Genomic DNA, 144,179 nt, shown 5'->3' with positions numbered 1-144,179 from the left:
GACCCTTTGGAACATATTACATCATCTGACCAAGACATTTTGGACAGTTATATTTGTCCGACTTTGTGGGAAGAGTTTAGAGAAGACCCTTTTCTGTTTCCAGTGCACAAAAGTCCATACAAAGCAAGCTTGTGTAGAAGATGAAAGACTTCCTAGAGGAGTGGAAGCTGTAAAGGAGGACATCCAGTTCTACACTGGAGCTACGGTACCTTGGTCAGGTATGATGCATTATGGGAAACGTAGGCAGGCTCAGAACCAGACTAGTCATTGAATATTACAGTGGTACCTTCAACTTATGAGCTAAATCGGTTCTGCGACTTAGCTCTTAACTCGAAACACTTGTATTTCTCATCAACATTGAAATGAATTGAATTGAAAACTATTTAATTGGTGCTTGCTCCTCCAAACCATTTTACAGGCATTATAAAACAACAGCAAACTTTTAGATAAGACATGTTGTATAAAAAAATTGGACAGAATTTCTAGGCGAGTCAGGGCGTTGAGGGGATCTGGTTTGGTGGCTGCAGGATTAGGTCTCTGCTTTTTGCAGATGATGTGGTCCTGATGGCTTCATCTGGCCAGGATCTTCAGCTCTCACTGGATCGATTCGCAGCAGAGTGTGAAGCGACTGGGATGAGAATCAGCACCTCCAAGTCCGAGTCCATGGTTCTCGCCCGGAAAAGGGTGGAGTGCCATCTCCGGGTTGGGGAGGAGATGTTGCCCCAAGTGGAGGAGTTCAAGTACCTTGGAGTCTTGTTCACGAGTGAGGGAAGAGTGGATCGTGAGATCGACAGGCGGATCGGTGCGGCGTCTTCTGTAATGCGGACGCTGTATCGATCCTTTGTGGTGAAGAAGGAGCTAAGCCGGAAGGCAAAGCTCTCAATTTACCGGTCGATCTACGTTCCATCCTCACCTATGGTCATGAGCTTTGGGTTATGACCGAAAGGACAAGATCACGGGTACAAGCGGCCAAAATGAGTTTCCTCCGCCGGGTGGCAGGGCTTTTCCTCACAGATAGGGTGAGAAGCTCTGTCATCCGGGAGGAGCTCAAAGTAAAGCTGCTGCTCCTCCACATCGAGAGGAGCCAGATGAGGTGCTTCGGGCATCTGGTCAAGATGCCACCTAAACACCTCCCCTAGGCACGCCCGACCGGTAGGAGGCCACGGTGAAGACCCAGGACACGTTGGGAAGACTATGTCTCCCGGCTGGCCTGGGAACGCCTCGGGATCCCCCGGTAGGAGCTGGACGAAGTGGCTGGGGAGAGGGAAGTCTGGGCTTCCCTGCTTAGGCTGTTGCCCCCGCGACCCGACCTGGGATAAGCGCAAGAAGATAGATGGATGGATGGATGTTGTATAAAAAAATACAATGAAATAAAATAAATATTGTATAACAATACAATACTATGTACTACTAACAACTACAGTAGTTTTACCAAGTAATGTAATGATAATATAAATGATAAATGGGTTATACTTGTATAGCGCTTTTCTACCTTCAAGGTACTCAAAGCGCTTTGACAGTATTTCCACATTCACCCATTCACACACACATTCACACACTGATGGCGGGAGCTGCCATGCAAGGTGCTAACCAGCACCCATCAGGAGCAAGGGTGAAGTGTCTTGCCCAAGGACACAACGGACTTGACTAGGATGGTAGAAGGTGGGGATTGAACCCCAGTAACCAGAAATCCTCCGATTGCTGGCACGGCCACTCGACCAACTTCGCCACATAATGTCCAGAAATGTATCTTAGAGAGTAGACTTCTACGGTATGTCCTTGCAGCTGCTTCTTTGTCATACACACCATCGGCAGATTTTTCATATTAGTGAGAACGGATGTTTTAGTCGGATCTTACGGGGTTCACCCTGACATTTACTATGCCAACTAATGGCAGGGATGCTTGTAACTGAAATTTTTGCTTGCAACTTAAAGCTTATAGACAGCCCTTATCTTAAAACACTCTGAAAGTTGGAGCGCTGAAAAGTTGGCGCTATGATTTCATAGCTATACACCTCCACTGACTACACTGTATATGAAGGTATAGCAAAGAAGCAAAAAGAGGTGTGAGCTGAGGTGATAGTCGCCGTACAAAATAGTCTTTGTTGCAGCAACAAAATCGACACTGCGAATACATTTTTCTCGTGCCGTGCCACCATTAATCCTGGCATCATTGACATGCAAATGCCGAGTGTGACAGCTCCCCGGGCTTGGCGGGGATCAAGTGGCTCACTTCATTATACTGTTGTCACGCCGGCCCATTATTTGCTCTGAGAGCAGGGCTGGAAGGCCCGCTTACGTTGCCATGTATAATTCATGCCTAAATTCCTGACTGTCGGGTTCGACAGACATAGTGTTTGTGTGTGTGTAGAAGAAAGGGAGATTTTTGACGGATATTCAGCGCATCACCAGACACTTGATTAGGTACACCTTCACCATCTAATGAGAAACAATGAGGACAATTATTGGAATTGGAATTTTGGCTTCTCACGATCATAGAAATATTACAATTGAAAAAACAAAACAATTGATGAGCCATGCAACGTGCATGCAAATTCTAGCAAGAACAAGCATATACACCCACAACTCATCTCTTTTGGATGTGTTGTTACCGACATCATCGATGTAAGATCAAACAGGACAGCGGTAAAAAGTGGACAGGCTTGCCTCAAGTCGTTTTTTTACTTGCAGACAACTACCCATTTTCACAATAAAGCACTGTGCACAAAAAGTATCCTACACAAGCATAATGTACTTAAAGGATTTATTGATACATTTACACAATTATTATGCTTTGACTTAAAATACTGCTCAAAAGTGTCCAAAGGTGTATTGCATAGTGCTGGGCGATATGGCTGAAAACTGTATTACGATAAAAAAAAATGTATATTGGTCAATATCGAAAACTATTGATATTTTTTATGACCTATGGAAAATATGGACCAGGATAAAAATGTCATAAATGTAAACATATGTATTCTAAATGTAACCTTCCTTGATTATAATCCCCCCAGTTATTAAGACAGAAAAGAAATGCCAACCCAACCATGGAAAATAATCAATCAAACAATCTATCAATGTTAATACAATTTATAAAATCACAATAAACACTTAACAAAAAACTATTTAAATTAAGATGCAAAGAAAATCAATATGTAAGAAATGCTTAATAAAGTGTAACAAAATGGTGCAAAGTGTGAAAATGTTTTACAGGTTTACTGCCAGGAGGTTACGTGGTCCGTGTAACATTTAATTTGGTCTGTTATTCTTATTAAAGTACGGAAGTGAATTTATATTCTGCCGTAATTATTATTTAAATATTATTGGACAGAATTAATTATTTATTTATGCCGCATTGCCGGCAGTAAGTCGGACCCGTTTCCAGTGAGGGTTGGACTCCGCCAAGGCTGCCCTTTGTCACCGATTCTGTTCATAACTTTTATGGACAGAATTTCTAGGCGCAGTCAAGGCGTTGAGGAGGTCTGGTTTGGTGGCTACAGGATTAGGTCTCTGCTTTTTGCAGATGATGTGGTCCTGATGGCTTCATCTTGCCAGGATCTTCAGCTCTCACTGGATCGGTTCGCAGCCGAGTGTGAAGCGACTGGGATGAGAATCAGCACCTCCAAGTCCGAGTCCATGGTTCTCGCCCGGAAAAGGGTGGAGTGCCATCTCCGGGTTGGGGAGGAGATCTTGCCCCAAGTAGAGGAGTTCAAGTACCTTGGAGTCTTGTTCACGAGTGAGGGAAGAGTGGATTGTGAGATCGACAGGCGGATCGGTGCGGCGTCTTCAGTAATGCGGACGCTGTATCGATCCGTTGTGGTGAAGAAGGAGCTGAGCCGGAAGGCAAAGCTCTCAATTTACCGGTCAATCTACGTTCCCATCCTCACCTATGGTCATGAGCTTTGGGTTATGACCGAAAGGACAAGATCACGGGTACAAGCGGCCGAAATGAGTTTCCTCCGCCGGGTGGCGGGGCTCTGCCTTAGAGATAGGGTGAGAAGCTCTGCCATCCGGGGGGAGCTCAAAGTAAAGCCGCTGCTCCTCCACATCGAGAGGAGCCAGATGAGGTGGTTCGGGCATCTGGTCAGGATGCCACCCGAATGCCTCCCTAGGGAGGTGTTTAGGGCACGTCCGACCGGTAGGATGCCGCGGGGAAGACCCAGGACACGTTGGGAAGACTATGTCTCCCGGCTGGCCTGGGAACGCCTCGGGGTCCCACAGGAAGAGCTGGACGAAGTGGCTGGGGAGAGGGAAGTCTGGGCTTCCCTGCTTAGGCTGCTGCCCCCGCGAATCGACCTCGGATAAGCGGAAGAAGATGGATGGATGGATGGAGAATTATTTATTTTAAAGTGGCACATTTGTTGTATTTTGCTATTTACTTTATGTATACAGTCATGCACTTTAGTTCCTACCTGTTGTTTTTGTACATCTGATTAGGGAGGGTTGAAAAGAAAAGATGAGTGCGACGGTCTTGAAAAATCCCAAAAAACTGCCATACTGTCGAGGTGACTTCTCCTGTTTTATCGACAATTTTTTCGCTCAATGCAGCATTCACTTTTAATTTTTTTATTTAAAAAAAACTGCCATACTGTTGAGGGGACTTCTCCTGTTTTATCGACAATTTTTTCGCTCAATGCAGCATTCACTTTTAATGTTTTTTCTTGCTTTATGGATAGAATCAACATTGAGAAAGCAAAACGGCGCAAGAAAACTGGATTAGCGTGTGCCTTCCACTGATCAGTGATCACTTCCTATTTTGCTAAGTTGCTACCAGTGCCTTTGTGCATGCAACCAACCATGCTTCATTTTTTCTGGTTTATATATATATATATATATATATATATATATATATATATATATATATATATATATATATATATATATATATATATATATATATATATGTATATATATATATATATATATATATATATATATATATATGTATGTGTGGGAAAAAAATCACAAGACTACTTCATCTCTACAGGCCTGTTTCATGAGGTGTTCCCTCAATCATCAGGAGATTTTAATGGAAGCATTCACATACCATGGTTTATATAGGGCACAGAGTGGGTGGGTTCAGGCTGGCGTAGGGGCGTGGTGATTGGCTCATGTGTTACCTAGGAGGTGTTTCCGTCTGTGGCGGCATGCTGATACAATTTCACTGCGCTTGTTGAGGGATGACAGGTCTGGACGGTATATAATAAACAGTTTCTCTTTCAAGCATAGGTTGCATCTTTTATTACCACTATTGTAAGGTGTGCTGGATGCAAGAATTTGCCATGTTATTGAATATTCAACATTATTGTCTTTGAGGTCCCAAATGTGTTTGCTGAGTTCTGTAGTATTCCGCAGGTTTTGGTTCCTGAAAGAAGCCTTGTGATTGTTCCATCTGGTTTTAAACTCTCCCTCGGTTAATCCTACATATGTGTCGGATGTGTTAATGTCCTTGCGTGTTACCTTAGATTGGTAAACAACTGATGTTTGTAAGCACCCCCCGTTGAGAGGGCAATCAGGTTTCTTGCGGCAGTTGCAGCCTTTGTTGGTTTTGGGGTCGCTCTGTCCGGGGGCCGACGGCTCATTTGCAATTGTTTTGTTGTGGTTTGAGATAATTTGTCGTATATTGTTCATACAGCTGTAGCTCAATTTAATGTTGTTCTTGTTGAATACTTTTCTTAGGGTGTTGCCTTTGGGGAAGTGTTTGTCAATCATGTGATGAAGGCTTCCTCACATTGAAGGACCACAAACCCAACTTCGCAAATAACCCAACATGCCGACTAATAAACCCAACTAAATCTGAAATAGGAAAAATCAGCAAAATAATCCTGGACAGAGTCAACAGAAAAATCAAGGACAAAACACCACTCAACCAATCCTTCAATGTGATGAAGGCTTCCTCACATTGAAGGACCACAAACCCAACTTCGCAAATAACCCAACATGCCGACTAATAAACCCAACTAAATCTGAAATAGGAAAAATCAGCAAAATAATCCTGGACAGAGTCAAAAGAAAAATCAAGGACAAAACACCACTCAACCAATGGAGAAATACAGCAGCAGTAATCAAATGGTTCAACAACATCCAAGACAAACAACAGCACAACGTTATCTCCTTCGATATCGAAGAATTTTACCCTTCCATCACGCAAGACCTACTGACTCAAGCACTAGACTTCGCCTCAGACTATGACTCAATCACAGGCAACGAAAGAAACATCATCATCCACGCAAAAAACTCCATACTCATCCACAACAGTACACCATGGCAAAAAAAGAACAATTCAACATTTGACGTCACTATGGGAAGTTTTGACGGAGCAGAAACGTGTGAACTCGTTGGGAGTTTCCTCCTCTCCCAGCTCGCTAGCCTCAACCTGAACCTTGGTATTTACCGTGATGACGGACTGGCAGTGTGTCGCGCCTCGCCAAGGAGCAGCGAAAATACCAAGAATCGCATATGCCAAATTTTCAAAGAGAACGGCCTACGGATCACGATTGAAGCCAACAAGCAAACCGTCAACTTCCTCGACGTCACTTTCAACCTGAGAAATAACAGCTACCAACCATTCACGAAATCCAACACAACACTCCAATACGTGCACCATGACAGCAACCACCCACCCACCACCACGAAAAGAATACCTACCGGAATTAATAAAAGGCTATCGATGCTGTCATCTAGCAAAGCTGAATTTGACCAAGCAACCCCCCCGTACCAAAAAGCCCTTGATGAAAGCGGATACAATTTCACCCTCACCTATGAACCCACGCCAGGAAACCAACCAAAAAAGAACAGAAAACGAAACAACATCATCTGGTACAACCCCCCATACAGCAAAAACGTCTCAACTAACATTGGCCACAAATTCCTCACTCTGATTGACAAACACTTCCCCAAAGGCAACACCCTAAGAAAAGTATTCAACAAGAACAACATTAAATTGAGCTACAGCTGTATGAACAATTTACGACAAATTATCTCAAACCACAACAAAACAATTGCAAATGAGCCGTCGGCCCCCGGACAGAGCGACCCCAAAACCAACAAAGGCTGCAACTGCCGCAAGAAACCTGATTGCCCTCTCAACGGGGGGTGCTTACAAACATCAGTTGTTTACCAATCTAAGGTAACACGCAAGGACATTAACACATCCGACACATATGTAGGATTAATCGAGGGAGAGTTTAAAACCAGATGGAACAATCACAAGGCTTCTTTCAGGAACCAAAACCTGCGGAATACCACAGAACTCAGCAAACACATTTGGGACCTCAAAGACAATAATGTTGAATATTCAATAACATGGCAAATTCTTGCATCCAGCACACCTTACAATAGTGGTAATAAAAGATGCAACCTATGCTTGAAAGAGAAACTGTTTATTATATACCGTCCAGACCTGTCATCCCTCAACAAGCGCAGCGAAATTGTATCAGCATGCCGCCACAGACGGAAACACCTCCTAGGTAACACATGAGCCAATCACCACGCCCCTACGCCAGCCTGAACCCACCCACTCTGTGCCCTATATAAACCATGGTATGTGAATGCTTCCATTAAAATCTCCTGATGATTGAGGGAACACCTCATGAAACAGGCCTGTAGAGATGAAGTAGTCTTGTGATTTTTTTCCCACACATACATATATTGCGCTCTACTACGGTATCGAGCACTATTTTTTGGATAACCTTATTAAGACATATATATATATATATATATATATATATATATATATATATATATATATATATATATATATATATATATATATATATATATATACCTCGAACGTTTTGTCGAACACATTTTATTTTGAAATGGATTACTTGTCCATTGCGATATATATTGAGATCGTTTTATCGGCCTAGCCCTAGTATTGCACCAAAAAATGTGAGGAATGTTGCATTTAAATAAGATTTTTTTTTTTTATGGTTTATTGTGTATTAATCACACAAAAAGCCAATTCCTTGATGGTAAAATACGAGTAAATAGTAAAAGACTAAATTACAAAAAAGTTTTAATGGAAAAACTTAATTTTTTGTTTTTTTATATTGCTATTGTTATTTTTCATTTATTGTTGTTTTTATTATTATTTTGTTTGCTGTAGTATATTCATGACTAATTTATAGCCTTTGTTCTTTTAAATTACATTTATAGTTGAGTTTTGGTGGTACAATAAATACTTATGTTATCAAAACAATGAATAATCGTGTTACTAATTGCGATTTCAATATCAATCAAAATAAATGTGTATTTTTCCATTACCGTCCAGCCCTTAACCTCATTGTGTTTCCATGCCAGCGCAATTGAGTTGTCATAATCTCATCAGACTGTTTCATGTCAAGTAATGACATCTTTGAGAAAGATGTTGCATGTAAACATTTGCTTCTGTTTATCAAGCTCCACCATCAGGACATGGGGAAGGCTGTTGAAATCATTTTAGGGAAGAGTGGTTGTGAAAATCCCACTCTGGACGTCTGCTAGAACCAGCCATGCCTTTAGCCTTCAAACAAAGTGTCTGTGTGTTTTTGGCACAGTGTGAGATACTGTGACAACACCATGTACATGTGTTGTTTTGACTCTGCCCAGAAAACGAGGTGATCGAAGAGACCAAACGTGACTACGACAAGGTCTTTTCTCACGGCTTCCCCGATCTGAAGCGAGCGCACACGCATGGGCGCTACAGGCGGAGCACTGGTGAGCTACTCAGATACCGGTTGCAGAAAATCCATATGATGGTACAGGCAAAGGAGTGCTGCTGAGTCTTATGCTGGTGAAGTCTGTGTTAGCACATGACGAGACAGGCGCAGCAACATTGGTGATTCACATAAACTAATTAGACTAGGTCATACTTGCCAACCTTGAGACCTCCGAATTCGTGAGATTGGGGTGGTGGTAGTGATGGGATCGGCAGTTCTTTTGACTGTACTGAATCACTAGAATCAGTTCTTTAAATTGATTCGTTCAAAAAATTAGGAGGGGGTGTGGGAGCGTGTGTAGTACAGTACAGTGCAGACATTCGCGGGAGAAGCAGCAAATAGGGTGAACGCGAGTTCCTACACAGCTCTGTGCATGCAGTACACCAGGCAGTGAGTGACTGACACAGCGCCACAGTCAGCACAGTTCAGTACGTGAACCTGAATCACTTCTGCAGCAGCAGTTCTGTGTGCAGGTTGGCGAATCACGAGTCAGTCAGTAACAGCTTCCCCAGCGGCAGATCTCGTTGTGTCAGTTCGCGAACGACACAAGCCCTCAGCACCTAATGAACGACGCGCACAGTGACTGAACGAGAGCCTCAATGTGACGTCCTCCTCCGCGACACAGTCAGTTCTCTGTGTCAGTAGGTTCGCGAGTCCTGATTCTGTCGTTCACTGAGTGATTCATGTCGTTAATCCGCGGTGAACGAATCGTTCGCTCAGTCCCTCCCCCCCGCCCCCATGATGAGTAGCTGGCTGCGTCGTTCGCCGACGTCGAGGGTTCAGTGAGTCACAGAATGCGCCAGTTCCACTCATACCGGCATGGTTGCGGCGGAGCTCAACTGAACTGAGAAAGGAACGAATCAGTTCATGAAGTGATTCGGTTCAGTACGTTCACTCAAAAGATTCGTTCGTTCGAACGAATCGTTCGTGAACGACACAACATTAGGTGGTGGAAGGGTGGTGTTTGGTGGTAGCGGGGGTGTATATTATAGCCTGGATGAGTTAGGGCTGCAAGGGATTCTGGGTATTTGTTCTGTTGTGTTTATGTTGTGTTACGGTACGGATGTTCTCCCGAAATGTGTTGTCATTCTTGTTTGGTGTGGGTTCACAGTGTGGCGCATATTTGTAACAGTGTTAAAGTTTGTTATACGGCCACCCTCAGTGTGACCTGTATGCTTGTCGATCAAGTATGTCTTGCAGTCACTTACGTGTGTCTGCATCAGCCGCATACAGCATGTGACTGGGCCGGCACGCTGTTTGTATGGTGAAAAAGCGGACGCGACGACAGGTTGTAGAGGACGCTAAAGGCAGTGCCATCACGGCACGCCCTTAATATTGTTGTCCAGGTGAAAATCGGGAGAAATTCGGGAGAATTGTTGCCCCGGGAGATTTTCGGGAGGGGCACTGAAATTCGGGAGTCTCCCGGAAAAATCGGGAGGGTTGGCAAGTGTGGGCTAGGTAAAGTGCAATAAGACACACAAGTGTAGCACAGGTAATACACAAACGCGTGTACACGTACACATAATAAAAGTGTAGAACTGGGAAGACACACGGTGATACAGTTGTAGCATTGGTGAGACCAAAAAATACAGCCTTAGAGCTGGGTGAAACATGTATGATAAAGGGGACACTGCACAGGTGAAGTGGTGTTGAGACACTTACGACACAAATGTAGTCCTGGTGTGACATAGGCATAAGACTGTGGAAGCCAATACAATACAGATGGAACACTGGTAACAGGTGTAGCAATGGTGGCAGAGGTGACACATGTATTCGTGGTGAGACAAATGATACAGATGTAGCACTAAGAGAAAGATACGATACAGGCGCGGAAATGATACAGATGTACTGTGTATGCCACACACGTCCCTGAACGTACTATGGGTAAGACACACGACACTAGTGAAGCACAGTGCTTCTCAAATATTTTCTGTTACACACCCCCACAAGAGGAAAAAACTATTTTGCGCCCACCCAACTCTCCACCATGACTATAAATAGTATACTTTGTCTACAAAATTGTTATAACTATACCTCTGCATAACATTGAAAGCTAATTAACATTAAAGAAAACCACACATCAGTCTTTCCTCGTCTCCCACCGTGGTTACTGTGCTACATACGCTTCATCGGATTCTGTTACGGCAAAAAAAGCATGTTCTCCGAGGTCATATGCAATACACACACACACACACAATACAGGTTTAGCACTGGTGGTGACATAGCTGGTTATACAGGTGAGAGTCACATATCAAATCAAATCAAGCTTTATTTATAAAGCGCGTTTCATACATAAAAGAAATGCAACGCAAAGTGCTTTACAAAGTTAAAAACAATACCCCGGTGACCCATATCCCCCATTCTCACATAGGTACGCACGGACACAGATACCAAACACAAACACACGCACACAACATACACACATATGCAACTATGTGGACCAATGATTGCATGGCTGAGTACAGAGGAGACAAGTGAGTAAACACTATCACAGGAGCCATGTATGCAGTAAATAAATAATAAATAAATATTGCATAACTAATAGGATAAAAAGTAAAATACAAATGACTTCAATAAAATAATTAATATCAGGTAAAAGCCAAATCAAAAAGGTGGGTCTCAAGCCTGCTCTTAAAAACATGAACGTTCTCCGCAGCCCTGAGGTCCTCCGGCAAGCTGTTCCAAAGACGAATATGATACAGGTAGCAATGTGCGGATCGATACTTAAAAATGTATACCGCCGATACCAGACCTTTATGCTCTAATATCGATTCTCAAATCAAAATATCAATAGTTTTGATACTTATGTTATGTTAGATCACGTATATCATTGGGCAGCACGGTGGAACATGGATTTGTGCATGTGCCTCACAATACGAAGGTCCTGATTAGTCCTGAGTCCAATCCCGGGCTCGGGATCTTTCTGTGTGGAGTTTGCATGTTCTCCACGTGACTGCGTGGGTTCCCTCCGGGTACACCGCCAAAGACATGCACCTAGGGATAGGTTGATTGGCAACACTAAATTGGCCCTAGTGTGTGAATGTGAGTGTGAATGTTGTCTGTCTATGTGTGTTGGCCCTGTGATGAGGTGGTGACTTGTCCAGGGTGTACCCCGCCTTCCGCCCGAATGCAGCTGAGATAGGCTCCAGCACCCCCCACGACCCCAAAAGGGACAAGCGGTAGAAAATGGATGTATATTATTGACAGGAACACAGGGTAATTGAGATCTTGTCTAAATGAAACATGATTGATGGGAACTACTTTTTCTTTCGCCTAGGTAAGTACGTAATGTGCAAGCGCAGTGGCACACTGTGCTGTGCTCAGTCACTCAGTCTGTCATTTGTTTAGGAAAATGACTCAATATTATAAAACAAAAACTGTCTGTGTATCCTTGTTTTGTAGGTTATTTGAAAACACTACACACAGAGTTGAAAATAAATAAGATAAAGCGGATAACATTTTACCAGACACTTTAGGTATATTTGGACAAAGGATCGGATCGGTATCGCTGATAGCAGACTGAATTTTTCCGCTCAGATAGAAAATCAGTGGTATTTCATGTCACTAGATACAGGTGTAGCGCTGGTGATACATGCGCATTATACTGGTGAAACACCCCTAGACACAGGTGCAGCATGGAGACAGACCAGGTGACATAGTGACTCTTGTGCCCTGAAGTGGTGGAAGAGGCATTGCCCGCGGGTTGCAAGGTGCGTACAACCATCTACGAGATCCCTCGCAGTCAGGTGGACGCCACAGCCGCCAACTTCATCATCTGGCCGTCCTGCGTGGAGGTGAAGCGCTGCACGGGCTGCTGCAATACCAGCAACATGAGGTGCCAGGCGTCCCGCAAGCACCACCGCACCGTCAGGGTAGATACTACGGCAGCCATCGTGTTGATGTTAGCCTGCATGTCATTGGCTACTTCCCCACACCAAGGTGGCGAAGGTGGAGTACGTGCGGCGGCGACCCAAGCTGAGGGAGGTGCAGGTGAAACTAGAGGACCATCTGGAGTGCGCCTGTACCAACAAACACCAGAGTGGCCCAAAGTCTGACACAGACAACGGTGAGAGTACTAACGCACAATGAGCTAAGTGCAATTTATGATCTTTTTCCTGAGACGCTGTGTCTTTGTAAGTAGAAAGTCAAACGGTGAAGCTGGTATGTGTCCCACTGTGTTCCTCGAGGAACCCTTTTTTCCATAGTAAATAATAGAGCTAGAAATATTATTTTCCACCGTCAAACTGTGACCACAGTAAAACTTTCTTTAATGTCATTCAAGCAATGTTGGGATGATTACTTAAAAAAAAGTAATTAGTTGTAGTTACTACTAGTTACTTAAAGGGGACCTATTAAGCAAAAACAACTTTTCTTACCTGATGATACCTGCTTTTATGTATTTGGGATCCCCATAATTCCCGAAAATTTTAAATCAAACTGTGGAGGTACTGTGGAGATATTTATAAAACAATCTTGCCTTCCGTCATACTTCTTCCAAACGAGCTGTTTGGAATTTGCTCTGTCCTCTGACGTTTACTGCCCTGTGACGCCAGCGAATATCTCCATATTGGTAAAAATTTACCCAAAGATCTTTGGGCAAATACGCCATTGTAATCCGACGTGGTCAATAAACTTTACTTTATTCTCTCCTCTTGTTGTGAAGCAGACTGGCGCGTACATGCACAGGCATCCTCCGCTGTTGCCATTTCTAATACAAAGTGGCGTATAGTTCGAATTGATATCTGTTAGTAGACTCGATAAGGAAACGCTATGAACTACAACATGGTTGGCGGGGAAAAGACGCAGTCGAAATGGAGCCACGTAAAAAAAGATTGCCCTCATAATGGTGCATTCTGAAGAGATGGTCAGAAGGCGGCTTGAAGACGGTCGGTAAAACATAATCTATGCAAAATTTTGACCAAAGAACCACCACAAGGAAGTGTTTAAAATGTAAAAAACCCCATCATAATATGGCCCCTTTAATTGTTGTTAGGGTTGAATGTTTTCACAACATTAAATTGTTCATTATTACCCCGTAGTAGTTGTAGTTGTCCTTTGTGTGTACTTTTAGTGTTGTGTGTTTAGTTTGCTGTATAATGTTTATAGTGTTTTTAGTGAATTAGACTACAATGTGGAATAATAAATACCTGCCTTTTCCAGTGCAATTTTAAGCTTGTTTCTCGACTCTTTCTTACATTCAACCTCCATTCAACTTTTTTCCTACAGGCATCAGGTGAACACTAATGGAATGGAGCAAAACAATTGAGACTGCATTAAAAACAACAATAACTATCACAGGAAGCATATGCACTTTTGGCTTTTTCTTGCATCCTCCTTTTGGAACCTTTACTTTTTTGACGATTTAACAGCTATCTTTGGGACTTCCAATGGATATTTTGACCCATGTGGACCCCAACTGGCAACAACACAAAGACAGGCTATCTGTGAGCACACTGCCATTCCTTGATGGGCAAACAGGATCTTTTATAAACCTCTTGGATTACAAACTGTGGACGAATCCTCTCTACAGACTCAGATTATGATTTTTGAAACTATATTTCCAACATTTATCTTGCACAGTTTACTCTTCTTTGTACAGTATAACCTGTCATTATCTCAAAGGGCTGTTAAAACATCCTTCTGACATGTACAGTACCTATTACTAATAAACTATTTATACTAGTACAACAGGTTTGTAACACAAAAGGGATTGTGTGTGTGTGTGTAAAGGGCGATTACATATAGGATCCAAAGGCTGAGGCTAAAATCTCTGGCGTAGTTGTATGCAAGACCACAGAAGAAGATCGTTCTTCCCGCACAGTTATGACTGAAATAAATGGAAAACCCTAAGTAAGCTACAATGTCAAAGAACAAGAACGCTCACAGGCAGTGTGCACCATGCACATCCAGCCATTCATCCGTTCTTGTTATATAATTAATGCGATTGCTCCTCACACCAGTTATTGATGATAAGTACCCCCTCGGCTAATTGAAATAATCAGAAAGACTTAATACAACCCACAAAGCCACAGCCCTGGGTATGCGTCTGTGTTATGTTGATGTGTCATATAATGAATGCAATTGCTCCTGCCACTTAAAGAGGAATTGCACTTTTTTTTTTTTTTCCTATTGTTCACAATCATTATGAAAGACATGACGGCGGATGGATTTTTTTTAATACACTCTAAATATTAAAAAAATGCAATCAAAAGTAACGAGCACATTTATAATAACATTTAATAATTTAACTATTTTGACCATTTTAAGCATACGCAGCGCATTCATTTCAAAAACACATCATGACATTTTTTTTAGTTTTTTTTTCTTCATCACTGATTTCTGCTCACGGCAGACTTTATGAGAGCCAATACACATAATAAAACATCACTTACTGTACAAGGTCCACTGTAATTAGGATGGCGGACTGCTAGGATGTTCATATATTCAAGATTCAAGATTCAAGATGCTTTATTATTGTCCATTCTTTAACATGTACAAGACATATAAGAACTGAAATTTCATTGTCGGCACAGTCCCACTAAGAGCAGACATACGTTACAGGGGGACAAGACGGGACCGCCAACGGATCAGCCACTTACAGCGCTCCTTAAAAAAAAGTGGGAAAAAGGTAATATTGGGAAAGGGGTGAAGAGTAAAAAAATATCAGTCTAAGGCTGGACCCTCGGGAAAAAAAGTCCAAGGAAAAAAACTCACATAGCATAGCACACATAAACATGATACATATAATCACAACAACTCGCAACAAGGGGGGGGGGGTTTGGGGCCCTGGAGGCCGGCTTGCTCTATAAAGCGCTACTCAGCTGTCCATAACCCCGAAGAGGAATTAAGCAGTGGTGAAGGCGTTGATTGGGGAAGGGGAGGGTGCGTACATTGTATGCCCAATTAACTTGGATGAGATGATGAAATGTTTTTGTGGACCGGGTCCGATCTCAAAGTTCGACACCAGGTGTTATAAAAATAAATATAAATATATATTATATTATTATATTATTTATTATTATTATATATATTATTATAAATATTCCCATTTAGATGAAGAATGTTTCATAAAGAAACGGGGTGGGCCAAGCATCTTTTCATGTTGTTCTCGCCAGTTCCAGGTCCTATATGGCTGTCAAAGTGTCCCAATTTATCGGAATACCCACTCACACTTCTTCTGTGCAGGTGAGATGTATGATTTCTGGTCTAGAATAAACTTCCAGGGAGCAAGGAAGTGAGGAAGCTGCTGATCAATCGATGATGTAAACATAGGCACTCCCGGAAGTGATTGTGGTGCCGCTCTAAATAGTTAGTCTGCTTATAATAATCCACCCATCCATTTTCAGCGGGGGGGGGGCTGGACCCTATCTCAGCTGCATTCAGATGGAAGGTGGTGTACACCCTGGACAAGTCACCAACTCATCACAGATAGACAGACAACATTCACACTCACATTCACACACTAGGGCCAATTTAGTGTTGCCAATCAACCTATCCCCAGGTGCATGTCTTTGGAGGTGGGAGGAAGCTGGAGTACGCAGTCATGGGGAGAACATGCAAACTCCACACAGAAAGATCTCGAGCCTGGGATTGAACTCAGGACTTTTGTATTGTGAGGCACATGCACTAACCCCTGTTCCACCGTGCTGCCTGATTATAATAACAATATCACTAATACTTGGTTAATATTCAAGTCACAAAATGTAAATTGAGAATTGTTGGCAGTTTATGAATGGTTATTTATTGGATTTTATGGGCAAAATAATGGAGCTCCCATTGGCTCCACTGTAAGACTCGCTAAGACTTTTTTTTTTTACATTCATTTAATATTTAGAATGCATTAAAAAAATCCATCCGTTGTCATGTCTTTCATAATGACTGTGAACGATTGGCAAAATTCCAAAAACAGAAACAGAAACATTGGAAATAATGCAGAGTCTAAGGCTATGCATCAGCAGGTGGGCACCTGTGAAGTATATGTGATATAATACTCCCACCACTTATAATGATAAGAGCCACCTTACACAATAGAGGTAAACAGAAAGACTTAAAATAATTAAAATGGTGCATTTCCCAGCAGTTATTGATAACCATTTTCCACCGCGTGTCCCTCTCTGGGTCACAGAGGGGCTGGAGCTTATCCCAGCTGCATTCGGGTGGAAGGCGGGGTCCACTTTGGACAAGTCGCCATCTCATCACAGGGCCAACACAGATAGACGTCATCTTGCACAAAAGAAATAGAAATAATTGAAATAATCCACAAAGTCAAAGCACAAACAAGCGCAAAGTATGTGCGATAAAAAGAATGCGATTGCTCCTCTTCAAAGTGGGTATTGACTACCGCCACTTTGCACATTGGAAATCAACAGAGACTAAAAATAATCCACAAACAAGCACTGCTACAATAATAACATTAATGCAGTTGTTTCTACCACCATTTGTTTCCGACAATCACTACCTAGCACTACATCCCAGCTGCAGCTCATATTTGCAATGCATGTCTTTATACCGCCAACAAGAGTACTCCTGGAGTCCTTGTACATAAGATGTTATGTGCATGTTGCCCAGATGAGATGAGACAGATGGGGATGAGAGTGTGTAAGTGGAAGGTGAGAGGGAGGAAATGAAAGCAGAACAATGTGTGTGTCTGTGTGTAAGTGTGTTGAAAAAAAACCCTCCATCTCTGTAAAGCTCAGCTAAGAAGATTAGCAGCATGCTCGTGGTTAAAATGCAACCTGAAACAAGCCGATGTGTGGAGTTGAGCCCGTCCTCCACTTTTGACCATACGTCTTGACCTTTACCTCAATGGAAGTAACCTGATGAGCAACACTAACCTTCCATTGTCTTATGTAAGAAGAACATGAAACATGTCTTGATGTCTTTCAAGAGGGAGCAATTAGTTCAGAATCTTGGCCCCAACCACTGAAGTCAAACTACTTTCTGTGTTGCTTATGAATTCTGTAAAGCAATAACTTGGCTGCTGTTTATTTTGTTCTTCCCCCCATATGGGAGAAGATGCATAGAAAACGTCATAATATACACTTTCAGCTCATTTTGTGTCACATGACAAATTACAAAGGTCAATCAGATTGCCAAAGAGAATGTAGCACGGGTTACTGTCTCTTATCTTGTCTAATCTATATGTCTTTCAATCACACCCACTACTGACTTAATATTTTCTGCACTCAAATTTTGACTGACATCTTCAATAGCTTATCTTTAGGTCTATGATGTCAAAAACCTCTATCTTTTCCTCTACATTAACTGTAGGACTTTGGTCAAACCCTCCACTTTTTCATGCCCTTGAACACGGTTGTTATATAATGAACGGCCAAAACGTAAATTTTTACTATTTGACCGCAACATAGAAAAACACCTCAACACTACTCGCCTTGGTCCGTGGCAACGAGGAGAATAAGAATGTCCCATACATTATTTACTCTATGGCAAAGAATCAGGAAAACCGGTGGAGACTGTGGAGTATAATACTGCAGCATTAAGAGCTAAGGCACAACAACAGGGATAAGCATCTGTTCATTTACCTCAACCGTGTTGAGGTACCATGTCGTAGACAAATGGGCAGTATGGCAGCCCCCGTAAAACTAGGTACAGTACAGGCCAAAAGTTTGGACACACCTTCTCATTCAATGTGTTTTCTTTATTTTTATGACAATTTACATTATAGATTGTCACTGAAGGCATCAAAACTATGAATGAGCACATATGGAGTTATGTACTTAACAAAAAAAGGTGAAATAACTGAAAACATGATTTGTATTCTAGTTTCTTCAAAATAGCCACCCTTTGCTCTGATTACTTTTTTGCACACTCTTGGCATTCTCTTCCATGAGCTTCAAGACGTAGTCACCTGAAATGGATTTCACTTCACAGGTGTGCTTTAAGCTCATCGAGAGAATGCCAAGAATGTGCAAAGCCGTAATCAGAGCAAAGGGTGGCTATTTTGAAGAAACTAGTATATAAAACATGTTTTCAGTTATTTCACCTTTTTTTGTTAAGTACATAACTCCACATGTGTTCATTCATAGTTTTGATGCCTTCAGTGACAATCTGCAATGTAAATAGTCATGACAATAAAGAAAACGCATTGAATGAGGAGGTGTGTCCAAACTTTTGGCCTGTACTGTATGTGTTTAAAGGTGACGAAAATTGAAGTGTTTACATTGATTGTAACATTGCATTCAACTTTCCTATTTGCACACAACACAGCCAAAGAGCCACTGTTTTCTGTCAGTCCACAAACAACCCCCAAGTATCAGTCGTCGCTATTCCCTACAGCTCACTAGGTTTTTTCACCAAAAGCTTGCCACCTGTTTGCAGACACACAAAAGCTGCAGTGTGGAAAAAAACCCAGACTTGTTCAGCTTGAGAGATTGTGATTTAAACATGTTTTAATGGAATCAAGAGGGAAAGGCTTTTTGATAGTATGTGTTGATTGACACCCTGATTGAAGGCCTTCACATTAAACCACATGGAAGTCACATGACCCCCCTCCTATAACAATCGTGCCTGTAAACTACTTTGCAGTGGGGGAGATTAAAAAACCTTGCAGCTGTGAGTAAAGTCTGCCAATGGTTTTGATGTCATTCTAGCATGTTCTTCCCCAGCTTTAATCCCTTGTGCTGGCATTTACCACAAAGCCATTAAAAGCCATTGATGCCAGAGAGTGAGAGTCCATACATCCATTCATTTATACACTCCTTAAACTTTGATTTAAGAATATTTGTTCAAATATGCATGATTAAAATACAGTTTAATGATATAGTTTGTTCTTTTATATCTGGAAATGTTGCCTAAATAAGAGGCTTCCCTTATTTGAATACATCATGGCGTTTTAGCATTCCATTCCTTGTGCAAAAGTGAAATGGCAGTTTCAAACAGTATGCATATTGGTTGTTAAAATTCATACTTGGATCATGAAATCCGTGTAACAAGAGGATTAGCTGGAGTTTGCATGTGGGGAAAAAGAGGTCGCTTTATGATTCCGGCGAGGCTAAAGAGATTATGATCCGGGGAATTGTGGTGGAAGACGCAAAGTTGACAGGAAGTTTAAAAAAAAGAGAGAACACGGACGTCGTTTATGTCTCTGAATTTATACACATGCACTAAATTATTGTATCAACTATATTAACAATACAATTAATAATCTAATCAGCCATTTTAAAAATTAAATCTTAGCATTTTAAATGTTTACATGGTTTCCCCTTAATGTAACTGATCGTGGTGCATCGCCACAACAAAATTATAGCTGCCACACCTTTAAAATAAGGGTTTTTACGTGAAAACAAATTCAAGTAATATCATGTATTGTAACCTCGAGAAGAAGTCACACAAATCCGACACTATTTTCAACTTTTATTGCCAATCTTATGCTGACAACCAGCCCAATTCTAACATGTATTACCAACACGTATACCTCATTCTGCGCCAATCCACTTTCAGGCATGGGCGGTGTGTTTGCGATCATGGGAACAATGAACATGTCACCTATCCTGTTTGTGATTTTCATGGACAGGATTTCTAGGCAGAGTCGTGACCATGGCGGAGAGGGTATACGTCTCGGGGGGCTAAAGGTTGCGTCACTGCTGTTTGCAGATGATGTGGTCCTAATGGCACTTTCGGTTGGTGACCTTCAGCTCTCACTGGATCGGTTCGCAGCCGAGTGTTCAGCGGCTGGAATGAGGATCAGCATTTCCAAATCTGAGGCCATGGTTCTCAGCAGGAAACCGATGGTTTGTACAGTCCAGGTAGAGAACAAGACTCTGTCCCAGGTGGAGGAGTTTAAGTATCTTGGGGTCTTGTTCACGAGTGAGGGAAAGATGGAGAAGGAAATCAGCCGGAAAATCGCAGCAGCTGGGGCAGTATTGCAGTCTCTCTGCCGCACTGTTGTGACGAAACGAGAGCTGAGCCAGAAGGCAAAGCTCTCGGTCTACCGAGCTATCTACATTCCTACTCTCACCTATAGTCATGAAGTGTGGGTCATGACCGAAAGAATAAGATCGCGGATACAAGGGGCCGAAATGAGTTTCCTCAGAAGGGTGGCTGGCATCTCCATTAGAGATAGGGTGAGAAGTTCAGTCACCCGAGAGAGACTCGGAGTAGAGCCGCTGCTCCTTCGCTTGGAAAGGAACCAGCTTAAGTGGTTCGGGCATCTCGTGCGGATGCCTCACAAGCGTCTCCCTAGGGTGGTCCTTGTTGCATGTCCCACTGGGAGGAGACCCCATGGCAGGCCAAGGACCAGATGGGGGGATTACATCTCCTCTCTGGCCTGGGAACGCTTCGGGATTCTCCAGGAGGAAGTTGCTAATGTTACTCTGGAGAGGGAAGTCTGGGGGTCTCTGCTGGAGCTGTTGTCCCTGCGACCCGATTCCGGATAAGCGGTTGAAGATGGATGGATGGATGGAACAATGAACATCAAATCAAAACCACACGAACATAAAACATTACCACTAGCAGGTCGTTACAGCATCAATGGATATATATATATGTAGGCTATTATGTGTGCACTATTGACTAGTGATGTACCAAAAAGTCAGCCGCCATAAAAAAGGCTGACTGGATGTCGTGAAGACGTAAAAAAGACGCATGCGATTATCTGCAGTGGAGGCAGCATGTCTGTGATGTGGACATATTTTAATACATTCCAGATATACCAACAGTCAGCGAACTACAGAATCTGCAAATAACAGCGCAAAGCAAGTGTGACGCCATGTTCGCTGCAGCTCGCCTCTTCCGTCGCGGACATAGAGGGACAGAAGTAAGGTCTGGAAACATGAGTACAGTCAATAATAAAACCAGAAAAAGATGCTAGATTTGTTGCCAGTCATTTTAATAAATAAAATGTCATTAAAAGTCTCAACACTAAAAAAATGTTAGACAAAGTACTGTGTACAATAAGCAGCAACAATTAAAAAATGGAGCAAAATGATAAAATATTTTAAAAAGATATGTTAATTCTAATTAATAATAACAATGATTTGTTTTTAAATGTATGTATAAAGTTTTTGAGCCTCTGTAAAGAAAATCATATCATAGCGAATTATGCAAGTTTTACGATGACATCGCGGTGACCACGCCCCTAACGACGCCCCCCACTGCCACAGGTGTCTTGGCTCTCTAGAGCAGGGGTCCCCACACTTTTTGACTCGAGGGCCGCATTGGGTTTAAACAATTTGATCGGGGGCCGGGCTGTGTATATATAGATATAGTCAAGGTTTCTGTGGTTTATCCGTTATACAGTGCTCAATACCGGGGTAGAGCGGAATACACGTTAGGCCAGGAAAAAACACAAGAGGCTATATCATTCCTACAAGCCTGTTTCGCAGGTTTCCCCTGCTCGTCAGGGGATTTTATTGAAGTGTCTGTGGCTGGTACATATACACATGTATATATAGGGTACATTACATGGGGGTGAGGCCATTGTTGCACAATCGCGCCTTGCTTCTGTGTCGGCATGATGAGACCAGTTTGTTGCGTTTGTTTAAAGTGGACATGCTGGGGTGGTATATAATAAAACATTTTTCTTTCAGGCACAGGTTACTACTTTTAGCTGCACTGTTGTATGGTGAGCTAGGTGCAACAATTCGCCATGTAATGGCGTGATCAATTTTATTGTCTTTAAGAGTGTATTTACCCAACTCTGTAGAGTTATTGAGTTGGGGCCTACGAAATGATGCAGTGTGATTGTTATAACGGGTTTTAAAGGTGTTTTCTGTGAGTCTCTGTGTTTGAGTTGTCCGCAATCGTTTTTTTGTCTGCAATTTGTCTGCAATTGCAGCTCACTGTGAAACCTGCGAAACAGGCTTGTGTTTTCTCCTGACTTAACATATATATATATATATATATATATATATATATATATATATATATATATATATATATATATATATATATATATATATATATATATACATATATATATATATATATATATATATATATATATATATATATATATATATATATGTATATATATATATATATATATATATATATATATATGTATATATATATATATATATATATATATATATATATATGTATATATATATATATATATATATATATATATATATATATGTATGTATATATATATATATATATATATATATATATATATATATATATATATATATATATATATATATATATATATATATATATATTTCTCGCACACTAATTGACTGAAAGAGTGCGCACTTGATGTCACGTTATTGATGGACAATATTTGCCTGAGCGGATAGGAGACACCGAGAATAACAAGCGGTAGAAAATGGATGAGAAAGGACAGTTTTAAAATAAAAATAATTTAAATTTATAAAGATACAAACATTTTTTTTTTTTTAACTTGGGACTTCCCGCGGGCTGGATTTTGGGGACCCCTGATCTAGAGGAAACCCTGTATTTAAGTTATATAAATAAGCTATATTTAGAGTAGATGCCGAGCCATGACAAGGAACCATGATTTAACTTGAACTAAAGGCAAAATGTGATAAAACTATTTTTTTAACATTAAAATACAACACAACACGGTTTACAAAAAAAGAATACATATAGTATGTATAAAGTATATTGGTGTATACAAATAATTTAAAACGTAAACAAAAGCCTTGTAAAATGTTGAGCATCTATTTGATAGGATTGTCCCTGACAGTTTGGTCAAGTTTTAGTTTTTTCTGTTTTTATTTCCTGTCAGCACTCTTATTTTGGTTCAGTTTCCTGTTTGTCTCTCTGAGTGCTTTTTCCCCTCAGCTGTGGCTGAATGGCACCTGGCCACACCTGGTGTCAATCAGCCAGCTGCTATTTAGACCTGCTTTGACCTCCAGTCAGTGCTGGATTATTGTAGTGTCTACCTGTCCTTGTCGCTGTCGTCATAGCGGTAAGCTGTTCCTTATAGCTATTTACAGTTTGTTTTCTCCTAGCTTCTTGTTTTTCTGTTAGCCAGATCCTGTTAGCCGTTAGCTATTTCCAGTTTTTCTGTTTTCTGGTTCCTGTTTCCATTTTGCCTGTTCCTAGTTTGTGTTTTTGCTTTATTTTGAACATTAAATCATGTTTTCCTGCTCAATGCCTGCCGCCATCTCTGCATCTTGGGGTTCGTCACCAACACAACCTGACAGAATAATCCAGCCTAGTACGAACCCCGGGGAGATTTCCATGGCGGAGAGGCTTAACAAAGCGCTAGAATTGATGGCTAAATCAAAAAAAAAGCTTTGCCTCTTTTTGTGATCCCTCCCACCCATCCCTGTCCTGTGTTGGCTTCTCGTGGGACGTCTTGGATCCGTCCCTCAAGGGACGGACTATGAGTACCTGTGCAGCTGGGGAGGCACAGCTACTCCTCACCCCAGTGGGTCCGCAACAGACGGCGCCATCCTCTCCGGTGGACCAGCAGATGCCACCATGTAGTCCGGTGGGCCGGCAGACGCCACCATCATCTCTGGTGGGTCTGCAACCGACGGCGCCATCATCTCCGGTGGGTCTGCAACCGACGGCGCCATCATCTCCGGTGGGTCTGCAACCGACGGCGCCATCATCTCCGGTGGGTCTGCAACCGACGGCGCCATCATCTCCGGTGGGTCTGCAACCGACGGCGCCATCATATCCGTTGGGCCAGCAGACGGTGCCATCATATCCGTTGGGCCAGCAGACGGCGCCATCATAGCCAGTGGGCCAGCAGACGGCGCCATCATATCCAGTGGGCCAGCAGACGGCGCCATCATATCCAGTGGGCCAGCAGACGGCGCCACCATCTTCTCCGGTGGGCCAGCAGCGGAGGGCGCCACCATCTTCTCCGGTGGGTCTGCAACCGACGGCGCCATCATCTCCGGTGGGTCTGCAACCGACGGCGCCATCATCTCCGGTGGGTCTGCAACCGACGGCGCCATCATCTCCGGTGGGTCTGCAACCGACGGCGCCATCATCTCCGGTGGGTCTGCAACCGACGGCGCCATCATCTCCGGTGGGTCTGCAACCGACGGCGCCATCATCTCCGGTGGGTCTGCAACCGACGGCGCCATCATCTCCGGTGGGTCTGCAACCGACGGCGCCATCATATCCGTTGGGCCAGCAGACGGCGCCATCATATCCGTTGGGCCAGCAGACGGCGCCATCATATCCGTTGGGCCAGCAGACGGCGCCATCATATCCGTTGGGCCAGCAGACGGCGCCATCATATCCGTTGGGCCAGCAGACGGCGCCATCATATCCGTTGGGCCAGCAGACGGCGCCATCTTCTCCGGTGGGCCAGCAGCGGAGGGCGCCACCATCTTCTCCGGTGGGCCAGCAGCGGAGGGCGCCACCATCTTCTCCGGTGGGCCAGCAGCGGAGGGCGCCACCATCTTCTCCGGTGGGCCAGCAGATGCCAGCATGTAGTCCGGTGGGCCGGCAGACGCCACCATCATCTCTGGTGGGTCTGCAACCGACGCCGCCATCATCTCCGGTGGGTCTGCAACCGACGGCGCCATCATCTCCGGTGGGTCTGCAACCGACGGCGCCATCATCTCCGGTGGGTCTGCAACCGACGGCGCCATCATCTCCGGTGGGTCTGCAACCGACGGCGCCATCATCTCCGGTGGGTCTGCAACCGACGGCGTCATCATCTCCGGTGGGTCTGCAACCGACGGCGGCTTCATCTCCGGTGGGTCTGCAACCGACGGCGGCTTCATCTCCGGTGGGTCTTCAACCGACGGCGGCTTCATCTCCGGTGGGTCTTCAACCGACGGCGGCTTCATCTCCGGTGGGTCTGCAACCGACGGCGGCTTCATCTCCGGTGGGTCTGCAACCGACGGCGGCTTCATCTCCGGTGGGTCTGCAACCGACGGCGGCTTCATCTCCGGTGGGTCTGCAACCGACGGCGGCTTCATCTCTGGAGGGTCTGCAACCGACGGCGCCATCATCTCCGGTGGGTCTGCAACCGACGGCGCCATCATCTCCGGTGGGTCTGCAACCGACGGCGCCATCATCTCCGGTGGGTCTGCAACCGACGGCGCCATCATCTCCGGTGGGTCTGCAACCGACGGCGCCATCATCTCCGGTGGGTCTGCAACCGACGGCGCCATCATCTCCGGTGGGTCTGCAACCGACGGCGCCATCATCTCCGGTGGGTCTGCAACCGACAGCGCCATCATCTCCGTTGGGCCAGCAGACGGCGCCATCATCTCCGTTGGGCCAGCAGACGGCGCCATCATCTCCGTTGGGCCAGCAGACGGCGCCATCATCTCCGTTGGGCCAGCAGACGGCGCCATCATATCCGTTGGGCCAGCAGACGGCGCCATCATATCCGTTGGGCCAGCAGACGGCGCCATCATATCCGTTGGGCCAGCAGACGGCGCCATCATATCCGTTGGGCCAGCAGACGGCGCCATCATATCCAGTGGGCCAGCAGACGGCGCCACCATCTTCTCCGGTGGGCCAGCAGCGGAGGGCGCCACCATCTTCTCCGGTGGGCCAGCAGCGGAGGGCGCCACCATCTTCTCCGGTGGGCCAGCAGTGGAGGGCGCCACCATCCTCTCCGGTGGGTCCTGCGGGGACACTTGGCCTGGCGGCCCACCTCCTTGTCCTCCCTCCCGTGACTTTGGACTGTTTGTTTTGGGGGGGGTCTGTTTTCTAGAACGTCTGGTATCCGTAATGGGAAGGGGGGCTACTGTCAGGCTTGTCCCTGACAGTTTGGTCATGTTAGTTTTTCTTCTGCGTTTGTCTTTGTTTCCTGTCAGCGCTCTTATTTTGGTTATTTCCTGATTATCTCCCTGAGTGCTTTGTCCCATCAGCTGTGGCTGATTGGCACCTGGCCACACCTGGTGTCAATTAGCCAGCTGCTATTTATACCTGCCCTCCAGTCACTGCTGGATTATAGTCTCTTCTACCTGTTGATTGTCAATGTCATTTCTACCTGTCTATATCATTACAGCTACTACTTGTCCTAGTACCTGTCATCGTAGCGGTAAGCTGTTCCTGTTAGCTATTTGTAGTTTGCTTTCTCCTAGCTCTTTTGTTTCGTGTTTTTCTTGTTTGCCATTAGCTGTTTCCAGTTTTTTCTGTTTACTGGTTCTTGTTTTCAGTTTTGGCTATTCATAGTTCCTGGTTTGTGTTTTTTCCTTTATTTTATGAACATTAAATAATGTTTTCCCGCACAATGCCTGCTGCCATCTCTGCATCTTGGGGTTCATCAACAACACACCTTGACAATGATATTGGCAAAGATTCTTCATTGTTAAATCAGTATGTGCTCTATTGTTCTTTGACATTCTGATGTAAGGTTATAAAGACTAGAAGACATTCATAGGGTGACAGGGAGATCTTGTGGATGAGAATAAATCTTGTTGGACATTTACTTGAAGCGGAGAAGAGCAGACGCTTAAATGAAAGGTTTCCACAAGGAAGACACCCTACTAATGCTGAGAGTGATCTGCACACCACTAATAGGCCAAGGTAATCATTAATCCCTTCACCATCCATAAAGTTTACAACGCCAGGCGGGAGTCCATGACGTTAATGGACTGTCCACAGGATGGAAGGAAGCATTGCATCCTCCTTGTAATGGCACCATTTGTGAGGTTGTCTCTTCCCTTGTGCATTTAGCAGCACTAATGGTTGGTAAACCTAATTACTTTCAAACCACACTTCAATAACTGTCAATACAGGACTACTAAAGAGCAATCCTACAGTAAACAAACAGAGCTAGACATGGCAAGCAAAGCCATTGCATCATCAATCAACCAAACTAAAGAGGAACAAACATTGGCTGGCCAATAAACACTTAGAGGTGTTTTTTCAGGACTTCTTCTATGACCTTTGGCTCCCAACCTCTTGACCTAGGCTTTGTCCAGCCGTCAGGTGCCATCTTGCTTTCCACGGGCACCGAGATTCTTTCAAGATACTCTCACCCGAGAGAGTGGTGTGGGGGAAGGTCTCCTATTGTTCGTCTGGGACAAAGGAAGCAAGACTACCAAATGACAATGCCTAGTCCAGGGGTCGGCAACCTTTACCAGTCAAAGAGCCACTTTGATCAGTTTCACAAATTATAGAAAACAATGGGAGCCGCAAAATTTTTTTGAAATTTAAAATGAAATAACACTGCAGTCAAAGTTGTTTTTTTTTGCTTTGTGCTACGTATAAACCAGGGGTCTCAGACACGCTGCCCACACCTTAATAAGGAATTTGAATGCTGGTGCGGCACGCGGGTTTTATATGAATGGCGATTGTCAGCGTCATGCGTGCTGAGATGGTACAGCATATAACACCCACTACAACCAGCGTGCCTGATCAGCCACACGTTGTGTGGGCTTCCGCTTGCTCACGTAAGTGACAGCAAGGCATACTTGGTCAACAACCACACAGGTTACACTGACGGTGGCGGTATAAAAAAAACTTTAACACTCTTACTAATAATGCGCCACACTGTGAACCCACACCAAACAAGAATGACAAACACATTTCGGGAGAACATCTGCACCGTAACACAACAGGACAAATACCCAGAATTCCATGCAGCCCTGACTCTTCCGGGATACATTATACACCCCCGCTACCAAACCCCGCCCACCTCAACCGACGCACAGAGAGGGGGGGGTTGATGTGTGAGGGAGCAGGGTTGGGGTGGGGGCGGGGTTCGGTGGTAGCAGGGGTGTATAATGTAGCCCGGAAGAGTCAGGGCTGCATGGGATTCTGTGTATTTGTCCTGTTGTGTTTATGTTGTGTTACGGTGCAGATGTTCTCCCAAAATGTGTTTGTCATTCTTGTTTGGTTTTGGTTCAAAGTGTGGCGCATTATTAGTAAGAGTGTTAAAGTTGTTTTATATGGCCACCGTCAGTGTAACCTGTGTGGCTTTTGACCAAGTATGCATTGCTGTCACGTACGTGTGCAAGCAGAAGATGCATACTGTATAACAAGTGGTTGGGCTGGCACACTATTAATACAGATTGTAGAGGGCGTCAATTGTTGTACCATCATGGCACGCCCTTATTATAGATGTAAGGGTGAAAATTGGTGAATATTAATCCCGGGAGTTTTCTGCGAGAGTCACTGAATTCCGGAAGTCTCACGGGAAAATCGGGGGGTTCGGCAAGTAAGCTGCTGAGCCGCATCAGAGTGATCAAAGAGCCGCATGCGGCTCCGGAGCCGCGGGTTGCCGACCCCTGACCTAGTCGTCTTGTGAGCTATTATTACCTATGGTTGATTTTTTTTTTTTACTACATTGTATTTCACAAAGGTGTATCGCACATTCAGTAACCACTATATTAAACATCCTCAAGGGACAATACTATAAAAATGACTTAGTGTTATTAAGTTAAAGTTGAAGTACCCATGATTGTCACACACACTAGGTGTGGCGAAATTATTCTCTGCATTTGACCCATCACCCTTGATCACCCCCTGGGAGGTGAGGGGACCAGTGAGCAGCAGCAGTGGCCTCGCCCGTGTTTCATTTTTGGTGATTCAACCCCCAATCCCAACCCTTGATGCTGAGTGTCAAGCAGGGAGGTAATGGGTCCCATTTTTATAGTTTTTGGTATGACTCGGCCGGGGTCTGAACTCACGACCTACCGATCTCAGGGCAGACACTCTAATATAGATTGTCCCCTGAAGATGAGTCAACCGATGTCTAAATAGCTGGCAACACAGTCATTGTGAATATATCCAAAAGTATTGTGAGCAACATTGTTATTTAGCATTGCCTTAATCATCTTGGACATGGAATTCACCAGAGCTACACAGGTTGTAACTGGACTCCTCTTCCACTTCTCTATCATGACATATAATGCAGCTGTAGTGGCTGTTGATACTTTGTGCTCCTCCATCTTCCTGCTTGAAAATTCCCTAAAAGTCTGGAGAAGAACATACTCCATCATCTTCATGTTCTTCAACAACACGGATGTCATCTCGGAGGTGTGTTTGGGATCGTTATGATGCTCTGCTTCGTAATGTTACAATCCATGTAGAAGTTCAATGTTGTCCTTCAATTAACCACAGCTCCTTAATGCTGGCAGGACTCATGCAGCCCCAGATCATGATGCTACATGCACCACCATGCTTGACTGGGGGAAAGGCACAATTATCTTGGTACTCACTTGTGTTGCCAGTTATTTCGGCAACAATAGCTGTGTGTTGAGTCTTCTTAAGTTTATAGTAAATCAATACTGCCATACAACTTGACAGATAGGACAAACCCAATATTAAATACTACACCCCAAGTTTGTTCTGAACTGACTAGTTCAGATATATCCTATCGTGCAATGACAATGACAGATATCTTATTTCATCTGTTTTACATTCACAAATAATTGAATTAATAGTTATTTCGAACATGCATACAAGACCTTGTTCAAACCTGTCCTGCCTACACTGCCTTGAAGACGCACTGGAATTGTGTCACTTGAACCACCATCAAGATCATTGTCCTGATTTTGATTGTCTTAGCTGGCAAAGCATCTAGGGATGTCCAGACAAATATGTTGAGACTTGTATTACATGGGTATCCCTCTCTCCTCCCTTTTTGTCTTTGCAATATCTTCACTCTGTGAAATTAAAGTTCCCCATTCTTTCTTCTTTGAATCTCATCCAAGCTTCCAAGCACAAACCAGCTTTGATATTACTGTTTTCTTTATGTCCTATCCCTGCTTTCCTTCTCTTTTCGTGTTGTATAAGAACCGCATCAAAACTTAAATCCAGGGATTCAAGGCCACTGATCCCAAAACTAAAAAAAGATAGCTATCTTTGGCAAAGGTTATGGTGGTTTTTGTTTTCATGTTGGGATATTGTTATGTGATGTCCGGAGCCTGGTTCTCTCCCCACCTCCCTGCCACCCAGAGGAAGATTGCAAACAAGGGATCAGACAAGGTGGAAGGTGACAGGAAAGTAACAGTACAGACTTTATTGTTTTAAAAGCCTTTAAGTTGCTTTATTTTTATTTTTTAAACCAAAAATGCCAGGTCAATCCTTGTTTCTCACTGACACACTTGGTCAAACATCAGGAATTACTACAATTTGGGGTGAACCTGGTACAAAAAATAACTCCATAGTGTTGACACATCAAACTCTTCTGAGAGAAACCGTCAACGAGACCAAGTCGAGTATGCGCGGCACCTTTATTTATTGACTAAACATAACAGAGAAAGTAACATCTTGCCAAGTTGTTTACACGTCTTCAATCCCTCTCTCATGCCCAAAGACAGAGAAAGAGCCCTTCATTTTATTGGGGGACCAGGTAAAGAAAGACAAGCGCTTCAAGGGGAACCGCACTTTTTGGGGAATTTTGCCCATCATTCACAATCATTATGGAAGACAAGACGAGGGATGTATATTTCTTGAATGTATTCTAACTCATAATAAAAGTAAATAAAAGTCCGCTTAGACTAAAGCCAATGAGACGTCCACTATTCTGCCCATTAAACCCAATAAATAACCATCAAAAAAATATTATATTCCATTTACATTTTACAACTATGAATATTAACTAAGTATTGGTGACATGGTTATCATAAGTGCTAACGCAGACAAACTATTTAACACAGACAAATAGCAGCACAGTGATCACTACCTTGTGTGGCTAAGTTGACATCATCGGCTGGTTATGGTTTATTCTAGATCAGAAATAAGAATGCCTCTCTCTTGATACTAAAAGGATGAGGACGTAATCCTACAAGTTGGTACACTTTGGCATACAATTTAGAGAACGCCACGAAAAGACGTTTGGTTGCACCACCCTTTTCTTCGCGAGGATTATGAGTTATTCTTTATCTAAACGAGAATATAACAAGAATCTATCAGTCGGCATCCTAAGAACAGCAAACATTGTAGAGTAAGTGATGTTTGATATGTTTGTTGGCTCCCATGAAGTCTGCAGTGAGTAGTAATCAGTGATGATGTTAAAGAAAAAAGTGAACGTTGTGATGCATTTTTGAAATTTATGGGCCGCGTATGCTTAAAAAGAGCAACATAAAGAGCTATTACATGTTATTATGAGTGTGCCTGTTACTACAATACATATATACTTACAGCATGTAATAAAACCTTAATGGAGGTGTTTGGATGTTTTTAAAGGGCTTTATATACAGAATAGAGCGACTCCCAAAGGCTCCATTGTAAGCAGACTTTTGATCACATTTATTTATTATTTAAAATGCATAAAAAAATAAAAACGTGTTATTATCTTACATACTGTAAGGATTGTGAATGATAGGCACAATTACAAAAAAGTGCCATTCCCATTTAACACCATAATGTATTTATTATTTTGTCGACTCTTTTGAAAAAATCTGCGCCAAAATGCAAGGTATTTTTCAACCAACAAGGGGCTGATCATTGACCTCTCTATGCTAATTGACTTGTAGCTGGAGCCTGCACTCAGGTACACTGCTACTATCGCTGTGGTTCAGCTGTTACCTGAGGGGAGGGGGGTCCAAGGGTCTGATGAAGGTTCCTGTCAAATTTGTCACTTTGTCAAATAGAAATGGAAATGGATTTTTGGTCTCCACAAATCAGAGAATGTGCTAGGTTAGTTAAGTCAGGGACTGGGCTCCACTCCTGAGTACACCCTTGTGGACTATTTTATGATACCTCGGTCCCATCGATCCATACGGTCTAGTCGGGTCCAGATTAGTACGCCTTTATCAAGGTTGTGCAGTGATGACAGTGCCATTATTTACACTTCTAATTCTTCCCTCCTGCTGAACATTCATTTGTCAAAACGTCCATCACTACTGTGCCTGTGCTATTATTTTACTGTAAAATATACCACACATTAACGTTATTAAACCCCAAAGTTTGACCCCATATATCAGAATCACTCTGCAACTTAAAGTGTTTAACATGTCCTCCATAAATAAAAACATGGAGTGGAGAGGGCGAAGTTTAAAAATAATGGTACCATATTTCCGGACTATAGGGCGCACTTAAATTCATTTTTTTCCTCAAAACTCCACAGTGCGCCTTATAACCCGGTGCGCCTTATCAAGGTCAAGTTCAAGGTTCAACTTTATTGTCCCCGCGGGGAAATTTGTCTTGGGCACAGTGCATCATTGCTTTCTTAACACACCCAAAAACAACAGAACAAAAACACAAGCACAGACACAACCACAACCATACAACTAACATTTAAACATCAGAACATGGAGCTTGATAGACATAGGTGGCACTTTGATGTAGGCATAAAATCTACAGTATGGAGATAAAGATAAAGTACCAGTGTGCATTGCACTAGAGCTCATGGATAAAGTGCTGTGTGCTAAAGTGCCTAGTTCTAAAGTGCTATGTGCTAAAGTGCTATGTGCTAAAAAAGTGCTAACCTATGTATTAACATTCTATTGCACATTGTTGGTCAGCTTAATGGAGGCTGGGACAAATGATAATTTAAGGCGGTTAGATTTGCATAGTGGGACCCGGAGTCTTCTCCCTGATGGCATGGTTCCATATTCAGGGAAGAGTGGGTGTTGTGAGTTGGAAATAATTTTCATAGCTTTTTTCCTAACTGCCTGCTCATAGATGCTCTGTATTGGCTCACATTCTTTCCTCCCTACGATTTTCATTGCCGTTTTATGCATGCCGGCCAGTTTGCTTTTTAGCTTAACGGTTAGGTTGCCAAACCATGAGGTGATCCCGTATCTAATGATGCTCTCTACAATGGCACGGTAGAAAATCATCATGATGTGGCTGCTTACGCCGTACAATCTTAATCTTCGCAAAAAATATAGCCTCTGTTGCAGTCTATTCCACAGTTTGTCAATATGTGTCTTCCAGCAGAGCTGTAAGGAATAAGTTTGGTTGAGCTTAACCACCTCGAAGGAATTTTATTTGGTACATGGTGTAATGGTAAGTGTGACCAGTAGATGGCAGTCAAACATGAGAGATAAGTGTAGGCTGCACCGTTTGATGTGCTTCAACATACGAGTATTATTATGGTGTGTGTATAAGGTAAGACACATTATCTGGCGTTTTGTTTCGCAATATTATGCAAAAGCAACTTTTCTTACCTTCCAGTACCTGCTGATCTGTATTTGGGATCTGCATAAATCCTGAAAAATTGCGCGCGTCCGCCTTTGTAGTCCATGCCGACACCATAGTCGATAAGCTTCTTCTTTTTCTCTATCTTCTTGTTATGTGGCATTCATCCTGTTGCCATTTCTAATATAAAGTAGTGTAAAGTTCTTACTTATATCTGTCAGTAAACTCGCCATGAAAGCGCTAAAACATAACGGTGTAGTGAGCTTACATTATTCACCCAAGGAACTTTAGTTATTAGAGTTCCGGTTGGTCGGTTTTTCACTGGACACATTTCCTGTGTTGTTGTTTCCGGATGAGGAGATGCTGCTCTGTTATTAATTTAAGTAAAGTCTGAATGTCATTAAAACGGTTACTGTCGCTCCATCTTTTGACACTTCTTACACTCCCGTCCTTGCTACAACAAAGATGACGGGGAGAAGACACTGCTGAAGGTGAGCCACGTAAATAAGACCGCCCACAGCGACTGTCAGAAAGAGGCTTGAAGATGATCTGTAAAACATAATCTATGCAACATTTTGACCAAAGAACCACCATTACATGTTATGTAGACCACAATGAAGTGTTTTCAATTTAGAAAAAATAATAATAAGATGACTCCTTTAATGCGCTCTATAATCCGGTGGACCATTCATCGGCAGTGCGCCTTATAAACCGGTGCGCCCTATGGTCCGAAAAATACGGTATATAGATCATTGACAATTTGTCTTATGATTTAGACAAAGTTTACATATTCCATCATGTTTGTGCTGTTCATATAGAACAGCAAGACGGTAAATGGCGGAAACATATGTCAATCTAATAAAAAGTAGAAATTGTGTCCCAGTCACCAACAACTAGATATGTATTTCATTCCATTGAGGCAGAGTTTTTTAGCAGTAGCCCAGAACCATAAAATCCGCGCCATCTCCACAGATCTGCTGGACATAGTGTGATCTGTCTGATACACATCTCTCGCCTCCAGGCATGGTTAACAGCTGCCTGTGTTTAAGGAAGTGAAGTCACTTTGCCGTCACGCTCAAGAATTCCAAGATGACATGGACTGGTTCCACGATTCAACAAGAAAGCCTATTTGTGCACTTGCTGTCTTTTCCGCTCGTCTTTTCCGTTTTATACATGACATTTAAATGTCACAGTGGTGTGTCCGGTGCAAACCCATGATAGTTTTGGCTCAAAGCAAAGCACAGAAGAACATTGGTCAGCATTATTTTTATCCTCAATAACGCAGAAAAAATATCTGATACATTTGTAAATTTACCAGTTTTACAATTTGCATCAGCAATGTTGACGTCTTTATCACTGGTATAAACAAGGCTCACTTTTGGTGCCATTACAATGTTCTCTTTGTAAGGAACTCATTGAAATGCATGCAAATAAATAGATACGGATAAATGAAGATGATGGGACCAGCTGCTAGTTACAGTGATTGGAAATTACATTTGTGATGTCCCGTATGGTTTGTTGACCAAACACTTTACAGGACATGCTAGCATACATGTAATACCTTCAAAGTTTTATAATCGCCATAAGCATTGTGTCAATAACTTCCACCCAGTAATTGCTAATTCCCATCCGTACCCCTGCAAACATGTTTTCCTTACTGGTGGCCATGTTTTTCAACCAAGCGTTCTCAAATTTTACAGACACATGCTTGTTAGTCACCCAATTTTGTGGTGTGCGTTTTGTAGAAGGGATTGAACTGTGTGAGAAATTTCAAGTCAATCCAACTTTTTGGGTCAAATGTTGGGGTTCGATAACAGCGCCACCTGTCACGGCCAGGGCGCATTCCAATCCTTGTGCTCTGCTTGTCGCACCTTGAGACACGCCCACGGATATGGACATCCAGGGACGCGCTGTGCGCGTCTCCGCCCTGCAGCAGCCGCCAGCTGCAATCATTCACCGGCAATCAGCGCACCTGTCTGTAATGAAGGAGCTGCCTTCATAAGCCTACTCAACCGGCCATCCCTCGCCGGAATATAACCTTCTGTTCGCGTACAGAAAGCCACGTCCTGCTCTATGCAAACCTTCCCTCGCTCTCTCTGTTTTCCTCCGTCGTGTTTATATGGTCTCACGTTTTCCCTTGTCGTCCTTCCTGCAGTCTGCCTTTGTTCCACGTGTCGAGCTGTGCGTCTCGACATACCTCGTTTCTCCCCCTGCTTCCCGGACTGCCTCTTGGATCTCGACCTCCCGCTTGGACACGGATCTCTCTCTTCTCCTGGACTTCCTCTTCTCTCGTTCAACACTTGGTAACACACACCTCAGCTAACTACACACATAGACTTACACCACATACACTTTTGGATCTAGTTCACACTACATTTCCTTGGTTTATATTATTATTGTTTTATTATTATATATATGCTCTCTATATATAATAAATCTTTGAACATTACTGCTCACTGGTGTCTGAGTCGTCATCTCCCCTCTGCAAACCATAACACCACCACAGGCAACGCAGTCAAACTCGGGAGGCATGTTTTGTCAGAAGTTTACCCTTTTAGAAGTTACCTTACACATTCAAATACTGTACATCAGTCATTCTCAAATAGTGGGGCGGGCCTATGCAGAGGTAGTGTTATAACAATTTTATAGACGCATCATACTTTTTATAGTCGCGGTGGAGAGTGGGTGGGGTGAATATTTTCCTCCTGAGTGGGGGGGGGGCATAAAAGAAAATATTTCAGGAGCACTGCTGTACATGGTTAGCTGGTAATATTACTTGAATTAAAGGTAGAGATTTATTGAATTTACATTTTGCATTAACATTTACAGTTATTGTTGACACTTTTATCACTATTTCATCATCAAAGTTAGAATCAAAATTTTATCATCTTAATGCATCCTATAAAACAGTTGTATGCTCTCGAAGGACGTCAAAATGCTACTTAAAACGTCTATAAGGCAATAGCTTGACTCCGTTTAATCATTTATATTTCCCTCACAAACTTGCAAGTTTGACATTCCTTTATAACACCAGCGGGTGTGACTGACCGACAGGATTTAAGTGGTCGCCATTTGATTAAGCTGTCCAAAATCTGGGTCAGTCCCGTTGCGTCTCTCTATGTATATTTTTTCATTGTGACATGCAGTCTTTACAATGAAATATAGAACACTATTATTGTGTGTAAAAAAAAAAAAAGTCTGCGGGCTATAAAGCGTTTTCTATTCGGGCTCCAGTACTATGGAATGCCCTTCCGGTAACAGTTAGAGATGCTACCTCAGTAGAAGCATTTAAGTCCCATCTTAAAACTCATTTGTATACTCTAGCCTTTAATTAGACCCCCTTATTTAGACCAGTTGATCTGCCTTTTTCCTTTCTCCTCTGCTCCCCCCTCTCCCTGTGGAGGGGGAGACACACAGGTCCGGTGGCCATGGATGAAGTGCTGGCTGTCCAGAGTCGGGACCCGGGGTGGACCGCTCGCCTGTGCATCGGTTGGGAACATCTCTGCGCTGCTGACCCGTCTCCGCTCGGGATGGTTTCCTGCTGACCCCACTATGGACTGGACTCTTACTATTATATTGGATCCACTATGGACTGGACTCTCACAATATTATGTCAGACCCACTCGACATCCATTGCATTCGGTCTCCCCTTGGGGGGGGGGTTACCCACATATGCGGTCCTCTCCAAGGTTTCTCATAGTCATTCACATCGACGTCCCACTGGGGTGAGTTTTTCCTTGCCCTTATGTGGGCTCTGTACCGAGGATGTCATTGTGGCTTGTGCAGCCCTTTGAGACACTTGTGATTTAGGGCTATATAAATAAACATTGATTGATTGATTGGTGTGTGTGTGTGTGTGTGTGTGTGTGTGTGTGTGTGGGGGGGGGGGGGTCTATATGGAACGTGTAGAAGCTTCTGGAAGGCAGAGCAAAGATTTGATACCACCGATCCCAACCCCCAACGGTATAACTTGACCCTATATACTGAGTTAAAAAACAAACAAAGAATGAATCACGGAAAAGCCATCAAGACTAATTTGAAAGATTTCTGTAGTCTTACATGATTCCAGATTGTGGCATATATGGTGATTTTGTATGTAGTTACAAAAAGGGGGCGTTTTTTTTAAAGTGTCAAACGTCAACCTCCTCTGGTAATAAACATTCCACACATGTATTGCTGCAAGGTTGGCTTGGAGATAGCTTGGAATGAGGACTTGAACTTTGTCTAAATTAAAATTAGACTCCCCCGTTAGGAAAAAAAATCATATAATTGACTACATAAATAAATTGCTGCGTAAATGAAACCTGCTTTGTGACTTGTCATGTGTGGTCAATCGCAGCTTTGCGGCGCCACCTGTTGGTTGACGAAGGAATAATTGAAGTGGCAACCTGCAAGCATTAAAATAAGTTTGCACTCCAACAAACCTTTAAACTATACATATATCTTGTATATGTTAATGTTATAATATGACGTGAAATGAGTCAAATGACCGCCATAAACAAACACTTCTCTTTTGCATATGCGCAGAGTGTCTCTCACCCGGAAGTGACGATGGTTTAAAATGGCGACCTCCGCCAGCCGGCTAGCGTCACGCTGTTTTGCAGCATCCGTTATTTCTGAAATAAACCATGGTTGTGTACCGGCGATATCCGTCAGGCATGTGTCGCTTTCGACAGCGTCCTCGCCCACACACCGGGGATGGTTAGCAGCTAATTTGATGTTGTGGAGACACGGAAATGCGGTGACATTGAACCGACTGACAGGTGAACAAGATCAAGCATTACCAACATGGCCTTTACGTAAAATACAACTGTTTTACAATGTCGTCTTGGTGAATATGTTGATTTACAAGAAGGGTGACAAACCTAAAAATGAAAATCGAAAATGACCTCATTTTTGTCTGATGCAATGTATATTTAATGACGTCGTTATCACACCGTCCTTTTATCCTGACCTTGCTGCTGTTGCATCTTCTGCACACTGCACTGATTGGGTTATTTCCATCCATCTATTTTGTACCGCTTGTCCCTTTCGGGGTTGCTGGAGCCTATCTCAGCTGCATTCGGGCGGAAGGCGGGTTACACCCTGGACAAGTCGCCTCCTCATCACAGGGCCAACACAGATAGACAACATTCACACTCACATTCACACACTAGGGCCAATTTCCAATCATTCATTATATAAAATGACAGTAAGTAAGCAGAAAAGTGTGTGATAGGATGTTTGGAATGTGTTGATGAAGTATTTGTTATCATGTCTGCAGTACCCAAGCGTCTCCATGTCACCACTGACCGATGTTTCCACTCCAGCAGCAGATGTGCGGACAAGCAAGACTTCTACAAGGTACTGGGAGTTGCCCGCACGGCTTCGCAGAAAGACATCAAAAAGGCATATTATCAGGTGACATGCTGCCCATTTGAGTTCCTTGTAATAAGGTAAAGATACTCTTCATGACTAATTGTGTTTATGTTTACAGTTGGCAAAGGAGTACCACCCAGACACAAACCCAGATGACCCTCAAGCCAAAGAGAAGTTTGCAAAGCTGGCTGAAGCCTACGATGTACAACAGCGAAGCATGCACACAAACACACCAGCTAATAATAGGTTACTAATATTTTGGTCTACTGCAGGTGCTGAGTGATGAGCTGAAGAGAAAGCAGTATGACATGTATGGCTCGGCAGGCTTCGACCCGAACCGTGGAAGCCAGCAGCAATATAGAGCGGGCAGCGCCACTTTAGACCCGGAGGAGCTCTTCAGAAAGATCTTTGGGGATTTCACTAGCGGCTTCAGGGACGTCAACAGCATGTTTGATCAACGACCTGAAGTAAGAACCCCTGGACCTGCAGAGGGTGCCACATAATAATTCTAATAATTTTAATTGTTTTCAGGGTTTTAAAAGTTCTTGAATTTTCAGAGAAAGTGTTTTCACTTTTAAATTTTGATGCATTCTTCAGTGTTTCCCCCAGAACATTTGTTAGTTAAGGTGGTGTCTCTCCGGCGGACAGACCGGGGAAGGGGGTGGGTGGGTGTAAGGATCGGTGTAACTCAACCTGTCGCCATCACCTCTCCACCTCGTCGCTGCCACCACAGCCTGGGGGTCAATAGACTAGATACTGCGGTGAAGTTGGCCAGCTGCGTCGCGTGAAGAAGCCTACAATTTTTGGCTGTGTTTTCCGCTCCATTTGCTGAATGACGATATACGATATATACATCTCAATATTTTTTCCGTAAAGTAAAAACAAAACAGTCCTAGTTACCTGAGATACTAAGTATGTCATTATTATGACTTAGTAAGTCAATATTTTGATTTAGTAATTTACTTAGTCAAAATAATGACAACATAATGACTTACTAAGTCAAAATAATGACTTACTAAGTCAAATTAATGACTTACTGTAAGTAAGCGTTTGCAATAAGCGTTTGAAAAATAGAGTTAAAAGTGGGGCCTCATGCTTAATTTATTACAGCATTTGGGAAGCCTGTAGTTGATTTTTATTATGTAAATGTAATATTTTTATCAACATTTGATAGCAGGAACCATGCCATTCAAAACTAGGCTGCTACATTACTTATGATTAATGTAACTATAGCTGAAAAAATAGTACAATAGCAATAGGAGAGACTATTCATCCCTGAACACCATGGAGTTCATGTAGGCTTTATGATGCAGTTACGTTATTTTATCAACTATCAGAGACAGCTTCAGGAAACTCTTCATTTAACATAATGTCCTTTTTTGCTGTTTCAACACAGCTTAATCAACACAGAAAAAGGTCAAGTGAAATAACTTAGTTGTTAACTGTAGGTCAATAATGCTTGTCTTTCTCTCAGACAGACAGGGCTTTGCTGTCCGTAACACACGCACGAATGCACGCACGCACACACACACCGCAAAATGAGCTGACGTTACGCTAAAATCTAATTAGCCTTCCCCTCAAGGACTGTGAGCGAGCTGAGCTGCCGTTTATGTTTCTAGAACATCAATGGGCTCACAGTGATGTAGTTGACTGGGAGGTGTTTGTTATAATTAGGGGAGAGCCCGCTGCCTGATTCTTACCTGCTAAACACCTTTCTGCTCACCCCACCGCAGGAGCCATAGACATCTTAAAAGTAGACGTAGCATCGACTGCTATTTCCTACTGGCGCTTATGAGACGCGGGGCCGCCATCTTGGAGTGGTGATCCGCTCCACTCAGTGCAATTCATTTGGCAGGAGCAATGAACTGTCAGCGCATTTAATTCATCTTACCTCACTGAATACCACTGATTTTCACGCGGTTTTTTTGTCATATGTGTAGCTATGATAAAGGACACATGTTTTATTATTCATATTTTGCTTAACAGTAATAGAATATTCTTATATGCTATTAGTGACCAGACGTCCGAGATCAAAACTGGGAATATAATCCCAGTGAAGGGGGAAAAAACGGTCAGCTATTTTTAAGTTGAAGAAACAATATGATTAGGTTATATATACATGCGTATATCCTACATAAACAATGTATGAATACATTAGATATCTATATGTCTTAGGGACCTATAGACTGTATCTCTGTTGCTGCAGCAGCAGAGAGTTTATTCTGTCTTGACACTTTGTATTGATATTTTGTATTACATTCTTCCCTTAAATTATAATGTTTACAGTGATTGTTTTATAAGTATTTTTTATGTATGTCGCTTTGGATACAAGCGTCTGCCAAATACTTAAACATAAACATATATAAACACCTGGAAGTCTTTATATCAGCTAAAACCACCAATCTGTTTCATTGGATTCAGAATAAAACCAAATTCTGTCTTACCCAACAATGTTAGTATTTTAATATTGTTACTTGAAGCTAGACTAAATTTAGACTTGTATAATACTGTATAGCCACTATCCATCTGATTGTCTAGTTAGCTAACATATATTAGCCCTAAAAGCTATGTACGGCAAGAAATAAGATAGCTTCTACGTCTACATGAAATGCGTTGTGAGTTTGTAATGCACAACACTGCGATGCGACACCAATTTGTACTGACTGAAAAACATGAACAATCATATTAAAGTATCTGTAAAGTATTAGCCCTTAGTTTGTACACAGCAGAGCTAGCCAGACAGCGTATGTACTGTAGTTGTACTAACACGCATGGACAGTTGTTCGTCTGGTTTAGCTGGCCGGGGATGTTTCCTGTTGATTTTGGGTAAGCACTCCATTTATGTCAAAATAGTTTGGCTCCAAGTTCCATATTTATAGCGTCAAAATTGCTTTCACCTAACTCTCCTGGCTTCCGTCTGCTCAGCGTCTCACTCTTCCTTTGTGCTGGCTTCTAGAAGCAGCAGTTCATCTGCTTTACATTTAGCTTCAAAAAGATAAGATTGTGAATCCTAATTTGTCCAAAAATAGTTTTTCTTTGTCTGTTACCAAGTCTGCCATGATTAGAAAACACACTTGTGTTTGATTCCGGAAGTAGGAACAATCATTTGTTGCCAGAGTCAGATGTGCGCTGCTATGCAATAAGAAATCAATGCGCGGAAGAAATCAGTCCCGGAAATGATTAAAAATTAAAATAAATATAATATAAATAAATATTGAACATGTTACCTATTGTTATGCAGGTGTCTGTTACATCATTATATATAGACTTGCACTGTGTATATAAAATGTTGCTGGAGGGTTTTGAAGTTGTTTTAGAGGGCTTTGAAGGCACTCTCTTCAGCCGCATTATTCAAGCGTTTTTTATCCTCTTTAAAATCGGGACTATGATACAGTATTTTATTCATAAAAAATAAAGGATCTGCTGTCTTTGCATAAAGTGACCGATATGAACTCCTCAGTGTTAAGTTGAAACAGACGGACGTCTGTTAAACATGACATGAACCCGCATGACGCCACATAAACGGGAAGTGAAACAAATTGATCAACCATTTTGCATTTATTAAAAAATGATTGATGGAAGAAGATAAACATATTTTAAACACACAATTTTAAATAATTTGGCCAGAACAATATTTGATGTATCCTCTGCCAAGAAAGTAAGATGTTAGTGTGTGTGTATACGTACTTTTTGAGTACATCCAACAATACCGCGGTAATAATTACTGTGATAATTTTGGTCACCATAACTATTTAGTCATTTTATCTATTGTTTTGGTTGTGTATATTTGAGGACCTACCCTCTCCTATACCTAATTTATCGCTTTTGATTGTGTTTATTTTTCAAGTTGAACATTTTATATTGACCGAGAGATTATATTATATTTTTGTTGTTTATTTTATTTAACTTGGATATTTAAAAGTTTACATTCCAATTACAATGTTATAATATATGAGAAATGTAAGTATATTGCATCTGTAAATGTATACATGCATGATGATGATGTTATCAGTGGTCAATTTTGTTTAAAAAAAATAATGGCAATAGAATTGATTATCGGCGATTATTTGTAGGTCAATGATTGTCGAGTACAATTTGTTGTTGGCCCAGGCCTAGTACCGAATTCTGTACTTTGTAAGTACTGATTTACGTAAAATCAAAACGTGCCACCTTTGCATGCCTTTGTTGCTCGGACTATCCGTTGGCATTATTACAAGTTTCTCCAAATTTGGCAATGAAAACTACAACTAAGATGCATGTTAGAATTAGACAGCTGATATGTAATAAATACAATACAGTTTAAACATTTTGTAGGGCTAAACAAAAGAAAAGCCTGGCATGGTCAACCTAATAGCAAATACTACTTTCTGGCTATGGCAACACAACATATATATACATCTACTGCCATCTAACATCTTGAAATTGTAACACACAAAGTCTACAATGTAATACGCAAAGTCTACAATGTAATACCAGACCAGTGGTTCTCAAACTTTTTTTTTTACCAAGTACCACCTCAGGAAACACATGGCTCTCTGAGGACCACCATAATGACCAACATTATAAATACAGTAGCATAGTAGGCCCAAGTATTCATTAAAACAAGGCAGAGGTTTTATTTAACACGTTTATTTCGTATTTTTGGCCACGGTAACATTACACACAGTTTAAACAGTAACACTGTTTGAATATAGGAAAATAAAAACACTGGGATCTTTCTGTGTGGAGTTTGCATGTTCTCGTGGGTTCCCTCCGGGCACTCCGGCTTTCTCCCACCTCCAAAAACATGCACCTGTCTATCTGTGTTGGCCCTGTGATGAGGTGGCGACTTGTTCAGGGTGTACCCCGCCTTCCGCCCGATCGCAGCTGAGACAGGCTCCAGCACCCCCGCGACCCCGAAAGGGACAAGCGATAGAAAATGGATGGATGGATGTACTTTAATCAAGTGATTATTTTGCGTACCACTAGATGGAGCCCGGTACAACAGTTTGAGAATCCCTGCAGTATACTACAGTACTTGTACATGAGACATAGAAGTGTAAAAAACATGATAACAAGACCGCATAACTCAGTGTTCAATGTTAAAAAAAGAGTGAAAAAAGAAACAATTAACATTTATGAACACACAAAAGTACAGAAAATTGGTATCGATTATCAGGTACAATGAATTGGTCCTATATTTATTCAAATTGTAAAAGGTACCTATCTCTTGCCAAGACTTATATTAAAGGTACCGTATTTTTCGGAGTATAAGTCGCTCCGGAGTATAAGTCGCACCGGCCGAAAAAGCATAATAAAGAAGGGAAAAAACATATATAAGTCGCACTGGAGTATAAGTCGCATTTTTGGAGGAAATTTATTTGATAAAACCCAACACCAAGAATAGACATTTGAAAGGCAATTTAAAATAAATAAAGAATAGTGAACAACAGGCTGAATAAGTGTACGTTATATGATGCATAAATAACCAACTGAGAACGTGCCTGGTATGTTAACGTAACATATTATGGTAAGAGTCATTCAAATAACTATAACATATAGAACATGCTATACGTTTACCAAACAATCTGTCACTCCTAATCGCTTAATCCCATGAAATCTTATACGTCTTGCCTCTTACGTGAATGAGCTAAATTATATTATTTGATATTTTAAGGTAATGGGTTAATAATTTCACACATAAGTCGCTCCTGAGTATAAGTCGCACGCCCGGCCAAACTATGAAAATAACTGCGACTTATAGTCCGAAAAATACGGTAAATACAACTTTTTTGGGGCGCATGCATAAAAAAAAATATTCACATTTGGGTCAATACAGTAATTGGTTTATGTGTTAGTACTCAAACACTGAGGTGTTTCCCCTGCCTGCATGTCGATAGTTTGTGATGGAGCTGACGTTTGCCGAAGCAGCGAAAGGCATCGCCAAGCAGCTGTCTGTGAACATGGAAGACGACTGCCCGAGGTGCGGCGGAAAGGGCAGCGAACCAGGAACCAAAGTGTCGCACTGCCATTACTGCAACGGCACCGGCACGGTGAGTTGTTCTTGCTCCACATGGAATTATTGTGTTTCTGATTTTATTTTTCAACAAAGTCTGTGTTTCCACTTAATAGGAGTCGCTACACACGGGCCCTTTCATGATGCGCAGTACGTGTCGGCGCTGCAGCGGTAAGGGCATCATCATAGTCACGCCTTGCGCTCTGTGCAGAGGCTTGGGTCAGGCCACAAAGAGGAAAACTGTTACAGTGCCAGTTCCTGCTGGTAAGCTACCACCCTTCAATATCACACGAGAACGACAGGTGTCGAGACAATCCCTCATCATTTTAATGCTTATTTTGTGGCGTTTGTCTACAGGGGTAGACAATGGGCAGACTGTGTGCATGTCTGTCGGCAGTAAGGAAATCCTCATTACCTTTCGGGTAAGTTATCATCAGTCAGTTGTTACATAATAGTAAACATGTTTTGTGGTATTCATATACCTTTCAATGGGGTCATTCAGGTCCAGAAAAGTCCTGTGTTCAGGCGAAATGGAACAGACATTCACTCAGACGTAAGGATCTCCGTGGCACAAGCCATCCTTGGGGGCACGGCCACCACCCAAGGCCTCCACGAAACCATCAGCATACGTGTGAGTCATAGCTTACTCAACGTTTACAAATGAATATTCCTTCTGCCAATTTCATTTTGAAATGCAAGCCATATGTTCTGACCGCTGTTTTCAGGTTCCCGCTGGCTGCCAAGCGGATGAGGTGATCCGTCTGCACGGGAAAGGTATTCGGCGGATCAACAGTTACAGCTACGGTGATCACTATGCTCACATCAAGATCAGAGTGCCCAAGTAAGAGATCTCTTGTCATTATATTAAAGGGGAATTGCACTTTTTTAGTTGTATTGCTACAACCTGCAACAATGCATCAGGCAGCAATATTTGATAATTCCTTTAAATTATGCGTTAACAAATATTGCGACTCAGTATAACAAAACATACTACGCAATATGAATTGCCTTCAGTCTTCTGTAAGTGAGCTGGCTGATGCAGGCCCGCTCACATTTTGTAGCTAAAAGTGGACGTTCTAAAATATGCTGAAACTGGCTAGAAGACAAGCCTAAAATCACCTCTGTGTATATTTTAGGGGGAATTTTACTTTGGGATCTTTCTGTGTGGAGTTTGCATGTTCTCCCCGTGACTGCATGGGTTCCCTCCGGGTACTCCGGCTTCCTCCCACCTCCAAAAACATGCACCTGGGGATAGGTTGATTGGCAACACTAAATTGGCCCTAGTTTGTGAATGTGAGTGTAAATGTTGTCTGTCTATCTGTGTTGGCCCTGTGATGAGGTGGCGACTTGTCCAGGGTGTACCCCGCCTTCCGCCCGATTGTAGCTGAGATAGGCCCCAGCGCCCCCGCGACCCCAAAGGGAATAAGCGGTAGAAAATGGATGGATGGATGGATGTTGTCAGCATTAGAGAGGGCCATTGTATTACTGCTGATGAGATCATCATCAACAATACAATAACTAGGCTGTAACACACAAGTTTTACAGTAGTATTGCAAAATAACATTTTAAAACTTATGCTGAGATGGAAAAAAGCGTCTGGGTGCTGACCACTAATGACTTCAATTAAATTTCCATCTTTTAGAGTTATTCAGTTTTGGAAAATGCAATGTTGAAGACGGAACAGCTGTTAATGCGTATGTCTTTTGACCCTGCACTATTTGGGGACCCATGACACCCATTAGGGTTCCACTCTTTTGTCTTTTTCTACATAAAACCCAATCCCCTCATTGGATTTTGGATGTTTTTGTCCACAGGAAATTGACGCGGAAGCAGCGAACTCTGATACTAAGCTATGCCGAGGATGAGAACGATGTTTCTGGGACTGTTACTGGTGTCAAGCGGTCTGCAGGTCAGTTTCATTTTTTTCAGTTAAGCCATAATACCCAACAGAGAGAGAAACAGTAAATATTAATAAAGGGCAAGACAATTCTAATAATCTTAACATTAAAAAAATGTATTGTGCAGTGGAGGCATAATTAATAGCAACCAGCAAATGGTGCAATCAATCTCAGGATGAACTTGTGTGCTGCTTAAATGGATGGCCTTGAAGGTGAACTGCACTTTTTTTTAAATTTTGCCTTTGTTCACAATCATTATATGACATGACGACGGAATGCATTTTTGAAATGCATTGTAACTTGTATATAAAAGTAAATAAAAGTCCACTTACAGCGGCGCCAATTGGAGCTCCTCTATTTTGCCCATAAAATCCAATAAATAATTAAAAACCGCAAACAATACTCCATTTACCGTACATTTCATGATTTGAATATTAACCAAGTGTTAGTGATGAATTTTTATTATAAGCGCTAACGCAGACAAACTATAGCGGCACCGTGATCACTTCCGTGTAGGCTCCATTATAAGCGAACATTTGCTTGCATTTATTTTTGTATTTAGAATGCAAAAAAAAAAACATCCATCGTCAAGTCTTTAATAATGATTGTAAACGATAGGCAAAATTCCCCAAAAAGTTAAATTCCCCTTTAAAGGGTAACAGGACTTGTTTTATGTTGCCTATTGTTCAAAATCCTTATTAGAGACAAGAAAACAAACAGTTTATTATTATTTTTTTTTGCATTCTACTTTGTAATAATTGGCTTGTTTTAGGTGGCCAGCAGTGCAGCTAATGGGAGGAATCCATTCTACCTCTAAATCACTTTAAAAATGTATCCAAAAACCGCAAACAATACTTCATTCACGTTCCGTAACCTGTATAATAACCAAGCTGTAGCGACATTGTTATTGTAAGAGCAAACACTGAGGAACTCTTTTTCTAGTGTACTAACACATAGCCTTGCGATGGCATGTTACGCTATTAGCCGTAAGCTGGCTTCTACGTTAGCAGCTGAAAGCCTTTTGAGTTTGTAATGCACAACACAATGCAATAGGACACACAATCATATTACTGTATCTGTAATTATTTGCTTATACTTTAATGTTTTGTTGTACACAGCTACCTTGACAATGTATGTAGTTGTAATAACAAGCATGAGGTGCTGCATGTATCATAATCGATATTAAAGTGACTGACTCGATAGAAAGTTGTGCCTTTGGTCAAGCTGGTCGGGGATGTTTTTTTCTGGTTTTATTTTGGGTAAGCACTCCATTTATGTCGGCATAGCTTGGCTCCAAGTTTCACATTTGCAGCGTCAAGTCACGCCGAACTTACTCTCTCGGCTTCCGTCTGCTCCAACGTTTTACCCTCTCTACGTGCTCGCTCCAAAATGATTCCCGAGCGTGGCCACCGCCGTTGCTGCTCACTGCTCCCTCACCTCCCAGGGGGTGGAACAAGGGGATGGGTCAAATGCAGAGGGTAATTTCATCACACCTAGTGTGTGTGACTATCAGTGGTACTTTTATATATATATATATATATATATATATATATATATATATATATATATATATATATATATATATATATATTAGAGATGCGCGGATAGGCAATTATTTCATCCGCAACCGCATCAGAAAGTCGTCAACCATCCGCAATCCACCCGATCTAACATTTGATCAGAACCGCATCCGCCCGCCATCCGCCCGCACCCGCCCGTTGTTATATATCTAATATAGACGATGCAAGGCATTAGTGAGGTTATAAAGCTTTTGCCTGTTAAAGAAAAGAAACTGATCCAATGCAGCATTCGCGTGCCACGCTGTCACGACCCAGACGCACACCAGTGCGCAATCATATGGGAGCCGCGCTGAGCGCACCTCCAAGCGCATCTCGCTGCCGGCGACGGCCGGGTATGGGCCCGACGCTCCAGCGCCATCCATTTTCAGGGCTAGTTGATTCGGCAGGTGGGTTGTTACACACTCCTTAGCGGGTTCCAACTTCCATGGCCACCGTCCTAGCTGCTGTCTATATCAACCAGGGTGAGCCCCACCCCTTTCGTGAGCGCACTGCGCGCGGAGTGACCCCTGTTACGCGCCCCCGGCAACAGGGGTGGCGGGCAGGTAAGCTGCGCGGGCGGAGCGCGCGGAGTGACCCATGTTACGAGCCCCCGGCCACGGGGGTGGCGGGCAGGTAAGCTGCTTACCTGCTGCGCGTGACGCCGGCCGCGGCGAAGGCGGACGAGGCGGGGTGTCGGTGCGGTGGGCGCGGTGGTGATCCTGGACGTGCGTCGGGCCCTTCTCGCGGATCGCCTCAGCTACGGCTCCCGGTGGGGCCCTCTCGGGGGAAGGGGCCTCGGTCCTGGACCCCGGCGAGGCGTCGGGGGCCTTCTCCGCTCCGTAAAAGTGTCCATCTCTTTTTTTTTTTTCTTCTGTTGTGGCATATGCAGCAGGTGCCTGCTCGTTTTTCGTATGTGGGTAACAACATTTAACTATGTATATATATTTCCGAATTGGTTTAACTGCCACCCGCCTGAATCTATTTAAAATCAAATTTTTTTAAATTTCAATCGCCCGACCCGACCCGACCCGACCCGACCCGCTGATAAAATCTAATTTTTTAAAATTTCATCCGCCCGATTCGCGGATAATCCGCGGACTCCGCGGTTGTGCCCGCAAACCGCGCATCTCTAATATATATATATATATATATATATATATATATATATATATATATATATATATATATATAAATAAATACTTGCAGTGTGTATATAAAACTTTATATAACATTTTTAGAAGGCTTTGAAATCTACAATGGTGTGACTCCCATTTGCAGCATCTTGCAAGTGTTTTTTAATCAACTTTAGAAAAAAAGACATTAGTGTTCTTATCTCTCATAATGATTGTGAACGAACGATAGGCAATATTCCCAAAAAAGTGCAGTTCCCCTTTAAAGATGAAAATATGACGTAAATAGCAAGAGAGCAATGTAATTAAATGGCCTTGTGGGTATTTAGATTTTTTTTTTTTTCAACCATTTCGCTGGGAAAGTGACTTGCTAGGCAGTTTTCACACAGGTTGGTAGGATGGTTCTTCAGGACTGTTTATTTTCGCCATCATTTATCCAATTCTCTTTTTAAGAATGCTCATACTTAAAGGGGAATTGCACTTTTTGGGGAATTTTGACTATTGTTCACAGTCATTATGAAAGACATGACTATAGAGGTTTTTTTTTTTTTAATGCATTCTAAATATTAAATACATGTAATCAAAAGTTTGCTTACAATGGAGCCTATGGGAGTCGCGCAATTCCGCCTATAAATCCTTTAAAAAACATCCAAACATTTCCAGTGAGGTTTTATGTACATGATGTAAGTATATATGTTATGTAGTAACAGGCACATTTATAATAACATTTCATGCTTACATATTGTGATAATTTTAAGCATACGCGGTGCATTGATTTAAAAAAACTTTTTTTATTCTTCATCACTGATTATTACTCACTGCAGACTTCATGAGAGCCAACAAACATAATAAAACATCACTTACCTTGCAAGGTCTGCTGTCATTAGGATGCCGACTGATAGGATGTTCATATATTCCCATTTAGGTGAAGAATGTCTCATAATCCTCACGAAAAAACGGGGCAGATGAGGGTGGACTAGCGCTTTTCGTGTCGTCCTCGCAAGTTTTGGGTCCTAAATAGCTGTCAAAGTGTACCAACTTGTCGGAATACCTACTCAGACTTCTTCAGTGCAGGTGAGATGCATAATTTATGGTCTAGATAAACTTACATGGAGCAAGGAAGCAAGAAAACAGCAGACCACTCAATGATGTTACAATAGGGACACGTGGAAGGGATCACGGCGCCGCTATAAATAGTTTGTCTGAGTTAGTGCTTATAATAACAATATCACTAATACTTGGTTAATATTCGAATGCCAAAATGTACATGGAGTATTGTTGATGTTTTTTGAATGCTTATTTATTGGATTTTATGGGCGAAATAGAAGAGCTCCCATTGGCGCTCCGCTGTAAGCGGACTTTTATTCACTAGTTAGAATGCATTAAAAAATAAATCCATCCGTCGTCATCTCTTTCATAGTAAATGTGAACCAGGCAGAAATCCCCAAAAAGTGCTGTTGCCCTTTAATAAAGACTGAATTGAGTCGTCCGGCTGTAGCCATGACGCTACCATTCTGCGTCCAGCAGGGGGAGACAGTGCATCAGGCGCTAGTGACAAGAGGAGCAGCTCAGCTGAGGGAGAGGATAAGCAGCCACAGCAGAAGCAAGAGGAGGAGGGCTTCTTTTCTAAACTAAAAAAGATGTTTATTTGAAAGTAATCAGACAGGTGGGATTTTGTCACTATCACGTTGCCAAACACTGACTTGGAGCGGCCATTTTTGTAATTCAGCAGCTTGAATATTTGCATGCTTATTCTGGTTCTGCTGTTGTTTCCAGCCAAAAAAAGTCAACACGGCAAAAGATGATTTATTGCAGTACAAGGAGGAAGCACGTTGAGGCAGTTCTTCAAACTGCAGTGGGGGATCTCGTCAAGCAGACGCCAGAGCGGCCCACTGGTGAGCCACCGCTACCTCAGTCAGGAGAAGACGAGCATGACAGGCCTCCACACAACAGTCTGAAGGCCGAACAGAGTGATGGAAGGTTTGTGGACGTTCAGACTTGTAGAAAACCTCTTGTAACACCAAATGTTTTACTGTTGTACTTACAGTGTAATAAATCTAAATCTAAATACAAGTCAGAAATGGTTGCACTTTAAATCATTTTAGCTATACACATTTAAGTACAGTGGTGTTTTTTGGACTCTCAAGATTTATTTAAGTTAATTGCTGATCATGCATGTGGTCTGGTTTGGTACCACAGGGAATGTTCTGTTCTTAGCATGTCTTGTGCGGTTTATATTAGACAAGCATCCCAATAAAAGCTAAGTGTTTGTACATGTTGTAGACAAACCAGTGCTACTCATGTCTGCTGTGGCTACAAAATGTTAGTGTTTCATGGAGATACAGAAACCTTTTTTATGGTCCAATAATTCCCATTCTTTCTGGATTTACAAATTTGGACATTTCTCTAAAAAGGTTTAAGACTTACAGCAATGAAAAAGCAATGCACCAACCAGGTAGTGCTAATGTGCTTTTTTCCATGGGTATGAGGGGCCACAAGCATATGTGTACAGCTCTGGTAATGGGTACATTCGCACCCACCTGCACAAATGTACTTCAAAATGTAACAATCAAAATAAATATGACTTTTTTTTTTTGTTTATTCGGGCATGCATGTATAATATGCATTAGTTTGACCATTTAAAATCAACGATAATAAAAAGGAGATGCTTGGAAATAGCATAAAAATGCCCCAAAAACTTGGAAAAACGCAATTCATAGCGTTACTTTTTGGTTTAACCATCATGAGCGTTCTGTTCAGGTATATTTATTTTATTTTTTGATAAATCATCATATTTATGTATTACTAAATTTAATTAGGTATTGATCAATTTTTAAGCTGTGTGTATTTGATTTCAGTTTGCTTTTGACATCTTATTTAGAATTGTAGTTGAAACTTTTACAACCTTGTGTTGCGCTCATGATGGCGTAACCAAACTAGATTTCATGTAATGATCTTATTTTGATTATTTATTCCCTTTTTTACATTTAGTATATTTAAATATTCATTTATAAACATTGAATACATTTCAAATATCAATAAAATGCAATTGTCTTCATCTTATAGGGTAATGTTTCTAGCAATACTTTAATTTTGCCTTTGAAAGTAACACTCCAATGTCCATTAGTGGAGCTGTACACATATGGAAACGTGCATTAGTGATATCCACATACGAGCACAACACAGTAATAAATTCAGGAGTTAACACTGGATTATAGAATAGGATAGGGTAAGATAGGATAGACTTTATTTATCCCACAATGGGGAAAGTATGTGGTTGCAGTGCAGATTCAAAAAGTCCATAAAAAAACATTAAAAGTCACAAAAGTGCCACCCCTCTTCGTGTAGTCCCAAAGAGGTTTAAACCAAACAGTAAAAAACGCATGAAAACAAGAGGGAACGATTAAAGAAAGGACAAGATCACGGGTACAAGCGGCCAAAATGAGTTTGCTCTGTTGGGTGGCGGGGCTCTCTCTCAGAGAGAAGCTCTGTCATTCGGGAGGAGCTCAAAGTAAAGCTGCTGTTCCTCCACATCGAGAGGAGCCAGATGAGGTGGTTTGGGCATTAGGTCAGGATTCCCCTGGATGCCTCCTTGGGGAGGTGTTTACGGCGCGTCCGACCGGTAGGAGGCCACGGGGAAGACCCAGGACACCCCGGGAGGAGCTGGACGAAGTGGTTGGGGAGAGGAAAGTCTGGGCTCCTCTGCTTCGGCTGCTGCCCCCGCAACCCGTCCTTGGATAAGTGGAAGAAGATAGATGGATTGATGGAACTTTAAATAAACCAAAGAAGAACAAAAGAGGATAGACCTGCAACCAGCTGCCAGTTCAGCGGTGCCATTTTTCTAACAGCAACAAAAGTTAAAGGCAATAAAAATCTATAAATGAGTAATAAATAGTTAATAGTGCACCATCTTAGTATGTTAGTATATATTATAAGACTGAAATAATCCCTAACTTCTATTCCTTTTTTATGTAAATAACTTTCTGCTGAGGAAATTGCTCTATTATAAACACAATCATGTGCAGTCTTAGGACTGAAAAGGACTCTTAAAGGGGAACTTCACTTTTTGGGGGGAAATTTGCCTATCGTTCACAATACTTATGAGAGACAAGAAGACAAATGTTTTTTTTTTCATTTTGCTTTCTAACTTCTACAAATCAGCTTGGAGGAATCCATTATGCTTTTAAATCAATTTAAAAATACATTCAAAAGCCGCCAACAATACTTAATTTACGTTTGTAACCTGTTTAATAATCAAGCTGTAGTGACATTGTTATTGTAAGAGCGGACACTAAGGAAATCTTTTTCAAGCGTACTAACACATTGTCGTGCTACGGTATTAGCTGTAAGCTAGCTCCGGCGAGAGATAAGCTAGCTTCTATGTCCGCACCCGAATCGCGTTTGAGTTTGTAATGCCCACCACAATGTGATATGACACCAATCTGTACTGACTGAAAAACATGAACAACTATGTTGCACTATATGTAATGTTTTAGCACACATTTCATGTTTTGTTTGTACACAGCAAGCTCGACAGCGTATGTACTGTAATTGTACCAATGCGCATGATGTGCTGCGTGTATTTTGATCAATATTAAAGTGACTCACTCAATGAACAGATGTTCGTTTGGTCCAGCTCGCCGGAGACATTTCCAGTTGATTTTGGGTAAGAACGCCATTTCTGTCGGCACAGCTTGGCTCCAAGCGCCACATTCACAGCGTCAAAGTCATGCTTACCTCACTCTCTCGGCTTACCGTCTGCTCCAACGTTTCACCCTTTCTTTGTGCTGGCTTCTATAAGCAGCAGTTCATCCTCCGTATATTCAGGTTAAAAAAGAGAAGGTTGTGAATCCTCATTTGTCCAAAAATAGTCTCCTTCGTTGTCTGATACCAAGTCTGCCACGATTACAAAACCGGAAGTAGGAACACACTTTTGTTACCGGAAGTCAGAAATGCGCTGCTATGGAAACGGAAATTAATGAGCTGAGGAAATTAGGTCCGGCAATGCTTCAAATAACCAAAATACGGTAAATATTGTTGTTGTACATATTACGTTATGAACATGTATTTTACTACATTATATATATATATATATATATATAAATATATTTTTTATTTATTTATTTATTTTTATATATATATATATATACATATATATATATATATATAATATATAGTCTTGCAGTGTGTATATAAAACCTTGGTGGAAGGTTTTGTAGTTGCTTTGGAGGACTTTGAAGGCGACAACGGTGACTCCCATTAGCCGCATCTTCCAAGCGTTTATCATCTATAAAATGCTAAAAAAAAAAAAAAAAAAGGAAGAAGTGTGTTCTTGTCTCTCATGAGGATTGTGAACGATAGGCAAAATTCCAAAAAAGTGCAGTTTCCCTTTAAATAGGGATGTCCCGATACAACTTTTGTTACTTCTGATTTGATGCCAATATTGGAGCCTTACGTATCGCATTTGCGACTAAAATGCTCGCACTGTATGTATAATGCTGTTATGCCCAGTGGGATGAATTGTGGTCGTTTGCTCTTATATGTTTGTAGCGACAAGCAATTTGCCGTGAGTGAAGTAGAGCATAATTTCAATGCTACAAAAAAAACAATGAAGTGGCTTGTATTGCACTTGGACGCATGTTTTTAAAAATTTCCATCAGGGGGTTAAAAAAAAAAATCATTTTTCAAGGACTGCTTTTAAAGCACCCGTGGGAATGCTGAATACTTGACGCCGGGCTGTTTCTTCCCTTTTTTTTCCCCTTCTCTTGTGGGCCTCAGCGGCGACGCAAATCGCCTCAGTCTGCCGTCATTTTGTACTTTAAATCACTCATGTAATTATGTAGTGTTGCTTGTTTTGTTTCTGTGGGCGCCAAACTACTGCGTTTGCTGGCTGAAACATTTCTGTGGATAGAAAATACCTTTTATGATGTACGTACTATATTAGCTCTGCAATGTCATGCGTTTATTATATTTGTTTTATTTATTTGATATTATTATTATTATTTTCATTATTGTTGCATTACTTTACCAAGCCAATAAAAATTGCTCTATAGTGTTTTCAACCCAAAAATCACATGTATATATTTTTTCACAGCATTTGCATAATACTTTGTTACTGGACCTTTGGCAACAATTACAGCCTCAAGTCTTTTTGAATTCTATGCCATAAGCTTGGCACACCTATATATGGGCAGTTCCCCCCTTTTCTATTTGCTCATTTCTTTTTGCAGCACCTCTCAAGCTCCATCAGGTTGGATGAGAAGTGTAAGCAGCAAGTGAGGAAACTAAACACTAAACTTACTAAATAAAAACAGTACTGTCTAATCAGAGTGCAAGGCAACGAGAAAAGAAAAAAAAAAAAAAGGGAAAAGATGCTGGAACTAGGGCTGGGCAATATGGCCTTTTTTTAATATCTCGATATTTTTAGGCCATGTCACGATACACAATATATATCTCAATATTTTGCCTTAGCCTTGAATTAACATTTGATGCATATAATCACAGCAGTATGATGATTCTATGTGTCTACATTAAAACATTCTTCTTCATACTGCATTAATATATGCTCATTTTAAACTTTCATGCTGAGAGGGAAGTCACAACTAAGTCAATTTACCAAAACTGTATTTATTAAACAGTTATTACGCAGTGGCACAAACATTCATGTCATTTCAAAACAGAAAGTGCAAGATTGTCAGACATTTAAAAACAAGCTATGAGTGCACTTTTGTGCATGATGTCACTAAGATGACATATCAAAACAACACTAAATTAAAGTGCACTTTTTGTACAGAACGCCACTACAATAATTAAAAACAGATAAAGTGCACTTTTGTACATGATGTCACACAATATATTTCAATAACTGTCAAATGAGCTGCATAATAGGAAAACAAATAGTGTATGTCCTTCACTATGTGGTAGGTTAATGCGGACGTTATTTCCTTCTGTTGTTGACTATTTTTTTCATATGGTGTTGATCTGGAAATGGTTGCTTCGGCATTTTGTTGGTGTGGCACCGAACGGAGATGTTGACATGCAGAGTTTCAAGCACTCTTCATTCTCTAGCGGGTGACTTTTCATATGATGCTACATATTAGCAGTAATGCTACTTTTTGTTGCTACGCTTTTGCCTCACACTTGACAAATTACGGTTGTCTGTTCGACATTTTCCGGCTTGAAGCCAAACCACCGCCAGACGATGGACCCCCTGCTGTTTTTCTTGGGAATTAATTCTTCCTTCATTTGTTTCCAGATTCGCACCTTCTATCTCTCGTATTACCACTCGCACCACAGCTAACGCCCATGCTGCTACCTCTTTGCTCCGTGAGGGCGTATACGTATGTGATATATGTACAAAGGTGTGCTTGTTTTATGTCTCTGTGAGAAGCAGAGACAACAAAGACTGATAAAAGCCTGTAGTGTAATGCCCGCAACTAAAAGCAACTGCGTGAACGTATACTCGAATATCGCGATATAGTCATTTTCTATATCGCACAGAGACAAACCCGCGATATATCTGTCTAGCTGGAACAGAACGAGACACAAACCTAGGAAGAACCACAACAAGCATAATATGAGACACCCCCGCTCCTAAGGGATGGATTTCGGATGTCCCAGAAAACCAAAATAGAAGTCCTAAGTCAAGGAAGGATGGAGGGAGGAGTGGGCGGCGGGTTGCCAGGCCAAATGTCTCCAAAGCCACCAAGGACAAGACAGGTGACGTCGGCGAGTTAAATGCCACTGCAGCTGGCGAGGCGGGCGTCCATACAATGGCCACATCTGTGGCTGGCGAGGAGGCGGACAAGAACTGCAGTGGCACACCAGCAGCTGTGAGGACCCAAACCCGGGTCCTGGGCATTGCTGCTGACGGCGCGGAGTGCGTCCATGAAAAAGCCACCTTTGTGTCCGATGAGGCTGACCTGAATGAGGTTCCTGTGCTTTGCCGCCAATGGCGCAGAGAGAATCCATTGAACAACCAAACCCTTGGCCAACGAGGAGGAGGCGTGTCGGCATCAGACGGGCGCCTCCGCAGCAGGTGAACAGGTGGCCGACCCACTGGAGACGTAGACGATGGCGGCGTCGGCCGACCCACTGGAGACGAGGGCACGCCAGGTGACCCACTGGAGACGATGGTGTCGTCGACAGACCAACTGGAGCAGCAGACGTCTGGACTCTCGGCGTCTGCAGAGCTGGAGCAGCAGGCATCTGGACTGTTGGCGTCTGCTGCAGAGCTGCAGCAGGAGGTGTCTGGACTGTTGGCGTCTGCTGCAGAGCTGCAGCAGCAGGCGTCTGGACTGTTGGCGTCTGCAGACCTGGAGCAGCAGGCATCTGGACTGTCGGCGTCTGCAGAGCTGGAGCAGCAGGCGTCTGGACTGTCGGCGTCTGCAGAGCTGGAGCAGCAGGCGTCTGGACTGTCGGCGTCTGCAGAGCTAGAGCAGCAGGCGTCTGGACTGTTGGTGTCTGCGGAGCTGGAGCAGCAGGCGTCTGGAGAGCTGGAACAAAAGGCGTCTGGACTGTTGGCCTCTGCAGTCCTGGAGCAGCAGGCGTCTGGACTGTTGGCGTCTGCATAGCTGGAGCAGTAGGCGTCTGCAGAGTTGGAGCAGCAGACGTCTGGACTGTTGGCATCTGCAGAGCTGGAGCAGCAGGCGTCTGGACTGTTGGTGTCTGCAGAGCTGGAGCAGCAGGCCTCTGTACTGTTGGCGTCTGCAGAGCTGGAGCAGCAGGCCTCTGCAGAGCCGGAGCAGGAGGTGTCTGGACTGTTGGCGTTTGCAGAGCTGGAGCAGCAGGCGTCTGGACTGTTATAGTGAATAGTGAATTATACTTGTATAGCATTTTTTCTCTAGTGACTCAAAGCGCTTTTACATAGTGAAACCCATTATCTAAGTTACTTTTTAAACCAGTGTGGGTGGCACTGCGAGCAAGTGGGTGAAATGTCTTGCCCAAGGACACAACAGCTGTGACTAAGATGGCAGAAGCGGGGATTGAACCTAGAACCCTCAGGTTGCTGGCACGGTCGCTCTACCAACCAAGCTGCCCCTGCCAATAGGGGTAGCGTACTCCAGCTCTGCAGACAACTCCAGCGTACTCCAGCTCTGCAGATTGTTGGCGTCTGCAGAGCTGGAGCAGCAGGCCTCTGGACTGTTGGCGTCTGCAGGCCCACTGGAGTAGCTGGGGTCTTGACTGTTGGCGTATGCAGGCCCACTAGAGTAGCTGGGGTCTTGACTGTCTGCAGGCCCACTAGAGTAGCTGGGGTCTTGACTGTTGGTGTCTGCAGGCCCACTGGAGTAGCTTATGGCGTCTGCAGGCTCGCTGGAGTAGCTGGTGGCGTCTGCAGGCCCACTGGAGCAGCAGGCATCTGGACTTTTGGCATCTGCAGAGCTGGAGCAGCAGGCGTCTGGACTGTTGGCGTCTGCAGAGCTGGAGCAGCAGGCGTCTGCAGAGCTGGAGCAGCAGGCGTCTGCAGAGCTGGAGCAGCAGGCGTCTGCAGAGCGGGAGCAGCAGGCGTCTGCAGAGCGGGAGCAGCAGGCGTCTGCAGAGCTGGAGCAGCAGGCGTCTGCAGAGCTGGAGCAGCAGCTTGTGGCGTCTGCAGGCCCACTGGAGTAGCTGGCGGCATCGTCCCAAGAAGCGGATCCTCCATCTCCAGATCCATCAGCACCTTCTGGTACCAGTCGTCCATCCATGCCACGCTGTACTTCTCCACAAGGTCATTGGATGGTTGGAGAGTTGGAACAAGAAGTGGACCTCAAGATGGAACTGATGGCGCCCTCGTTAGTGAAGAAGCGGAAGGCGACTATGATGGAAGGAGTTGTGCCTCCCCTGTCACACGCTGTCTCTGGCTTGAGGAGGGAGCATTTGACCCACTACCTGCAGGAGCAAAAGCTAAGGGTGGGTAGGTTGTGGGAAGCCTGGGAGCCGGCATTGGTGGAAAGCTAGGGAGTGCCGGATCTTGAGTCTTAGCGTCTTGCTGAGGCTGACTGACTGCATTAGTCTTAGAAAGTACAGTATGTCTATAAAGTCAGCAGTAGTATATTTAATATCACCAGGTGGTGGTGTGGCAGGGGGTGTGACATCATCGGGCCGTGCTACTATACTTTCCTCAGACAGAGGTGGTGTGACGTCACTGTGGTGTGACGGATAAGCCCTTTGATCGCCCTGGAAGTGTGATCTGAAGTGAGGGAGGCATCACACATACCGGCCTCAGGGTGGTGAAGTGAGGGAGGAGCAGCTGTCCATGCCGGGATCTGATGAGGAGGGGATGCCCGCGGGAAAAGCGCTGGGGACGACTTCCGGGTGCCTTGCGATTGGTAAAGGAAGCAGCTTTCTGCTTCCGTCACCTTTGCCATAAGCCGACCCCATGCCAAGGAGGTCTTCTTCGGACAGCTCCACTTAGTCCTTGCACTCCCACAGCTTTGTGTCCACTTTAAGCTCCCCGAGGATCCCTTGTTTGTCCTACTCGTAGAAGAACATTTCATTAGGCTGGATCAATCTGTTGCGTTGCGGTCGCATTGCTGCGGTGGTTGTGTTCTCATATACTCCGGAAGCCAAGTAGAAAGTAGCAGGAGCGGCATCCAGGTAGGAATTAATGTTTCTTCCAAAAATGAAAGCATACATGTACAAAAGATTTACGAGCCGAGGATACGGGTAGCCAGGGAAAAGCTTCATGGGGAACTTAGTTTAGGAGTAGCCATCAACATAGAATTTACTTGTACAGGAATCACAGGATAACTAAGCGAGCATTGATCCAGCAACTAAGGCTGGAATACAACAGAATATTAAGGAGCGTGATTAGAGGAAGCAACAGGTGAGGACACTAATTACTAGTGTCTAATTAGTGTCCAAGGCAACAAGAAAAGTAAACAAATGTAAAACATGCTAGAACAGAACTGAACATATACCTAGGTAGAACCACAACAAACATAATATGAGACACGATTTCTCAGGTCATGACAGATCTGATCACTGACCGTATGGCAACCCGTGCAAGTAAAGGAGTAAGGGTCAAAATAAGGTCAATGATTCATCTCTGTAAATACATGACTATAATGATGACTATAATGAGCTCATGAATACAGTAAACACAGAGCTAAACATAGTAAAAAAAAAATGGATGGACACAAATAAATTATCTTTGAATACAAATAAAACTAAGATAGTAATGTTTGGAAATCGCAACATAATGTCTGAACAGAAAAGAAGTATTGATGGTACCCAAATTGAAATCGTAAATGAAAATACATTTTTGGGAGTAATAAATGATAGTAAACTATCATGGAAACCTCATGTCAGACACATTAAAACAAAAATCTCCAAAAGCCTCTCAATTATAAACAAAGCAAAACTATACCTCAATGAAAATGCACTCCGTACTTTATACTGCACCTTGGTACTCCCATACCTTACATACTGTGTTGAAGTATGGGAGAATACTTACCACAACACAATTCATTCTCTGATCATATTACAGAAAAGAGCAGTGCGGATCATTCACAACGTTGGTTATTTAGAACATACTCATAATCTTTTATGCAATCAAAGTTGATGACCTTGTTAAATATAATACATTAATAATCTTATATAAAGCATTTAACAAATTATTGATGCCTAATCTACGTTTTTTTATAAGACGAGTGCTGGCTCATAACTTGAGAGGCTTTGGATATTTCTTATTGCCGCGAGCTCAAACCACTCGTAAACGTTTTTGTGTGTCTGTATGCGGAATAAAACTGGAACAAACTGGACTTACAACACAAGCAATGCCAAACTATTAATCAATTTAAACTATTATACAAACATAGGGTCTGGTTCAAATATAGAGATGACGGTCTTTAATTTGACCTGCTGTTGTACTCTGTCTCAAAGTGTTAACATGTGCTCAATGTTTCCTTACCATTATTGCTATGTTGTCTATTACCATTGTTGGCATTTTGTCTATTACCATTGTTGGTATATTCATTATTCCTACATTGTTGATACACATTATTGTTACAGTGTAATAATTATTGTTACCTGTGGTAATGCCACTATGATACAACATCTGTATTATAATCCTTGAACAAAGTAAGAGTGAAACTCATGTGAATAATCACTGAATGGAGAACTGGGGGTGGGATTAAATAAATTATCTTCTTCCCACTCCCTTTCAGGCAAAACTGGACAATCATGCATTACATACTATACATTACCTTTTGCACTATATTCATTTATATTATTATGTGTTGTCAACTTTGTACTTTTTTATGTCATTGCCTGAAATAAATAAATAAATGGAAAAAAAAAAATGATGCGATAAAGTTAAAATTAAAGTCCCAACGTTCGCCACACACACACTGGGTGTGGTGAAATTTGTCCTCTGCATTTGACCCATCCCCATGTTCACCCTCTGAGAGGTGAAAGGAGCAGTAAGCAGCAGCGTGCGCCGCGCTTGTGAATCATTTGGTGATTTAACCCCCAGTTCCAACCCTTGATGCTGAATGCCAAACATAGTCTTTGGTATGACTCGGCTGGGGTTTGAACTCACGACCTTCCAGTCTCAGGGCGGACACTCTAACAAGGCCACTGAGCTGGACATTTTTGGGATGAATTGTATGAGTTAACTTATTTTTGATAGCCCTAGTAAAAACCTCTTAAGTGTCTGTTCGAAAGACAAAGCAGCCTATGGTACATCTCAGGTTTGTGTTGTAGGTGACAAATAGCAAAAAGTTGAGAACGCTGTTGTGTTAACTTTTTTCTCGTAGGTTGTTACTTTTTAGTTTGTAATATGGCCCAGTCCTTTAAATTGTATTTTTTTTAGAAAATAAAACAAGCTGTGGGCTCAAAGCTGTGGACACACCATGTATGTTAAATAGAATCTTTAAGTAATTTATATAAGTTTAGTATAACCTCCCAGCTGCTTCGATTAATTAACGTCAACATTGTTTCCAATGTCCTGTTCACATTCAAATTCATCATGTCAAACACAAAGTCAAGAAAGGACAATCAAACGTTGACATCCTTAAAGACTTGACTTTGTGTTTGACTAAAAAGCCTCCTTATGAGGCTTCACGAGCAGATAAATGTTGCCAGGTGTCAATCACCTGCGATTGACAGCCTGTTGCCGGGAGTAACTGGGAAACATGGAAAGGAGTCTGGCGTCCATATTGTTATAGACGGCTTCCAGCGACGCCGACACAAAGACTCCTAAGGTGGCAAACAGACTAATTGGATGGCTTTTAACAATAATAATAATAGGCATTTAAACCAGGAAGCCCACAAGTGTGAAAGTGTCATTCCACATAATGGTAAAATGTGTCCAATCTATACTGGAACTACTTCACTTACCTGGTGGTCCACTGGGAAAATAGCTTTAGGTGGCGGCCTTTAACTGGGAATGCTTGTTCTGATGAGTTCCCAGTGCTCTCGCTTAGGCTTCAAAAAAAAGGCGGGGGTACATTTGAGAAAATATGACCAGAAAGACAATCCTGTGCCAAGATGGATATAATATGCTCCCAACAATTTAAAAAAAAATGTATTCATCACGTTATAGCACTGCATTAATACATAATGAAAGGTGAAGGTTGTCACTAATACCTCATGGAAGGAACGATGGCATAAATTGTCCAAGCTGGGCGATTAAAAGGTCCTCCAGATTGGACCATACCAACTTTGAAACATGGGGATGCGGGGGGTTAACAGTCATACAGTGGACCTATAAAAAGTGCAAAAATTTAAATACCTTCCTCACTTTGACACGTCTCCTTGCCAAAATATAATCATGACAATGTGTTCCTTGCACAAGTAGCTCCACAAAATTAAGTGAAATACCATATTGACAAAAATAGAGGATGACCAGGATCATTTAAAACCAAAGACAAAAAAAACTAAATGAATCATGTTTTCAATATCAGTAAAGTGACAGCTGCTGTAGTAGATTGCAATAAAAAAACATATCTGATTAGCAGTTGTTTGACTCTTTCTTACTACGTTCAACTCCCTTTTTAGTGTAATACATACTGCAGTATTATACTGACCCAAATACAAGACAACTCATTTGTCAAGACCCATTTTTGGAAAATTATTTACAAGTCAAAGTTAATCATGTTTTCAGTGATCATATTTCATTAATCGTATTCTGTAAATGTCAGCCATACCGTATTAAAATTAAATGTAAGACTATGTCGAGAACCGTTTTTGACAAAGATATTTTTAGTACAAAATAAAAACAACTGTGTTTTCAGTATGAGTGATCATATTTCATTCATCTTACCTTATAATTCTCAGCTATACCGCATTGGCCTGAATAAAAGTCAAGTCTTCTTTGTCTGACCTGTTTTAAAAAAAATATGTTTAGTTCAAAATAGAGAAAAAATTGTGTTTTCAGTATCAGTTATCATATTTAATTCATCATATTCTATACATGTCAGACATATTGTATTGACCTGAATATAAAACATTTTTTCCCCAAAATCTGTTTAAAAACATATTTACCACAAAGTACTATATTTTTTTCAGTATCATGGTGATCATATTTTATACATATCAACATATTTTATACATTTCAGCTGTCAATTGCCTGAATATAAGATTACTTTTCTTTTCCAGGACCCGCTTTTAGAAAAATATTTTTAAGCCAAAACAAAAGGCCAAATTAATCATTATTTCAGTATCAGTAATATCAGTGATCACATTGCAGTCATAATATTTGATCATTTCAGCAATATGGTATTGAACTGAATATAAGACAACCCCATTTTTTTTCAAGAACCATTTACAAATATTTAACACATAAAAATAGCAATGTTTTAGTACCAGCGATATCAATGATCATATTTTATCCTCTCCTCTCTGGTCAACAAAAGCACCATGAAGATTCTAGCGGGAACTCTCATTCAACCCTTTTTCGATTACGCATGCACCTCCTGGTACCCTAGCACCTCCAAAACCCTCAAATCTAGACTCCAAACATCCCAGAACAAGCTAGTCAGATTACTTCTAGACCTCCACCCCAGATCACACCTCACTCCTACCCACTTCTCCAAAGTGGGCTGGCTCAGGGTGAAGATAGTATATATCTGTATCACTTGTATCACTGTATCGACTTAAACAAGTTGAAAAACTTATTCGGGTGTTACCATTTAGTGGTCAATTGTACGGAATATGTACTTCACTGTGCAATCTACTAATAACAGTTTCAATCAATCAATCAATTATATTGTACACATTTCAGCTAAGCTGTATTGATTTGAATGTATGAAGACTCCTTTTTTATCAATGACCAAAAAACAACTTCAAAATAAGACTGTGGAAGTCCCTTACTTCCGGGTTCTTCTGGACACCAATCATTAGTGATGGGTCCGGCAACACCGATGCATCGGCGCATGCGTCGAGCACATAGAACAAAACCCTGTGTCGGTGCGCGTACCGCTTTTAGAAAGTCACGTGACCGATCATGGGCTGTTTCGGTCACGTGACCGATACGCGAACTGTGTCGCACTGACGCCTCCTCTGTGCCCTGTGAGCGGGTCTTTTCTACAGCCGGAGAAATAATAACTAAGAAGAGAAATCGTCTAAAATTTAATACGTTGGAAAAACTCTTTTTTTTTTTAAATAAAAATGTGTAAAAAAAATAAAATAAAAAAAAATTCCCAGTCCACAAGCGTTCTCTTAGATTTCCATGTTATGATACATGTTCGCATTATTTATTGACTGTTTCTAAAAAATATAAAATTATATTTTTATTTAAATGAAGATATGAAATAATCCTAAATGTAATACAATGACTTGGTTTATATTATTGTATATATTAGGTCAGTGGTTCTCAAATGGGGGTACACGTACCCCTGGGGGTACTTGAAGGTATGCCAAGGGGTACGTGAGATTTTTTTTAAATATTCTAAAAATAGTAACAATTCAAAAATCCTTTATAAATATAAATAAAAACCTATCTTTTTTTCCAAATAGCTCAAGAAAGACCACTACAAATGAGCAATTTTTTGCACTGTTATAATATTTAATAAATCAAAAACTGATGACATAGTGCTGTATTTTACTTCTTTATCTCTTTTTTTCAACCAAAAATGCTTTGGTCTGATTAGGGGGTATTTGAATTTAAAAAAAAATCACTGGGGGTACATCACTGAAAAAGGGTTGAGAACCTAGGTCATAAAATCAGTGTCAGTTGAGTCGGTCCATAGGTTGCCTGTAGGGATTTTTTATGTCCAGCAGATGTCAGTATTTAGTGACACAGTATCGACACAGTATCAATACAGTTTTGCAATGTGTCGAAACGCTTCATGACGCCTCATCAACCCATCACTACCAATCATGGACACGACCGCTTCGTTCATCGTGCAGAACAATGCTTTATTTTGCAATTGATTGTCTTCGTGCTTTTCAGCAAGTGTCTTTTGGTCTGTCCCTCAGCTTCGCTCTCTCTCTCTCGGCGTGCTCTGCCATCCACCACTTCTTCTTCCCGACTGCTGCTTTTAACAGAGCGACAGGTGATCAGACAAACACTCTCAGCTGTGTCATCCACTCACCTGTCGCTAATCTCGAAGCCGGTCCCGACACATCCCGCCTCGCTGCAGGTCCGCAGGCCACGCCCCTCACAAAGACATAATTAAAAGATCCAGGGTCAAAGTTTGTTTATATAGCAAAATTTCAAAACAGCCTGACTGCCCTAAACTGCTGTACAGATCAAAACAGGAAGGTTAAAGATGATTTTTTTAAAAGAATACAAATAAAGTACAGAATATTCTATATATAAAACACAGCTAAAAAAAAAAAGTAAATCAATAAAATGGTAAACAAAAAAGAATAAGCACTCACACAAAATAAGCCAGTGCTATTCAACTGCATAGTGAACAGGGCTGCTGTTTCGAAATGTGAATCCTTCCGCAGGTTAGGTTTCTTTGATTGATTGATTGAAACTTTTATTAGTAGATTGCCCAGTACAGTACTTATTCCGTACAATTGACCACTAAATTGTAACACCCGAATACGTTTTTCAACTTGTTTAAGTCGGCGTCCACGTTAATCAATTCATGGTAAAGAGACTGCACTTACTTAATTGCAAAGTAAACACATCGGCTTTCACACTGCACTGTCAATAAAATGTTGAGGATTGATATTCCTTTTAAACTATTTTCTTTCTTTAGTTTTATTTCTTTACACCACTACACCACGGAAACTGCTGCAATTCACTGACCTTTATCAAGACTTACAAATACATTTTTCGGCCGATGGAAAACATGGTGCTCGCTAGTCTTATTGCTGTTATTAGCTGCATTGCATTTCTTGCCTTTTGTGGACGTTGTTATATCCCTTGTGCACATAGAATGTGTTCCACTTTGTAGCATATTTTGTCTGTCGCAGCCCGCATTTCAAAAGTTCTTCCACTTAACTGAGTTCATAAATCCCTATTACTCTACAGGCATTGGTGGTTCAGTGGTAGAATTCTCGCCTGCCACGCGGAAGACCCGGGTCCGTTTCCCGGCCAATGCAATTTGTTGCTTTTATTACATTTTAACTATTATTCATAAGGGACAAAAGCAATGTTTGTGACAACCGCAAGACACAGGCATTCCACCCAAAAGGCATATTGGACTCACCGAATGCTGAAGCAGTGTACTTCTAGTTACGCCCATCCAAAGACAATGACATCGGGCCATCGTAACATGAGATTTTATAATTTTTTGGGGAGTATTTAATCAAGTAAATTTGTCAGTTTCTGTGGCGCAATCGGTCAGCACGTTGGGCTGTTAACTGAGAGGATGGTGGTTAAAGTCCACCCAGGGATGTGAGTTTGACACGAGCACGGGGGTTTCGAGGGTTTTCTTGTACAGCCCATGTCCTTCTCTTAATTTGCAAAAGTGTTTCTAGTTAAAACGTGTGTCACGTTTGCAACATAACCTTCAAGCCCCACTTGTTTAAACTAATGTAATTTACTGATAATCAATGCTATCGCCTCCAATTGGCTATCATTAATTGAGTGTAGGGTTATAGGCATCGAGTTGAAATCCCATGATGTTCCAGGCACTATAGCTGTCAGTCAGAGTGCCGGTTTGTTAAACAGGAGATAATGGACTCAAATCTCGTCAGTGTCTTGATGTTAATTCTATAAAACTTTCTCAGTTTGTTTTCAAACCACATGAATGCAAGCCTAAATTCTATTCGTTTTGAATAAAATCCCAATGGATCCACAGAGTTTAAAAATAACGACAATGTTTTTTTTTTTTTAAATGCCATTTTAAAAGTGGACACAACCAGGACTCAGAAAGAAAGACTACTTCAGATGGGTTCCAAATCACTTTGTTAGGGACGGCGTGGCGCAGTGGCGCAGTGGGAGAGTGGCCGTGCGCAACCCAAGGGTCCCTGGTTCAATCCCCACCTAGTACCAACCTCGTCATGTCCGTTGTGTCCTGAGCAAGACACTTCACCCTTGCTCCTGATGGGTGCTGGTTAGCGCCTTGCATGGCAGCTCCCTCCATCAGTGTGTGAATGTGTGTGTGAATGGGTAAATGTGGAAGTAGTGTCAAAGCGCTTTGAGTACCTTGAAGGTAGAAAAGTGCTATACAAGTACAACCCATTTATCATTTATTTGTTACAAGTAGTTTGTCTGGATATTCACCAGAGTAAGCATCGTAGAGTTACAGACAGCAGAGTGGCGCAGCAGAAGCGTGCTGGGCCCATAACCCAGAGGTTGATGGATCGAAACCATCCTCTGCTATGATTTAAGTTTCAAGTAAATCTTCTAGTGATTTTTAATTCAAATAGAAGGCTGACACCCATTCAGACTACAGCTGTCTTCTCTAACTCTTTGGATATTCACCAGAGTAAGCATCTTCCAGTAGAAAACAGCAGAGTCGCGCAGCCGAAGCGTGCTGGGCCCCTAACCCAGAGGTCTATGGCTCGAAACCATCCTCTGCTATGATTTAGGTTTCAAGCGAATCTTTGACTGATTCTTAATTCAAATGGAAGGCTGACACCCATTCAGACTACAGCTGTCTTCTCTAACTCTTTGGATATACACCAGAGTAAGCATCGTGTAGTTACAGGCAGCAGAGTGGCGCAGAGGAAGCGTGCTGGGCCCATAACCCAGAGGTCGATGGATCGAAACCATCCTCTGCTATGATTTAGGTTTCAAGAGCATCTTCGACTAATTCTTAATTCAGAAGGAAGGCTGACACCCATTCAGACTACAGCTGTCTTCGCTAACTCTTTGGATATTCACCAGAGTAAGCATCTTCTAGTTAGAGACAGCAGGGTAGTGCAGCGGAAGCGTGCTGAGCCCATAACCCAGAGGTTGATATCTCGAAACCATCCTCTGCTATGATTTAGGTTTCGACTGAATCTTAATTCAAATGGAAGGCTGATACCCATTCAGACTACAGCTGTCTTCGCTAACTCTTTGGATATTCACCAGAGTAAGCATCTTCTAGTTAGAGACAGCAGGGTAGTGCAGCGGAAGCGTGCTGAGCCCATAACCCAGAGGTTGATATCTGGAAACCATCCTCTGCTATGATTTAGGTTTCGACTGAATCTTAATTCAAATGGAAGGCTGATACCCATTCAGACTACAGCTGTCTTCTCTAACTCTTTGGTTATTCACCAGAGTAAGCATCTTGTAGTTACAGGCAGCAGAGTGGCGCAGCGGAAGCGTGCTGGTCCCATAACCCAGAGGTCTATGGATCGAAACCGTCTTCTGGTATGATTTAGGTTTCAAGTGAATCTTTGACTGATTCTAAATTTAAATGGAAGGCTGACACCCATTCAGACTACAGCTGTCTTCTCTAACTCTTTGGATATTCACCAGAGTAATCATCTTCCAGTAGAAAACAGCAGAGTCGTGCAGCCGAAGCGTGCTGGGCCAATAACCCAGGGGTCAATGGATCGAAAACCATCCTCTGCTATGATTTAGGTTTCAGGTGAATTTTTGACAGATCTTTGGGAATTACACTTATGATTAGCTGAGAGGTTAAACGTCTTATAAGTCAATCTAAACAGTACAGTTGCAATCCATTCAACGCCCTGAGAATACAGTGACTTGAATGAATGAGAAATTTCACAGGTTGTGCGTGACATTTTCATGGAACTTAGCATTCATGATATTGAAGCCTAAAGGTCTGCCTATATGAGAACCCTCTAAATTTGGTGTTGTGTAAGCTCGGCTGTACATGAGGTGCTCAGGTATGTTGCAAACTACTTCATGATGAAACACAGGACCTTGCTATTATTTCTTTCCTTGCTTATTTATCGACATAAGAAGGAAAGTAAAAAAGCCTTGTTTCCACCCTGTTTCGAACAGGGGACCTTTCGCGTGTTAGGCAAATGTGATAACCACTACACCATGGAAACTGCTGCAAGTAGTGACCTTTATCAAGACATACGAGGACATTTTCGGCCAATAGAAAACATGGTGCTCGCTAGTCTTATTGCTGTTATTAGCTGCATTGCATTTCTTGCCTTTTGTGGATGTTGTTATATCCCTTGAGCACGTAGAATGTGTTCCACTTTGTCGCATATTTTGACTGTCGCAGCCCGCATTTCAAACCTTCTTCTTCTTAACCAAGTTCATAAATCTCTATTACTCCACAGGCATTGGTGGTTCAGTGGTAGAATTCCAATTCCCGGCCAATGCAATCTGTTGCTTTTATTACATTTTAACTATTATTCATAAGGGACAAAAGCAATGTTTGTGACAACGGCAAGACACAGGCATTCCACCCAAAAGGCATATTTGACTCACCGAATGCTGAAGCAGTGTACTTCTAGTTACGCCCATCCAAAGACAAGGACATCGGGCCATCGTAACATGAGATTTTATAATTTTTTGGGAGTAAATTAATCACAGAAATTAGTCAGTCTCTGTGGCGCAATCGGTCAGCATGTTGGGCTGTTAACTGAGAGGATGGTGGTTAAAGTCCACCCAGGGACGTGAGTTTGACACGAGCACGGGGGTTTCGAGGGTTTTCTTGAACAGCCCATGTCCTTCTCTTAATTTGCAAAAGTGTTTCTAGTTAAAACGTGTGTCACGTTTGCAACATAACCTTCAAGCCCCACTTGTTTAAACTAATGTAATTTACTGATAATCAATGCTATCGCCTCCAATTGGCTATCATTAACTGAGTGTAGGGTTATAGGCATTGAGTTGAAATCCCATGATGTTCCAGGCACTATAGCTGTCAGTCAGGGTGCCTGTTTGTTAAACAGGAGATATTGGGCTCAAATCCTGTCAGTGTCTTGATGTTAATTCTATAACACTTTCTCAGTTTGTTTTCAAACCACGTGAATGTAAGCCTAAATTCTATTCGTTTTGAATAAAATCCCAATTGATCCACAGAGTTTGATGATGATGATAAAATGTTTAATAAAAAAAATGCCATTTTAAATGTGGACACAACCAGGACTCAGAAAGAAAGACTACTTCAGATGAGTTCCAAATCACTTTGTTACAAGTAGTTTGTCTGGATATTCACCAGAGAAAGCATCATGAAGTTACAGACAGCAGAGTGGCGCAGCGGAAGCGTGCTGGGCCCATAACCCAGAGGTCGATGGATCGAAACCATCCTCTGCTATGATTTAAGTTTCAAGCGAATCTTCGAGTGTTTTTTAATTCAAATGGAAGGCTGACACCCATTCAGCCTACAGCTGTCTTCTCTAACTCTTTGGATATTCACTAGAGTAAACATTTTCTAGTTAGAGACAGCAAGGTAGCACAGTTGAAGCACAGCAGGCTAGCGCAGTTGAAGCGTGCTGAGCACATAACCCAGAGGTCAATGGATCGAAAACATCCTCTGCTATGATTTCGGTTTCAAGCAAATCTTTGACTGATTCTTAATTCAAATGGAAGGCTGACACCCATTCAGACTACAGTGCCGGTTTGTTAAACAGGAGATATTGGGCTCAAATCCTGTTAGTGTCTTGATGTTAATTCTATTACACTTTCTCAGTTTGTTTTCAAACCATGTGAATGTACGCCTACATTCTATTCGTTTTGAATAAAATCCCAAGTGATCCACAGAGTTTGATGATTACTACAATGTTTAATTAAAAAAAATGCCATTTTAAATGTGGACACAACCAGGACTCAGAAAGAAAGACTACTTCAAATGAGTTCCAAATCACTTTGTTACAAGTGGTTTGACTGGATATTCACCAGAGAAAGCATCATCAGGTTACAGACAGCAGAGTGGCGCAGCGGAAGTGTGCTGGGCCCATAACCCAGAGGTCGATGGATTGAAACCATCTTCTGCTATGATTTAAGTTTCAAGTGAATCTTCGAGTGATTTTTAATTCAAATGGAAGGCTGACACCCATTCAGCCTACAGATGTCTTCTCTAACTTTTTGGATATTCACCAGATTAAACATCTTCTAGTTAGAGACAGCAAGGTAGCGCAGTTGAAGCACAGTAGGGTAGCGCAGTTGAAGCGTGCTGAGCACATAACCCAGAGGTCGATGGATCGAAAACATCCTCTGCTATGATTTAGGTTTTGACTTAATCTTAGTTCAAATGGAAGGCTGACACCCATTCAGACTAAAGCTGTCTTCTCTAACTCTTTGGTTATTCACCAGAGTAAGCATCTTCCAGTAGAAGACAGCAGAGTCGCGCAGCGGAAGCGTGCTGGTTCAATAACCCAGGGGTCGATGGATCGAAACCATCCTCTGCTATGATTAAGGTTTCAGGTGAATCTTTGACTGATCTTTGGGATTAACACTTATGATTCCTGCTTAGCTGAGAGGTTAAACGTCTTATAAGTCAATCTAAACAGTACAGTTGCAATCCATTCAACGCCCTGAGAATACAGTGACTTGAATGAATGAGAAATTTCACAGGTTTGTGCGTGACATTTTCATGGAACTTAGCATTCATGATATTGAAGCCTAAAGGTCTGCCTATATGAGAACCCTCTAAATTTGGTGTTGTGTGAGCTCAGCTGTACATTAGGTGCTCAGGTATGTTGCAAACTACTTCATGATGAAACACAGGACCTTGCTATTATTTCTTTCCTTGCTTATTTATCGACATAAGAAGGAAAGTAAAAAAGCCTTGTTTCCACCCTGTTTCGAACAGGGGACCTTTCGCGTGTTAGGCGAATGTGATAACCACTACACCATGGAAACTGCTGCAAGTAGTGACCTTTATCAAGACTTACAAGGAAATTTTCGGCCGATAAAAAACATGGTGCTCGCTAGTCTTATTGCTGTTATTAGCTGCATTGCATTTCTTGCTTTTTGTGGATGTTGTTAAATCCCTTGTGCACGTAGAATGTGTTCCACTTTGTAGCATGTTTTGTCTGTCGCAGCCCGCATTTCAAACGTTCTTTCTCTTAACCGAGTTCATAAATAGCTATAACTCCACAGGCATTGGTGGTTCAGTGGTAGAATTCTCGCCTGCCACGCGGGAGACCCGGGTCCGATTCCCGGCCAATGCAATCTGTTGTTTTTTTTACATTTTAACTATTATTCATAAGGGACAAAAGCAATGTTTGTGACAACGGCAAGACACAGGCATTTCACCCAAAAGGCATATTTGACTCACCGAATGCTGAAGCAGTGTACTTCTAGTTACGCCCATCCAAAGACAAGGACATCGGGCCATCGTAACATGAGATTTTATAAATTTTTGGAAGTAAATTAATCACAGAAATTAGTCGGTCTCTGTGGCGCAATCGGTCAGCATGTTGGGCTGTTCACTGAGAGGATGGTGGTTAAAGTCCACCCAGGGACGTGAGTTTGACACGAGCACGGGGGTTTAGAGGGTTTTCTTGAACAGCCCATGTCCTTCTCTTAATTTGCAAAAGTGTTTCTAGTTAAAACGTGTGTCACGTTTGCAACATAACCTTCAAGCCCCACTTGTTTAAACTAATGTAATTTACTGATAATCAATGCTATCGCCTCCAATTGGCTATCATTAACTGAGTGTAGGGTTAAAGGCATCGAGTTGAAATCCCATGATGTTCCAGGCACTATAGCTGTCAGTCAGGGTGCCGGTTTGTTAAACAGGAGATATTGGGCTCAAATCCTGTCAGTGTCTTGATGTTAATTCTATAACACTTTCTCAGTTTGTTTTCAAACCATGTGAATGTAAGCCTAAATTCTATTCGTTTTGAATAAAATCCCAAGTGATCCACAGAGTTTGATGATTACTACAATGTTTAATAAAAAAAAATGCCATTTTAAATGTGGACACAACCAGGACTCAGAAAGAAAGACTACTTCAGATGAGTTCCAAATCACTTTGTTACAAGTGGTTTGACTGGATATTCACCAGAGAAAGCATCATCAGGTTACAGACAGCAGAGTGGCGCAGCGGAAGTGTGCTGGGCCCATAACCCAGAGGTCGATGGATCAAAACCATCCTCTGCTATGATTTCGGTTTCAAGCGAATCTTTGACTGATTCTTAATTCAAATGGAAGGCTGACAACCGTTCAGACTACAGCTGTCTTCTCTAACTCTTTGGGTATTCACCAGAGTAAGCATTTGCTAGTTAGAGACAGCAAGGTTGCGCAGCGGAAGCGTGCTGGGCCCATAAACCAGAGGTCGATGAATCGAAACCATCCTCTGCTATGATTTAGGTTTCAAGCGAATCTTCGTCTAATTCTTAATTCAAAAGGAGGGCTGACACCCATTCAGACTACAGCTGTCTTCTCTAACTCTTTGGATATTCACCAGAGTAAGCATCTCCCAGTAGAAAACAGCAGAGTCGTGCAGCCGAAGCGTGCTGGGTCAATAACCCAGGGGTCGATGGATCGAAACCATCCTCTGCTATGATTTAGGTGTCAGGTGAATCTTTGACTGATCTTTGGGATTTACGCTTATGATTCCTGCTTCGCTGAGAGGTTAAACGTCTTATAAGTCAATCTAAACAGTACAGTTGCAATCCATTCAACGCCCTGAGAATACAGTGACTTGAATGAATGAGAATTTTCACAGGTTGTGCGTGACATTTTCATAGAACTTAGCATTCATGATATTGAAGCCTAAAGGTCTGCCTATATGAGAACCCTCTAAATTTGGTGTTGTGTGAGCTCGGCTGTACATGAGGTGCTCAGGTATGTTGCAAACTACTTCATGATGAAACACAGGACCTTGCTATTATTTCTTTCCTTGCTTATTTATCGACATGAGAAGGAAAGTAAAAAAGCCTTGTTTCCACCCTGTTTCGAACAGGGGACCTTTCGCGTGTTAGGCGAATGTGATAACCACTACACCATGGAAACTGCTGCAAGTAGTGACCTTTATCAAGACTTACAAGGAAATTTTCGGCCAATAGAAAACATGGTGCTCGCTAGTCTTATTGCTGTTATTAGCTGCATTGCATTTCTTGCCGTTTGTGGATGTTGTTATATCCCTTGTGCACGTAGAATGTGTTCCACTTTGTAGCATATTTTGTCCGTCGCAGCCCGCATTTCAAACGTTCTTCCTCTTTACCAAGTTCATAAATCTCTATTACTCCACAGGCATTGGTGGTTCAGTGGAAGAATTCTCGCCTGCCATGCGGGAGACCCGGGTCCGATTCCCGGCCAATGCAATCTGTTGCTTTTATTACATTTTAACTATTATTCATAAGGGACAAAAGCAATGTTTGTGACAACGGCAAGACACAGGCATTCCACCCAAAAGGCATATTTGACTCACCGAATGCTGAAGCAGTGTACTTCTAGTTACGCCCATCCAAAGACAAGGACATCGGGCCATCGTAACATGAGATTTTATAATTTTTTGGGAATAAATTAATCACGTAAATTAGTCAGTCTCTGTGGCGCAATCGGTCAGCATGTTGGGCTGTTAACTGAGAGGATGGTAGTTAAAGTCCACCCAGGGACGTGAGTTTGACACGAGCACGGGGGTTTCGTGGGTTTTCTTGAACAGCCCAAGTCCTTCTTTAAATTTGCAAAAGTGTTTCTAGTTAAAACGTGTGTCACGTTTGCAACATAGTCTTCAAGCCCCACTTGTTTAAACTAATGTAATTTACTGATAATCAATGCTATCGCCTCCAATTGGCTATCATTAACTGAGTGTAAGGTTATAGGCATCGAGTTGAAATCACATGATGTTCCAGGTACTATAGCTGTCAGTCAGGGTGCCGGTTTGTTAAACAGGAGATATTGGGCTCAAAACCTGTCAGTGTCTTGATGTAAATTCTATAACATTTTCTCAGTTTGTTTTCAAACCATGTGAATGTAAGCCTAAATTATATTCGTTTTGAATAAAATCCCAATTGATCCACAGAGTTTGATGATTACTACAATGTTTAATTAAAAAAAATGCCATTTTAAATGTTGACACAACCAGGACTCAGAAAGAAAGACGACTTCAGATGAGTTCCAAATCACTTTGTTACAAGTAGTTTGTCTGGATATTCACCAGAGAAAGCATCATCAGGTTACAGACAGCAGAGTGGCGCAGCTGAAGCGTGCTGGTCCCATAACCCAGAGGTCGATGGATCGAAACCATCCTCTGCTATGATTTAAGTTTCAAGCGAATCTTCGAGTGATTTTTAATTCAAATGGAAGGCTGACACCCATTCAGCCTATAGCTGTCTTCTCTAACTCTTTGGATATTCACTAGAGTAAACATCTTCTAGTTAGAGACAGCAAGGTAGCGCAGTTGAAGCGTGCTGAGCACATAACCCAGAGGTCGATGGATCGAAAACATCCTCTGCTATAATTTATGTTTCGACTTAATCTTAGTTCAAATGGAAGGCTGACACCCATTCAGACTACAGATGTCTTCTCTAACTCTTTGGATATTCACCAGAGTAAGCATCTTCTGGTTAGAGACAGCAGGGTAGCGCAGCGGAAGCGTGTTGGCCCCATAATCTAAAGGTTGATGGATTGAAAACATCCTCTGCTATGATTTAGGTTTCAAGCGAATCTTCGACTGAATCTTGATTCTAATGGAAGGCTGACACCCATTCAGCCTACAGCTGTCTTCTCTAACTCTTTGGATATTCACCAGAGTAAGCATCATCTAGTTAGAGACAGCAAAGTAGCGCAGTTGAAGCACAGCAGGGTAGCGCAGTTGAAGCGTGCTGAGCACATAACCCAGAGGTCGATGGATCGAAAACATCCTCTGCTATAATTTATGTTTCGACTTAATCTTAGTTCAAATGGAAGGCTGACACCCATTCAGACTACAGATGTCTTCTCTAACTCTTTGGATATTCACCAGAGTAAGCATCTTCTAGTTAGAGACAGCAGGGTAGCGCAGCGGAAGCGTGCTGGCCCCATAATCTAAAGGTTGATGGATCGAAACCATCCTCTGCTATGATTTAGGTTTCAAGCGAATCTTCGACTGAATCTTGATTCAAAAGGAAGGCTGACACCGATTCAGACTACAGCTGTCTTCTCTAACTCTTTGGTTATTCACCAGAGTAAGCATCTTGCAGTAGAAGACAGCAGAGTAGGGCAGCGGAAGCGTGCTGGGCCCATAACCCAGAGGTCGATGGATCGAAACCATCCTCTGCTATGATTTCGGTTTCAAGCAAATCTTTGACTGATTCTTAATTCAAATGGAAGGCTGACACCCATTCAGACTACAGATGTCTTCTCTAACTCTTTGGATATTCACCAGAGTAAGCATCTTCTGGTTAGAGACAGCAGGGTAGCGCAGCGGAAGCGTGTTGGCCCCATAATCTGAAGGTTGATGGATTGAAAACATCCTCTGCTATGATTTAGGTTTCAAGCGAATCTTCGACTGAATCTTGATTCTAATGGAAGGCTGACACCCATTCAGCCTACAGCTGTCTTCTCTAACTCTTTGGATATTCACCAGAGTAAGCATCATCTAGTTAGAGACAGCAAAGTAGCGCAGTTGAAGCACAGCAGGCTAGCGCAGTTGAAGCGTGCTGAGCACATAACCCAGAGGTCCATGGATCGAAAACATCCTCTGCTATGATTTCGGTTTCAAGCAAATCTTTGACTGATTCTTAATTCAAATGGAAGGCTGACACCCATTCAGACTACAGTGCCGGTTTGTTAAACAGGAGATATTGGGCTCAAATCCTGTTAGTGTCTTGATGTTAATTCTATTACACTTTCTCAGTTTGTTTTCAAACCATGTGAATGTACGCCTAAATTCTATTCGTTTTGAATAAAATCCCAAGTGATCCACAGAGTTTGATGATTACTACAATGTTTAATTAAAAAAAATGCCATTTTAAATGTGGACACAACCAGGACTCAGAAAGAAAGACTACTTCAGATGAGTTCCAAATCACTTTGTTACAAGTGGTTTGACTGGATATTCACCAGAGAAAGCATCATCAGGTTACAGACAGCAGAGTGGCGCAGCGGAAGTGTGCTGGGCCCATAACCCAGAGGTCGATGGATTGAAACCATCTTTTGCTATGATTTAAGTTTCAAGTGAATCTTCGAGTGATTTTTAATTCAAATGGAAGGCTGACACCCATTCAGCCTACAGCTGTCTTCTCTAACTTTTTGGATATTCACCAGATTAAACATCTTCTAGTTAGAGACAGCAAGGTAGCGCACTTGAAGCACAGTAGGGTAGCGCAGTTGAAGCGTGCTGAGCACATAACCCAGAGGTCGATGGATCGAAAACATCCTCTGCTATGATTTAGGTTTCGACTTAATCTTAGTTCAAATGGAAGGCTGACACCCATTCAGACTAAAGCTGTCTTCTCTAACTCTTTGGTTATTCACCAGAGTAAGCATCTTCCAGTAGAAGACAGCAGAGTCGCGCAGCGGAAGCGTGCTGGTTCAATAACCCAGGGGTCGATGGATCGAAACCATCCTCTGCTATGATTAAGGTTTCAGGTGAATCTTTGACTGATCTTTGGGATTAACACTTATGATTCCTGCTTAGCTGAGAGGTTAAACGTCTTATAAGTCAATCTAAACAGTACAGTTGCAATCCATTCAACGCCCTGAGAATACAGTGACTTGAATGAATGAGAAATTTCACAGGTTTGTGCGTGACATTTTCATGGAACTTAGCATTCATGATATTGAAGCCTAAAGGTCTGCCTATATGAGAACCCTCTAAATTTGGTGTTGTGTGAGCTCAGCTGTACATTAGGTGCTCAGGTATGTTGCAAACTACTTCATGATGAAACACAGGACCTTGCTATTATTTCTTTCCTTGCTTATTTATCGACATAAGAAGGAAAGTAAAAAAGCCTTGTTTCCACCCTGTTTCGAACAGGGGACCTTTCGCGTGTTAGGCGAATGTGATAACCACTACACCATGGAAACTGCTGCAAGTAGTGACCTTTATCAAGACTTACAAGGAAATTTTCGGCCGATAAAAAACATGGTGCTCGCTAGTCTTATTGCTGTTATTAGCTGCATTGCATTTCTTGCTTTTTGTGGATGTTGTTAAATCCCTTGTGCACGTAGAATGTGTTCCACTTTGTAGCATGTTTTGTCTGTCGCAGCCCGCATTTCAAACGTTCTTTCTCTTAACCGAGTTCATAAATAGCTATAACTCCACAGGCATTGGTGGTTCAGTGGTAGAATTCTCGCCTGCCACGCGGGAGACCCGGGTCCGATTCCCGGCCAATGCAATCTGTTGTTTTTTTTACATTTTAACTATTATTCATAAGGGACAAAAGCAATGTTTGTGACAACGGCAAGACACAGGCATTTCACCCAAAAGGCATATTTGACTCACCGAATGCTGAAGCAGTGTACTTCTAGTTACGCCCATCCAAAGACAAGGACATCGGGCCATCGTAACATGAGATTTTATAAATTTTTGGAAGTAAATTAATCACAGAAATTAGTCGGTCTCTGTGGCGCAATCGGTCAGCATGTTGGGCTGTTCACTGAGAGGATGGTGGTTAAAGTCCACCCAGGGACGTGAGTTTGACACGAGCACGGGGGTTTCGAGGGTTTTCTTGAACAGCCCATGTCCTTCTCTTAATTTGCAAAAGTGTTTCTAGTTAAAACGTGTGTCACGTTTGCAACATAACCTTCAAGCCCCACTTGTTTAAACTAATGTAATTTACTGATAATCAATGCTATCGCCTCCAATTGGCTATCATTAACTGAGTGTAGGGTTAAAGGCATCGAGTTGAAATCCCATGATGTTCCAGGCACTATAGCTGTCAGTCAGGGTGCCGGTTTGTTAAACAGGAGATATTGGGCTCAAATCCTGTCAGTGTCTTGATGTTAATTCTATAACACTTTCTCAGTTTGTTTTCAAACCATGTGAATGTAAGCCTAAATTCTATTCGTTTTGAATAAAATCCCAAGTGATCCACAGAGTTTGATGATTACTACAATGTTTAATAAAAAAAAATGCCATTTTAAATGTGGACACAACCAGGCCTCAGAAAGAAAGACTACTTCAGATGAGTTCCAAATCACTTTGTTACAAGTGGTTTGACTGGATATTCACCAGAGAAAGCATCATCAGGTTACAGACAGCAGAGTGGCGCAGCGGAAGTGTGCTGGGCCCATAACCCAGAGGTCGATGGATCAAAACCATCCTCTGCTATGATTTCGGTTTCAAGCGAATCTTTGACTGATTCTTAATTCAAATGGAAGGCTGACAACCGTTCAGACTACAGCTGTCTTCTCTAACTCTTTGGGTATTCACCAGAGTAAGCATTTGCTAGTTAGAGACAGCAAGGTTGCGCAGCGGAAGCGTGCTGGGCCCATAAACCAGAGGTCGATGAATCGAAACCATCCTCTGCTATGATTTAGGTTTCAAGCGAATCTTCGTCTAATTCTTAATTCAAAAGGAGGGCTGACACCCATTCAGACTACAGCTGTCTTCTCTAACTCTTTGGATATTCACCAGAGTAAGCATCTCCCAGTAGAAAACAGCAGAGTCGTGCAGCCGAAGCGTGCTGGGTCAATAACCCAGGGGTCGATGGATCGAAACCATCCTCTGCTATGATTTAGGTTTCAGGTGAATCTTTGACTGATCTTTGGGATTTACGCTTATGATTCCTGCTTCGCTGAGAGGTTAAACGTCTTATAAGTCAATCTAAACAGTACAGTTGCAATCCATTCAACGCCCTGAGAATACAGTGACTTGAATGAATGAGAATTTTCACAGGTTGTGCGTGACATTTTCATAGAACTTAGCATTCATGATATTGAAGCCTAAAGGTCTGCCTATATGAGAACCCTCTAAATTTGGTGTTGTGTGAGCTCGGCTGTACATGAGGTGCTCAGGTATGTTGCAAACTACTTCATGATGAAACACAGGACCTTGCTATTATTTCTTTCCTTGCTTATTTATCGACATGAGAAGGAAAGTAAAAAAGCCTTGTTTCCACCCTGTTTCGAACAGGGGACCTTTCGCGTGTTAGGCGAATGTGATAACCACTACACCATGGAAACTGCTGCAAGTAGTGACCTTTATCAAGACTTACAAGGAAATTTTCGGCCAATAGAAAACATGGTGCTCGCTAGTCTTATTGCTGTTATTAGCTGCATTGCATTTCTTGCCGTTTGTGGATGTTGTTATATCCCTTGTGCACGTAGAATGTGTTCCACTTTGTAGCATATTTTGTCCGTCGCAGCCCGCATTTCAAACGTTCTTCCTCTTTACCAAGTTCATAAATCTCTATTACTCCACAGGCATTGGTGGTTCAGTGGAAGAATTCTCGCCTGCCATGCGGGAGACCCGGGTCCGATTCCCGGCCAATGCAATCTGTTGCTTTTATTACATTTTAACTATTATTCATAAGGGACAAAAGCAATGTTTGTGACAACGGCAAGACACAGGCATTCCACCCAAAAGGCATATTTGACTCACCGAATGCTGAAGCAGTGTACTTCTAGTTACGCCCATCCAAAGACAAGGACATCGGGCCATCGTAACATGAGATTTTATAATTTTTTGGGAATAAATTAATCACGTAAATTAGTCAGTCTCTGTGGCGCAATCGGTCAGCATGTTGGGCTGTTAACTGAGAGGATGGTAGTTAAAGTCCACCCAGGGACGTGAGTTTGACACGAGCACGGGGGTTTCGTGGGTTTTCTTGAACAGCCCAAGTCCTTCTTTAAATTTGCAAAAGTGTTTCTAGTTAAAACGTGTGTCACGTTTGCAACATAGTCTTCAAGCCCCACTTGTTTAAACTAATGTAATTTACTGATAATCAATGCTATCGCCTCCAATTGGCTATCATTAACTGAGTGTAAGGTTATAGGCATCGAGTTGAAATCACATGATGTTCCAGGTACTATAGCTGTCAGTCAGGGTGCCGGTTTGTTAAACAGGAGATATTGGGCTCAAAACCTGTCAGTGTCTTGATGTAAATTCTATAACATTTTCTCAGTTTGTTTTCAAACCATGTGAATGTAAGCCTAAATTATATTCGTTTTGAATAAAATCCCAATTGATCCACAGAGTTTGATGATTACTACAATGTTTAATTAAAAAAAATGCCATTTTAAATGTTGACACAACCAGGACTCAGAAAGAAAGACGACTTCAGATGAGTTCCAAATCACTTTGTTACAAGTAGTTTGTCTGGATATTCACCAGAGAAAGCATCATCAGGTTACAGACAGCAGAGTGGCGCAGCGGAAGCGTGCTGGTCCCATAACCCAGAGGTCGATGGATCGAAACCATCCTCTGCTATGATTTAAGTTTCAAGCGAATCTTCGAGTGATTTTTAATTCAAATGGAAGGCTGACACCCATTCAGCCTATAGCTGTCTTCTCTAACTCTTTGGATATTCACTAGAGTAAACATCTTCTAGTTAGAGACAGCAAGGTAGCGCAGTTGAAGCGTGCTGAGCACATAACCCAGAGGTCGATGGATCGAAAACATCCTCTGCTATAATTTATGTTTCGACTTAATCTTAGTTCAAATGGAAGGCTGACACCCATTCAGACTACAGATGTCTTCTCTAACTCTTTGGATATTCACCAGAGTAAGCATCTTCTGGTTAGAGACAGCAGGGTAGCGCAGCGGAAGCGTGTTGGCCCCATAATCTAAAGGTTGATGGATTGAAAACATCCTCTGCTATGATTTAGGTTTCAAGCGAATCTTCGACTGAATCTTGATTCTAATGGAAGGCTGACACCCATTCAGCCTACAGCTGTCTTCTCTAACTCTTTGGATATTCACCAGAGTAAGCATCATCTAGTTAGAGACAGCAAAGTAGCGCAGTTGAAGCACAGCAGGGTAGCGCAGTTGAAGCGTGCTGAGCACATAACCCAGAGGTCGATGGATCGAAAACATCCTCTGCTATAATTTATGTTTCGACTTAATCTTAGTTCAAATGGAAGGCTGACACCCATTCAGACTACAGATGTCTTCTCTAACTCTTTGGATATTCACCAGAGTAAGCATCTTCTAGTTAGAGACAGCAGGGTAGCGCAGCGGAAGCGTGCTGGCCCCATAATCTAAAGGTTGATGGATCGAAACCATCCTCTGCTATGATTTAGGTTTCAAGCGAATCTTCGACTGAATCTTGATTCAAAAGGAAGGCTGACACCGATTCAGACTACAGCTGTCTTCTCTAACTCTTTGGTTATTCACCAGAGTAAGCATCTTGCAGTAGAAGACAGCAGAGTAGGGCAGCGGAAGCGTGCTGGGCCCATAACCCAGAGGTCGATGGATCGAAACCATCCTCTGCTATGATTTCGGTTTCAAGCAAATCTTTGACTGATTCTTAATTCAAATGGAAGGCTGACACCCATTCAGACTACAGCTGTCTTCTTTAACTCTTTGGTTAGTCACCAGAGTAAGCATCTTCCATTAGAAAATAGCAGAGTAGCGCAGCGGAAGCGTGCTGGGCCCATAACCCAGAGGTCGAAGGATCGAAACCATATTCTGCTATGATTTAGGTTTCAAGTGAATCTTTGACTGATTCTTAATTCAAATGGAAGTCTGACACCCATTCAGACTACAGCTGTCTTCTTTAACTCTTTGGTTATTCACCAGAGTAAGCATCTTCCATTAGAAGACAGCAGAGTAGCGCAGCGGAAGCGTGCTGGGCCCATAACCCAGAGGTCGAAGGATCGAAACCATATTCTGCTATGATTTAGGTTTCAAGCGAATCTTTGACTGATTCTTAATTCAAATGGAAGGCTGACACCCATTCAGACTACAGCTGTCTTCTCTAACCCTTTGGATATTCACCAAAGTAAGCATCTTCTAGTTAGAGACAGCAGGTTAGCGCAGCGGAAGCGTGCTGAGCCCATAACCCAGAGGTCGATGGATTGAAACCATCCTCTGCTATGATTTAGGTTTCAAGCGAATCTTTGACTGAATCTTAATTCAAATGGAAGGCTGACACCCATTCAGGTGACAGCTGTCTTCTCTAACTCTTTGGATATTCACCAGAGTAAGCATCATCTAGTTAGAGACAGCAAGGTAGCGCAGTTGAAGCACAGCAGGGTAGCGCAGTTGAAGCGTGCTGAGCACATAACCCAGAGGTCCATGGATCGAAAACATCCTCTGCTATGATTTAGGTTTCGACTTAATCTTAGTTCAAATGGAAGGCTGATACCCATTCAGACTACAGATGTCTTCTCTAACTCTTTGGATATTCACCAGAGTAAGCATCTTCTAGTTAGAGACAGCAGGGTAGCGCAGCGGAAGCGTGCTGGCCCCATAATCTAAAGGTTGATGGATCGAAACCATCCTCTGCTGTGATTTAGGTTTCAAGCGAATCTTCGACTGAATCTTGATTCAAATGGAAGGCTGACACCCATTCAGACTACAGCTGTCTTCTCTAACTCTTTGGTTATTCACCAGAGTAAGCATCTTGCATTAGAAGACAGCAGAGTAGGGCAGCGGAAGCGTGCTGGGCCCATAACCCAGAGGTCGATGGATCGAAACCATCCTCTGCTATGATTTCGGTTTCAAGCAAATCTTTGACTGATTCTTAATTCAAATGGAAGGCTGACACCCATTCAGACTACAGCTGTCTTCTCTAACTCTTTGGATATTCACCAAAGTAAGCATCTTCTAGTTAGAGACAGCAGGGTAGCGCAGCGGAAGCGTGCTGGGCCCATAACCCAGAGGTTGGTGGATTGAAACCATCCTCTGCTATGATTTAGGTTTCAAGTGAATCTTCGACTGAATCTTAATTTAAACGGAAGGCTAACACCCATTCAGACTACAGCTGTCTTCTCTAACTCTTTGGTTATTCACCAGAGTAAGCATCTTCCAGTAGAAGACAGCAGCGGAAGCGTGCTGGGCCCATAACCCAGAGGTCGATGAATCGAAACCATCCTCTGCTATGATTTAGGTTTCAAGCGAATCTTCGTTTAATTCTTAATTCAAAAGGAGGGCTGACACCCATTCAGACTACAGCTGTGTTCTCTAACTCTTTGGATATTCACCAGAGTAAGCATCTCCCAGTAGAAAACAGCAGAGTCGTGCAGCCGAAACGTGCTGGGTCAATAACCCAGGGGTCGATGGATCGAAACCATCCTCTGCTATGATTTAGGTTTCAGGTGAATATTTGAGTGATCTTTGGGATTTACACTTATGATTCCTGCTTAGCTGAGAGGTTAAACGTCTTATAAGTCAATCTAAACAGTACAGTTGCAATCCATTCAACGCCCTGAGAATACAGTGACTTGAATGAATGAGAAATTTCACAGATTGTGCGTGACATTTTCATGGAACTTAGCATTCATGATATTGAAGCCTAAAGGTCTGCCTATATGAGAACCCTCTAAATTTGGTGTTGTGTGAGCTCGGCTGTACATGAGGTGCTCAGGTATGTTGCAAACTACTTCATGATGAAACACAGGACCTTGCTATTATTTCTTTCCTTGCTTATTTATCGACATAAGAAGGAAAGTAAAAAAAGCCTTGTTTCCACCCTGTTTCAAACAGGGAACCTTTCACGTGTTAGGCGAATGTGATAACCACTACACCATGGAAACTGCTGAAAGTAGTGACCTTTATCAAGACTTACAAGGACATTTTCGGCCAATTGAAAACATGGTGCTCGCTAGTCTTATTGCTGTTATTAGCTGCATTGCATTTCTTGCCTTTTGTGGATGTTGTTATATCCCTTGTGCACGTAGAATGTGTTCGACTTTGTAGCATGTTTTGTTTGTCACAGCCCGCATTTCAAACGTTCTTCCTCTTAAATAAGTTCATAAATCTCTCCAACTCCACAGGCATTGGTGGTTCAGTGGTAGAATTCTCGCCTGCCACGCGGGAGACCCGGGTCCGATTCCCGGCCAATGCAATCTGTTGCTTTTATTACATTTTAACTATTATTCATAAGGGACAAAAGCAATGTTTGTGACAACCGCAAGACACAGGCATTCCACCCAAAAGGCATATTTGACTCACCGAATTCTGAAGCAGTGTACTTCTAGTTACGCCCATCCAAAGACAAGGACATCAGGCCATCGTAACATGAGATTTTATAATTTTTTGGGCAGTAAATTAATCACGTAAATTAGTCAATCTCTGTGGCGCAATCGGTCAGCATGATGGGCTGCTAACTGAGAGGATGGTGGTTAAAATCCACCCAGGGACGTGAGTTTGACACGAGCACGGGGGTTTCGAGGGTTTTCTTGAACAGCCCATGTCCTTCTCTAAATTTGCAAAAGAGTTTCTAGTTAAAACGTGTGTCACGTTTGCAACAAAACCTTCAAGCCCCACTTGTTTAAACTAATGTAATTTACTGATAATCAATGCTATCGCCTCCAATTGGCTATCATTAATTGAGTGTAGGGTTATAGGCATCGAGTTGAAATCCCATGATGTTCCAGGCACTATAGCTGTCAGTCAGGGTGCCGGATTGTTAAACAGGAGATATTGGGCTCAAATCCTTTCAGTGTCTTGATGTTAATTCTATAACACTTTCTCAGTTTGTTTTCAAACCACGTGAATGTAAGCCTAAATTCTATTCGTTTTGAATAAAATCCCAATTGATCCACAGAGTTTGATGATTACTAAAATGTTTAATAAAAAAAATGCCATTTTAAATGTGGACACAACCAGGACTCAGAAAGAAAGACTACTTCAGATGAGTTCCAAATCACTTTGTTACAAGTAGTTTGTCTGGATATTCACCAGAGAAAGCATCATCAGGTTACAGACAGCAGAGTGGCGCAGCGGAATCGTGCTGGGCCCATAACCCAGAGGTCGGTGGATCGAAACCATCCTCTGCTATGATTTTAGTTTCAAGCGAATCATCGAGTGATTTTTAATTCAAATGGAAGGCTGACACCCATTCAGACAACAGCTGTCTTCTCTAACTCTTTGGTTATTCACCAGAGTAAGCATCTTCTAGTTAGAGACAGCAGGGTGGCGCAGCGGAAGCGTGCTGAGCCCATAACCCAGAGGCCGATGGATTGAAACCTCTGCTATGATTTAGGTTTCAAGCGAATATTTGACTGATTCTTAATTCAAAAGGAGGGCTGACACCCATTCAGACTACAGCTGTCTTCTCTAACTCTTTGGATATTCACCAGAGTAAGCATCTTCTAGTTAGAGACAGCAGGGTAGCGCAGCGGAAGCGTGCTGAGCCCATAACCCAGAGGTTGATGGATTGAAACCATCCTCTGCTATGATTTAGGTTTCAAGCGAATCTTCGACTGAATCTTAATTCAAATGGAAGGTTTACTCTTTGGTTATTCACCTTAGTAAGCATCTTCCAGTAGAAGACAGCAGCGGAAGCGTGCTGGGCCCATAACCCAGAGGTCGATGAATCAAAACCATCCTCTGCTATGATTTAGGTTTCAAGCGAATCTTCGTCTAATTCTTAATTCAAAAGGAGGGCTGACACCCATTCAGACTACATCTGTCTTCTCTAACTCTTTGGATATTCACCAGAGTAATCATCTGCCAGTAGAAAACAGCAGAGTCGTGTAGCCGAAGCGTGCTGGGTCAATAACCGAGGGGTGGATGGATCGAAACCATCCTCTGCTATGATTTAGGTTTCATGTGAATCTTTGACTGATCTTTGGTAATTACACTTATGATTCCTGCTTAGCTGAGAGGTTAAACGTCTTATAAGTCAATCTAAACAGTACAGTTGCAATCCATTCAACACCCTGAGAATACAGTGACTTGAATGAATGAGAAATTTCACAGGTTTGTGCGTGACATTTTCATGGAACTTAGCATTCATGATATTGAAGCCTAAAGGTCTGCCTATATGAGAACCAGTGTTGGGACTAACGCGTTACAAAGTAACGCGCTACTGTTACGCCGTTAGTTTCGGCGGTAACTAGTAATCTAACGCGTTATTTTTTTATATTCAGTAACTCAGTTACCGTTACTACATGATGCGTTACTGCGTTATTTTACGTTATTTTTTATGTAGTATCGGCTAGAAACTGAGGATCTGATCGTGTTTTATGGCAGCGAAGCAATGACGTGCTTCTGATTCTTCCTCTGCGCTCTCTGTGTGTGTGCGTGTCTGGTTGTGGGGAGGGGAGGGGGGTGCGCAATACAACGTAAACAGTTGGCCAACAAAAAAGTAACACTATACGACTATACGGTATAGTGTTCTGTGGTTACTTTTTGGTTGGCCAAGCGGACGTGACGACAGGATGTCCTCACTCAGGTCCGCACGGACAGGGAGGGGGCGTGCCTTAAGTCTGGCTGGAAATCGGGAGAAATTTGGGAGAATGGTTGTCCCAGGGAGAGGCACTGAAATTCAGGAGGGTTGGCAAGTATGAGATATTCTCACTTCTTTTCTTTTGTCGAGCACAAAGAAAATAACATTTTAGTTAAATGTAAGTTGTGTCTTGGATCAAAGATCCCGTCTACTGCCCAAAACAACAATTCAAATCTGCCTGGTTAGGCTCTGTGTATGTCACGTGTGCCTTCCTTAGGTGAAGCCAGCTTTATAGCTATGTTGTTGATTGATTGATTGATTGAAACTTTTATTAGTAGATTGCACAGTACAGTACATATTCCGTACAATTGACCACTAAATGGTAACACCCCAATAAGTTTTTCAACTTGTTTAAGTCGAGGTCCACTGATTCATGATACAGATATATACTATCAAATATATACTAACATCATAATACAGTCATCACACAAGATAATCATCAGGGTATATTTAGGTTTGGTTGGTATCAACACTTCAGTCATCAACAATTGCATCATCAGAGAAATGGACATTGAAACAGTGTAGGACTGACTTGGTAGGATATGTATAGCAAGTACTGGACACAGAGAGAGAGATCAGAAAGTATAAGAAAAAATGTCTACATTTGATTATTTACAATCCAAAGAGGTATTATGTGGAAGGGAGGGTGTTAGTTTAGGGTTGTAGTTGCCTGGAGGTGTTCTTTTAGTGCGGTTTTGAAGGAGGATAGAGATGCCCTTTATTTTACACCTGTTGGGAGTGCATTCCATATTGAAGTGGCATAGAAAGAGAATGAGTTAAGACCTTTGTTAGTTTGGAATCTGGGTTTAACGTGGTTAGTGTTAGTGTTAGTGTTATTATGCTGTTTGTTACTTATGTATGTTATGTTGCAGCTATTTAAAATAGTTTTGTCAATTTGTCCTGGCCTGAAATAAATCGGCCCTTTGAAACATATCTTTGTCTTTGTGTGTTGTATGTAGAGCACATTGCTTAGCAGAGTTCAGTGATGCAAATGCATGTCAAGTTGATCAACAGATTGTATTAATCTCCAGTGCAATAACAGTACTGAAATGAAGGCTAAAAGGGCATTAATGGGAGCTTTAAAAACAAAAAGTAGAATAAGTAACTAAATAGTTACTTTTCACAGTAACGCATTACTTTTTGGTGTAAGTAACTGAGTTAGTAACTGAGTTACTTTTGAAATAAAGTAACTAGTAACTGTAACTAGTTACTGGTTTTCAGTAACTAACCCAACACTGATGAGAACCCTCTAAATTTGGTGTTGTGTGAGCTCGGCTGTACATGAGGTGCTCAGGTATGTTGCAAACAGTGACGTGCGGTGAGGTTGATGGCTGGTGAGGCACTGACTTCATCACAGTCAGATTTACAAACATATGAACCCTAAAGAGTATCTTATTCACCATTTGATTGGCAGCAGTTAACGGGTTATGTTTAAAAGCTCATACCAGCATTCTTCCCTGCTTGGCACTCAGCATCAAGGGTTGGAATTGGGGGTTAAATCACCTCCAATTATTCCCGGGCGCGGCACCGCTGCTGCCCACTGCTCCCCTCACATCCCAGGGGGTGATCAAGGGATGGGTCAAATGCAGAGGACAAATTTCACCACACCTAGTGTGTGCGTGACAATCATTGGTACTTTAACTTAACTTTAACTTTACACATACAAACTGTAGCACACAAAAAAGCACATTTAATAAAAAAAAACATTATTATGGTCTTACCCAGGGGTGCTCACACTTTTTCTGCAGGCGAGCTACTTTTCAATTGATCAAGTCGTGGGGATCTACCTCATTCATATATATAATTTACATTTACTTATTTATGAAATATATGTTTTTGTTAACAAGTTAAAGGTGTTTAATGATAATGCAAGCATGTTTAACACTTATAGTTAATATTGTTAAAAAATTAAAGGTGTTTAGTGATAATACAAGCATGTTTAATACATATAGTTAATATTGTTAACAAGTTAAAGGTGTTTAATGATAATACAAGCATGTTTAACACATAGTTAATATTGTTAAAAAATTAAAGGTGTTTAATGATAATACAAGTATGTTTAATACATATAGTTAATATTGTTAACAAGTAAAAGGTGTTTAAAGATAATGCAAGCATGTTTAACACATATAGTTAATATTGTTAAAAAATTAAAGGTGTTTAATAATAATACAAGCATGTTTAATACATATAGTTAATATTGTTAACAAGTTAAAGGTGTTTAATGATAATACAAGCATGTTTAACACATAGCTAATATTGTTAAAAAATTACAGGTGTTTAATGATAATACAAGAATGTTTAATACATATAGTTAATATTGTTAACAACTTAAAGGTGTTTAAATATAATACAAGCATGTTTAACACATATAGTTAATATTGTTAATAAGTTAAAAGTGTTTAAAGATAATACAAGCATGTTTAACACATATAGATTCCTTTCTTTCATGAAGACAAGAATATAAGTTGGTGTATTACCTGATTCTGATGACTTGCATTGATTGGAATCAGACAGTGGTGCTGATACGTCCGCATTTTCGAATGGAGGAGAAAAAAAGTCCTCCTTTCTGTCCAATACCACATAAAAATGGTTGGTTTTTGGCATCTTATTTGTCCAGCTTCCGTACTCCTTTGTATGCACTTTACAAGAAATACATTGTCGGCAAACTCCGTAGCTTGCTAGCTTGTGCACGCCAGCTTTCTGAGACTCTTATTTTGTTAGCACAACTGTGCAACTGTGCTGTCGGTCTTTGGAGTTTTGACGACAGGTACAGCGGCAGAGTCTGTTGAAATAAAGTGTTTCTTGCCTTCCAGTCGGTAATTTTAATGAGCTGGCAGCAGCCAGCGTCATCTCAGAAGACCCTCGGGTGCCGTGAATGTCAATCAAGTGACGAAAGTGACGTCATAGTGAAGATTTATGATCGCTCATTTTTAGGACTATTATTTTAATGCCTGGCTGGTGATCGACTGACACACCCTCCGAGATCGACCGGTAGCTCGCGATCGACGTAATGAGCACCCCTGGTCTTACCTTTACTTATAAGTGCGGGAACAGTGGTGTTGGTGTTGGAGGAGTTGTGAATGAATGAAATATGAAATCCATGCAGGTGTACCTGATGGTGTGTCCCTGCAGTCGTTCACGGCTCCTCCGGCGCGAGCAATGTTGTTTTTGCACTTTTTGGCTTCTTGTTAAGTGACTTTTTTTGGGTGGATTCAGTCTTGCACGTGGAGGGTTTGGGTGTGGGCTTTGGTTGGTGTGGCGCTCCCGTCGGGGAGTGCAGTCTGCGGCGAAGGTGCAATAACCGGCACCAGGAGGCGGGGTTACGCGAGCCTCAGCCAGTGCGTCTTCGCAGCAGTTTTATGATCGCTCAGCACAAGAAATACTTTACATACATACAGTTGTTGACAAAATACACTGTACATTATATACCTCAGCTAACTAAACTATGGAAATGTATAATATAATTCATATAGCAATACAGTCTCACTGCACAGCAGGCCAGCACTTAGCCGAGCCCGGAATCCATGTTGCGGCACTGAGTGACGTGCCTCAACTGTCTGCTGTTCACCGCACCGTCTCTTCTCAGTATTTGAACGACAAATGTGAAAATTCAGCGATTTTGAATAAAAATAATCTAAAACTGGTGAAGTTAAATGGAAAATAACTTTATAGTATAATCACTGGATACATATAACAATTTAATTAATTTTTTTTCTTTTTACATTTTTTTTCTTTCCATGATGGCAGGTGAGGCCCTGCCTCACCTGCCTCTAGTGACTGCACGTCACTGGTTGCAAACTACGTCATGATGAAACACAGAACCTTGTTATTATTTCTTTCCTTGCTTATTTATCGACATAAGAAGGAAAGTAAAAAAAGCTTTGTTTCCAACCTGTTTCGAACAGGGGACCTTTCACGTGTTAGGCGAATGTGATAACCACTACACCATGGAAACTGCTGCAAGTAGTGACCTTTATCAAGACTTACAAGGACATTTTCGGCCGATGGAAAACATGGTGCTCGCTAGTCTTATTGCTGTTATTAGCTGCATTGCATTTCTTGCCTTTTGTGGATGTTGTTATATCCCTTGTGCACGTAGAATGTGTTCCACTTTGTAGCATATTTTGTTTGTCGCAGCCCGCATTTCAAACGTTCTTTCTCTTAACCGAGTTCATAAATCTCTATTACTCAACAGGCATTGGTGGTTCAGTGGTAGAATTCTCACCTGCCACGTGGGAGACCCGTGTCCGATTCCCGGCCAATGCAATCTGTTGCTCTTATTACATTTTAACTACTATTCATAAGGGACAAAAGCAATGTTTAAGACAACGGCAAGACACAGGCATTCCACCCAAAAGGCATATTTGACTCACCGAATGCTGAAGCAGTGTACTTCTAGTTACGCCCATCCAAAGACAATGACATCGGGCCATCGTAACATGAGGTTTTATGATTTTTTGGGGAGTAATTAATCACGTAAATTAGTCAGTCTCTGTGGCGCAATCGGTCAGCATGTTGGGCTGTTAACTGAGAGGATGGTGGTTAAAGTCCACCCAGGGACGTGAGTTTGACACGAGCACGGGGGTTTCGAGGGTTTTCTTGAACAGCCCATGTCCTTCTCTAAATTTGCAAAAGTGTTTCTAGTTAAAACGTGTGTCACGTTTGCAACATAACCTTCAAGCCCCACTTGTTTAAACTAATGTAATTTACTGATAATCAATGCTATGGCCTCCAATTGGCTATCATTAATTGAGTGTAGGGTTATAGGCATCGAGTTGAAATCCCATGATGTTCCAGGCACTATAGCTGTCAGTCAGGGTGCTGGTTTGTTAAACAGGAGATATTGGGCTCAAATCCTGTCAGTGTCTTGATGTTAATTCCATAACACTTTCTCAGTTTGTTTTCAAACCACGTGAATGTAAGGCTAAATTCTAATCGTTTTGAATAAAATCCCAATTGATCCACAGAGTTAGATGATTACTACAATGTTTAATTTAAAAAAAATGCCAATTTAAATGTGGACACAACCAGGACTCAGAAAGAAAGACTACTTCAGATGAGTTCCAAATCACTTTGTTGCAAGTAGTTTGTCTGGATATTCACCAGAGAAAGCATCATCAGGTTACAGACAGCAGAGTGGCGCAGCGGAAACGTGCTGGGCCCATGACCCAGAGGACGATGGATCGAAACTATCCTCTGCTATGATTTAAGTTTCAAGGGAGTCTTCGAGTGATTTTTAATTCAAATGGAAGGCTGACACCCATACATACTACAGCTGTCTTCTCTAACTCTTTGGATATTCACCAGAGTAAGCATTTGCTAGTTAGAGACAGCAGGCTAGCGCAGCGGAAGCGTGCTGGACCCATAACCCAGAGGTTGATGGATCAAAACCATCCTCTGCTATGATTTAGGTTTCAAGCGAATCTTTGACTGAATCTTAATTTAAATGGAAGGCTAACACCCATTCAGACTACAGCTGTCTTCTCTAACTCTTTGGATATTCACCAGAGTAAGCATCTTCCAGTAGAAAACAGCAGCGGAAGCGTGCTGGGCCCATAACCCAGAGGTCGATGAATCGAAACCATCCTCTGCTACGATTTAGGTTTCAAGCGAATCTTCGTCTAATTCTTGATTCAAAAGGAGGGCTGACACCCATTCAGACTACAGCTGTCTTCTCTAACTCTTTGGATATTCACCAGAGTAAGCATCTTCCAGTAGAAAACAGCAGAGTCGTGCAGCCGAAGCGTGCTGGGCCCATAGCCCAGGGGTCGATGGATCGAAACCATCTTCTGCTATGATTTAGGTTTCAGGTGAATCTTTGACTGATCTTTGGTAATTACACTTATGATTCCTGCTTAGCTGAGAGGTTAAACGTCTTATAGGTCAATCTAAACAGTACAGTTGCAATCCATTCAACACCCTGAGAATACAGTGACTTGAATGAATGAGAAATTTCACAGGTTTGTGCGTGACATTTTCATGGAACTTAGCATTCATGATATTGAAGCCTAAAGGTCTGCCTATATGAGAACCCTCTAAATTTGGTGTTGTGTGAGCTTGGCTGTACATGAGGTGCTCAGGTATGTTGCAAACTACTTCATGATGAAACACAGGACTTTGCTATTATTTCTTTCCTTGCTTATTTATAGACATAAGAAGGAACGTAAAAATAGCCTTGTTTCCACCCTGTTTCGAACAGGGGACCTTTCGCGTGTTAGGCGAATGTTATAACCACTACACCATGGAAACTGATGCAAGTAGTGATCTTTATCAAGACTTACAAGGAAATTTTCGGCCGATGGCAAACATGGTGCTCGCTAGTCTTATTGCTGTTATTAGCTGCATTGCATTTCTTGCCTTTTGTGGATGGTGTTATATCCCTTGTGCACGTAGAATGTGTTCCACTTTGTAGCATATTTTGTCTGTCGCAGCCCGCATTTCAAACGTTCTTCCTCTTAACCGAGTTCATAAATCTCTATTACTCCACAGGCATTGGTGGTTCAGTGGTAGAATTCTCGTCTGCCACGCGGGAGACCCGGGTCCGATTCCCGGCCAATGCAATTTGTTGCTTTTATTACATTTTAACTATTATTCATAAGGGACAAAAGCAATGTTTGTGACGACCGCAAGACACAGGCATTCCACCCAAAAGGCATATTTGACTCACCGAATGCTGAAGCAGTGTACTTCTAGTTACGCCCATCCAAAGACAATGACATCGGGCCATCGTAACATGAGATTTTATAATTTTTTTGGGGAGTAATTAATCACATAAATTAGTCAGTCTCTGTGGCGCAATCGGTCAGCACGCTAGGCTGTTAACTGAGAGGATGGTGGTTAAAGTCCACCCAGGGACGTGAGTTTGACACGAGCACGGGTGTTTCGAGGGTTTTCTTGTACAGCCCATGTCCTTCTCTAAATTTGCAAAAGTGTTTCTAGTTAAAACGTGTGTCACGTTTGCAACATAACCTTCAAGCCCCACTTGTTTAAACTAATGTAATTTACTGATAATCAATGCTATCGCCTCCAATTGGTTATCATTAATTTATTGTAGGGTTATAGGCATCGAGTTGGAATCCCTGCTGTAGGTGTCAGTCAAAGTCCCTGACTATTAAACAGAAGATGTTGGGCTCAAATCCCGTCAGTGTCTTGATGTATTCTATAACAATTTCTCAGTTTGTTTTCAAACCACGTGAATGTAAGCCTAAATTCAATTTGTTTTGTTACAGGCAGCAGCGGAAGCGTGCTGGGCCCATAACCCAGAGGTCGATGGATCGAAACCATCCTCTGCTATGATTTAGGTTTCAAGCGAATCTTCAACTGATTCTTAATTCAAATGGAATGCTGACACCTATTCAGACTACAGCTGTCTTCTCTAACTCTTTGGATATTCACCAAGTAAGCATCTTCCAGTAGAAAACAGCAGAGTCGCGCAGCCGAAGCGTGCTGGGCCCATAACCCAGAGGTCGATGGATCGAAACCATCCTCTGCTATGATTTAGGTTTCAAGCAAATCTTCGACTGATTCTTAATTAAAATGGAAGGCTGACACCTATTCAGACTACAGCTGTCTTCTCTAACTCTTTGGTTATTCACCAGAGTAAGCATCTTTCAGTAGAAGACAGCAGAGTCGCGCAGCGGAAGCCTGCTGGGCCCATAACCCAGGGGTCGATGGATAGAAACCATCCTCTGCTAAGATTTAGGTTTCAGGTGAATCTTTGACTAATCTTTGGGAATTACACTTATGAATCCTGCTTAGCTGAGATGTTAAACGTCTTATAAATCAATCTAAACAGTATATTTGCAATCCATTCAATGCCCTGAGAATACAGTGACTTGAATGAATGAGAAATTTCACAGGTTTGTGCGTGACATTTTCATGGAACCCAGCATTCATGATTTTGAAGCCTAAAGGTCTGACTATATGAGAACCCTCTAAATTTGGTGTTGTGTGAGCTCGGCTGTACATGAGGTGCTCAGGTATGTTGCAAACTACTTCATGATGAAACACAGGACTTTGCTATTGTTTCTTTCCTTGCTTATTTATAGACGTAAGAAGGAAAGTAAAAAAGCCTTGTTTCCACCCTGTTTCGAACAGGGGACCTTTCGCGTGTTAGGCGAATGTGATAACCACTACACCATGGAAACTGCTGCAAGTGGGTGCATGGGAGTTTGCCCAACCAGTCTACATGTGCTTGGTGGACTTGGAGAAGGCATTCGATCGTGTCCCCCGGGAAGTCCTGTGGGGAGTGCTCAGAGTGTATGGGGTATCGGACTGTCTGATTGTGGCGGTCCGCTCCCTGTATGATTAGTGTCAGAGCTTGGTCCTTTCCCTGTATGATCAGTGTCAGAGCTTGGTCCGCATTGCCGGCAGTAAGTCGGACACATCTCCAGTTAGGGTTGGACTCCGCCAAGGCTGCCCTTTGTCACCGATTCTGTTCATAACTTTTTTGGACAGAATTTCTTGGCGCAGTCAGGGCGTTGAGGGGATCCAGTTTGGTGGCTGCAGGATTAGGTCTCTGCTTTTTGCAGATGATGTGGTCCTGATGGCTTCAACTGGCCAGGATCTTCAGCTCTCATTGGATCGGTCCACAGCCGAGTGTGAAGCTACCGGGATGAGAATCAGCACCTGTTTGTGTTGGAGGAGTTGTGAATGAATGAAATATGAAATCCGTGCTGCAGTCGCTGCTGGGCCACAACATTAGGTACACCTGCAGACTGCAGCATGGATTTCATATTTCATTCATTCACAACTCCTCCAACACGAACATTATTCTTTTTGCACTTTTGGCTTCTTATTAAATAGCTTTTTCAAATAGATTCAATCTTGCACGTGGAAACTTTAAGTGTGGGCTTTAGTTGATACAACACCCCCGTTAGGGGGTGCATTCTACGCCGGGGGTGCATTATCCGGCACAACACTAATGAACCTGACGCTACAAGGTGTGTGGGGTGTGTGGGGTGTGTGTATTGTAGCGTCCCGGAAGAGTTATTGCTGCAAAGGGTTCTGGGTATTTGTTCTGTTGTGTTTATGTTGTGTTACTGTGCGGATGTTCTCCCGAAATGTGTTTGTCATTCTTGTTTGATGTGGATTCACAGTGTGGCGTATATTTCTAACAATGTGAAAGGTTTTTATACTCGCACCCTCAGTGTAAACTGTATCGCTGAAGATCAAGTATGCGTTGCATTCACTTCTGTGTGCGTGTCAGAGCCACACATTTTATGTAACAGAGCCAGCACTCGTTGGACTGAATGAAAAGGGGACATTACAATTCTCGGGAGGGCCACTGAAATTTGGGAGTCTCCCGGGAGGTTCGGCAAGTATGAGAATTAGCGTTGTACCGCGGCACCGCCGCTGTATATATTCGGCGGGCCAGGTCTAGTGTTCATTTGATATCACCTCACGGGCCAAGAGAAATTACACGGCGGGCCAAATCTGGCCCGCGGGCCAGAGTTTGACACCCATGCCTTAAAGCACCTCTTCTAGTAGGCGTTTCAGTGTTATAACTTCACTTTTATTGTTTGTTTTTAAGCCAAAATGCGTCCGTTCTCCCTTTTCTGTCTACACACTGTGTCTGCTTGTAAGTACTCCGTGATTGTGCACTGCCGAACATGCTCTTCTGCTCGTAAACTAGCAATGACACGACGTGACGACGACGGGGGCACAGGGAGGTGGCGGACCGGTACTTTTCAGAGGCGGTATAGTACCGAATGCGATTCATTAGTATCATTAGTACTATACTAATACCGGTATACCGTACAACCCTAGTTTGGACAATACTTTTTCCACGAAATAAAAGTAAAAATTATTCAGGTTTTCAGTATCAACAATATCTTTAGCAAATATAAGATAGCCTCTTTTCACATGTTTTCAATATCATTGATGTTGCATTTTATGAATCAGTCCTCAGCAGCTGTTTGACTGCTATAATCACTATTGTTTTATATTTGGCATCATATCCCCTGTTCAGACTCCTTCTTTTTTTTTCATTCCTGGGGGTATCTTTGTTGCTAGTTGCATGCGAATGGCAAGTTGAAAAGCTCTAATTCGCTAAATTGTTGGGGATAAATTGTTTGGACCCACCCGTTGGTTCGTATATCTCTATATAGACTCTGGATATAAGACAACTTGTCTTTCGGAGACTTATTTCCTGGGTTTAAAAAAAAAATGCTGTCTTTAATCATGGAGATGAGTCAGTGATTCTTTGTGTGCTTCCAAAGACACTTTTTTAGGATGAGGCATGTAGCAGCCATAATGACAGAGAATAGATTTGTTTGCAAGCAGAATCTGAGATATTTTTACTGCTTGTGTGTGCGTGTGTGTGTTTGTGTGTGTGTGTGTGTGTGTGTGTGTGTGTGTGTGTGTGTGTGTATGTGCGTGTGTGTGCTTGTGTGTGTGTGTGTGTTACCAAACATTGGTTGCCGCCTGTTTCCCATTTTTCCTCATTTAGAGGAACTTATTTTCCACTTTCAGCCCGCATGTCCTTCCACCCTCCATCCACAACTAATTGGCTATCCAGATCATTGCCACGTGTGTGTGTGTGTGTGTGTGTGTGTGTGTGTGTGTGTGTGTGTGTGTGTGTGTGTGTGTGTGTGTGTGTGTGTGTGTGTGTACTAAGTCCATCTCAAGGGGTCAAGGAGACGTTCCTCAGGCCCCAGATTGAGTATCAGATTGCGTGATTGCTTGATGTTTTCCATATGAGTGTTTATATCCACTCTTTGGACCCCCCCACCCCACCCACTGCCTTTCTGAGACCCACTGTGACATAAAACACACACATGACCTCATGCTTGGTTGTACTGCTGACTAAGTAGCCTGCTTGCCCTCAACCCCGCCACTCTTTGGCCCCCAAAAGTATATTTTTAGTTAGGATTTATTGATTTTATGTTGTTATAGATATAGCCCTGAGGGGGGACTTCATATAGGCAAGTAAACAAATAGTTGACATATTTTACAGTCACAGTCGTTATTTAAAGAATATTTTACATATTTTTTACATATATATATATATATATATATATATATATATATGTATATACATATATATGTATATTATATATATATATATATATATATATATATATATATATATATATATATATATATATATATATATATATATATATATATGTATATGTATGTATAATGTTTATAATTTTTCAATATTTTGTCCATGTGACTTTCTTTTTTTAAGCTATTACATTTTTTTCATATATAATTAATAATTCCTCTTTTGCGGACATTAATTTACCCCAGTCATGAGCCAATTAACAGCTATAAACAAGGGATTACTTTATTTGGATGAATTCACGAATTATAATTAAAATATAGATATTTTAATTTGTTTTGCTGTTTTGGAGGAAATAATATAAATAAATATACAGTAAAGGCCAAAAGTTTGGACACACCTTGTCATTTCAATGCGTTTGTTTTGTTTTCATGACTATTTACATTGTAGATTGTCACTGAAGGCATCAAAACTATGACACCTGTGAAGTGAAAACCATTTTAGGTGACTACCTCTTGAAGCTCATCAAGAAAATGCCAAGAGTATGCAAAGTAACATGTTCCTTAGTTATTTCACCTTTTTTTTTGTTAAGTACATAACTCCACATGTGTTCATTCATAGTTGTGATGCATTCAGTGACAATCTACAATGTAAATAGTCATGAAAATAAAGAAAACCCATTGAATGAGAAGGTGTGTCCAAATCTTTTGGCCTGTACTGTATATATAAAAAAACAGAAAAAAATATACAATATAAAAAGCAGTTTATATGCAAAAAAATTAGCTAAATAAATGAAATAATAAAAATAAAAATTTTACTTTAAATATATTTTGAGGCCTTCTCTATTTTTACTCGTTTATGTTTGCATGATAAGCTTACATTTGATATGAAAACGTGATATATCACACAGCCTATTTAAATCATACATGACAGAAGATAATACAAAACCCAAAGTGAAGTTGGCACGTTGTGTAATTTGTAAATTAAAACAGAATACAATGATTTGCAAATTATTTTCAACTTATATTCAATTGAATAGACTGCAAAGACAAGATATTTAATGTTAGAACTGAGAAACTTATTTTTGTTTTTGCAAATAATCATTAACTCAGAATTTAATGGCGGCAACACGTTGCAAAAAAGTTGGTACAGGGGTATTTTTAACACTGTGTTGCATGGCCTTTCCTTTAAACAACACAGGAACTGAGCAGACCAATTTTTGAAGCTTTTCAGGTGGAATTCTTTCCCATTCTTGCTTGATGTACAGCTTAAGTTGTTCAACGGTCTCCATTGTGGTATTTTACGCTTCATTTTCAATGGGAGACAGGTCTGGACTACAGGCAGGCCAGTCTAGTACCTGCACTCTTTTACTATGAAGCCACGCTGTTGTAACAGGTGGCTTGGCATTGTCTTGCTGAAATAAGCAGGGGGCGTCCATTGCAGTGGTTCTCAAACTTTTTTTGTCATCCCCCACTTTGGACAAGGGGGAGTTTTCAAGCCCCACCTGCCCCCATCGCCCCAACAGAACGCTAATGCCAAGCTTAACATTTTCAAATTTATTGAACATCAAGTAACATCAAGTTGTATACATTCAAACTCAATAACATAACATAACAAGTTCAATAATAAATAAAATAACTGTGCAGCTGTGGTATAACTTGCATCAAGTTCAATAATAAATAAAATAACTAAGCATGACTGACACCAGGTCTATTGCAGCGGGGAGAATGAGCTGCTCAGCAATTGTGTGAGGTGTCATGTACTGTTTTGTCATGTCCGAGCCACCGTAGCATGTGTTCAGTGTGTGACGTCACGGGAGGGAGTGAGAGTTTGGACTCTCGAAGTTGTTAATAAACGGGAGCGATCCGAGGCATTGAGTTGAAACGTGTTGCCTGATTATTATTAAATTATGACACCTAAATAAGCACATAGGTGAAACCGAGGACATAACATGTGTTTTTTTGCATTGTGCAATTCTGTATGCAACTCTATATGAAGCCATTTGAGCATTACTGTTTACTGATGTAGCTTTTACCATGCGCTTCTCCTGTTGACGGTACTCTGTCAGTTTTCTTTGAAAGAAATCAAGTGGCTTATTGACGTGATTGGGGTGTGTGGTCTCGAGGTGTCTCTTTAATTTGTTGGATCTCATGCTGTCTGCTGCTAGCGCTTTTAGACACAAAACACACAGGTGTCTCTCCTCTGCCTCCACCACCACTGCCGTGAATCCAAGAGCGAGATACCCTTCATCATATTTTCTTTTCGGTTGGCTTTATGGTTGATTAGGCCCGTCAGATTTTTGTTTTTCTGCAGGCGCTGGCTCTGGCTCTGGTTCGACGACCTTTGAGGTGCCAGTCACAAATGTATCCATTTTGTGTAATTGTGGTCCACACATTAGCCTGCTACCCATCCGCGCGAAAGTTTGATCCGCTTCGCCCCGCCCCCATTAGTTACTGTTGCTATGTCTGTCAAACTTTCGCTCCTACCGAAAAATTTAAAGCCTACAGGAAAAATAAGTAATTTACATGTATTTATATAGCGGATTCCACAGACATAATCACAAAGTGATTTACAGTGTGTATAGAAAATGAAAGCATAGTAAAAAAAAAAATCTAAGAATATAATTTTTTTTTAAATAATTAAAGTGGAATGTCCTCCCGTTCCTCTGTCATGTCTCTATTCCCCACCAGTGGGGCGCGCCCCACACTTTGAGAAACGCTGGTCCATGGTAACGTTGCTTGGATGGCAACATATGTTGCTCCAAAACCTGTATGTACTTTTCAGCATTAATGGTGCCTTCACAGGTGTGTAAGTTACCCATGCCTTGGGCACTACTACACCCCATACCATCACAGATGCTGGCTTTTGAACATTGTGTTATATGGTTCCTTTCCTCTTTGTTCCGGAGGACACGGCATCCACAGTTTCCAAAAACAATTTGAAATGTAGACTCGTCAGACCACAGAACACTTTTCCACTTTGCATCTTCGATGACCTCGGGCCCAGCGAAGCCGGCGGAGTTTCTGGGTGTTGTTGATAAATGGCTTTAGCTTTGCATAGTAGAGTTTTAACTTGCACGTACAGATATAGCGACAAACTGTAGTTACTGACTGTGGTTTTCTGAAGTGTTCCTGAGCCCATGTGGTGATATCCTTTACAGACTGATGTCGCTTTTTTGATGCAATACCGCCTAGGGATTGAAGGTCTGTAATATCATTGCTTACGTTCAGTGATTTCTCCAGATTCTATGAACCTTTTGATGATATTACAGACCTTAGATGGTGAAATCCCTACATTCCTTGCAATAGCTCATTGAGAGGGTCACAAAGTGGTGACCCTCGCCCCATTCTTGTTTGTGAATGACTGAGCATTTCATGGAAGCTGCTCTTATACCCAATCATGGCACCCACCTGTTCCCGATTAGCCTGTTCACCTGTAGGATGTTCCTCAACTTTCTCAGTCTTTCTTGCCACTTGTGCCATCTTTTTTGAAACATGTTGCAGGCATCAAATTCCAAATTAGCTAATATTTGCAAAAAATAACGTTTTCCAGTTCGAACGTTGTCTTTGCAGTGTAGTCAATTGAATATAAGTTGAAAAGGATTTGCAAATCATTGTATTGTGTTTTTATTTACGAATTACACAACGTACCAACTTCACTGGTTTTGGGTTTTGTACGTGCACCCGGAAAGGAACAAACGTTTTGCCATTTAATGAGACTCCAACATATACATTGAGAAAAAACAGCTTCCCAGAACATATGATTTTCCATTTTGGAGGTTCCACTCTATTACAAACTGCAGTAGACGTTCTCATCATTAATTTTAGGAACATGTGCCCCGTTGTGTGTTTCCACGCCCCTCATGCCCCCCACCCCCGGGTTAGCTCTTGTGATTTTGTTGGCCTCATGTCTAACAACCGCCACTATAAATCCCACAGCAGCGGCAGTAAGCGGCGTGATTAGTGAGTGGCCAACACACAGACTGGAGAATGATTACATGGTGCAAACCCACCGTTGGGACATGTGAGCAATGGTTGAAGTTATTTTGTAGCTCATACTTCAACGATGGGCCTTTTTAACAAAACAAATCTTCATTTTTGTATGAAACATCATGTTAATGATGTACTTTTGGCGCTAAAGATCATACGACATATAAATAAAGCACATCTACCTTTGCAAGGCAAGACAAAGAATGTACACAATCAAGTTCGAAGTCATTGTTCACTTTTTTTTTGTTTTGATTTATTGGCCTTTAATAAGCCTGACGTGTTCTGCGGCTCTGTGTTGGCTCGCGAACGTAACCCAGCCCTGCATGATTGTTCCCATGATGCAGAAGTGGTTCTGGCTCACGCTCACTGATCAGGTTTTGTTTTGTTTTTACTGTGATTGTTTAGGTTGATGGTTTAACCAGACAAGTCAATTAGGGTTCAATTATATACAGTTGTGGTGAAAAGTTTACATACGCTTGTAAAGAACATAATGTCATGGCTGTCTTGAGTTTCCAATCATTTCTACAACTCTTATTTTTTTGTGATAGAGTGATTAAAGCACATACTTGTTGGTCACAAAAAAAATTCATGAAGTTTGGTTCTTTTATGAATTTATTATGGGTCTACTGAAAATGTAACCAAATCTGCTGGGTCAAAAGTAGTTAATATTTGTGTCAGGCTTGTCCCTGACAGTTTGGTCATGTTTTAGTTTTTCCTCTGTGTCTTGTCTTTATTTCCTGTCAGCGCTCTTATTTTGTCTTTATTTCCTGCTTGTATCCCTGAGTGCTTTTTCCCCTCAGCTGTGGCTGATTGGCACCGGGCCACACCTGGTGTCAATCAGCCAGCTGCTATTTAGACCTGCTTTGTCCTCCAGTCAGAGCTGGATTATTGTTGTGCCTACCTGTCCTTTTCGCTGTCGTCATAGCGGTAAGCTGTTCCTTATAGCTATTTACAGTATGTTTTCTCCTAGCTTCTTGTTTTCCTGATTGCCAGATCTTGTTAGCCGTTAGTAGTGATGGGTTGATGAGGCGTCATGAAACGTTTCGACACATTGCAAAACTGTACTGATACTGTGTCGATACTGTGTCACTAAATACTGACATCTGCTGGACATTAAAAATCCCTACAGGCAACCTATGGACCGACTCAACTGACACTGATTTTATGACCTAGTACAGGGGTCGGCAACCCAAAATGTTGAAAGAGCCATATTGGACAAAAAATACAAAAACAAATCTGTCTGGAGCCACAAAAAATTAAAAGCCATATTACATACAGACATACTTGCCAACCCTCCCGGATTTTCCAGGAGACTCCCGAAATTCAGCGCCTCTCCCGAAAACCTCCCGGGACAAATTTTCTCCCGAAATTCAGGCGGAGCTGGAGGCCACGCCCCCTCCAGCTCCATGCGGACCTGAGTGACGTGTTGACAGCCTGTTGTACATGCACATGTGACCCACTCATAATGTGTCACATTTTTGTGTTGATTTATTTAGTTTATTTTGTGGTTTGAATTCGTTTTTGGAGCTGTCATTACACATTTATCAGTATTCACATTGGTCAGTAGGGGGCAGGAGGGTGTTTCTTCCCAATTGAATGCTATCACCTGCAGACCGGAAGTGTCTTGTCATTCTGATGAGCGCGACCAGTCTGTGAACAATTGAAACGTCCTGTGTGCTTTTTCCTCCTGTATAACAGGTTAGTTTTGGTGAATCAACTCACTGAATAATATCCATGTGATCTTTATAAGTTTAAGTACACATTCTGATGGTGGAGCCTAACTCTAAAGTGTTTGTGAGTTGTAGTTTGTATTTGTGAATGAATCCAGTGCACAGCTGCAGTAATCAATACAAAAAGGCGACGTGAGTGCGCAATGTTTATATAGGAACTTCTGATCCTAATTCAGACCCCCAAATTAGAGCTCCCGTTTTCTTATTGATTTTATAATGTATATTTGTATAATGTGTGTGTGTGTTCTGAAATAGTGACAGAGAATAGAACAAGGATGGACAATTCAACCCTTAACTCAACAATGAGTAGAGGAGTGTTATGTGTGTGTATATGTGTGTAAATAAATGAACACTGAAATTCAAGTATTTATTTTATTTATTTATATATGTATACATATATATATATATATATATATATATATATATATATGTATATATATATATATATATATAGCTAGAATTCACTGAAAGTCAAGTATTTCATATATATATATATATATATATATATATATATATATATATATATATATATATATATATATATATATATATATATATATATATATATATATAGATTAACCCCGCCCCCCACCCTCCTCCTCCCAAAATTGGAGGTCTCAAGGTTGGCAAGTATGCATACAGATAGTGTGTCATGAGATATAAATTGAATTAAGAGGACTTAAAAGAAACTAAATGAGCTCAAATATACCTACAAATGAGGCATAATGATGCAATATGTACATATAGCTAGCCTAAATAGCATGTTAGCATCGATTAGCTTGCAGTCATGCAGTGACCAAATATGCCCGATTAGCACTCCACACAAGTCAATAACATCAACAAAACTCACCTTTGTGCATTCATGCACAACCTTAAAAGTTTGGTGGACAAAATGAGACAGAAAAAGAAGTGGCATAAAACACGTCCTAGAAAGTCGGAGAAAGTTATACATGTAAACAAACTACGGTGAGTTCAAGGACCGCCAAAATTAGTAGGATAAAACGGCGCTCGCCAAATACTCGAATCAGTGAACCATGTTTAATATAAACAGTGCGCTTTATAACAATTAGGGATGTTTGTGTCATGTTTGTCCTCCTACAGAAACTATATTAACACAAAAAATATATTTTTCCCCCCTCCATTTTTCATACATTTTTGAAAAAGCTCCAGAGAGCCACTAGGGCGGCTCTAAAGAGCCGCATGCGGGTTGCCGACCCCCGACCTAGTATATACACTAATATAGACCAAGTCATTGTATTTCATTTAGGATTATTTCATATCTTCATTTAAATAAAAATATATTTGTATCTTTTTTAGATACAGTCAATAAAAAATGTGAACATGTATCATAACATGGAAATCTCAGAGAATATGTTGTGAATGAGGATGCTTGTGGACTGGGATTTTTTTAAATTAATTTTTTACACATTTTCATTTAAAAAAAACAGTTTTTCCAAGTTATTCAATTTTAGACGATTTCTTTCATTGATTGATTGAGACTTTTATTAGTAGGTTGCAAAGTGAAGTACATATTCCGTACAATTGACCACTAAATGGTAACACCCCAATAAGTTTTTCAACTTGTTTAAGTTGGGGTCCACTTAAATTGATTAATGATACAGATATATACTATCATCATAATACAGTCATCACACAAGTTAATCATCAGAGTATATGCATTGAATTATTTACATTATTTACAATCCGGGGTGTGGGATACAGAGGGGGGTGGGGGGTGTTAGGTTTGGTTGATATCAACACTTCAGTCGTCTCTTCTTAGTTAATATTTCTCCGGCTGTAGAAAAGACCCGCACAGGGCACAGAGGAGGCGGGAGTGCGACACAATTCGCGTATCGGTCACGTGACCAAAACAGCTCATGATCGGTCACGTGACTTTCTAAAAGCGGTACGCGCACCGACACAGGGTTTTGCTCTATGAGCTCGACGCATGCGCCGATGCATCGGTGTTGCCGGACCCATCACTAGCCGTTAGCTATTTCCAGTTTTTCGGTTTTCTGGTTCCTGTTTCCATTTTGCCTGTTCCTAGTTCCTGGTTTGTGTTTTTGCTTTATTTTGAACATTAAATCATGTTTTCCTGCTCAATGCCTGCCGCCATCTCTGCATCTTGGGATTCGTCACCAACGCAACCTGACAATTTGGTTACATGTCCCTTGGCGAGTTTCACTGCAATAAGGTGCTTTTGGTAGCCATCCACAAGCTTCTAGTTGAAATTTTGACCACTCCTCTTGACAACATTTTTGCAGTTCAGCTAAATTTGTTGGTTTTCTGACATGGACTTGTTTCTTCAGCATTGTCCACACGTTTAAGTCAGGACTTTGGGAAGGCCATTGTAAAACCTTAATTCTAGCCTGATTTAGCCATTCCTTTACCACTTTTGACGTGTGTTTGGGGTCATTGTCCTGTTGGAACGCCCAACTGCGCCCAAGACCCAACCTCCGGGCTGATGATTTTAGGTTGTCCTGAAGAATTTGGAGGTAATCCTCCTTTTTCATTGTCCCATTTACTCTCTGTAAAGCACCAGTTCAATTGGCAGTAAAAACATGCCCATAGCATAATACTACCCCCACTATGCTTGACGGTAGGAATGGTGTTCCTGGGATTAAAGGTCTCACCTTTTCTCCTCCAAACATATTGCTGGGTATTGTGGCCAAACAGCTACATTTTGGTTTCATCTGACCACAGAACTTTCCTCCAGAAGGTCTTATCTTTGTCCATGTGATGTCCCACCTGTTACTCACTTGTCATTCCAAAGTGAGTATCCATTCACAAGTTTCAATTTAGCAGGAAGCAGGAATTGTTGCACCGGGATAGCAGAGAAGGAGGACAAAACGTTGATTAGGTGTAATCAAAAGCGCCTTATTGCAGTGAAACTTGCCAAGGGACATGTAACCAAATATTAACATTGCTGTATGTATACTTTTGACCCAGCAGATTTGGTCACATTTTCAGTAGACCCATAATAAATTCATAAAAGAACCAAACTTCATGAATGTTTTTTGTGACCAACAAGAATGTGCTCCAATCACTCTATCACAAAAAATAAGAGTTGTAGAAATGATTGGAAACTCAAGACAGCCATGACATTATGTTCTTTACAAGCGTATGTAAAATTTTGTTTTATACAACTATATATATATATATGTATATATATATATATATACTGGGGCCACAGGGGAAGGGGAAATGGCTTGAGACAAGGAGGGGGAGGGGAGGAGGAGGTACCAAATAAAAGGACTGGGATAAACGATGTAATGAAACCAAGACGCATACATTTTAACCAGAAGTGTTTTTTTTGTTAAAGATTACGCCATTTGACCTGTTGTTGCTAGGCAAAACTTGTGGTTAATTCGGCTGTATATTCCCACCTTTCAGTACAGTGGAATCTCCATTTCTCAATTTCCTCATGCACATAATCACGTTTCATCAAACATATATTAACGTTGTTGCCCTAGGGTAAACTGGGTATAACACATGGCACACTGACAAAGCTTAACCTATTGTTACTATAACAATCTACAAGGTTAATGTAGGTTGCTTCTCTTTCTCCCCGTCCATTTTTCTGCATTCTTTCGTATGTCAAGTTATCATTACGTATATGTATTGTTGCACTTGAACAACTGTATTGTTGATAATAAAGGTAAAGTATTGGTAGTGTTCTTTATCAATAGCGCTATTTCTATTGGTATTTGTATTGATCCATTTGTAGTGTGATAATGCTCATTGTCATTTCTGTATTATTTTTTATTTTTCGCTAACTGCTTATTTGCTATTACTTTTACCATCATATTTGTACATGTCGTATTTGCTGATGTTGCTCTATTGTTGTTGTTGTTTGCTGTTGTTGTTTTTGTCTCTCTGTCTAATCCCCCTCTTGTCCCCACAATTTCCCCCTCTGTCTTCTTTTTTTTCTTTTTCTATCCCCTCCTGCTCCGGCCCGGCTGCACTAAATGATAATATAAATACATTTAATAAAGTCAAATACAAATAAGGCAACAAGAGAAGTATCCTACACTTCTCTTTTGTAAAGTAAATCTGAACAGCCGACATGGGCATCTACATCAACTATATGATTTGCCTGAGAAGCAATAGTGCAATAGAAAGTGCAATATGTGACCGTACGATAACTTCAATAATTCTGGCAAAAATGTCCATCGGAGACCAAATTTCATGAAAGGATACCACGGTACTAGGTACTGTATTGACCTGAATGCAGTATGTAAAATGATGCGCTTTAAAAAAAAAATTAAAAAACATAAATCCCCTTTTGGACAATATCAACATTACAATACTCCAGTGGCGGGACGTGCGTTTCCCACCTAGGCCTTCAGTGATGTCCGACTTTAATGATTACCTCTCAAAATACCATAATTTATGTCACCACATGACCATTGCATAGGTTGATTGGCAACACTAAATTGGCCCTAGTATGTGAATGTTGTCTGTCTATCTGTGTTGGCCCTGTGATGAGGTGGCGACTTGTCCAGGGTGTACACCGCCTTCCGCCCACATGCAGCTGAGATAGGCTCCAGCACCCCCCGCGACCCCAAAAGGGACAAGCGGTAGAAAATGGACAGATGGATGGATGACCATTGCTGGAGAAATACTATACAGAAACACATTTACGCCCTACAGCATTGATTCACATCAACAGTGTACAAAACAGGTTCTTTTCTGGCGCATTTAAAAATCAATGAAAACGCATCAGCAATTAAAACATATCTTATGTGGGTGGTACTGTCGAAATTAAAATTGCAAAAAACACATTACAAGTGAAAAAATAAAATATTTGTATTCAAAATTTGTAGCACCTATTTGACGCGGTATAAGCCTGCAATACCCCTTGTTGTCAGCTTTAGAGATGTCCGATAATATCGGACTGCCGATATTAACGGCCGATAAATGCTTTAAAATGTGATATCGGGAATTATCGGTATCGGTTTCAAAAAGTAAAATGTATGACTTTTTAAAACGCCGCTGTACGGAGTGGTACACGGACGTAGGGAGAAGTACAGAGCGCCAATAAACCTTAAAGGCACTGCCTTTGCGTGCCGGCCCAGTCACATAATATCTACGGCTTTTTTCACACACAAGTGAATACTTGTCAACAGTGCATACTTGGTCAACAGCCATACAGGTCACACTGAGGGTGGCCGTATAAACAACTTTAACACTGTTACAAATATGCGCCACACTGTGAACCCACACCAAACAAGAATGACAAACACATTTCGGGAGAACATCCGCACCGTAACACAACATAAACACAACAGAACAAATACCCAGAACCCCTTGCAGCACTAACTCTTCCGGGACGCTACAATATACACCCCCCGCTACCCCCTACCTCCTCACCTCAACCACCACCCCCCGCCCCCCAACCCCGCCCACCTCAACCTCCTCATGCATGTCCCAAATTCCAAGCTGCTGTTTTGAGGCATGTTAAAAAAAAAAAAGCACTTTGTGACTTCAATAATAAATATGGAAGTGCCATGTTGGCATTTTTTTCCATAACGTGAGTTGATTTATTTTGGAAAACCTTGTTACATTGTTTAATGCATCCAGCGGGGCATCACAACAAAATTAGGCATAATAATGTGTTAATTCAACGACTGTATATATCGGTATCGGTTGATATCGGAATCGGTAATTAAGAGTTGGACAATGTCGGATATCGGCAAAAAAGCCATTATCGGACATCTCTAGTCATCTTATTTGAGTGGAAATGGCGGACATTTCCCCATTTCATCGCCAGAAGAGCTGAGCTAGCTTCCAGGGTTGGCCGACATCGTGTCACAGGATGTAGTTTCTCTTGATGGCCTTGCAAATATATATCTGCCACCTAATCAACGGATACTCACTTTGGAATGACAAGTGAGTATCCAATCACCGTCTCGTTAACATCAGGCTACTTATATAGGCTACTGTCAACAACTTGTGATCTGATTGGCTATCGTAACCGTCTATCAACTAAATGTGTGCTCAAATTCATCTGCTAACGGTCCCGATGAGTATCCAATCACAGGACGCGTAAACGTCACGTTCAACCTTAGGCCAGCCAGAAGGCCTTACTGACGACAACAACTCGTAATCTGATTGGCTATCGCAACTATACCGTTCACTTACAGTGCACAGATGCCCGCATTGTTGATTCTGAGGCCCTATGGCAGATTTCCTACAGCATGACAACATAAGCTCGCTGAATTCTGATCGGATACAAACTAAAACTAAAAACAAATGCGCTGGAAGGAGCATAATATGACATGAAGAGAATATGAATACTTGTAGATATTTAGTAAAGTAAATTAAAAATGTTTTTGTTTAATTATGATCATGATTTCTGGTTATGTTAAGCCAGCAGAGAAGGCCTTGCTGGCCATGACGGCACACCACTGCAACACTCATAATCACCTTTGTGTTAAAATTAGCATCAGAGCTCCTTCTCTGTTGTTTGCTAACATTTGAGACTCTTTTTTTCTCCCCATTGGTTCCCTCTGTTGCATCGACAGTATCTTGGTCTCTGGTGTGTGTTTGATTGAGTGACGGGGAGAAAAGCTCAGACTCGCTTGGGAATAATATATCGTTTGGCGCCTCTTGATCCAACTGGGGAGAATGACGTCTTACATTGGAGCGAGTATTGTATTACTTAAAATAATCGCATGTTGATGTACTGCACTTATAAAGGAGATGAAGGCGTTGAAGGAGAAGAGAAGGAAATGTGCTGCATGCTGAACACTGGGGAGTTTATTTTGCTCTTTTGTTGTAACAGCTGCAGCCATGCAGAGAGAGAGAGAGAACACTGGAACACACACACATACACACACACACACACACACACACACACACACACACACACACACACGCACACACACATTCTTGTATTTGTTACCTTCTTGAGACCTTTGCAAAATGCCTACCTCTTTAGGACCACCCTTTCTAGACGTCATAGGAGAAAATGAAAGACATCCCCGAACTTGGAAAAAAATCTATTTAAATGATATCACCTCAGATTTAGGATACACACGCAAAAAAATATATTTTCTGTTTACTGTACTTTTAAGGTTTGCCTCAACATTTATACTCATACTTGCCAACGCTCCCGGATTTTCTGGGAGACTCCCAAAATTCAGCGCCTCTCCCGAAAACCTCCCGGGACAAATTTTGTCCCGAAATTCAGGCGGAGCTGGAGGCCACGCCCCCTCCAGCTCCATGCGCACCTGAGTGACATGTCGACAGCGGCCAGCCTGTTCTCACGTCCACTTTCCCACAATATAAACAGCGTGCCTGCCCAATCACGTTATAACTGTAGAATGATTGAGGGCGAGTTCTTGGTTTCTTATGTGGGTTTATTGTTAGGCAGTTTCATTAACGTCCTCCCAGCACAGTAACACACAACAACAGCAGTCACGTTTTCGTATACCGTAAAGCAGTTCGTCTGCCGTAAACAGCAATGTTGTGACACTCTTAAACAGGACAATACTGCCATCTACTGTACATGCATATGTGACAATAACATCTAGAGCTTTTAGAGAGTGCAGTGCAAAACTGCTATACTATATATATATTTATATATATATATATATATATATATATAAATATATAAAAGGTGGAGTGCCATCTCCGGGTTGGGGAGGAGATCTTGCCCCAAGTGGAGGAGTTCAAGTACCTCGGAGTCTTGTTCACGAGTGGGGGAAGAGTGGATCGTGAGATCGACAGGCGGATCGGTGCGGCGTCTTCAGTAATGCGGACGCTGTATCGATCCGTTGTGGTGAAGAAGGAGCTGAGCCGGAAGGCAAAGCTCTCGATTTACCGGTCGATCTACGTTCCCATCCTCACCTATGGTCATGAGCTTTGGGTCATGACCGAAAGGACAAGATCACGGGTACAAGCGGCCGAAATGAGTTTCCTCCGCCGAGTGGCGGGGCTCTCCGTTAGAGATAGGGTGAGAAGCTCTGTCATTCGGGGGGAGCTCAAAGTAAAGCCGCTGCTCCTCCACATCGAGAGGAGCCAGATGAGGTGGTTCGGGCATCTGGTCAGGATGCCACCCGAACGCCTCTCTAGGAAGGTGTTTCGGGCACGTCCGACCGGTAGGAGGCCACGGGGAAGACCCAGGACACGCTGGGAAGACTATCTCTCCCGGCTGGCCTGGGAACGCCTCGGGATCCCCCGGGAGGAGCTGGACGAAGTGGCTGGGGAAAGGGAAGTCTGGGCTTCCCTGCTTAAGCTGCTGCCCCCGCGACCCGACCTCGGATAAGCGGAAGAAGATGGATGGATGGATATATATATATATATATATATATATATATATATATATATATATATATATATATGAAATACTTGACTTGGTGAATTCTAGCTGTAAATATACTCCTCCCCTCTTAACCACGCCTCCCCACCCCCCACCTCCCGAAATCGGAGGTCTCAAGGTTGGCAAGTATGTTTATACTATACTTGTATTTTTATAAGTAACTCTGCTGCATTATATTTTATAAGTTTATTCAAGTATATGAAATCCATTTAAATAGCCTGTGTGTCATCACTATCAAAAGAAAACCCCAAAAAACAATATCACACACACATTCTTGTATTTGTTACCATCTTCAGACCTCCGAAAAATGCCTACCTCTTTAGGACCACCCCTCCTAGATATATAAAGATTTGTATTTACAACATTAATAATATATACATACTATGCAAATATAAAAAAGGTAAGCTTTTAATTTTTTAGGGTTTTTTTTTACGTTTTGTTTGTAATTGGTTTTTAATCTTCATTATTTACTTCAAGTTATTACAGTATGTCTCTATATACATATTTATTTAATTTTTTTCAACTAATTTTGGCTAAAGGGGGCGCATTTCAAATTTTTCAGCACACTTGTTATTTCATATGTTGACCAGAGGGGGAGCACTTTTAAAACTGACACACAGTCAATTTGAAAAATCCCTCCTTTTTGGGACCACCATAATTTTGATAGATTTCACCACCAGAGGTGCAAATGAGACATTCTCTATTACATGCAATGGTTTTCCACATTGGGACCATGATTTATGTCCTAACTTGTTCAACGGTCCTCTTATGGAAGGTACTTTTCTCTGTTGATGTCTCAAGAAGGATAGAAACACACACACGCACACACACACAAACACACACATTTTCGTATTAGTTACCTTCTTGAGCCCTCCGAAAAATGCCTACCTCTTTAGGACCACCCTTTCTAGATATACGGTGCGGTGGATCGGCACTCGTGCGCCTCATCAGGCAAAATTGTGTCCCTTGAGCTGCTCCTCTTGTTTTGTGGCTTTCAAACTTTTTTCACCAAGTACCACCTCAGAAAACACTTAACTCTCCAAGTACCACCATAATGACCAACATTAAAATAAAGTAGCATAGTAGGCCTAGGTATTCATTAAAAACAGTGGTTAACATTACACACCGTTTGAACAGTAACACTGTGTTTGAATGTAATTAATATTTAATAATAATTAAGTGATCCTTTAGCGCACCACTATGTGAAGCCCGTACCACAGTTAGAGTGTGGACTTGAGAATCACAATCACTGTTGCTCTCCTCCATGTTGGCTGATTCCAAAAGAGGAAGTGGTTTAAAAGGGTTAAAAGGTGGGGACAGGTCTAGTAGTTGACATGAAACAATGGTCGACTGAATAAAGCATCATTTTATGCAAGTTTTCGCATAATTTAAGACGGCGATGTCAAACTCAAGGGGCCAGATCTGGCCCGCCACATCATTTTATGTGGCCCACAAAAGGCCTGGAAATAATGTGTCAATAAATTACTTTATCTTTTCTTACTAAATTAATTTTTTCTTTTCATTTTAACAGAAAAAAATGCAGGTACCTCATGACATTGCATACCCTTTAAACTTTAATATGATCAAATATAGCAACAAAAAATATTATCATTCTTTCCAAACATTTTATTTTGTTAAAATACTTACATTTCTGCTTGACTAATTTAATGTTAAAGTACCAATGATTGTCACACCTACGCTAGGTGTGGTGAAATTATTCTCTGCATTTGACCCAATACCCTTGATCACCCTCTGGGAGGTGAGGGGAGCAGTGAGCAGCAACGGTGGCCGCGCCCGGGAGTCATTTTTGGTGATTTAACCCCCAATTCCAACCCTTGATGCGGAGTGCCAAGCAGGGAGGTAATGGGTCCCATTTTTTATAGTCTTTGGTATGACTCGGGGTTTTACAGCAAGTTATCCATCAAATTGTACACTGTAAAAATGACAATTCATTTTACTGTAAAATTTGCTGTTTTTTTTTTTTTTTTTACAGCATATAACTGTAAATTGAAAAAACTCTACCATTGTTTTGTTTTTTATTACGGGAAATTCTGTGGACTGAGCTGCCAGTGTTATTACTGTAAGATCTATGTTTGTTATTTTTACTGTTAATGATAAAACAGTATCACAGTTTTTTAACGGTAAAAAATTGGCAGCTCAGTTGCCAGAATAAAATAAAAACAAAGTTTTTCCATTTATCGTAATATGTTGCAAAAAACACTACATTTTATAGTAAAATTTTAGTGATGAGTTGCTAGTTTTTTACAGTCTAAAAACTTTTTTTTTTTACAGTATGTAAAAAATATATGTAATAATCCAATGCATAGGCAAATTCATATATCATTCGTTGTTACAAGCGGCCCTCTGAGGGCAGCCATAACTCAATGGAAATTGGTTTGACAACCCTGATCTAAGAGGTACAGTCACAGGAAACCATCACATCAAGTGGTAGCTAAATTACAGCTGTTCGAATGATTATGCACATGTCAAAATGTGCATAATCATAGTCATAAATCCACTAATTTTATGAGCCATTGACTTGAATCTTTGTGTTAGTGTGAAGAAGAGACATCATAAAACGTTATCAACTTCTGTACCATAAATTATGTTCTTACAATAGCTACCATTGAAGTGCGTGCGTTCTCAAGTAAGGAGCCGTAAACTTAATGCTGAGTGCTTCAGAGGATTTAAACAGATCCCAGTGATCAGTGGGGATTTTTTTTGTTCTCCTGTGTTGAGAAATTTTGCAGAAGGTGATCTTTGCTGCTTTCGGAAATGAATTATTGACACGTAGAGTGCCCAAATGACTGCGCCTGTGCTACTGTAATGTGTCAACTGGTGAGGTAATCTTTGCTGCTGTGTGTTCACTGTTGGCATGTACACACACACACACACACACACAGACACACACACACACACACACACACACACACCAACCATTGGTACTGTGCATAGTAGATGGCACAGATTGGCTAAATGTGCAGGGCCCGATTTACTAAGATCCAAATACCACGCGCCAAATAGCATGGACTAGTGTTGTCCCGATACCAAAATGTATTTCGATACTTTTCGGTACTTTGATACTTTTCTAAATAAAGGGGACCACAAAAATTTGCATTATTGGCTTTATTTTAACAAAAATACGGTACATTAAACAAATGTTTCTTATTGCAAGTTTGTAAGATAGTGACCATACAAGACAACTTGTCTTTTATTAGTAAGTAGGCAAACAAAGGCTCCTAATTTAGCTGCTGTCGTATGCAGTAACATATTGTGTCATTTATCATTCTATTATTTTGTCAAAATTATTAGACTTAGACTTCCTTTTTATTGTCATTCAAATTCGAACTTTACAGCACAGATAAGAACGAAATTTCGTTACATAAGCTCATGGTAGTGCATGATAAAAAAGCAATAAGGTGCATATATAAATAAATATATATATATATATATATATATATATATATATATATATATATATATATATATATATAAATAAATCGATTACTGTACAGATAAATATATTGCACTTTTTCACATGCGTCCACGTTTATGGATGTATGTTATATTGTCTTTTTTATTCCAGCGAGTTAATCCATTTTGGGGGGAGTTGAGGGGATCATTTAATTTAATTATGATGCGTTCAAGAGTCTTACAGCCTGAGGGAAGAAGCTGTTACAGAACCTGGAGGTTCTGCTTCGGAGGCTGCGGAACCTCTTTCTAGAGTCCAGCAGTGAAAACAGTCCTTGGTGGGGGTGGGAGGAGTCTTTGCAGATTTTCTGAGGCCTGGTCAGGCAGCGGGTTTTTGCGATCTCCTGGATAGGAGGAAGAGGAGTCCTGATGATCTTTTCCGCCGTCCTCACCACTCTCGAGAGACTTCCAGTCTGAGGCATTGCAGGCTCCAGTCCAGACAGAGATGCTGTTGGTCAGCAGGCTCTCTATAGTGCCTCTGTAAAATGTGGTGAGAATGGGGGGAGGGAGCTGTGCTCTTTTCATCCGACGCAAAAAGTGCATGCGCTGCTGAGCTCTTTTTACAAGAGCTCCGGTGTGTAGGGACCAGGTTATATTTTCAGTTATCTGCACTATCTACATTAAGGACAAGTGGTAGAAAATAAATTATTAATCTACTTGTTCATTTACTGTTAATATCTGCTTACTTTCTCTTTTTACATGTTCTATCTACACTTCTGTTAAAATATAATAATCACTTATTCTTCTGTTGTTTGGATGCTTTACATTAGTTTTGGATGATACACATTTTTGTGATGCTAAAAAATATCAATGTAATCATAGTAATATTGACGAAATACGCTCTTGTATTTGCTATCATTACAGTGGATGTTAGGTGTAGATCAGTGGTTCTTAACCTGGGTTCGATGGAACCCTAGGGGTTCGGTGAGTCGGCCTCAGGGGTTCGGCGGAGGTCAAGACACACCCAACTTATCGTGAAAATAAAAACTTCTCCCTATCAGCATATTATGGATACCCCCAAACAATGTTCCCTCTAATTTCCATCCGATTTGCAGGTGTGTAATTTGTTGTGAGTTCATGCACAGTGTTGGTTTTGTTCTTTGAACAAGGTGATGCTCATGCACGGTTCATTTTGTGCACCAGTAAAAAAACATAACTTTGTCTTGAATTTGAAAAAAAAACATTTTATTTTTCACTAAAGAAGGGTTCGGTGAATGCGCATATGAAACTGGTGGGGTTCGGTACCTCCAACAAGGTTAAGAACCATTGGTGTAGATCCACCAATGGCGTTTGTTTACATTTTGACGCCGGTGAGCTACGGTGTGTAGTGAAACATGTTTAGCTATTCCTTGTCCTGCAGGGATGATACTTGTAAGAAAATGACTTTATTTGTCACCATGGAGGCGAGGATTAGTGATTTAGAAGTCGCTACAACACTGTAGACTGCGGATGGACTTTAGCCGCTAGCTAGCTAGCCATGTCTTAAAGCACCTCTTCCTGAGGGCGTTTCAGTGTTATAACTTCACCTTTATTGTTAGTTTTTAAGCCAAACTGTGTCCGTTTTCCCTTTTCTGTCTACACACTGTGTCTGCGGGTAAGTACTCCATGATTGTGCACTGCCGAACATGCTCGTCTGCGGCGTGACGACGATGGGGAGGTATTTTAGAAGGGGTATAGTACCGAATATGATTCATTGGTATCGCGGTACTATACTAATACCGGTATAACGTACAACCCTAGCGTGGACTATGAGTGGGTGTGTTGTGTGAGATCTACTAACACTGTGTGTGCAATTGAAAAGCCGTGCAAACCACCTAAATGGGGATTCACCAATTTTCCTGCACATTCATGTTATCATACTCCTACCTGTGTAGTGATTGACATTAGACCGCCCAGTGACTGCATGAACAGCACTGCAAATACCGTAAACATGTCAACTTGGAAGGTGAGCTTTGCTGTTGCGTAATCATCAATCGTTAGAAATCATTGACGCGCCATACTTAGCATGATGATTGACATGTCGACCGCCCAATGACTGCATTAACAAAGACTGTTCATGTGCATTCTGTAAACCTGGAGGACGGTAAATCTAGAAAGAGGTTCCGCAGCCTCCGAAGCAGAACCTCCAGGTTCTGTAACAGCTTCTTCCCTCAGGCCGTAAGACTCTTAAACGCATCATAATTAAATTATCCCCTCAACTCCCCCCAAAATGGATTAACTCGCTGGAATAAAACAATATAACATACATCCATAAACGTGGACGCATGTGAAAAAGTGCAATATATTTATCTGTACAGTAATCGATTTATTTATTTATATATATTTATTTATTTTATATATATATATATTATTTATTTATTTATTTATTTATTTATTTATATATGCACCTTATTGCTTTTTTATCCTGCACTACCATGAGCTTATGTAACGAAATGTCGTTCTTATCTGTGCTGTAAAGTTCAAATTTGAATGACAATAAAAAGGAAGTCTAAGTCTAAACTGTGCCAACTTTTTTGCAATGTGTTGCTGCCATTAAATTCTAAGTTAATGATTATTTGCAAAAAAAAAAAAAAGAAAGTTTCTCAGTTAGAACATTAAATATCTTGTCTTTGCAGTCTATTCAATTGAATATAAGTTGAAAACGATTTGCAAATCATTGTATTCTGTTTTTATTTACCATTTACATGTCAATATGTGGACTATGGTGACGCAAATTACTGCGTGGATTGCTTTCCCTGGGTGCTAAACGACTTGACTGGACAATGCGTGAAGGTAAATACATGTTTAATTTTTTACTCAAAAAAGGAACAAACAAAAGGCGAGCACAAGGCGGAGAACAAACTTAGCGAATGAAAACAAAACTAACACTAAGACAGAAACTATGGACATGAAACCAAACAAAACTTACGTGGCATGGCATGATACGAACAATCGCATGAACACAAGTTGGCACAGAGCATGGTACAGAAGGTAATGTCGCCAGGCCGACTGCCTGGCAACTACAAGCTTAAATAATAAAGACCTGATTAGTGACAGGTGCGTGAGACATGAGGACAGGTGAACTAATCGGCCGTCATGGTGACAAAACAAACAAGAGTGCAGAAAGACTCCAAAAACCAATAGAACATAACCAAACAAAATATGATCACAAAGACATGCCATTACACAACTTGCCAACTAAGCTGGTTTTGGGTTTTGTAGTAGACCACACAATAAATGCATGAACTGTATGCATGTATGTATGTATGTATGTATATATGTATGTGAAACGCTTTGTCTTGAGAGACAATAAAGCTAAATATAAAATGCAATATTATTAACATTGCTTTACAGTGATATTCAAGCAAAACCATTCGAAAACTTGACCTAATATAGTTCAATATCATCCTTTTAGTCCACCTGGATTGGGAAGACCGCTAGTTGATTCTGAGCCCGCCGTAAAAGACAACACTAGTGAGAGCAGCAGCTTTGGCACAATCACCCAGACCACCCACCTCCATCACGGACTGACCGCTCTCATACCAGCAGGTACTTCTGGCGGCTTAAGGTTGAACGGGCCTGGATCTAACCTTGACTTGTCTATGATCTATCTCCTCTTTCACACAATGACACCCACATGTCTGTTTCATTCATTGCCCTCAGTACAAATGAGTCAGAGATGAATCCTGGCTCGCTTTCTGCACTTTGGAACACGTAGGAAGTGCTCAGGATGCCGATTCAGATGTCAGCCCGCTGGAGGTTTTCCCGCCCCAAATGTGCGGCCAGGAAACTTTTTTCGATTTTATCCAGCATGTTGGCAGTCAGTGAGACGAGCCGACATATTCATATTGGTGAACACACACACACACACACACACACACACACACACACACACACACACGCACACACTTTTTTCTCTGGTTCCATCTCCTTTTCCAACAATAACAACCTTGACTCACTCCTTCCAGTCAGTTACTTTCTTACTGCTTCATCTCCACGTTTTGGGACTTTCCCCCCCTTGCTTGACTTCCTTGGAGTGCTTTGCGAGTTTATTAAAAATCCCTCCCACTCCCTTTCCCCATTCTGGTGGACTTTTCTCTAGTGGACCTCCACCCAAAGTTGCATTTGTCTCAACCTACACATTTTTGTACGCTCCTTTCTTCCATCTTGGATCAGTTGTTTGTGTTAGCAAGGTTATGTTCCTTAGTGGAAATGGACTTTTCATATTTGAACCAATACCGTACAAATTCCCAGTATTTGGGAATTGATACTTGTACCGATTTTTGGCACTTCTGTGTTAATAGATGTTAATGTGTTGAATAATACCATAAAATTAGGTTTTTTTTAGAGATGCCTGATAATGTATATTGTAGCGTCCCGGAAGAGTTAGTGCTGCAAGGGGTTCTGGGTATTTGTTCTGTTGTGTTTATGTTGTGTTACGGTGCGGATGTTCTCCCGAAATGTGTTTGTCATTATTGTTTGGTGTGGGTTCACAGTGTGGCGCATATTTGTAACAGTGTTAAAGTTGTTTATACGGCCACCCTCAGTGTGACCTGTATGGCTGTTGACCAAGTATGTGTGTGTGAAAAGCAGTATTGTATAGTAAACTTTGCATGCATTTGCAATTCATAAAGTTAAAGTACCAATGATTGTCACACACACACTAGGTGTGGTGAAATTATCCTCTGCATTTGACCCATCACCCTTGATCATCCTCTGGGAGGTGAGGGGAGCAGTGAGCAGCAGCGGTGGCCGCGCTCGGGAATCATTTTTGTTGATTTAACCCCCAATTACAACCCTTGATGCTGAGTGTCTAGCAGGGAGGTAATGGGTCCCATTTTTATAGTCTTTGGTATGACTCGGCCGAGGTTTGAACTCACGACCTACCGATCTCAGGGCAGACACTCTAACGACAAGGCCACTGAGCAGGTGTGTTAGATGGCAGTAGTGTATAGACTTGGTTGTGTTGCCTCGCTTGGAAGTAGTCTTTGCCATGAAGCTGACGAGTCTTATGTTGCGCCCTACAAAGTGTTTATCCTAGAAAGTATTGTGCTTATTACAGACGAGCAGTTTGATTGAAACAGGCATCTTCGTCGTAGTTTTCATTACAAAATTTGGAAGTGTTAAAATTGCTATGTAAGATCGCTAATGCTAATCAACAGCATGGAAAATCCTAGCATCAAGCTAGCGCATTTTGAAAAAGTGTAGCTTTGCTTTAAAATCGAGTGTTTTCTATTAGGCATACTTTACTTGCTACTTTATCAACAGGCAGTTTGGCGGAGTGCTGCTTAGGTACTTGTTTCCCAGCCAAGTGTTTGAGTTACTGTTTAGTCTGCAACCTGACGTGACATTACGAGCAGCAAAGGTATCCAAATATGTCACCGTTTGATTTTTCGTGATTCGACGACATTCGATGGGCATCTATAAAAGTATCAAATTCGGTACCCATCCCTAGCTAAGATGTGATGTAGACATTCACAGTTACGCTCTGTGGAGAACAAGTCCTCTCGTATATAAACATCCCTGCTCCAGCAGCTGACGGGAACTGCTTTAACTTCATAAATGAAATTAAAGCGGTTCCCGTCAGTAGTGACTTCAACTACTGGAAATTGAAGTCACCTTCCAGTAGTTTTTTGCCTTCATGGACCTTCTGGCTCTAGTCCTCCACCCAGCCTGACCTGGGTAACATCCCAGGGTTGGCTTTCACCAGCTTTAGCGAACCATCGGCAGATAAATGTCACTCCTGCAGGGCAAATTCACTGCCTTGGCTGGATTGTGCAGAAGCTAAAACATTTTAGACCAGGGGTCGGCAACCCAAAATGTTGAAAGAGCAATATTGGACCAAAAATACAAAAAAAATCTGTCTGGAGCCGCAAAAAATTAAAAGCCTTCTATCAGTGTTATAATGAAGTCCATCCATTTTCTACCGCTTATTCCCTTCGGGGTCGCTGGAGCCTATCTCAGCTACAATCGGGCGGAAGGCGGGTACACCCTGGACAAGTCGCCACCTCATCGCAGGGCCACAGATAGACAGACAACATTCACACTCACATTCACACACTAAGGCCAATTTAGTGTTGCCAATCAATCTATCCCCAGTTGCATGTCTTTGGAGGTGGGAGGAAGCCGGCGTACCCGGAGGGAACCCACGCAGTCACAGGGAGGACATGCAAACTCCACACAGAAAGATCCCTATATTAGCCTACTAGCATTAGCATCGATGAGCTTGCAGTCATGTACTGACCAAATATGCCTGAATAGCACGCCACAAAAGTCAATAACTTCAACAAAACTCACCTTTGTGCATTCACACACAGCATAAAACTTTTGGTGGACAAAATGAGACCCATATTGGACCAGAAATACAAAAAAAAATCTGCCTGGAGCTGCAAAAAAAAATTAAATGCCTTCTATAAGTGTTATAATGAAGTCAACACATGATATAAGTGTCTAAATTAGCCTACTAGCATTAGCATCGATTAGCTTGCAGTCATGTACTGACCAAATATGCCTGAATAGCACGCCACAAAAGTCAATAACTTCAACAAAACTCACCTTTGTGCATTCACACACAGCATAAAACGTTTGGTGGACAAAATGAGACCCATATTGGACCAGAAATTTAAAAAAAAAATCTGTCTGGAGCCGCAAAAAAATAAAAGCCTTCTATAAGTGTTATAATGAAGTCAACACATGATATAAGTGTCTATATTAGCAATATTGGCCTACTAGCATTAGCATCGATTAGCTTGCAGTTATGCACTGACCAAATATGCCTGAATAGCACTCCACAAAAGTCAATAACTTCATCAAAACTCACCTTTGTGCATTCACACACGGCATAAAAGATTTGGTTGACAAAATGAGACAAAGAATGAGAGGCATAAAATGTCTTCCTCTGACATTGTTGAAGAAAGTTAAACATGTAAACAAACTACGGTGAGTTCAAGGACCACCAAAATTAGTAGGACAAAACGGCGCTCCCCAAACACTCATCAGAGAATCGTAAACAGTGGGATTTCAGACGGTTTGTGGACGGTTTGTGTCATGTGTCCTTCTAAAAATCGAGTTTCTAATAATAATAATAATTAAAAAATATCAATGGCATATCAAATACAATTTAAATACAAATGTAATGCCTCTTTTCTATTTGCAGCCCTCTGAGGTAAATATCAACATTAACTTTTTCCACAGGCTAATACATTTGAAAATAAAATAACAATGAATAAACCAACCATTCAGGACTTTAAACTGCTCAGTTTGCAACACACTGATCTAATCTGATGTGCCCAAGCCAGATACCTGGCATCTTTTCTTGGATGCTAGTTCATTAATGTCAGGGCTCAGGCTTTGAGCTGAGGCAACCTTTATTATCAAACGAAGGTGTTCATCAGTCATTATATCTCGTAGTCCACCCGGACCACAGTCTTGGGAGCGTGCCTTTAAAGGCACTGCCTTTAACGTCCTCTACGAGCTGTCGTCACGTCCGCTTTTCATCCATTCTAACAACGTGCCGGCCCAGTCACAAGATATTTGCGGCTTCTGTACGCACACACACGTGAATGCGTGCATACTTGATCAACAGCAATACAGGTTACACTGAGGGTGACCGTATAAACAACTTTAACACTGTTAGAAATATGCGCCACAATGTCATTCCAAACAAGAATGACAAACACATTTCGGGAGAACATCCGCACCGTATGGCGAAGTTGGTAGAGTGGCCATGCCAGCAATCGGAGGGTTGCTGGTTACTGGGGTTCAATCCCCACCTTCTACCATCCTAGTCACGTCCGTTGTGTCCTTGGGCAAGACACTTCACCCCTTGCTCCTGATGGCTGCTGGTTAGCGCCTTGCATGGCAGCTCCCTTTCTGACCCAAACCCAGCACCCACTTTTTAAACAGGCGAGAATTAGATGTGACAATTGCGTCCAACTATGGCTGTCAAAGTTAAATCATCAAAAACGAGGTAACACTGATTTCCTGTAACAGAACTATTTTTCATTAATGAGGGTACCAATACAGAGCAAAAATAGACAAAGAAAAGGGCACACTGAATGGCAAGTTTCACCTGCATGTTTGTGTTTAAAAAAAGCATAACCTTTAATAAATAAACATTTGCATAAAGCAAACAAATTTTCCAGTCCCCCTGTTGATAGTATTAGAAAATTGGAAAATGATCTGTCTAAGGTAAGATTATCAAAGATGACATTTTTTTATCTGCGATTAATTGCAAATAATTGTGTGTTAACTGTGGACAAAATGCGATTAATGGCGATTGAATTATTTAATGGTAGGAAGAGTGAGGGTGTTAAATGTCACACTCTGGTCCCGGAATTGTTGAATAGCATTTCACAATGGTGGCATCCTGCCTTTTTTAGGGGTGTGATACTCTGATACAAATACTACCAAGTTGCCAGGTTGATCCATCTTCCCAGACTGTGCAGTGACAAGTGAGGAGCTGCACTTGTCCTCCTGGCTTCCCTCAGCCAGGTCGTGGGAAGATGTTTCTGCAGGAAAAACAAAAACAAATAAATAGATCAATTAAAGAAGCAAAGCAAAATAAACTGCAAACACGTCCCCCCTCACCCTTGCATTCTAAGCCCCGCCCCTTTCCGGTTGCTATTGCCTATTTTTAGCACGGAGACCCTCCATCTCAGAGTGTGTGAAGTAGCTATAGTGGGGTTTAGTCTACCCCAGGGGTGTCCAAAATGCAGCGAGAGGGCCATTTTCAGCATACATTTGTTTTTTTGTTGGCCCACGGCACACTCTAAAAATGCAATTAAACTTGAAAACTAGAAAGAAGAAAAAAATTATAATTGTGACAGGAAAAAGTAGAAATGTTAAAACTACGGCTGTCAAAAATTAAAATGTAATCGTATGCGATTAATCATAAAAAAATATATAAATGCATAAATGTTGAATATTCCCACTATTCATTTTGAACATAAATGCTTCTTTAAGTTGACCGTGGATGGTTACCTAAAAGGCGGAGCACGCTGCTTTACGGTCAGTGATCAGGTCAATGCATAAATGCATCCGGAAAGTATTCACAGCGCTTCACTTCTTCCACAATTTATGTTACAGCCTTATTCCTAAATGTAATAAATTCATCTTTGTCCTCAAAATCCTACAGACAATACCCAATACTGATAATGTGCAAATATACATATATTTTTTAAACATTTTGTAAATGTATTATTCATCATTATTCACAGCCTTTGCATAATACTTTGTTGATGCACTTTTGGCAGTAAATCTTTTTGAATACAATGCCACGAGCTTGGCGCACCTAATCTTTGGGCAATTTCACCCATTCCTCTTTGCAGCACCTCTCAAGCTCCATCAGACTGGATGGAAAGCGTTGTTTTTTTTTATCCAGGATGTCTCTGTACATTGCTGCATTCATCTTAGTCTAGTCAGGGAGGTGACCAAGAACCTGATGGTCACTCTGTCAGAGCTACATCATTCCTCTGTGGAAAGAGGAGAACCTTCCTGAAGGACAACCGTCAGTCAGGCCTGTATGGTATAGTGGCCAGAGCGAAAGCATTTCTGAGTAAAAAGTTTGCCAAAATGCACCGGAAAGACTCACACCATGAGAAACAAAATTCTCTGGTCTGATGAAACAAATATTGAAGTCTTTGGTGTGAATGCCAGGCATCATGTTTGGAGGAAAGCAGGCACCGCTCATGACCAGGCCAATACCATCCAAACATGGTGGTGGCAGCATCATGCTGCGGGGATGTTTTTCAGTAGCGGGAACTGAGATAGCAGTCAGGATAGAGGAACAATGAATGCAGCAATGTACAGAGACAACCTGGATGAAAACCAACGGTTCCCATCTAACCTGATGGAGCTTGAGAGGTGCTGCAAAGAGGAATTGGCGAAATTGCCCAAAGATAGGTGTGCCAAGCTTGTAGCATCGTATTCAAAAATACTTGAGGCTGTAATTGCTGCCAAAGGTGCATCAACAAAGTATTAAGCAAAGGCTGTAAATACTTATGTACATGTATTTATTTATTTTTATTTTTTTATAAATTTGCAAAAAATTCTTTAAAAAAAACCTTTTCACATTATTATGGGGCATTGTGTGTAGAATTTTGAGGACAAAAAAATTAATGTATTCCATTTAAAATAAGGCTGTGACATGACAAAATGTGGAAAAAGAAATGCGCTGTGAATACTTTTCAGATGCACTGCATGTGCATAAGCAGTCAATTAAAACATTTCAAAAGTAGAGTCCAGTAGAGCAGAAAAGAGGTGGCAGATCAACTGGTCTAAAAGGGGGGGGTCAATTTAAAGGCTAGTGTGTTACTAGATGTTGTGAACAAATTACAGATTAGTATTTTTTATACCTACCATTTTTCTCTACGTAATTTCACTTGATCAAGCCTTTTATAACATCCCACATAACAAAAATAATACGAGTATGTGCTATGATTTGTGCTGATATCAAATCAGACCGATATCAGTATTCACAGCTCAAATATCAGGATAGTATTTGAAATGAAAAAGGTTTATCGGTACACTCCTAATAATATTAGGACTAATAATAACACTATGACCAATGTTAATCAATTTGACCAATTAATTAATATTCATTTTGAAAAGTAAAGGAACTTTCTATTTTAACACGTTTTACCACATTGGATACATAGATTATCAAGTTAATTTTTTTTATCCGACATACAAGTGTAAAAAGAAATTAAAGAAAAAACATTTAAGCATTTGAAAATAAATAAGAATGTATGGACGCAAAAAAAAAAATCCATCCTTCTCAGCACACTCTTTGTTTAGGCTACAGTAGTGACAAAAAGCCAAAGCAAAAAAATGTATTATTTATTAGCCTTTATTTAACCAGGTAAAATCCCATTGAGATCAAAGATCTCTTTTCCAAGGGAGACCTGGCCAAGAGGGCAGCAGCAAGGTTACATTAAAAACAGTAAACAAATACATAAAACATCACATTTACAACATTAAAACTTGCTCACATGACACATGTGCATACAGACAAGGTAGACTGCAATCCTTTCACAGAAGCTTTAAACTCATTCAACGTAACTAGGGTTTGAAGTTTAATGTTCGATTGTAGGTTATTCCAAGCCTTCGGTGCTGAAAACCTAAATGCTTTCTTGCCCAGTTCAGTTCTTACTTTGGGGACGACAAAAACCTCACGGGCACAAGTTCATCTTTTGAATGTTTGGGGGACGGCTGTGCTAGCAACTTGAAGGTTTCCGGTTCGATTCCTAGTTTCTGCCATCCTAGTCACGTCCTTGAGCAAGACACTTCACCAGCTGATTATTTGATTTGTTGAGCTTGGCAGCTCAGTGTGTGCACATTTGTTGCCAAACTTTTCCCCAAAATTGTATTTCTTTACAACTAATTCCCAACAGATGATTCCCTAAAGTCACTTTATATGTGAAACGGGTAAAGAAAACTTCCTCAACCCCAAATGTAGCCCTTGGGCAACAGAGGCAAGGAAAAAACTCCCTCTAAGAATCTCAACATTTGGTCAAACTCCAATGACTAAAGCAAGTTTATTGATTTTTGAGAAGACGTCAATGGAGATTTGCATTGGGGGCGATTAATGAACGATTCATTTATTTCAGCCAGAATAGAAGGTTTCTTCTTGAGTGGGTGTTGAGGTTTGAGGCCTGGCGTTCATGAGGCCGAAGACAAGCAGGAAGATCGCAGAGGAGATAATAAAGTAAGTATAGGACTGTGAGAGAGTGAAAACAGGCTTTTGTTGGTGCAAACACTTACACAGCCTGTGCATGAACCGTGTGTGTTATTATAATCAAAACCTCAATCTAGCTCCAAGCTCCGTCCCGCCTCCTCTAGATGGAACACACTTCTAGAATTTAACACCATCTGGCACGGCGCACACTCGCAGGGCCAAAACGCCTCCTCAGCCACATGCCGAGCCCACAAGAATCCCACATTTAAACCATCATTCACCTACACACACACACACACACACACACACACACACACACACACACACACACACACACACACACACACACACACACACATGGGAAATAATACACACACACACACTTATGAGTTCATGACTTAGGATAAGGGGATTTCCAGCTTGATGCTCCACAGCTGCGAGTCAGCAGCCGGCACACCACCTACCTGACGCCGCACACTGATGACCTCATTAGATGGGACTGGCTTAAAAACTTTTTTTTTTAAATTTTTTTTTTTTACCCCTTTTGGCTTTTTCCAGTCGGAGGTCGCTACAGCAAGTCAATCACATTTATGATTGTTGGCTTAGGTTTTACACCGGATGCCTATCCTGACACAAGTCTGCCCGGGACTCGAACCCATGGCGTCTGCCATGAAAGGTAGAAGCGTGTATTGTTACACCACCAGGGATACGGCCTTAAAAAACATACAGCGGGTACAGAAAGTACACAGACCCCTTTACATTTTTCACTCTTTGTTTCATTGCAACCATTTGGTAAAATCCAAAAAAGTTAATTTTATTTCTCATTAATGTACACCCAGGGTGAGAAGCTCTGCCATCCGGGAGGAGCTCAAAGTAAAGCCACTGCTCCTCCACATCGAGAGGAGCCAGATGAGGTGGTTCGGGCATCTGGTCAGGATGCCACCCGAACGCCTCCCTAGGGAGGTGTTTAGGGCACGTCCGACCGGTAGGAGGCCGCGGGGAAGACCCAGGACACGTTGGGAAGACTATGTCTCCCGGCTGGCATGGGAACGCCTCGGGATCCCCCGGGAAGAGCTGGACGAAGTGGCTGGGGAGAGGGAAGTCTGGGCTTCCCTGCTTAGGCTGCTGCCCCCGTGACCCGACCTCGGATAAGCGGAAGAAGATGGATGGATGGATGGATAATGTACACTCAGCATCCTACGGAGGCCCTAAAGGGACATGGACGGGAAAAAATGTTTTGCGAGATCTCGCAAAAGGTTTTTTCCTATGTCAGTGAACTGGAAGTGAAACAGAAAAAGTGATGGAGGAGCCTACCCATCATCCATGGGTAGGGATGATGTTTGATAAGAAATTATCGAGTTCCAGCCTATTATCGAATTCTCTTATCGATTCTCTTATCGAGTCCAGATAGGTTGTGGTATTTGGAAAAAAACACACAATATTTGGTTTAACAAAAGCTCCCTTTTATTATACAAGAAAAAAATAAAATCTAATAAATAAATAAATATTGACTGTTACCCCCCTAAAAAAATAAAATAAATATAAATATATAAATAAATATTGACTGTTGTTACCCAAAGTATATTAAGTGGGATTTTTCAGAAAAACAAATATATACAGTAACACAAAAACAACCTGTCTCTGTGATCACTATAGATGTATAAATAATAATATAGTGTTAAATAAAATCAGTCCCTTGGGCACAAAACTGAAAATAATACAACTCTCCAAAAAGTGCACTTCTGCTGCTATTTGACATAACTGTTTGTTGTGATGCTTTGACATTTTTGCACTTTATTTCTTTATCGAAAGAAAGTTCTATGAAGAGAAAAGTTGTTTGCAAATGTGGTTACAATGCTAAAAAATTAAAAGTTAAAGCAAAAAAAAGAAATACACTTTATTGAGTTAACATTATTTCTTTATAGGGGGAAGGATGTGATGTTATGAGCTAGGGAAAATAACAACTGCACTACCCAGCATGCAACGGGAGTGACGAGCATGTGCGGTAGCCCCGAAAAGTGTTGTTGCATGTCGTCACCCAGCAGCTAAGAATGAGGTTATGAGCACGCTGTGAAAGTAAACGTCAAGAACTCAGCCAACACGCCTCGTCTGCATTATTTCTATAGTGGTCTCGATAACGGGTACCGGTTCTCAAAAAGGGATTCGAGTCCGAGGACTCGGTTCTTTTCTTATCGAACAACCGGGAAAATCGGTTTCGAGTATCATCCCTATCCATGGGAGAAGTTTATTGATTTCTATTTTAGTATTGGCCTAACATTGTCATGATCCGTGGTCCGGATCATGTTTTTGTTATATTCTGTTAGTTTTGGACTCCCTGAGTTCCTGTTTTTGTGCACCCTTGTTTGTTTTTAGTTACCATGGGTGCTTATTGTTTCCACCTGTCTCTGATTGGTGCTCGGAACGCTCACCTGTTTTCCGAGCACTAATCAGAGGGATTATTTAAGCCTGCCTTTGCCGGTCAGTCGGCCTGGCTTCATTGTTTGCTTCATGCAACAAGTTACGTGAGTATTCCTTGTCTTTTGCCTATGCTAAATGGTAGCCTTAGCTTCGAGTGCTATCGGCACGTTGTTCCATCGGCTTGGTTTCTGTTTTGGCACTTGTTTGAGTTTTCGAGAATAAATCATGTTCCTACCTGCACGTTCTGTCATGTGCAGGGGTTCGCAGCTTGCTGCGAGGTTCGTTCCCCCAGGATGCAAACGGACCACTCCGGACAGGACGTGCAGGTAGGAACATTCATGAAATAGTAGACAACAAATCTACTTTTTGAATTTACATTAGCCATGTTTTGAATGTTGTTATGTTATTTTAAAATCACTCATCATACGAGCTAGCTAATATGGCTGTGGTTAGTAAATGTTAGACTAGCAGCAAATTCATCAGAATTTACTATATTCCATGAATTATTAGACAGGAAATCTACTTTTAGAATTTACATTAGCCATGTTTTGAACGCCTCCCTAGGGAGGTGTTTAGGGCACGTCCGACCGGTAGGAGGCCACGGGGAAGACCCAGGACACGTTGGGAAGACTGTCTCCCGGCTGGCCTGGGAACGCCTCGGGATCCCCCGGGAAGAGCTGGACGAAATGGCTGGGGAGAGGGAAGTCTGGGCTTCCCTGCTTAGGCTGCTGTCCCCGCGACCCGACCTCGGATAAGCGGAAGAAGATGGATGGATGGATGGATGGATGGATGTTTTGAATGTTGTTTTTTCATTTTTAAATCAGTCGTCATACTAGCTTGCTAACGCAGCAATAGCTTATAAACTACGATGTCAGACTATCAGCAAACATACTTCACTACAATTTAATACATTTTGTTTGATTAGACAACTAATCTACTTTTTGAATTTACATTAGCCACGTTTTGAATATTGTTTTGTTATTTTAAAATCACTCATCATATGATCTAGCTAGCACAGCTGTGGCTAATAAATGTCAGATTAGCAGATTTCACTACAAATGACTAAATTTCATGAATGATCAGACAGATAATGTACTTTTACAATTTACCTTAGCCATGTTTTGAATGTTTTGTTATTTTTAAATAACAAAATAATAGTATATAATAATAATAATGATAATAATCACACATAGTAGCTTGCTAACACGGCAATAGCTTGAAAATGTACGATGTCAGACCAGCAGCAAACAGACTTCAATAAAATGTACTACATTTTACATTATTAAACAGCTAACCTACTTTTAGAATTTTAATCTGCTATGTTTTGAATGTTGTTTTGTTATTATAAAATCACTCATTCAAGCTCGCTAACACGGCTGTTGGTAGTAAATGTCAGACCACCGCGAACAGACTTGACTACATTTCACGAATGATTAAACAACTAATATACTTTCGGAATTTACGTTAGCCATGTTTAGAATGTTATTTGTTATTTTAAAATCACTCATCATACGAGCTAGCTAATGCTACTAATGCTGTCAAAAACAGTATTTCAAATTAAAACTAAAATCATCAAACACGGAAGTTTTGCACTCAAAGAAAGAACAATCTGTATCTTATTCTTTCTTGTTTCAAATCCAGACACATAAATCATTGTCATTAGTCGTAATACCAAACCGAAGTGAGTTCATAATTATGAAAAAAAATCTAGTTAAATCAACAAATAAAGCATATTTTTATACTGCATAAATAGATGTGTGTTTGCGTAAGCTTCTACTCCTGAACCGTAGCCCAAGAAAGGGTGAACATATGTCAAAACATGCTATTATGACTTTGAAAAATATACCACATGGTGTTATTATGCTATTATTAAACCCCATAAATCGGATTGGCTTGAAATTTCTCACACAGCTCTACTAAACACTGAACTAAATTTTCTTTGAGGATATATGTGTTACATGTATGCTATCATGTTTTACAAAACATTTTGCTCAAATAAATGACATACAGAAATGGCTTCTATTTGAGAAAACACATGCCACCTTTTTTTTTCCTTAATTGGCCTTGAAGTGCTTACAAAACTCAAGGCCAAGTTCTTTTGACACCAATGACCGCTTCTTTGTTATTATTCCTGTGCAATCTGAACTCTGCTTTTTCCTTGCCAGCAGTCATGTTGCAATTTGCAGTATTGTTTTTGCAGGAGTGCAGCACATGACATCAGCAGTCAGATTGATGTTTCACTTTGTTTTCCTACAATAAAAATAGTAGCGTGTTCTTTTTCTCTCTCGCTCACTGTTCTCCGTGCAGAGAAAATGAACTTTGACCTTATGGTCCTTCTTTAAGACCGTAGCAGACATAAAGATGTTTAATATTAGGGATTTTAAAATAAAGTTGAAGGATTGAAGTGAAAATAAATGTGTTTGTGGATGATGCTGTAGTGTGCACCAATGACCTTTGACATTCCGTGTGTGTGTGTGTGGGTGTGTGTGGTGCGTTACGCTATGTGCAAGCGGTAAACTTTGAAACATTCTTAGTCGCAGATGAGGCATGACAGGACCCACAACGGAGCAATTTGTTAACCAGTCCTAAATAGAATTTGAAGTATATTTATTTTCCTCCATCCGGCTTTGAGTTGAGTACTAAAAAAGATGTTATTTTACAGGTTTTTTTGGTCAATCTTATAAAGAAATATGAAGCAGAGGATAATTTGTGTTATTAATTTATTATTATGACCATTAATATTATTATGATTGTATTTGTTTGGTTTTATGTTATGAGTGATGTATTGTTCAATAAACTTTTTTATTACTATTTTATTATTAAGTTATGTTTACCATATTTTTAAGTGTGTATTTACTTATTATTAAAGTATGTTAAGTTATAGTATTTATTTTTTAATTATTGTATTGTTAAATACTTATATATAAATATATATAATATTGTTTCTAGTATGTATGTATTTATTTTTGTTTTTATTATGTTATTATAAGGTGTTATGTATAATTGTTTAATTATTGTATTTGATTTATTATTAATATTATTAGTAGACATTTTTATGTTTTCAATAATTATTGCATTGTTTTATTCATGATTACTATTATTATGTTTGTATTTATTATTTAGTTATTATTTATATCATTATTACTTTACATTTGTATGTAAATATTTTATTCTTTTATCTGTTAAAGTTGGATAAAATAAATATGACCATGTAAACTTAAAACCATACAACAAATGCAATACAAATCTGTAATCAGTGTTTATTCATGTATTAAAAATATATATATTTAATCCATCAGAATCAAAGTAGATAAGAAGCAGGGGATAATTATTTAAAAAAAAACACATTCAACAGGTCCTGTATCAAATCATATCATCAACCTTCTCCCTTTATCATTTTTATTAAGTTTGTATTTGTTTTTATTATGCTCTCCGGTTTTTGATGTATTTATGCATTATAATATATTTATGTATTATAATATATTATCATTTTAATAATACAAATAGCAAAAATAATAACAGCTGGGATAGGCTCCAGCATCCCCCGGGACCCTGAGAAGGACAAGCAGTAGAAAATGGATGGATGGTGTTTTAATGTTTTTAATGTATTTATTTTGCAATATTATACTTATATTAATATAAATATCAGTCTAATAATAAGAGTAGCAATAACAATAACAATCATTATTATTATTTTGGTTCATGAAGTTATTATTATAAAGTTTTGTTTATTTGTAATGGTACTTTATTTAACACGAAATAATTATTGCAAGTTTTATTCATCATTACTATTACCAAGTTTGTATTGATTCATGTATCATTTCATTATTATTCATGTTCATTTTATGTATTTTTTGTGTAATTATTGCATCGTTGTATTTGTTACTATTGTTATGACCATATAATTTTACAACACTAAAAACAATGCAAAGAAAAAATGAAAATGTTATGTTAATTTATGTATTTAAAATATACAATATTTATGTGATGTCCACTGAAATAGGCTCCAGCTTATCCATGGCCCTAATGAGGATAAGCAGTATCAAAAATGGATGCATTTTATTATTTGATATAAATTAATTTAATAAGGCACCTAAATAAACACAAATATTCCACAGGCAAGAGATACAAGTGTATCTTTATATCTGCATTCCATATAATATAATTCTGTTTTTCGACTTTCAGGAAGACAAGTGATTGCTTCCATGACGCACGACACACGTGTTGTTGTCCATATGTGTTACTTCTATGCGAGAGGTCAAGGTGGGCAACTTTGAAGTGGGTGGCCCTGTGCTGAGGTCCTGTCAGGCGAAAAAAAAAGGTCAGGGTGCTGGAGGAACGGTTGTGTTGTTAAGGGGAAGGCTGCCCGTCACCCAGCCTGCCGGCATGATTGAAGTCGCCGAAGCTATGTGACTTTTTGACCTTGCATTCACAAAGCAGACCAATGTTGGACTCGACTGGGAGACGATTCCATGTTATTTACGAACACGGCTGGGACTCAAATAAAAAAATTAAGTTGCTTTTACGATAAAAGCCCACCCATCATCTAGCTTATTTTTCCTGTGGACAAAATTCGATAATTATATCTGGGGATTGGTTGGATTTGCATAAATGGCACTTGGAGAGTCAGATTTTTACAAAATGCTGAGGACAACCCAGCTTTAGAGCATACACTATATTGCCAAACGTATTTGGCCACCCATCCAAATGATCAGAATCAGGTGTCCTAATCACTTGGCCCGGCCACAGGTGGATAAAATCAAGCACTTAGGCATGGAGACTGTTTCTACAAACATTTGTGAAAGAATGGGCCGCTCTCAGGAACTCAGTGATTTCCATCATGAAAGTGTCATAGGATGCCACCTGTGCAACAAATCCAGTCGTGGATTTGCCATATGGCAATCTGATGGACCAGTCTGGGTTTGGAGGTTGCCAAGAGAACGGTACATTTCGGACTGCATTGTGCCGAGTGTGAAATTTGGTAGAGGAGGAATTATGGTGTGGGTTTTTTTTTTCAGGAGTTGGGCTTCGCCACCTTAATTCCAGTGAAAGGAACTTTGAATGCTCCAGGATACCAACACATGTTGGACAATTCCATGCTCCCAACCTTGTGGGAACAGTTCGGAACAAGGCCCCTTACTCTTCCAACATGACTGTGCACCAGTACGCAAAGCAAGGTCCATAAAGACATGGATGACAGAGTCTGGTGTGGATGAACTTGATTGGCCTGCACAGAGTCCTGACCTGAACCCGATATAACACTTTTGGTATAAATTAGAACGGAGACTGAGATCCAGGCCTTCTCGACCAACATCAGTGTGTGACCTCACCAATGCGCTTTTGGAAGAATGGTCGAAAATTCTTACAAACACACTCTGCAACCTTGTGGACAGCCTTCCCAGAAGAGTTGAAGCTGTAATCGCTACAAAAGGTGGACCAACATCATATTGAACCCTATGGGTTAGGAATGGGATGGCACTTCAGGTTCTTATGTGAGTCAAGGCAGGTGGCCAAATACTTTTGGCAATATAGTGTATGTCCATGTGTAACGGGGCCCAGCCAGTGTACTACGTTGGTAACCCGCACTTTCTTTACGACTTCAAGAGTGTGTTGTCTGGCGAGTTAGCCTTTTAGCTCGGTGGTCAGCACGCTCGCCTCTCGCGCTGACGACCAGGGTTTGCATCCCCGTGTGAAATGGGATTAAGGCAGTGGGTCGAACCACCTGTGATACACATGTTATCCCAGCAGGCACAAGACATTAAAACAACGTTGAGAAGTTATTGAATTTTGACCTGACGTTGAGCGACTCAAACATAACATTGAAACAGCATTCTTTTTGACAACGTTTAATCAATGTTGGGTCCTGACGTTGATTGACCATTGAGTTTTGGTCATTTCTCAATCAACAACGTGTATCCAACGTTAGACACCAACGTTGTCTTGATTTACAAATACATTTATTTTGCAACGTTGATACGAAGGTCCTGAGTTCAATCCCGGGCTCGGGATCTTTCTGTGTGGAGTTTGCATGTTCTCCCCGTGACTGCGTGGGTTCTCTCCGGGTACTCCGGCTTCCTCCCACCTCCAAAGACATGCACCTGGGGATAGGTTGATTGGCAACACTAAATTGACCCTAGTGTGTGAATGTGAGTTTGAATGTTGTCTGTCTATCTGTGTTGGCCCTGTGATGAGGTGGCGACTTGTCCAGGGTGTACGCCGCCTTCTGCCCGAATGCAGCTGAGATAGGCTCCAGCACCCCCCGCGACCCCGAAAGGGACAAGCGGTAGAAAATGGATGATGGTATCAATGTCTTGTGCCTGCTGGGATGGTACTACATAAATGTCCATTGGTAGAACCTTTGCTGATGCATCCCATGGATTTCTTCCCTTACCAACCTGCATGGAAACGTGACACCCGCAGAACCACCGCTGATCTGCTCATAAAAGCTGCAAGACCTCAAGAGCTCAGTGGAAACTTGGAACATTTACTTTTCAAAGGGAGTTTGATTTCATCCCACAGGTATTTGAAAAAAACAACCTTCTTCAGTCTGAAAAACCTTCCATTGTGTGACATCCGAAGGGGACTGTTTTTTGTTTCTTGAACCCTCCTAAGATCTGCAGTAGAAAAGTCAAGCACAAGTAGCGGCATGGTTCTGATTAAACCTTGTAAGGTAAAACGTGGAGGATTGCCAAAGGGTTTTCACAGTCTTCATTCCGGCTGTCACTCATTACTCAATCTGCACATGTTTTACACAAAAGACACTGAATGAGAAGAACAGAACCGCTGCGGGAAACTGTACCCGCACAATCAAAAACAGGGGTATGGGGTGGACGTCTTGGAGCTTGCGATGACAGATTTTCAAGGTAGAAAATGACCCCTGTAGAGATTTTCAAATAGATATATAGTTTTCTTTCAGTGCAGGTGGTTTTTCAATCCTGGTTCTGTAAACTGATCTTTTCTACCAGGTGTGTTGAAATGGGGAAGTCTGTCATTCATGCAGGGAAGGAAGATTAACTTTTGTTATATTATATCTTCTCTAGAGGCATTACTATAAAAGGTGACCTTGGATGTACTGAAAGGGTCCCTCTAATGCTGACAACATTGGCACTTGTTTCATAGTTCTGGACCTAAAAATTATGTCTACCAGTGTTGTCCCAATACCAATATTTTGGTACCCGCACCAAAATGTATTTCGATACTTTACGGTACTTTTCGGTACTTTTCTAAATAAAGGGGACCACAAAAACTGGCATTATTGGCTTTATTTTAACAAAAAAATCTTAGGATATATTAAACATATGTTTCTTATTGTATACAAGACAACTTGTCTTTTATTAGTAAGTAAGCAAACAAAGTCTCCTAATTTAGCTGCTGACGTATGCAGTAACGTGTCATTTTCCATCCTATTATTTTGTCAACATTATTAAGGACAAATGCAGATAATGAATGATTAATCTACTTGTTAATTTACTGTTAATATATTCTCTTTTAACATGTTCTATCTACACTTCTGTTAAAATGTAATAATCACTTATTCTTCTGTTGTTTGGATGCTTTACATTAGTTTTGGTTGATACCACAAATTTGGGTATCGATCCAATACCAGGTACTTACAGGATCATACAATGGTCATAATTCAAGTCCTGTACTTGGTATCATTACAGTGGATGTCAGGTGTAGATCCACCAATGGCGTTTGTTTACATTTTGACGCCGGTGAGCTACGGTGTGTAGTGAAGCATATTTAGCTATTCCTCGTCCTGCAGGGATGATACTTGTAAGAACCTTACTTTATTTGTCGCCATGGAGGCGAGGATTAGTGATTTAACCTAACCTAACCTAACCTAACCTATCCCATAACCCCGGAGGGTTGTTGGGGCACCACAGACGATCTGTTGACCAGCTCTCTCCATCCCTCTCTGTCCTCAGCAGCTCTCATTGCCTCAGTGAGTTTCAGGTGAGTCCATTCTCCGATGTTATCTTCCCATCTTTTCTTTTGTCTCCCTCGTCTCCTGTCACCTTGTACAGTGCCTTGCAGGATGGTTTTTGCAAGGCCTGAGGATCTGGTGATGTGTCCGTACCACCTCAGTTTCCGCTTTATGACCGTGGTGAGCAGGTCATCATGTGGGCCGATGGCTTGGCTGATCTTTTGCCGGACTTCTTCGTTTGTGAAATGTTGGGTGTAGGAGATACCCATGAGTCTTCTGTAGCATCTCATCTCCATGTTCTGAATTCTTTTCTGCAGCTCTGCTGTAAGGGTCCATTAGTGATTTAGAAGTAACTAAAACACTGCAGACTGCCGATGGACTTTAGCCGCTAGCTAGCTAGCCATGTCTTAAAGCACATCTTCCTGAGGGCGTTTCAGTGTTATAACTTCATCTTTATTGTTAGTTTTTAAGCCAAAATGCGTCCGATCTCCCTTTTCTGTCTACACACTGTGTCTGTTTGTAAGTACTCCGTGATTGTGCGCTGCCAAACATGCTCGCCTGCTCGTAAACCAGCAATGACACGACGTGACGATGACTTAGTTGCGGGGGAGTGGGGGAGCGGTACTTTTCATAGGCGGTATAGTACCGAATATGATTCATTAGTATCACGGTACTATACTAATACCGGTTCCTTGTTCATGTCTCAAGAAGGGTACCAATACAAGAAGACACAAACACACACACACACACACACACACACACACACACACACACACACACACACACACAGCCATCCATCCATTCATTTTCTACCGCTTATTCCCTTCGGGGTCGCGGGGGGCGCTGGAGCCTATCTCAGCTACAATCGGGCAGAAGGCGGGGTGCACCCTGGACAAGTCGCCACCTCATCGCAGGGCCAACACAGATAGACAGACAACTTTCCCACACTAGGGCCAATTTAGTGTTGCCAATCAATCTATCCCCTGGTGCATGTCTTTGGAGGTGGGAGGAAGCCGGAGTACCCGGAGGGAACCCACACAGTCACGGGGAGAACATGCAAACTCCATACAGAAAGATCCCGAGGCCGGGATTGAACTCACAACGACTCAGGACCTTCGTATTGTGAGGCAGACGCACTAACCCCTCTTCCACCGTGCTGCCCACACACACACACACACACACACACACACACACACACACACACAAACCAACTACAATCGTAACCCAAGAACCATTAAAACATATTTACTAAATAAATCAGAAGTTAATCACAAGTTATTTAATACTTGAGTAGTTTTTTTGCGTAATACTGACTTACGCTTCCTCAAATATCTATTTTGATGACTACATTTTACTTTTACTTGAGTCATTTTATTCTAAAGTAACGGTACTCTTACTTCGATACAATTTTTGGGTACTCTACCCACCTCTGGTTATGGAGTTTGCTTTTGGCATGTTAAAGGGGAACTGCACATTTTTCTGGAATTTTGCCTGTCGTTCACAATCATTATGAAAGACATATAAAGCCCTTAAAAAACATCCAAACACCTCCATTAAGATTTTATATACATGATGTAAGTCATTTAGTAACGGGCGAGTATATAATAACATTTAATATTTACGTATATTGATCATTTTAAGCATACGCGTCACACTCAAAACACATCAAAATATTTACTTTTTTATTTTTTTCATCCTTGATTATTACTCACTGCAGACTTTATGAAAGCCAAAAAACATAATAAAACATCACTTACTGTATAAGGCAGGCCTGGGCAATTATTTTGACTCGAGGGCCACATTTAGAGAAAAAAATGTGTCTGGGGGCCGGTATATCTATTTTTAGGAACACTAATACAAAACCTCACAATAATGTCTGATTGAATGCTAAAAACGTTATGACAGACCGCCTTAGAAGACAAAATGGAATTTCAAATGTTTCTATGAACGATAAAACACTAAATATTGACAAAATATGAATGTCACACCCCCTTTCGATCGACATATTTTACAATCAAGTGAAACGCAACAAAAATGCAACAAACAGTGAAATATGAACGCGAAGGGTACAAAATAAACCCACCTACAATCTGATGCATCTGATATATCACTAAGCTTTAGAACTTTCTTGTGAAAATCTCCTTCTGCGTCTGTGGAAACGCTTCCCGCCCACACTGCTTGGTGCCTCGTCTGAGCTGCTGTGACGTAGATTACCATCGTAACTAATTAGATGACCATAGTAACTAATTAGATTACCGTAGTAACTGGTATATCAGCCATAAACGCAGATCCCAACCATTTAAATACTTTGTATAGTTCAAGACCTACGGTCATTAGAAAACATCACTGCACATCATTATGGCAGCTACACTTTCTATCTTAAAGATCTAAAAAAATTATGGCCCCCGGGCCTTAATTTGCCCAGGTCTGGTATAAGGTCTGCTGTCATTAGGATGCCGACTGATAGGATGTTCATTTAAATGAAGAATGTCTTATAATCCTCACGGAGAAACGGTGGGATTGGGAGAAGGTTTTTTTTTCCTGTCGTTCTTGCCATTTTTGTGTCCTAAATAGCTGTCAAAGTGTACCAACTTGTCGGAATACATCCTCAGACTTCTCCTGTGCATGTGAGATGCATGATTTATGATTGAGAATAAACTTACAAGGAGCAAGGAAGCAAGAGAGCAGTAGACCACTCGATGATGTCAACATTGGGACAGATGGAATGGATCACTTCGCCGCTATAAGTAGTTTGTCTGCGATAGCGCTTATAATAACACTATCACTAATACTTGGTTAATATTCAAGTCATGAAATGTAAATTGAGTATTGTTGGCGCTTTTTAAATGGTTATTTATAGGATTTTATGGGCGAAATAGTTAAAGGGGAACATTAACACAATTTCAGAAGGGTTAAAACCATTAAAAATCAGTTCCCAGTGGCTTATTTTATTTTTCAAGGTTTTTTTCAAAATTTTACCCATCACGCAATATCCCTAAAAAAAGCTTCAAAGTACCTGATTTTAACCATCGTTATAAACACCCGTCCAATTTCCTGTGATGTCACATAGTGAAGCCAACACAAACAAACATGGCGGAAAGAACAGCAAGCTATAGCGACATTAGCTCGGATTCAGACTCGGATTTCAGCGGCTTAAGCGATTCAACAGATTACGAATGTATTGAAACAGATGGTTGTAGTGTGGAGGCAGGTAGCGAAAACGAAATTGAAGAAGAAACTGAAGCTATTGAGCTATATCGGTTTGAACCGTATGCAAGCGAAAACGACGAAAACGACACGACAGCCAGCGACGCGGGAGAAAGCGAGGACAAATTTGGCGATCGCCTTCTAACCAACGATTGGTATGTGTTTGTTTGGCATTAAAGGAAACTAACAACTATGAACTAGGTTTACAGCATATGAAATACATTTGGCAACAACATGCACTTTGAGAGTGCAGACAGCCCAATTTTCATCAATTAATATATTCTGTAGACATACCCTCATCCGCTCTCTTTTCCTGAAAGCTGATCTGTCCAGTTTTGGAGTTGATGTCAGCAGGCCAGGGAAGCTAGGGTCGATATTCTTATCTTGATCATTTTCGGTGGCATAAGGGACGGTGTGAGCCAAGACATCCAGCGGGTTTAGCTCGCTCGTCTGCGAGAACAAACTGCCGCCATTGCTTGCCGTGCTACCGAGGTCCTTTGTCCCTGAATTGCTCACACACTCCGGCAGATTCAATGGGGGTCTGGCGGCAGATTTCTTTGATTTTATCGTTGGAAATGCATCTGCTTTGAGTGTCGCAGGCTATCCACACATTCTTGCCATCTCTGTCGTAGCATAGCTTTCGTCGGTAAAGTGTGCGGAACAAATGTCCAATTTCTTGCCACTTTCGCGTCTTTGGGCCACTGGTGCAACTTGAATCCATCCCTGTTCGTGTTGTTACACCCTCCGACAACACACCGACGAGGCATGATGTCTCCAAGGTACGGAAAACAGTCGAAAAAACGGAAAATAACAGAGCTGATTTGACTCGGTGTTTGAGAAAATGGCGGATTGCTTCCCGATGTGACGTCACGTTGTGACGTCATCGCTCCGAGAGCGAATAATAGAAAGGCGTTTAATTCACCAAAATTCACCAATCTAGAGTTCGGAAATCGGTTAAAAAACTATGTGGTCTTTTTTCTGCAACATCAAGGTATATATTGACGCTTACATAGGTCTGGTGATAATGTTCCCCTTTAAGCTCCCATTGGCTCCTCTGTAAGCACACTTTTATTTACTTTTATTTACAAGTTAGAGCGCATTAAAAAAAATCCATCCGTCGTCATGTCTTTCATAATGATTGTGAATGGTAGGCAAAATTCCCCTTTAAGGTTGGCAATAAAGTTTAAAAAGAGCGTCAAACTGTCACTATCATTAAAAATTTGTAAAAATATCAAGATAATTGTGTCTTGACCACAGTTAAACATGGTCTGGGGCTGCATGAGCGCTGCCGGCACCGGGGAACCTGCGGTTCAACAAGAATTCCAACACGCACTATCACCCCACCTCCCTAGGGAAACTGGTTGTCCAACACAATGACGACGAGTCCAAACACACCTCCAAGATGACAAATGGGAAATTCCAGCTCCAACGTGCAGCTCTGAAGCACCTGTGCATGCCCAAGAGGATCAAAGCAGCGCTAGATAACAATGGTGCTACCAATTTAGAACTCTTCTCTGTGAGGTGTACTTACTTTTACTGACAAAAATGCCTTTTTGTTCATTCATTTTAAGAGGATTGTAACTTTATACTACTGTACAAGCTGTGCAGTGACTACTCTAAGTCATATCCAAGTCAATGTATTGCCCCTTAACAAAATACTTGCTGGCCTCGTTCACACTGCACACCAAATATGATTTTTTTATTCTGACAAGTGCAATCCATCCAAAAAGTTACTTGAGTAAATGTAACAAAGTAAGTGTATCAAACCCACCTCCGTTTACAAATGTTGGCACTAATTGTAGGAGATTCTTTTCTGCAATTGTCAACAAGTTTCTTCATATCAAATGGAATCCACTTCCCGTTCAACTACATCAAGTACTTTCCAACCCGCTCAAGAGTTATGCACCTCACAAAATATGCAAAATGAAAAGGGAATAAGCGGTAGAAAATGGATGGATGGATGGACATAGTAACTCACATATAAGCTAATAAATATAAATCTGATTGGGGTTTTAAGGGGGTGAATCTGTTTTACCCTTATTTTTTCAGGAAGTGTCCCAAATTTCCCAATGTTGACAATTATGTTCGTCACACATGTCGGCTAAGAAAACTGGCACCTAAACATGTTTGGTTAGGTTTTTTTAATCTGTCGAAACTCCTCTGGATTACTTCTTAAGGTATTTGCACACACACACACACACACACACACACACACACACACACACACACACACACACACACACACACACACACACACACACACACACACACACACATAGTATGACAATATCTCATTACACCGCTCAGCAGTGTCCGCACACCCTGCGATAGACGTGT

General features: G+C 41.4%; 2 protein-coding genes, 1 long non-coding RNA gene and 12 other non-coding genes across 19 annotated transcripts in view; 6 read left to right on the top strand and 9 right to left on the bottom strand.

The window, feature by feature from the left end:
* The window catches only part of LOC133621635 (platelet-derived growth factor subunit A-like), a 21,440-nt gene extending 7,074 nt beyond the window's left edge, over window positions 1-14,366 (top strand). The window contains exons 3-6 of one of the 3 annotated variants that reach the window (XM_061983846.1): window positions 8,593-8,700; window positions 12,381-12,574; window positions 12,642-12,768; window positions 13,929-14,366. In XM_061983846.1, the coding sequence (XP_061839830.1) occupies window positions 8,593-8,700; window positions 12,381-12,574; window positions 12,642-12,768; window positions 13,929-13,939 (440 nt within the window). In that variant the 3' untranslated portion in view covers window positions 13,940-14,366. The other 2 variants (XM_061983845.1, XM_061983847.1) reach the window with 2 other exon arrangements.
* Window positions 14,367-38,208: 23,842 nt separating this feature from the next.
* LOC133622003 (dnaJ homolog subfamily A member 3, mitochondrial-like) lies at window positions 38,209-52,170 on the top strand. Of its 2 annotated transcripts, none has more exons than XM_061984513.2 (12): window positions 38,209-38,416; window positions 38,917-39,053; window positions 39,130-39,213; window positions 39,284-39,478; window positions 44,891-45,043; window positions 45,123-45,270; window positions 45,364-45,428; window positions 45,509-45,637; window positions 45,732-45,847; window positions 46,821-46,915; window positions 51,121-51,259; window positions 51,370-52,170. In XM_061984513.2, exons 1-11 carry the CDS (start codon window positions 38,215-38,217, stop codon window positions 51,243-51,245), a joined length of 1,449 nt encoding a protein of 482 aa, XP_061840497.1. In that variant the 5' UTR covers window positions 38,209-38,214; the 3' UTR covers window positions 51,246-51,259; window positions 51,370-52,170. The 2 variants fall into 2 exon arrangements, with proteins under 2 accessions (XP_061840497.1, XP_061840495.1); XM_061984511.2 differs by having other exon boundaries at window positions 51,118-51,259; window positions 51,370-52,168.
* A 17,684-nt stretch (window positions 52,171-69,854) lies between these two features.
* trnav-aac (transfer RNA valine (anticodon AAC)) lies at window positions 69,855-69,927 on the bottom strand. Its single transcript has one exon. It is a non-coding gene; the product is annotated as a tRNA-Val (tRNA).
* Window positions 69,928-72,621: 2,694 nt separating this feature from the next.
* Window positions 72,622-72,694, bottom strand: trnav-aac (transfer RNA valine (anticodon AAC)). The gene has a single exon. It is a non-coding gene; the product is annotated as a tRNA-Val (tRNA).
* Window positions 72,695-72,934: 240 nt separating this feature from the next.
* trnag-gcc (transfer RNA glycine (anticodon GCC)) lies at window positions 72,935-73,005 on the top strand. The gene has a single exon. It is a non-coding gene; the product is annotated as a tRNA-Gly (tRNA).
* A 1,716-nt stretch (window positions 73,006-74,721) lies between these two features.
* trnav-aac (transfer RNA valine (anticodon AAC)) lies at window positions 74,722-74,794 on the bottom strand. The gene has a single exon. It is a non-coding gene; the product is annotated as a tRNA-Val (tRNA).
* A 3,926-nt stretch (window positions 74,795-78,720) lies between these two features.
* Window positions 78,721-78,793, bottom strand: trnav-aac (transfer RNA valine (anticodon AAC)). Its single transcript has one exon. It is a non-coding gene; the product is annotated as a tRNA-Val (tRNA).
* Window positions 78,794-79,033: 240 nt separating this feature from the next.
* trnag-gcc (transfer RNA glycine (anticodon GCC)) lies at window positions 79,034-79,104 on the top strand. Its single transcript has one exon. It is a non-coding gene; the product is annotated as a tRNA-Gly (tRNA).
* Window positions 79,105-80,820: 1,716 nt separating this feature from the next.
* trnav-aac (transfer RNA valine (anticodon AAC)) lies at window positions 80,821-80,893 on the bottom strand. Its single transcript has one exon. It is a non-coding gene; the product is annotated as a tRNA-Val (tRNA).
* A 4,442-nt stretch (window positions 80,894-85,335) lies between these two features.
* On the bottom strand, window positions 85,336-85,408 carry trnav-aac (transfer RNA valine (anticodon AAC)). The gene has a single exon. It is a non-coding gene; the product is annotated as a tRNA-Val (tRNA).
* Window positions 85,409-85,648: 240 nt separating this feature from the next.
* Window positions 85,649-85,719, top strand: trnag-gcc (transfer RNA glycine (anticodon GCC)). Its single transcript has one exon. It is a non-coding gene; the product is annotated as a tRNA-Gly (tRNA).
* A 6,273-nt stretch (window positions 85,720-91,992) lies between these two features.
* trnav-aac (transfer RNA valine (anticodon AAC)) lies at window positions 91,993-92,065 on the bottom strand. The gene has a single exon. It is a non-coding gene; the product is annotated as a tRNA-Val (tRNA).
* A 2,221-nt stretch (window positions 92,066-94,286) lies between these two features.
* trnav-aac (transfer RNA valine (anticodon AAC)) lies at window positions 94,287-94,359 on the bottom strand. The gene has a single exon. It is a non-coding gene; the product is annotated as a tRNA-Val (tRNA).
* Window positions 94,360-96,184: 1,825 nt separating this feature from the next.
* On the bottom strand, window positions 96,185-96,257 carry trnav-aac (transfer RNA valine (anticodon AAC)). The gene has a single exon. It is a non-coding gene; the product is annotated as a tRNA-Val (tRNA).
* A 7,736-nt stretch (window positions 96,258-103,993) lies between these two features.
* On the top strand, window positions 103,994-133,433 carry LOC133622002 (uncharacterized). Of its 2 annotated transcripts, XR_009817730.1 has the most exons (5): window positions 103,994-104,034; window positions 120,029-120,162; window positions 120,277-120,464; window positions 130,966-131,034; window positions 131,273-133,433. It is a non-coding gene; the product is annotated as an uncharacterized lncRNA (long non-coding RNA). The 2 variants fall into 2 exon arrangements; XR_009817731.1 differs by lacking the exon at window positions 120,277-120,464.
* The last annotated feature ends 10,746 nt before the right edge of the window (window positions 133,434-144,179 follow it).

Source organism: Nerophis lumbriciformis, linkage group LG25, assembly GCF_033978685.3.
Source record: "Nerophis lumbriciformis linkage group LG25, RoL_Nlum_v2.1, whole genome shotgun sequence".
In the NCBI taxonomy this organism is placed as follows: Eukaryota; Metazoa; Chordata; class Actinopteri; order Syngnathiformes; family Syngnathidae; genus Nerophis; species Nerophis lumbriciformis.
Note: the sequence above shows the minus strand (reverse complement) of the source record. Positions and strands in the feature narration are given on the sequence as shown.

Excerpts from the sequence above, each read along its gene's own strand:
- LOC133622003 (XM_061984511.2), top strand. The coding sequence starts at position 38,215 with ATGGCGACCTCCGCCAGCCGGCTAGCGTCACGCTGTTTTGCAGCATCC. Across the intron at positions 38,417-38,916 it reads GACATTGAACCGACTGACAG|TACCCAAGCGTCTCCATGTC; the intron begins GTGAACAAGATC and ends TCATGTCTGCAG. Across the intron at positions 45,044-45,122 it reads ACTGCAACGGCACCGGCACG|GAGTCGCTACACACGGGCCC; the intron begins GTGAGTTGTTCT and ends TCCACTTAATAG.